General features: G+C 40.8%; 3 protein-coding genes and 4 long non-coding RNA genes across 8 annotated transcripts in view; 4 read left to right on the top strand and 3 right to left on the bottom strand.

Moving 5' to 3' along the window:
• The first annotated feature begins 5,768 nt into the window (after positions 1–5,768).
• On the top strand, positions 5,769–7,703 carry LOC146509319 (uncharacterized). Its single transcript, XR_014876529.1, has 4 exons — positions 5,769–5,937; positions 6,312–6,464; positions 6,836–6,925; positions 7,525–7,703. It is a non-coding gene; the product is annotated as an uncharacterized LOC146509319 (long non-coding RNA).
• Positions 7,704–9,505: 1,802 nt separating this feature from the next.
• msantd2 (Myb/SANT DNA binding domain containing 2) lies at positions 9,506–17,049 on the top strand. The gene is made up of 4 exons (XM_085175378.1): positions 9,506–10,083; positions 12,792–13,047; positions 13,138–13,201; positions 13,324–17,049. The coding sequence occupies exons 1-4, from the start codon at positions 9,652–9,654 to the stop codon at positions 14,237–14,239; spliced, it is 1,668 nt and encodes a 555-aa protein (XP_085031504.1). The 5' UTR covers positions 9,506–9,651; the 3' UTR covers positions 14,240–17,049.
• Positions 17,050–20,639: 3,590 nt separating this feature from the next.
• esama (endothelial cell adhesion molecule a) lies at positions 20,640–78,875 on the top strand. The gene is made up of 7 exons (XM_085175694.1): positions 20,640–21,128; positions 72,121–72,272; positions 75,574–75,766; positions 75,871–76,026; positions 76,379–76,501; positions 77,398–77,533; positions 77,998–78,875. Exons 1-7 carry the CDS (start codon positions 21,059–21,061, stop codon positions 78,533–78,535), a joined length of 1,368 nt encoding a protein of 455 aa, XP_085031820.1. The 5' UTR covers positions 20,640–21,058; the 3' UTR covers positions 78,536–78,875.
• LOC146509322 (uncharacterized) lies at positions 54,214–71,110 on the top strand. Its single transcript, XR_014876571.1, has 2 exons — positions 54,214–62,798; positions 63,195–71,110. It is a non-coding gene; the product is annotated as an uncharacterized LOC146509322 (long non-coding RNA).
• A 5,765-nt stretch (positions 78,876–84,640) lies between the features above and the next one.
• Positions 84,641–88,941, bottom strand: LOC146509323 (uncharacterized). The gene is made up of 2 exons (XR_014876570.1): positions 85,389–88,941; positions 84,641–85,207 (listed from the first exon to the last, which is right to left on the bottom strand). It is a non-coding gene; the product is annotated as an uncharacterized LOC146509323 (long non-coding RNA).
• A 19,862-nt stretch (positions 88,942–108,803) lies between these two features.
• On the bottom strand, positions 108,804–112,964 carry LOC146509324 (uncharacterized). The gene is made up of 3 exons (XR_014876518.1): positions 112,685–112,964; positions 111,685–112,480; positions 108,804–111,597 (listed from the first exon to the last, which is right to left on the bottom strand). It is a non-coding gene; the product is annotated as an uncharacterized LOC146509324 (long non-coding RNA).
• Positions 112,965–143,712: 30,748 nt separating this feature from the next.
• fez1 (fasciculation and elongation protein zeta 1 (zygin I)) overlaps positions 143,713–144,179 on the bottom strand; it is a 19,633-nt gene continuing 19,166 nt past the window's right edge. For both annotated transcript variants that reach the window (XM_085174223.1, XM_085174224.1), the window contains one exon: positions 143,713–144,179. This exon is cut by the window's right edge and continues 522 nt beyond it. The gene's annotated coding sequence lies outside the window, so the exon portion shown is untranslated.

Raw genomic sequence — 144,179 nt, forward strand, 5'->3', positions numbered from 1 at the left:
TCCTGTTTTATTTTGAAAGAGTCTGGTGTTCTTTGTTCACTGCATTTAGGTTTACTCTCCCCTGTGCTGTAATTATGTTTCCTTCTAGTCAGCTGTGTCCTCATGTGTCTCCACTTCCCCTGATCACCTCATGTGTGTATTTAGTCCTCAGTCTTGCTGTGTTCAGTGTCGCGTTGTCTGTGTTCTCACCTCCATGTTTTCACAGTCAGTCTTTGCAGTGATCATCATCGTCTCTGAGTCTTCTTAGTTTGTCACAGTATTAGTTTTCCCAGTTTAGTTATAGTCTAGTTTAGTCACGCTATCCCTGCTTTGTTTGTACACTTTGTCTTCAGCCATAATAAAGGCTCGCTTTCTGTTAAGTTCACTCCCGTCTACTCACTTGTGTACGCACCTGGGTCCATTACACACACCACCGCACGGCCTGTCTCCGCAGACCGTGACAAAACATGACATGTTGTATTATTAGCAGCTACTTTTTCACACTGAAAGTTAGACTGTCGATTGCTTCCTGTCTCTGACCTTTAATAGACAGCAGTCCACAGACCTCATTCAAAGAAAATTATACAGGGTCCTGACCTATCCCTTTGGCCAGGTTAGGACTATGTTGACCACACACACACACAGCCAAGCACTGGACAGATGGCAGAGCTGGACTGAATGACCTGCAGTCCCTGAAGAAAGCCAATCAAACACTGTCACAGAGAAGATGAAGTAAATAATGCCACAATCAATCAATGGGGCCATGAAATAACCAATTATATACTCAAAATTCAATAAAAATTCTTGTTCACTGCCCTCTAACTGCTGTGTCATGTTACACGTTGCCCTCTGGGTGCAGTTGTGAGGATCAGCAGAAAAGGCACTCTGTGCCTATGTTTGTTACTTTGTTTATTTGGTGCTGTGATGTTTTTTCACAAATATAGAATATAAAATCTTGAAGTAGATATACTGGATAAGATCTACAAATGACTTCAGTTTTACCTTTGACATTCATTTGCCCATAATGAAGTATAACATTGTTACAGTGGATACATAGACTGTCTGTGTAACGTATCTGTCGTTAATTACTGACACTAACTGGTGAGATTTTTTGGCATAAAGGAAAACCACTTTAGCTAACACTTGATCCACTGAGAAAGAACGTGTAGATAAAATTGTACCATTTTTTTAATCATTTTCATCAGTGACATAAAATATAAAAGAGATTGTCATTGAGACAAACTAAGCAAATCAACAAATCCATAAAATTATATCAGAGGGTTCCAACTTCGGGTGCCAATATAAAACCTTATCTCAAAGAGTGACTGTTGGAATTTAAACCTCTGACACAGGGTGTGCTGTTGTCATACCAAGATCTAAAATGCTTTCAAGCCTTCAGAAAATAGATGTGCACGTACATGAGTCTTGTAGGAGATTTCATTTCTCCAAATTATTCAAACCATGTGCACAGATCTCGAAAGCCACTTTGCACAGGACACACTTCCCAGGAAAAATGTTTAGTGTCAAAGTCTGTGTGAATACAGTCAAAGGATATTGTAAAAATGTGACTTGCTTTGGAGATGTGAAGAAACAGACCTTAAGAGCTAAACTAAAGTTTAAATTTCAGTTTTAAAAAAATCACTATTAGAGTCATAAAATCTATATTTTGGTGTGTTTGTGTGTTCACTTTTTGCTACTGAGACCGTTTTCATCTGCTGTATTAAACTCTTTTCCAAACCTTGGTGACTATATTTACAAACTGAACTGAAAATGAGCAAAAGTCTCTGTGATGCGTTTTATTGTCACTTTATGCTGGGACAAACACTTCCTGAATGGGAAATATAGTTTTGCATTGGATTAAATTGGACTCTGCACCTTATTAACTTCATTTTCACAAGATACTTAAAATATTAATGTCATTTTAAAATTGATAAGGTTTATTGTATAGTACTTATCAAAACCAGCAAATCAGTTAAAAAAGGCTAATAAAGACACGTGGAATGTCAAAATAAGATACAATGTGATTATTATAGTGATGAACAACTTAAAATTAACATAGAAATCTAAAAGAACTGATTGTAGTTAACCAAAGAATGTCAAAAAAAATATTTTTTAAAGAACAAACAAAAAGCGTATAATATGAATGAGTCTTTAATAAAGATTTAAAAGCAGACACTGATGACACGTGTCAGCGTTTTTTTGTTAAACACTACAGCCAACAAAGTCCTAGACGGCTTGTTACTCTTACTCTCTTACTTTCAGTCGTCATCTGCAACAGCCAATTGGTTTACTCGGCTTATTACACCCCAATTTAGTTGCTCTAACGCACTGGGATGGATGATGATCACACACCGCCTCTTTGTCTACTGCAGCAAATTGACACTGAGAATTCAATCAACTTGGTGAACAGACAATTTAGATAAGCTCGAAAGTGCACATTTTGATTTAACAGGTGGTGCTTACCTTTATTTCAAAATGACCCGGGTCTCTGATCGCTTTGCTGGTTGAGCTCCCAGATCGCGCCCAATCTGTCTTCCTTAGCCTCCTATCGGAATCCCGGACAAACCCCCAATTGTAAATATCAATACTTCACCGAGTTCTTTTGATTCCTCAGAGGCATCCGATGGAAGACAAAACACTGCTCAGTAGAAAATTTAACACTTTATTACTTCTAGAAGGGAGATGCCTCCTGCATGACACATTGTCGCGGATCTCAAAATGGTGGTGTGCCCCTAACAGTTTTATTACAGAAGCTCTCTCATTCTAGTCTAAACAACAGTGTCTCAGTAACTTTCCACTAGAGATGGTCCCCTCTTATCTACAGTTTCCCAGGCAAGCGTGAGCGAGAGTCTACAGCTTTCTACTCCCCAAGGACACATGGTCTAATGCCTTTATTTTTCAGAGCTGTGTCCACTTAATACTACACTATATAACTTTATAACACTTATTAATAAAAAAGCATAGCATTATTGAGGCACTGCAACTTATTTAATCCCAACACCAATCAGCATCTCCAGAACTGATGAAGTCACTAAGAAAGCTGCGACTCCTCTAAATATATTTCATCACGGACCACGTACAGCTGATTGTGGCCTTCCATGAGTCAGACCAGTGAAACTACATATTTAATCTCTATGATTAATTAGTATAAGAAAAAAAGTGTAATTTTAACAATACATGCAGTTTTTTTCTGCATGATGAAATAAATGTGTCAGAGTGGCTCTACAGGCTTAAATTGTAAGAAGTAAATGTTTAAAATTTACTTCTGGTAGCTCTTTGCCCAGACTGTCTTGTAATTACGAAACCGAAAATTGTTTGTTTCACAGAAAAAGTCCAATTTTTTCTACTACAGTCCCATTATTTAAAAAAAAAAAAAAAAAAAAACTGTGAAAAATCTTTTCTGTTATTTAATTGTCTATCAATTACTTTACTACTTTAGTGAAGTATGAATGAAGCCTTGTGCAGGTCAATTAAGTCACAGTTAAAAATCGTATATTTATGCTCTCCTTTACTCCCAAAGCCCTTCAGTAAGGCTCAATTAGAGTGTTTGCCAGGCCACTTCTGCTTCCTGCGGCCTTATGTTTGACACAGCTAGTCTAACAGCCAGGGGACTGGATCTATCAGCTGTGTTTGAGCTGTTTTTGATGTCTAGATCATTTTTAACAGAATTGTTATCTTTTATCATTTTTGTAAGTATTTTTGCTGACTGTTTAGTACCGACCATACAAGTGTGTGCATTTGTTTTAACTGAATGTTTTTTTAGTTTGTTACTAATTAACTGATATGTACATTTGCAGCTGTAGGTAATATCCTCCTGAAAAACAGCCTATTCATTTATGTTCTCTGAAATGGAGATTTGTTTTTGGTCTGTATCTTTTGACTTATGAGTCCTGATGTACTAAATAGAGGACATCTTGGGCTTTCCATTGATATCTCAGGTGTTTGGGTGGCCTCTATTACTTCCAAAGAGGAAGGAAATCCCCCAAAAAGTTCAGTGGGAGGGCATGGATGCAAGTTGTTAACCATGCTTGCTAGCTTTAGATGATACCAGCAGTCCATATGGACCAAATGCATTCTTGTCTGGCAGCATAACAAACCCAAAACACCAACACCAAAGATCTAAAACTGTGATATCACCGTGACATCGTGGTCTCTATTTGAGGGCCATTTCCTTCTTAAATAATACAAGTTAAAATAATTGATGAAAGCACAATAGCAAGCATGAACAAACAATAATAAAAACACTAGCAGGTTCTTTCACACTTCACGCCGTGAACCACCATGCACACTTCAGCATTCATTGGTCTAGGTGTAGGCTGCTGATGCTGCTTCCATACACTGCACATTCATAATATTGTCAATCCAAATACGTTATGTATAAATTATGTTTCTGTGTGAAATCCCAGAAGAAGAAAAAACCCTATACAAGGTGAAGGTCTATTAGTCTATTAATTTATGTTGTGGGGTTGGGTGTTGATACTGGAGTGCAAAATGACTGATGGAAGATGGACAAGAAAAGGTCAAAGCCATCAGATCCTCAGTTTAGAAAAAAAGAGAAAAGAAGAGGAGAAACAAGCAAAAGATACAGGTAAGCAGATGTGTCTTTGGATAATGGCAGGTATTTTGTATCCTGAAAATAGATAACATTCATTAGTAGGGATTGGGAAAACTGTAACAGACTGTAGACACTGATGTGACTTATTGAATCTTTTGAACTGTGTTTGGCATAATATTAGTTAGCCATTAATTGGAAGATGTGTAATGTTGATTTGTCTGCTATTCTCAATGTATGATGGCTGTTTGTTAACCATTTGCATTCTCTCTCTCTCTCACACACACACACACACACACACACACACACACACACACACTATCTAAAATATTTATCTGGTTAAATTCAGTATGGTGTACAGTATAATGTACAATCTTTAATATGTTTTATGTGTGTGTGTGTCGGTGGAGGGGAGAGAGGGAGTGCTCGCCCAGGGCACCAAACTAGCCAGGACCGCCCCTGCTTGTTATTAATCTCTGTCTCTCTTCCACAGCATGTCTTTTATCCTGTCTTCCTTCTGTCCTCCCAACCGGTCCGGCAGATGGCCGCGCTCCCCGAGCCTGGTTCTGCCGGTGGTTTCTTCCTGTTAAAAAGGAGTTTTTCCTTCCCACTGTTGCCAAAGTGTTTGCTCATAGGGGGTCATACACTGAAAAAAAGGCACTGGCCATCTCTTGGATTTATGTAAGCATCTTGCATGTATCACAATTGCCTCATGTTTTAAAGATAAATGTAACCATATAGTGTAAAAACTACATGATATGCAGAAAGGGTGTATTAAATTGTTCATATCATGTTCAGGTGAAGTAAGACAATAAGATAGCAACATTAAATCTCGTGAAACCACGCGTGATTTCATCTCGCGGGCTTTGGATCGTGGTTCAAAAAAGGCATCCATCTCAGTCAAGTCGAGCAGCCAACTCAACGTTTTTGGTATGTCTTGATTTTTTTGAATTAATATTTACCATATTTCAGCCAAATGTAGTTAAACGTCTAGAGTGTCGCCATGTAACATGCTAAAAAAGACCCGTTAGCTTATTTGCTGTTTTATCTGTTGTCAAAGAATTGGCGCTTTTTCATTTGAATTTGTCTTTGGCACAAGAGCCGTTATATCACATTAAACCTAATTATGAGGCACTCATACCATAATTTGGTTTTCTGTGTGAATAGATTTGCCAACTGACTCTTCAGTTACATTGTGTATTTACTGCACCGTGGTGTTAGTGAGATTTTGGACAGCTTTAGCTAATATCATTAGCAGCATTATGCTAGCTTACATCCCTACCCCTCCTGCCCTCACCTGCTGTCCTTTTGTTTCTGTTTTTTTTTTTTGCTGCACATTGAGAGACGACCTCTATTCTGCATTTCACCAGGAGTCAGCTGATGGATTGTGGGTTCAAGGTGTTATGGTAAGAAAGTATATTCTATTTTCGCTTAAGGTTTCTGTAACTTAATTATAATAGGTTTTGTATAATTATTAGGTGCATGCATACACCAATAGACCACCCTATTAATACAACTGAGAAATCCAAAATCTGCCATAGGTTTAACTTATACCTGTATGTATTGTCAGAAAGGTGATTACGGGACTCACATTAATGCACACTTGTACTAAAATGAGGTTGTAACTTGTGGGTTGTTGGGTTGCAAATCAGAAACAAACATCTTTGGATTTTTTTAATCCCATAAGATCTGGAAACACAGGTTTTATTCAACAAAACATTACTGATTAACCAAGCACAGTGCCTGCTGTTATTTCAAAAATAATTTTATGTCATTTCAGATAAAATGCAGTATTCCAGTGCATCCCAAACATGCCTTTACAGTCAAGGTTTCTGACGGAGCTGAGTTTCTCTCTGACAGTCTGCTGAAAGTGTTTGCAAAGTGATCGGGGGAACAGGGCACAAAGCTAAAGGATGTAGCTGCCATGATGACAGTAAGAACTTTAAAATTCTTTAACTACAAAGTGTATATGTATTGCATTAGGTCAGTAAAATAATTTTATGCTGCATCCATTGAAACAGTCAACTATTACCTGTGAGTACTGATTCCACTGAAAGGATGCCATAATTTTCATCACGCATTTACTTGCCCACTGAGAAAAAATTATCTTTTTTTAAAAATATATGTTCTGGAAACTATATATCCATAAAGTTGATGTCAAACAGGAACTTTTGGTATTGCTTTGTAGATGCTGGTGTTGCATGTTGACTGGTTTAAAAAGTCAAGAGTTTTTGTCTGGGATCATTTTCTTCTGTGCTACTGAAAAGTTCACAAATCTCTGTTTTCTTTGTTATAATACTTTAGGATGACATTAATGCTCAAAGGGAGTCCCTCATCAAAGTGCTCCGCATCTGTGTGAAAGACAATTGCAACATCTTGGTGCAGGAGTTCATGGTGAGTGTTTTATGAGTAGATTGTGGCTTTGCAACATTTAAAAATGCATTTAGTTATCCACGTGATCCTCATTGGACTGGTTAGGACCAGTAGTTCTCTTTAATAATTTGAAGTTCACATGAGGCCTGGTAGTGAACTCGGCCGCCGGCCCTTGAGACCCCACCCCCACCCCTGTATTAGGGGTCACATCAGTGTGAAAAAACTTTAAATTTGTCATTCTAGTGAACAAAGGAAAATCCCACCAATATTTACATTAGCTTTTGTTTGAAAAAAAAAAATGACCAACTGACCAACAGCTAACCAAATTGTGGGGCTGAAAGTCTAAATTCTAACATCTTCTGAGTGACATAACCTGGATTTCTGATGGGCCGGTGTCTTTCTAACAAAAATTAATGTAAAGCATTTGAAATTCTTATGTTTTTCACTCTCTCTTAGAAACTCTGTTAGACCATGAATGGCAGCATTGCAGGCCACTCTTTGGCTATAGCTATTTACTATGTTGCTTTCATTGGTTTAAATTACTCTGACATTAGAACTGGTAGATTCGAAAGAGATGAGTTTAAAAAGGAATCTTAAAAAAATGTTTTGTGTTTAACCAGGACTTGACTGAGGCCACTGCACAGATTGAGAAAACCACAATGAACATCTGTCTCCAGAGGATACGCCAGGCAATGACTTTTCTGATGTTGGCATCATCATCAAGGGTATAGTAGTTCTTCAAGATCTGGATAACGTGACCTTTGCAGTAGCCATGCTGTTTGGACCTTTTTTATTTCTTCAATATGAGTTACCCATCACAGCTCTGCTACACTTTTGAGGTGATTCAAAGGGTGGTAATTGTGTTGGATGCAACTCAGCTCTCAAGAAAAGCTCACAACTAAGACAAAACTGCTCCTGCAAGGAAAGCTCACTGTTATGCATGCAAGGTGATCAGCTCTAGGTGAGAAGACATTAAATCTCACACTTGTTCTGCTGCATTTTTGGAACAGATCGCAGGGTTCATTTTTATATACTCTACAACTGCCATGAGGATGAGCCGTTTTTTTTGTTGTTGTTTGTTTTTCCTTTTGCTCTGTACAAGTTCTCTGTTTGTCTGTTTGGCAGCATTTTTAAATTTCTCTTTGTATTTTTTCTTTCTTTTACTAGTGAAGAGATGTAGCGTGAACAGTTATACAGTCTAAATATCCCATATGGGTCGTGTGAAATGGTATTTTCAGTTGAAGTAAAGAACGTTGAATATTTCTAAGTGTGCTGTTTTGAACCAGGATGTCACAGTATGATCAGTGCTGTAATTTTTGACAGTCACTGTATCAATGTTATTTTTCAGTCTCTTGAATAAAGTTTTTGACCTGCAAGTGCTAATTTCTTTAGTTATTGGGGTAAAATGGGTAATGTTAATAGGAAGGTGTTTGCCAAATCAGTAACCTAATTTAATGTTAATGGAAACTAACATTACCTCAAATTGTTTAGTTATAATTGTTGTTTAACAGAATCTTGACGTCAGAGTCCTTAAATAGAATGTTTTGTATTGTCCTGTAACATTTTTAAAAGAGTCTAATTTCTTTGCTGTGATTGATTCCAGAGAACACGGAAGAACTGACATTATTTAACTGTTGATTTATATAGATTCAGTGGAGGAGTAATGTCAGTTTAATTCTTTACCTACTGTCAATGCAGTGAAATTAGACATTTTGTTTTTAAAGGTTACTGGTGGATGCCAGCAACCATCTTGGAAGAGAACAATACAATCTGTTATAAGGCCTCCATTTGAAAATTGTGTATTTGATACTAGAATATAATAGCAAAATGTAATTTGAAGATAACATGTAGTATTTAAGTGACCAAGTAGTATTGGGTAAAAGTTATTGAATGGTGTTGGGATAAAGTGAAAAAATTGTGAAGGATTAAAATATTCCATGAGCTCAAATTACTTCATCAAAACATGTTTAAGTCACATTTTATCAACACAAATTGCACAGGTTTATTGAACATGAATAAATTGTGTTAATTTAACTCAATTGTTTAAGTTGCTGCCAAAGCAAAACATCTGTGTGCAACAAATGTCCACCATTGAATTAAGTAAATCCAACAACATATTTTTTTCAGTGTATGATTGTTAGGTTTTTCCTCTGTATGTATTATCATAGGGTCAACCTTACAAGATAAAGTGCCTTGAGGCGACTGTTGTTGTGATTTTGAATTGAATCGAATTGAATTGAACTGAACTGGTCTCATATTTCACTATTATTATGCAACGGTGGTTCAGGGGGTTGGGCGCCTCATCTGTAACTAGAAGGTTGCCGGTTCGATCCCCCTCTGTCCTGGTCGTTGTGTCCTTGGGCAAGACACTTTATCCTACTGGCGTCGATGGCGCGATATGGCAGTCACTTCTGTCAGTCTGCCCCAGGGCAGCTGTGGTTACAACTGTAGCTGCCTCCACCAGTGTGTGAATGTGAGAGTGAATGAATAGTGGAATTGTAAAGTGCTATATAAATGCAATCCTTTTTTTTTTCATCTTTCCATCAAATGTGGATATTTTGCTTGTAAATCCTGCTGGATATCCTTTTTAATTAATTGTTCTTCATCAGTGAGATAGCAACACAAATACAATAACTGAGTGCCAGGAGAAACTGGTTTAGACTACATAATCCCTCCAGGATCCACGCCGTGCTTTTTTCCAAGCCGGACGTCACTTTCCCTCCCCTCCCCTTAGCAACAGAGGCAACATGGCGGCGTCCAGTAACACAGAGCATTCTCCAGAGATATCGACGCCGTTAAAGGTACCGAAAACCGAGGTGCCATCCCCTGAATCGGAGGATTTGAGTGACAGTAATCAATATCACTCTAATCCCTCGACGCCAAACCGCTTCTCGCCTTTGAACGTGAGCTCGGGGGCTGCGGGCCGGAACACGGCCTCATCCTCCTCCAACAGCTTCACGGCTTGCCGAGGGATGTCGTGGACGCCCTCCGAGACAAACGCCCTCATCGCGGTGTGGGGTAACGAGAGGCTGACGGAGGCGAGGATGCAGCAGCTGGAGGTCGCCGGCACCGTGTTCTCTGGTAAGGCCCCCGGTCCTGCCATGTACGAACGGGTGTCCAGAGCCTTGTCGGAGCTGGGATACGAGAGGACCCCGTCCCAGTGCAGGGAGAGGATGAAGGTAAATGAGCTTCAGAGAATGCAACAATAGCTTTAACATCACATACTAACCCTCCATCACCAGCACCTGGACCTGTAGCTGTGACACTGAGGTGGAGCTGCTACCTGTTAATCTACAGTGTGGCTCACACGCAGATAAACAAGTTCAATCATATTTTAACGTGTTGTTTCTGCTAAACACAAGTGCGCTCTGTGGACATGGCTGCCCTCATCCCGCCTCCCTCACATGTACAGGAGGCTTATTGCGGCTGTCATGCCTGTTATTGTGCGTCTTCTGTTTATAACCACTTCAATTATCAGAGATGATATCCTTTATTAGAGTGAAGTCAGTTCCCTTTGATTTATTCATCTGACTTCCTGTAACAGACACACAGATGAATGTTTCACACAAGTCATTAGAAAGGTCCTTAACACTTTATAATGATCATCACTCATATATGTTAAATAGAAACTCAGTCAAGTGTTATATTACTGTTAACAAACCATAAAGTGATAATAATATTTTCCAGTTGTTATTAATGTTGCAATTTATATTGATTCATGTCATTAGTTTATTCAATCACATTATATTTGCACCATCTGCTGCACCATTATTAAATGTTATTGTTGTGTCATTACTGAGATTAACATACTGGACAAGCTGCCGCTGGCTCTGCTTTAAACTGCTCTGAGATCAGCTTCCATCTATGCTTTGTGTGGCTACCATTAGGAAGTAAACAAGCCCTCCTCATCGTCACAGATGGGCTTATTCTTGTTAAGCACCTTGGCCAAAAGTAACTAGACAGGAAGTCAGCTCCTGCCATGCTCAGTTTAATAAAACAGCGGTTCACTTGTGGCCATTCCAGGCTCCAGTTGCCTAAGTGACCCTCTAATGTATTTTCTAGCAGGTCATATGTCAATCAACGGTATTCTTCACTCTCACTGGTTGTCTCTTCAGTCGCTCGCCTGAAAGTTGAACATGGGTCCCACCAACTTTGCATCACATGCAGTTATTTCATCCATGGAGACTTGAAGTCGCCAAATATCATTCACTTTCTAGAGTCTCTGATTACCCACCTAACTGTGAATCATGCGTATGGAAATTAATGCTGTTCTCAGATTAGTTGTTCTAGGGTACTTACATTCAGTCAGACTCATTCAAACAAAAGTACATTTCTATTTTTGGAAAGCTGCAGGGAACTCTAGTTTTCTGGACAGGTTTTTGTCCATGTTAACATGGCCTGTGGAAACACTCTAGTACAGGGGTGTCAAACTCAAATACACAGTGGGCCAAAATTCAAAACTGGAACAAAGTCGCGGGCTAACGTTAATATTTATTGAAATATATTTATTCCTCCAGATATAAGAATGAATCTTTTCTTATGGACTCAAACACATTTTGCTGAAAAACTGAATATGGAACAAGCAAAGCTTAATACTAAACAATATATATATTAGCTGTATAATACCAGTAGGCCAGCTCTAATAGTAATTTGGTATGGCTTCGCGGGCCAAATGTAATTAGGGCCAGAGTTTCACACCTATGCTCTAGTAGAACCCAATGGATTTATCAGCAGGTAGATGTTAACAGCAAATGTTTTTATAATTATTATTATTTCTTGAAACAGCAAATGTTAGCTGTTTGCTAATATTTGCAGTCTTTAAAAAGGCAAAAAAAAAAAAAAGTCAATTTAAAAAGAAAAGAGACGAGAGACACGTCCTTTAAATCTGATCGTTGGTGTTGTATAGTTTGTCCACCAGATGGCACTGTAGAACTTCCCTGTTTGTAAACACCTACTTGGAAGACAGCCAGCTGTTTGGAACAGGGCAGAGTGTAAATGAGTAAACAAATGATTCCGCATAACAAAGTCAGTTTATGTTTTGTGTGTATGAAAGAAGAAAATATATGGTATATATATACCGGCGTATTGGATTTTTAAATAATGAAATTGTATTGTTTTTTTTTTAAATCCTAAAACATTCGAGTGCTACAGTGCAATCGTAATCGCAGGGTTTTTTGTTTTTCACAGATACATTTAAAGCGCTAACCTTTTTGTCCGTTCGCATACACAGTGATTTTGATTTGTTGACGTAAACACATACATCACATTGGTATGCGATAAAAACCTGATAAAGTGGATGCAGGCAGTGTCGTTCAAATTTCGACATAATCTCCATTTGAAAGGTGGTGCTGGATTTTTTTCTTTTTGGTTTCATTTCAGTTCAAAATGTTGATGTTTCATCATCAAAAGTGCTGTTTTGCATTGTTTTGTTTTTGTTCTTGTTTCGACATATGATAAGGTCTGTCTCTGCCTTGGAGACCGATGAGGGCCTACCGTGTTGTGGCTGGATTAGGCATCTTGCTGAGGGTAGGAGAGGCAGGTGGTGAAGGAGGCAGCTAGGTATGAGCTGCACCTTTCAGGGCCAGGCATAGGTGTAACCAGCACCACAGCATTTGTCATCACAGTGTTGTGAATTAACTTAAAGAGCAGTAAAAAGTGTGATTTCTTAAATAAACGTGTACTTATTGTTCTGTGCATTTAACCAAACTAGATTATTCATCACCCTTAAAGCAACAGGTGGTGTTTTAAGAATGCATTTAGGAGAAATAATTGCTACACAGATACAAAAAACTTACCTACTGACTTGGTCAGCTTTTGGTAACAATGTAAAGAAGTGTAAAGATGTTTTTAATTGTGAAAGATGTGTTCATCCTCCTTTTACAAACAGACGCTGCGGCGCTGCTACAGCCGTGTGAAGGAGCACGGCATCGGTAAAAGGAAGAGCAGCTACACTATCGAGCAGCTGGAGAAGGTGTTCGGTCAGGGAGGCTGGGACTCCCAGAGCTGTGCCCCTGTGCTCATCAACAGCAGTGGGCTGTATCAGGAGATGGAGTCTGATGGTAGCACTCTGGAAGACTTCTCACAGGAGGACTGGTGCAACCAGGTGCTGGACTCTGCATTCCAGGAGGGAGACATGGAGACCGGTGAGTTTGGTGTTAGCTAGCGGATGACATCCAAAAAATATACGACACAGCAGGTGGTTTTGAACTCAGATTTGTGCTTTTTCCTACCAGAAGAAATCCAGTTGCCTAAACACAGAGTCCTACAGATCCAAGCGGAGCTGTCAGAACAAACACAGTAAGTCAACGGGAATCAAGATTTATCCATCTTTGTAAATGCAACTCAGATTATGTTGGTGTTTATAAAATCTGCATAACCTCTCAAAAGCTGACATCACTGCTTTTTGATATTACACACAGAAAAAGGGACACAATGCAGACGGTGATCCATATTCTTGAGTCTGTGCAGCTGAAGTGGGAGCACTTTCAGACGTGGACTGAGTTTTCCCGGCTACACCTCTCCAACAAGCTGGCCATCTTTGCTGTGGGGTACAACACGCGCTGGCGTGAGCACGTGCGTTACCACTATGCTGAAATCAGCTCACAGGTGCCGCTTGGTAAACGACTGCGTGAGTACTTCAACCCGGAGAAGCCTGAAGGCCGCATCATCATGACCAAAGTTCAGAAGATGAACTGGAAGAATGTCTACTACAAGTTTTTGGACATTACCATCAGCGAGGCGCGTTGCCTTGAGCTGCACATGGAGGTGGACTGGGTCCGTGTGTCCCAGTCAAAGGTGACGAGCTGCAGCAGAGGCACATCCCACTACCTCCTTCCTGGGGACATTCCCAAGACGTATGGACTATACGCTATTGGCTACGAGGCAGCGTCGCCCTCTCATGGCACTGCTCAGACCTCTTCCCCAGGTGACAGTGAAGACCACAGCTTACCTCAGAGTGGGTTAGAGAATGGGGCTCAGTTTCATGGAGAAGGAGTAGATCGTGGTGACAGGACTGGGGCTAAAGTCACTTACTGCTACCTGGGCATAGCTGAGGACAGGACCATACAGCAGTGTCTCTTTCAGCACTTTCAGGGCTCTGGCAAACACTATGTCCATGGTGAGCCCTCCGCCGTGACGCGGTTCCTGCAGGTGAACTGTCACGACGCTGGAACGAGTCAGACGGACGAGGCAGGTGAAGACTCACCTGAGCGTTGTGCCATTTACATCAAATTTATTGAGGTGGAGCTGGACTTCCTCTCTGCAGGCTCCCTGGTGGAGTGCCTGGAAACTGCTGTTGGCTATTCCTTAAAATATAACAACAAAGAAACGTTGTAACCACTCCTCACTGTTTCAGATTTGTACTGTTATAACTAACTTATACAGCCAACACAGCAGCAGGAAAGGTGTCTGTAATAGAGCATGGATGTGGACGTTTTATGATTATTGGCGGATTTTCAAACTATGATCTAGTGAATTGTCTGAAAATTGTGAAAGGTGACCAGGGAGATAAAATGTTGTGTTTTTTTAAAGGGGACCTGTTCTGCTCTGACTGTAGGACCAGAGCAGCTCTTCAAAAAGAGGCTTGATCTTATACTGGTCCTTGGTGCAGCTCATCCACTGTCAGAAACAAACTGCTTTAATTAGGGATGCAACGATACCAATTTTTTCAAACCGATACGATACCGATACTTGGATCTGAGTACTTGCCGATACAGAGTACAAAAACCGATACTTCTACCACACACACAAATACAATTAATTGGAAGACAGGTTTTATTATATTCCTTGCCAATAAAAAATAAAATCTTAATAAAAATGACCACAAAAATTACAAGTGAAAAATAAGCACTTCTGTTAAATTATTGCAGAGTCTCCACATTGTAATTTTACAAAATATCACTGAACTATTGGCACTGTCTGGGCGGTTGGGAATTTCATATCGCAGCTCGAGTATCCTGAGAAGACAGTGCAATCCTATGTTTTCCACGAGCGACAAAATGAGTCAGAGCCTCTGCTATTTTAACTGCCAGTGGATTTTCTCTTGACATTTTTCATCGCTTTTCCAAAACCTGAGTTAAGGTTGGCTGTTCCGGTCCACACTGCTGACATTTTGTTTAGCCTAGCTACAGCAGCCTCCAGTTTCTCTTTTTTATCTGGAGCCGCCAGTCTCACTCGTCTAACCCTGTGCCTGTTTAGTGCGGGATGTCCCCCTAGTGGCCAATCTAAAAAACTACAACAGAAATGACATGCCACCCTCTGATTAATGAAATAAGTTAGTATCGGTTCTTGGTATCGGTTAACTTTTACGAGTATGAGTACACACATAATTTAACAGTATCGGCCCCGATACCCGATACCAGTATCGGTATCGGTGCATCCCTAGCTTTAATTCCTCATACCTTCATCTTACTTTCTCCTGATTGGCCGCCCCTCACAAACAAAAAGTGTGGCACTTCTGTTCTCTCAGCCCACGATGCCCAAATGAAACATTTCCACTCTTACTGGCATCTCTGTGAGGCTGATTATTTAGAGCAGTTTGGTTGACAGCGACTACTTGCACATGTCACGAATACAACGGTCTACATTTATTTATTTTGTTTGACAAATAATTGCCACAAATGATCATACCTGAAAAAGTTTAATGTGTTTGAAAGCAGAAGTCACAATTATTGTGTATCACTAAAATATGTGCAGGTGATTTTCTGCAGATGAGTCAGATTTTCTTGTTCGTTTGTGTTTCAGTTGCCTCAAGTTGAAATTTTTTTTTATCAAGTCTAAAAGGAACAGTATACAATACAGGAAACATAATGTACAGACACCTAACCTGTTACAGGGAAAAACAATACAAGAAGTGTGTGTACTGTTTTTTTTTAGGCTGAGGTGCACTATTTAAGGATCTGCTGCTTTTCCAGTGTAGATACATATTGCCTCATCAGGGAGTGTTTGGTTGGCAAGGTGACTATTGCAGTATGCATCTGTCTACCTCAGTAGGATGTAGCAAAAATGGCAGCAAAAGGACCATAGTGTGTATTTATTCTGAAACTGCCTTTTATTTGACTGTCACAGTGTGGACACGAAAGTGTCTCAGAGTGATTATTGGTGGAGTTATGCCTTAATTTTGCACATGTAAGAGGGCTGCAGGTCGGGATGCTTCGGTTAAAATTTCAGGTTTACTCACGAAGAGTAAATATTAGCAAGATAATCCATCAGTGCACCCTTACCATTCCAAACAATATGCTCTAATAGCACTAAATATTTTTTGACTGATGAATCCAAAAAATTGGCTTTTAAAAAATCAAAAATCTTACATGTAAATTTGACTGATTTCCATTAGAGGTCTTCTCACCAGGCATGTTTGCTACCAAGTTTATTTGATATTATTGACAGTAGAACAAAGACTGAACCACTGATTAATGTGTTGTCTCTTTGCCTCATAAATATTTTTCTTGATTGTAATGTTTAGAAATTAAAGACGCCATTGGAAAAGCAGTAGTAAAATATATAAATTCCCCAATATCGTTCTTTAACTGAACTGCCCCTACTGACTGAACTAAGCAGCAGATGCATCATACACCATTTTAACAGGAGTGTAAGACACTGCGCAGTACCTGGAGCATCTCTGTCTGCAGCCATATCCTTGTGGATAATTAGACACTCTTCAGATCATACTGAGAAGTTATTAGCACCTCCCACATTCTGCTTTTTGCAAAGCTAAATGGTGCCTGTGTTTGTGAAGTGTGCTCGCTTGCAGGTTTAAACCAGGCACAGCTATAAGACTATAAGCTGAAGAGAGTAACTGATCCTTGACCAATAATCCTTTCTGAACAGGATTTCTGAGGGTATGTGCAATGTGCCAGGAAAGGACTGTGTAGAAAAGAAACAACAGCTAATTCCATTGTGAACTGATGTAAATGAAATGTAATATTCATTTATATATATATAAAGAAAATTCTGGCTTTAGCAAACTTGCAGTGTTCATTTGTTTGGGTATACAGTATATAAAGATGAATATGATATTTTCTATTTTATTGGTTGACACCATGTCCTGTATGTGATTGTTTCAAAGTCACTGTCTTGTATGTTTACATGTTTGAAAAACAATAAAGTGGACACTCACTGTCATTTGCCACACAGTGAAAATTGAAGGTTTTGCTGGTGTGTGTGTGTGTGTTGAGCTTTAGGTCAGTACCTTGCGTACACCACACATATGCTATTAGAAGAAAAATACTGGTGCTGCTACTGGTGATTCATATTTGAAGAGTTCTGCAGGTATAAAGTGTATGTAAAGACAAAGAATGACACGGCAATGAGCTCATGCATAAATCTCAAGTATGTTTTCAATGAATAAACAGGGTGAGAGTCTGTCACAGCAATAACATGAACAGATAAACAGAATCACTAGTTGACCTAAACCAGCTGTAGGTGGAAGCTGAAGCACACAGACACAACTAATCCGGAGAACATACATGGGTTCAAACCAAGGGCCTTCTTTCTGCAAGGCAGCAGTGCAACCACTGCAACCTGGGCATCCCTGGACAACTTTCCTTCAGGATGAACTGGAGAAACCTCTCAGTGCACTTTTTGTTCATCAGGTCAGTGTATTTTGCAATGGAAGGGAAAGTGAAAGCAGTTAGGCATGCTCAGACTAAACATGTCATTCCCCCATGAGGCCAGCAGATGGCCATAGCAAGCTACCACTGCAACCTACAACACAGTGTAGGGTACACCTGATGGTAATTTTGCATCCCTGAGAATTGACATGAAGTGTAGTCTGCTTACAAACAGTATAAACATGTGATGACATAAAATTAGTGACACAGGTGTGGACTAAAATACTGAAGGAGACCAAACAACAACTGACACTGTACACTATACTTGACGTGTATGCAAAGGGACAATGCCACTGACCTTTTGGAAAGCCGCATTTGAAACTAGGACAAATATCTAGAGATTGTTCAGTGTCCAAATATCTGAAACAATATTGAAATCAGAACAGTGTTTCATGTTCAAATAATAATAAAGTTGTTGGGGGTTTTTTTATTATCTTTTTAATCTTTTTATGATTTGTGCAGAAAGGCTCTAAATCATCCAGGCCATGACTATGTTTTGACCTGTTACATGACCAAAAACAAACAACATCGCCACCTTTATAGTTATAAAGCATTACGCTTGAGATGTGAGTAATGTTCCTCTTGAACATGAATCTAGTATTCTTTCTCTTTCTGGTTCTTTCCATGGATAGCTGCTAAATGTACTGTTAGGTATTAGATAGGAATATTTACCCTGTAAAGCCTGAACCATGAAATAATTTAAATAATAATAATCTATTAAACCTTCGGCCATTTATTTTTTTAATTAATTAAATATTAATTTGCATATACAAGTTTGTATCATAATTGTTACACTCTTCCTTTTTTGCCATTTATTGCTTAAAATGTATTGTGCAATTTATTTAGACCAAAAAAAGTATCAAAAGTCAAACTTTACAAAACTGTATGTATCAAATCTATTAAACTTAAGAGGTCAGATCACTGCAGAATGTATTTGTATCTAAATATACTGTATATAATAAACCATTACAGTGTGATTATGTATGAACACATAAAAGATGTTTTTGTGTGTGTGTGTTCTTCAGGTTCTCTGCAGCACATTCAGTTGAGCAGCTCTTTGCTCCTATTACCAAAGAACAAAACAGAAAATTTGTTCCAAATACTTCCAAACAAATACATACAAAACCTTGACGACATTGGTATAAATCAGTTTTTATGTGCTTGCTGTTTTATTTCTTTGGGTTTGATTAAGTGTGGAGGGGATTGAGATATGTACAGGATATGTTTTGATGGGCTTAAAGAAAAACTAAACTGATAACAGGAGGAAGGAAATTTCTTTCATGTCTCGTTATAGGTCGTTAATTGGAGTGAGCAATATGTTCGGCCTCCAGGTGTCAGGTTTGTTTACCGTTTGACCAGCTCCTTGTAGCCTGGCCAAGAATGCAGCATGAGCCTCACTGATTTTTGCTCCTTAATAAAAAACAGCATGTTTTGACAGATTTTGCCTGAATGCTGTGGATTTGAGCTGGAGGCCCAGATGCAGTTTACAACAACACAACAAAATCTCATCCCCGCAAAATTTGTACACTGCTTCTTTAGATTTAATCACGTGAGCAACCCCTGTTCACCTCTCATAATTGAGCAGTCTGCCTGCATTAGCCTCACCCTTGTTGCTGAGGCAACTGGACAACCTCAGGAAATGAAATAAAGGGGTCTGACCACCTCGGAGAGGACAGGTCGGTCTTTCTTTTTGCAACAGGATGGTGAGCTCACCTTGGGAATTCACGTCAAGCCGTGTCGAGTCTGTTTCTCTGCTCTCAGAACCATGCCTCTTCACACATGATAGAACAGGAACTGAAGACTGGAGATTTTAAAGTGGAGGTGAGGGAAAAGGATGGAGCTTTAGATGTGGGGGGTTGAAAACAGGCTGATTGTTAGAAAAGCTTGAGCTGTGGTGTTTAAAATAAGCAGTTTAAAACTGTTTATGTTCCTATTTGTATTTTTTAAATGAAAATTCAAGGACTCAGTAGTGAAGGAAGTAATGCAGTTTTTTGTTTATTTGATTTTTTTTATTACATATGAAATCATAGCGTGCCATTAGCGTCTCCAAGCAGTATGGTCATCGTGCTGTCCAGCAAATTCAGACATTGTTGGATGTCTGTATTTGTGACGTTCACTGGCTGGTTCTGGGAAGTTGCTGTGGTCTGCTCTTAGGTCCATCAGCCACTGGCGTTGATGGTGTGACACGTCTTTCTCCCAGATGTTCTTCTTGTATTGCTCATTTCATGTCTGTGTGGGTCTGCCATTGTGCTTCTCTGGTATATCTCTTCAGCCTAGTGGCCAGAGCTGTGAGCCCCGTGCCTGACCGTCTCTCCAGTCTCAGTTTTAGATATAATGTTGTACCTTGTTTTCATCCAATACCTGTCTGTCATAACGCCCAGCTGCCCTCAGTTACCAAACTAACATCTTTAGGAGCTTCCCAGAATTTGGTTTCCAGCCTTTTTCCCTATGCTTCCGCACACATCCTTGATTTTATACCCATGTGCTCTAAGATCACAGTCACAGTGCCATACTGGTTTGTTAATTTCAATGACACTGGTAGTAGGAATAGTGCATGTTGCAGAGTCCACAACTGCAGAGATGGGAGTTGTGCTCTTGGTTGAGTGACTATAGAGGCCGGTATCATCATAAGCCCAGTTACACTGCGCTCTTCCATCAGGCCTGGCTCAATACATCTATACTGCTCACTATTGTTCCAGCGATTAATAATAATAACAACCAATAACTAATAATTAAACGCATACTGTAAGGGTTTTGGAAAGACTGATAAGTGATCCAGTTTTTCATTTACTCATCGCCACTTTGTTTGATTCAGCGGCTTGTTATCAGTAACTCACGAAGTCTGAGTAATCATCCAATTCGTTATTAGCAAAGTGTAGAAATGAAGTGAAGAAACACACACACACACACACACACACACACATTCAGATACTCTTACACCTGCCCCCTACTGAACCTGAGAACTAGCGAAACTGCGTCAAGCTTAATTTTACAGACAGTAAAATAATAAAGGTGGAACATTTTTATTTTCAAAATAAAAGACATCGTCTAAGGCGGCGTTTCACAGACCTTATTTTGTTGGAGGCTTCCGGAAATTGCGCTCGACACTGAAGCTGACTCTACAGCTCTACTGCGGAGGTGGCACGTCTCTCTCTCTCTCTCTCGTAGGAAAGGTCTCGGGATGACAACTTGCAGAGTTATAACCCACTCGCCGCCGTGTCGATAAGCAGGGAATTGTAGATGTTAAAAGGAGGAGAAGAAGAGTCTCGGATGACCTTTAGTGTCGTTGCCAGTCCAGTTTTCACTCCACTTTAATATTCGCATCGCTCCACCAAGTCAGAAAAGGGGATCCGTGCGTCAGTGGGATAAGACCCTTTCCACACTTCCTCACCTGAAGTGTCCCCTACCTTACCTTCCTCGGCCAGCGCGTGGAGATAGTGGGAAGCCCGCTGAGCAGACTTGGAGAGCTTTATTTGCCTGAGGCGGAGTGCTCACATAAAGCCTGGTGAAGGACGTTGACAACTGAGAAGTGCGTACATCAGCCATGGGAGCCTCCAGCACTACTTCGAGGAAACTTCCCCTGCTCTACTTTACCTTTCTGTGCGCGCTCACAGGTCAGTCTTCACCTGCCTTATATAAGTGTGTTTCCTTGTTTGTTCACATTTGCAGAAGCACACACACACACGCAAACAGTGGTTATCACTTTGTATTTCAGATCTTAAAATAATGCGACATCCCATTTTCATCCATCCTGTTAGCATTAAATATCAAAGCAACATAGTGTACATTAGATTGTGGGATTTACTGAAGTCCGACCACGTTGTGCTGACATGAGTCAAGAACCTGTAACTAATGACAGAAATGACAGCAGGGTCTGCTTCTGGGGGTTCTTTGCTGTATGTGTGCCAGAGGATGAAGGGCTGGATTTGAAGCTGAAACACCTGTTTGTTTTTCACAGGATTTGAAACAAGTGTGTTACACATGATTATGTCTTCCAGGGAAGAATAATCCCTTTATAGCTGCTGCAACACCGGCTCAGCCGTCACTCTCTCTAGCAATGTATTAAACTCCTACTTTCACTGATAGCTGTACAGTACAAGCAGCCTACTTTTCCCTCTCTTTGATTTAGAAATTGGGCCACGGTACAGCTGCACCAGTATTTTGCAAACGTTTTGGGGAGCAAGAAGTTTTTAAATGATTAATTCCAGTAAAAAAAAAAATCTAATGGCTGCACCTAGAAGGGAGTTTTTTTTCTTTTTTTTCTGCATTTCAAGTTAATATTAATAGTTCTTGAGTTTTGTGCAGTTTCTTCTCATTCGGAGACCTACTAGAGTTCATATAAAGGCACTACTGATTTAATAGTCATTCTCCTTGAAAAGCAACAAGGAACTGCTGGACGTTCACGAGCTCATGAATTTTGAATCATCATTTTATCGTCCTTCTTGTCTCAATTTAACCCTCAGCAACGACAGAAATTATTTTTTTAATCAGTGTCAGCGATGAAAGAGTCAAACACTCAGTTTTTGGACTGCTCACATGCTCCACTCCACTCTCATATGGAGAAACTGGAAACATCTATTTAAGTTGTAGAGCCCCATCTGCTCCAGGTGAGCGCCTGTCACTTCCAAGAGTCTGGGTGCTGACTTTCATATTGCTCTGTGAGACATGAAAGCCAGTGAGAGATACACACTTTGCCTGAATTTGTTCTCAGCTGCCCGTAGCTTATGTGTGCTTTTCAGTGCTGTTGCCAAAACAGTCACATTCCCTGTCAGCGAGGGAGTTTCTCTCTGAGGGAGTATTACCTGAGTAACACTTCCATTTTGCACCATCTAGGCTCACTGCGATGAGACAGCGATTTAAGTCATTGTAAGGGGTGACTGCAAGCAATGTCTGGCAACCAGTTTTATCAGCAGGCTATGATTCAGGGTCACAGGACAACGGGAAGATATGAGCACAGTAGCTGACCTTGACCTCACCATCAATCGCCTTGCAGGTGTGTCCTGAAAACACTGAGCAGTCAAGACATAGAGAGGAAATGTTCATGAATAGCACCCGGTGGCAACAGGAAAACTGTGAGCTCTTTGAATCCCAGATGTGTGCGTTAGAGCAGGAAGTGAGCAAACCTCCTCCTACAAACAACATGGTGGTTCAGTTCAAAATCCAGAGCAGTGGAGAATGTTATCAGACTCGCGAGCAGCTGCTGAGTGATTGAGGATATGTCAAAAACATATGACTTCACTTCCATACTTACTCTTTTTTGAGTGTGTTTGCACTATGACTGCATGATGTACTCATAAGAGGGAAAAAGTTACGTGTGCAAAATTCTCACCAACAGAAAAACGCAGGAGTCACCGTGTGTAATGAACGATTTGAAATTCTGCTACTCCTCTAAAAGGAGGAATGAACAGCATATTGTCCTTTTCTGTCTCCCTGTAATCTTTACGATTCACCACATGTTGATGTATAAATGATCTTTTTCACAGAACGTTCTGACCGTGTTCTGTGACCACGTCGGGTAAATAACTTGTTTGTAAAAACGATTCCATGCTTATTATTCTTCCTTGTCAGAAGCCTGGCGACTGCTGTTGCACATGTATTGTTGTTTGACCCATTTTCTCAGACGGACTGCCTTTTTGTGTGAAAATCTATTTATTTAAGATTTCCGAAACAGTCGCTGCATTTCAAATGTCATCTCGAGGGCACAATTCGCCATGTTTGGAATCGATCCCAGCTGCCATAGGGTGAGAGGCGGGGTACATGCACAGGTTGCCAGTCTCACAGGGCCGACACAGAGAGACAGAAAACAGTCCACACTCACACCTATGGAACTTTAGAATCACCATTTCACCCAAACTAACTGGCTTCCTTCCTGTGGGAGGAAGTGGGAGTACCCACAACTCCACAGAAAAAGGTCGATTTAAACCCAGAATTTTCCTGCTGTGAGAAACGAATGCTTAATTCATTGTCCTGCTGCACCATAGATTTTGGTGCCAGTTCACGCTTTTGGCCAATGACGAATCATCGCAGGTTGAGACTGGACTGCATTTGGTTGTCCTACATTATAGCAGAAGGCCTGACCTCACACTCAGAAGGATGATCTAGGAAGGTTTAGAATTTTTCACTCTTTATTTTTCACTGCTATTATAGTTGGTAACCTCTTACCCATTGTAACTCTACTTTGGAGAAGGGTAAAAATTGACATGTAAAATGTAAATACTTTTCTTGTGTGTAAGCTGCAGTGATTGTTTTCTTTGTTCCCCAGTTTCTAAGAGCATTTAATAAAATCAAACGTTACATATTCTGATTGCCTGTGGGTAGATTTTGACACGGTTTTGTAAACGGACTCAGGCGCAGACCAGGAGACCTTTGCAGAAACTGATCCAGTAGCTCCTCTCGCTCACTCGGGGGTAAATGGTAAATGGACTGGTTCTTATATAGCGCTTTTCTACTCTGTCCGAGCACTCAAAGCGCTTTATACAGCTAATTCATTCACCCAATCACACAAGCACTTCTAAGCTTAAGTGCTAAGTATCTACCATTCATACACATTCACACTCCGATGGATGCATCGGAGAGCAACATGGGGTTAGTATCTTGCCCAAGGATACTTGACATGCAGACTGGAGCAGCCTGGGATTGAACCACCGACCTTCTGGTTAGTGGCTGATCTGCTCTACCACCTGAGCTACAGCCACCCCAGGGTACAGGGACGGTTCCGGGGGGAATGCGGGTGACTCAACGTTCCAGCGATGAGTAGTGTAGGTCTGCCATCTTAGCCCTTCTGATTGTGGTAACCAGCACCAGGTGTGATGATGAGCACAGGTGTGTGGGCCAGGGGCGGAGCCCACAGCGAGCACCGCTGTGACCGGGGAAAGAGGGATAGCGAGAGAGAGAGCACAAGAACACATGTTGCCTAACACGGAATCAGCCGGTGAGGCACGGGGACCATGACAGATTTGGCGTTACGGTTAAGATCATCACCAGTGGCAACTTAGACCTCAAATGGTTAAAGCAGTCTAGACTAGGCACATTTACCTCTGGGAAAACAATGACCTGCCAGCTAGACAAAAATCAGCTCATGAGATGCTGTGTTCTTCTGCTCCACTTCAGGTAGAAACAAGTGACACACGAACGCACACACACACACACATTTCTGGTGTTGCTATCCTCGTGGGGACATCTCATTGACATAATGCTTTCCCTAGCTGCTTACCCTAACCCTAACCATCAAAAATAAATGCCTAAACCTGACCCTTACTCTAAACCTAACCATAATCCTGACAAGTTTGAAGGCATTTTTGAGACATCCTGAGTCTCAAAAATGCCTTCAAACTTGTGGAAACCAGGATTTGGGTCCCCATAAGGGCTGTTGGTCCCCACAAGTATAGTAAACTTCCAACACACACACACACACATTAGTAGTAAGACCATCTGAAACAGCTGCACATAGTCAGCTTTACCATTGTGGCACAGTGCTGAACTTCAGTGTTGTCCTCTGTTTAATTCAGTGTTACCTTTCCTAATTAAACGTGACACTTACCTTCTGTGCTACCACCCACCAGTTGTATCTTTTTATATTAAGCTTTGCTAGCATGAACAGTTCTTCTCAGTCACACAAACTCATTAAGATTGTCTCAGTGAAGTTGTGTTTGGGTCAGCTAATTTGATTATATTAGCTTCGGTTCATCAAGCACTGTGCCTAATTATTCACTCATGTCTAATTGCTTAATTTGCCCTCTGTCTTTTTCTGAGGTAAGCTGTGTCAGTTGGCAGAGTTCAATCTTTTCCTGGTGTTATATCAGTCTTACCACTAAAAGTCCTTGTCGTGTGTATTTAGCGTTTTATTCCGAGAAGTATGTGGTTCACGCCCCTGCGTTCATGTTATCAAGGCATCCTGGTGAGGGGTGCAGACAGAGATTCTGAAGAATAAAACTTTAAAGTCACATTGTTGGCTAATATGATCGTAAAATGAAGGTATTGCAACTGAAAGAGTTGCTGTTTTAGCTCGTCCCAGCACCGTGTTCTAGCACCGGATTTACATAAGCACACACAATAATCTTGAAGCTTGACGTCACTTATCAAAGACCAGCGGCGGCGATGTATGAGCTATGCCTTATCTCTTCAGCAGCCGCTGTACAATTAATCTTGCATTCTGGACACACCATCTGGCAAGAGCGCACCTCTTCATTTGTTTTCCAGGTGTGTCCTGTGATGGACGCTAGTTATTTAACAAGGTCAACCCATACAAGCTTCAAAATGCTCTGTTGGGAGATGAGGCAGCGGTGTCCTCGCCGCTGATGACTGTCAGTGATTTATAATACTAAGTGAGAGTGCTGCGATAATTATTAATAGTAGCATGTCTTATTTTAACATAGAGTCACTCTTGGCTATGAGCTTTCCTGCTTTAGAAGATAATAGGTATTGAAGCTTGGTATACTAGCACACTTGACATGTGGTAGGTTGAAGTTTCACACGCTATTTTTTTTTTTTTTACCACATTAGCGCTTAATTCTAGGGCTGCACGATTTTGCATAAAATGAGAATCACGATTTTCTTGCTTAGAATTGAGATCACGATTCTCTCACGATTTTCTTTTCCAGTATAAATATTTATTGCGCTTATTAACTGCACATCAACTTCGTAACAGTTGAGACTGAACATAAAAACAATAAATAAACATAAAAACAACAAATGTCTCACGTTTTGTCGTTGCAGCAAAATGTTGTACTGCTTGAAATTGCGTCTCCGCCGTTGCTCGACACTGCGTGTATAGAGCAGGTGGTGCAACAATAGAAAAATAGTTGCGGGACGGCACTGTGTAGCGTTTGTCTAGGGTGTTGATCATTTTCCTAAATCCCTCGTTTTGCACAGTGTTGATGGAGCCATATCTTTGGTCAGGTGATAAGTGATAGCCTCCGTAATTTCTTTGTGCCTGCGGGAGTTCGACGGGTTTAGGGAAGCGCTGTATAAGGTTCCCGTTATTGATGTTTGGGTGGTTGACTGGGACGGATTTTCTCCTGTCACTTTCTCGTCATCCCTGACGTGCTCTCCGTTGTTTTTTCCTGCCAATTTTAGCAGCCAGCTTCTGTATCACGTGGTATAAGGCTCCGCCCTTGTCATTTGTTGAACAGGAAGAGTGAGCGCTTGTTTTCATGCAGATTACGTCCCGGATCAAAATGCGGTACAATCGTCGTCTTTTTTCTTCTTCTTTTTAAAAATCGTTGTCATTTGGAAATGAGATCGCACATAAGTATGAATCGAGATCGCGATTTTCTAACGATTAATCGTGCAGCCCTACTTAATTCCAAAATATGTTTTTAACTCTAAGAAGATGAAAAAGCCGAGCTATTCAATACAGTTTCTCCAGCGTACAACTATGGCCTTATCTCTAATTGCCTGTTTTTTAGAATAAAACCAAATAGATGTGCAGCAAAGCCCCTTTTCCACTCTGAGCCGGGATTACAAGGGTTTGAAGGCTGCGCTCCTCACGTATGTGTCCCCAGCAACTGGTGCAATTTTGATTTCAGGGGGAAGATTGAGGGATTTATCGGTACATAATGACATACATACAGCAGTGCACTCTTTCCTCTTTAGTGAGATAGTTTGTTGTCCAGTTGTCAGTCTGTGCAAGTGTGCCAATGTGCCTTGTAATCTTTTATATTTACACTCACTTGCACCCTGTACAAAGCCCAGAAGGACAAGATCCGGAGTGGAGATTAGTTCAGATTCAATCTCACAACATAATATATCACATCCCAAAAAAGCCACAATGTGCTTCTTTTCTTTCCCTGTAGTTGTTTTCACTGTGTTTGTTCTCATTTCATATCTTCTTTGTGATCATTCAGCATGTTATTATCTACTGAAATTCAAAGAAGTCATGTTAAAAATGTTTGAAGTCTGCACATCTGCACAAAGAACATGCTAACACAACGCTAGCGCACAACCCAGTGTGACATTAAAGCTGTTGTGCGTTTTTAAGAGATCTTCCCAAGAGGGCAGCAGCAACTATAACATCACATTTCCATAAAGACATTTTAAGGGGCTGGAAAAAAGGCTGGATTTAATATAATGCACGTCATAAAGACAGGTCATTTCTTTATTTTATATGTAACCCCTTCATAAATCCTGTTGACTATAGTCTATTTGCCATTCTAAGCAAAGATATTACACAGAAAAAACGGAAACTTCGGAAATCACTTTCTGACACCCCAACCCAGCAGCGAGACCTGATCACTGTAATGAGCAGTCAGGCTACAGCTGAGTAATGAGAAAGTAGTGTAAAGAGTAGTGTAACAAATTACTTTCTCCAGGGACTAACTATGTAATATACGCCTGCTTATGTTTAAGAGATGTAATGTGTAATACAATGACTCCAACGCCAGTTATCATTCTCTAAATCTTTGGTTTCATTTGGTATCTCACGTTCTTCTTCTCTTAGTGGTCATTTAGCACGTCTGCAAGATAATTTGTCTGGTCTTTGTCTGAATGAGAGATGTTAACATTAACTTCAGACAGACAATCTCACATTGATACCTCAATCCCAGTCTCATACTGCAATTAAGTCTGGGGTCATGCAAACACCTTAATCTAATTATATTGCAGTAATTAGGCCCATTCACAGGATTAGTGATGTGATTGAAGCATGTGGAGCACTGCAGTGCTGGCTGCATTTGTAAGCGCTGCATTGACCTGTAAAGACCATGCTCAGTCCAGCCACTGGAGGTTTGATGATTCGCAACTCGTGCCCCACATTCACTGAGTTACTACTATTTTTAAGTCCATACAAACATTCTTATTTTTAGTCTCAATATGGGATAAACTGTGGGAAAGAGACAAAAGAGTAACACGACTAGGCATGTGTAATGTTACTTAGAAATGTGTGGGTGTAATAGAGGAATTTTTCACCGAGAACATGGAAATAGCAGTTAGATGACAGATGTACAGTGAGACATGGTGCCAGCCGTGACTTTTACTGTATGTGGCAAGTGCCCCTTTCGTGGGTTTTTAGTGACATCTCTTCTCCATCCATGGACCCAGAAGGAAGAAGGCCTCCTCTCTGGGGTCATGAGAAAATCACTTGGTGACTTTCCCAACGATCAGCTCTGGCCTGGGGACTCTTAAAGGCACAGACGCTCGTGCTTCTTTATTTTGTCTTTCTTTTTCTGTCTGTCCCTCCCCTTCATTCTTTCCTGACAAGAAACCTGGACATAGTGGCTCTTTTGGGGTGTTGATTGATTTTTTTCTTTGTTTGCTTTTTGAGAACATTCTTGCGAATTCTGATAGAAATCTTATCTGGACAGTAAACATATTGTTGTTTTTGATTTGGGCTGTTATTCCCAGCTGATATTTGCATTCAAACATTTATGACCCTTTGCAGCCCTCTATGTTTATACATAAATGTAAGGCGTGGAGGAGTTATGTTGGTTTTATGGGGTCTTAAGAACATTATATACTGTGGAATTAAACACACATTGCAGACTGCAGTGTCAGCCTTATACCCACTGTTTAATTCAGGGTTGCCTGTGATGTGGCCAGGCTTTGACAGTATACTAGCTAATGACTATTTACAGCTGAGGGAGCCGCAGGAGGCTTATCAGGTGGTTCTTAAGGCCAGTCTGAATCCTTTGCTGGGTATCTCCCTCTATTACCAGTGCATCAGCAGTCTGATGTAAATAGCCCTTTTATGGTAACCACTAACTGTTAACTAATAATTAAGTCTTTCACAGACACTGCTAATTGGAATATCTGGCTCTTGTCCAGATTGTCAGAATTTTCATTTCAGGCTTGTAAGTTTCGCTAAATTCCACAAAACACTTTCAACACATTAGGCTTGTAAAATAGAATCAATGTAACATCTGCTAGTAGAATTGGTTCTCTTTAAAAGCATTTCAGGAGAAGCAAATTATACAACATAGTGAAATAAATCCAGAAGCGCTAACCTGAACCTTCAGAATAAAATCATCCACTCACTTCTACACGTCACCAGAATTTATAGTATACGTTTCTAATTCAGAGGCGACAAAACCACTTCTCAATCAAATCAGGAAACAGCATGCTCATAATAAAATGGCATGCAGTCATTTTATTTATTTATGTTTAAGCAGGTACCTTTAGTGACATATTTTGATCTCCTTATTACAGTATGCAGTCGAGTAGCAGAGAGAAGGTAAAATATTATATTTTTCTTTAAAAAAAAGAAAAAAAACATAGTTGTCACAGTTATTTAATGGGGTTTGAAAAGGTCTCCTAAGGCCAAGGTCTGTAGAATTCACTCAACCCACCGGGGATGGAGTAAGAAGAGCCTTGACTTTTTTTTTTTGCCACTTTAGTGAACACATGTATCTTGCTTCCAGCGCTGCTAACAGATGTTGCAACCAGAATTTGTCAACAATCACACATTTCCTTCACCCGTCCTTGAGAAAAAACTAAAGCAGAAGTCAATAAAGCAGCTCACAGATGGTAATGAAGGCATGGGCTTAGACGAGATATACCATGTCAAGTTATTCTAAATGAGGGTGAGGGTTAGAGGTCGATACTCTAACAACTTCACAGAGTCATAATCCTGGACATAATCCTAGGTTTTTTTTCTTCAAGTATTAGGGCAGGTCATACGCACACTCAATGATTACTTTATTAAGTGAATAGGCTTCATCATTTTCAAATATGAACTCGTTTGATGCCTGTGACACACACAAGAACTCTGCTACAACATGTATTAGCAGCACATCACTGGTTGCTAACAGGAGAGCTAGCTTCCTCATCATGGAGGAAGCTAACAACAAAGGCACAGCAGTTCAGAAGTGGAGCTAGCCCAGCAGCTTTTATTTGAATTGTTCCAGCGCTTTTTAATTTAACCACAAACTGAAAAGCTCATACAGCAACCAGGGCAGTCCTCATGTCATGTGTGAGTAAAAGGAGTTGTGATCAGACTGAGAGGATGATAGGAGAAACATGCAGCAGTGTGTCGCGTACACATATGAAATAAGACTAGTGCAAATGAATGAGGTTTGTATGTTTATTAATTAAGGTAAAAAAAAAAAGAGTAACTAATGTGATTATATTTTTTAAACTCTTGAAATTCTGATGGCAGCAGTTTAAATGTCAGCACTGACATTTATTATCAGCACTGCAATAGCAGGTAGTGGTCGTGTCATTTAATGGTCGGGCATTGCATCGCACAGCTACAAGCATTTCACCTCATGTCATACTGTGTATGTGTGTGTGTGACAAATAAAATTTGAATTTGAATTTGAATTTGAAGGTAGAGGTGTAGTAAGAAAGAATGACGTTAATTTTGAATGATATGACCCATTAAAAATCTATTGAAATATGCTGTTGCACTGATCTGCGACATCAGTTGGGACATATTAATGGTATTTCAGTCTGACAAGTAACTTTTGAAATGATTTCTTATGCAGCAAAATATAGTTTGGTGTCAGGGCTCTAAATGAATCTCCTCCCGCAGATTTACAGTTGCGAGAGCGATGAGTAAATATACCTACACATGGATTCTGCGGGTGGTGCAGGGGTTGAAATAGCAGGCAGGGAAAACTGATGAAGAGATGAAAAAATTTGCAGCTTGAATAGACCAACAAAGTGGGAAAGCGTGTCTGGTATGTGACGTGAAGATATTGAGCTATATTACTGTGTAGGACACAGTGCAGCTCAACCTGCTTGCCTGAACTCGCAGTCTTTGCTCCGTTGAGCAGCCCTACACATATACCCCGAAAAGCCGTTAACAATTTTCCAACCATACGTTTTCTTAAACATGTATGTAATTCGAGGTCACAGGGGGACTGGAGCATATCCCAGCAGGTGTAAGGTGAGAGGTACTAGCCTATCACAGGGCTTTACCACATATTGCATTTAAAAAACAAAAATGTATCATTTTCTCATGATATCATTTGATACATACTAGCATGTAGATGACAACAAAGTAACCAGCGTGTGTCTTGATCAATGACGTTATAACTACAGAACACACAGAGCATGTGGACAGACAGGGAATGGCCGTTTTTTGCAGATGCTGACACCTGTGTGAAGAGAATAATTTCTCCAGCTTTATCAAAGACATAATTGCAGTGTCTCAGTGGAAGTCAGATGGAGTAATTGTGTAAGAGGTGACACTGGCAGCTATGTGGAAAAAGCCATTATAGTCACATTATTAAGCTGGAGCCTTCAGGCCATCAGAGGTTGGACTCGTGTTCTCAGCCAGGCAGAAAAAGCAAAGAGGTTCTGTTAGAGAGAGAGTGGGAGGAACAGGTAGGGTTTATGTCCCGTGTCTCTTCAGACGCCTCTCAGGATTAAATGTCATTCATCAGTCTGATGTTCGGTGCTATTTTTTAGTTAGCGTGACTCTTTATAATCCTCGGTCATCTGCTAATTTCCTACTTTTCCTACAATTAAATGTATCAGCACCCGAGAATCAGAGCCGTCGACTTTAGATAGCACATAAAAACATACAAAAAGAGACACTGCAATTATGGTTGGGCTGCTTAACACGGTAATACTTTTAAAAAAAATGAAGAAGAAAATAGATATAACAATAAATAAACACAGTAATCTGGGAAAAGTGTGTTAACAGAGTGGAGAGACTTTCAGCCCTTACCTTCGTGTGGTGCATATAGCAGCATGCTGCTTCATGGCCAGTGGCACACACAGCCATGTGTAGTGTGGGATTGCTGTGAACTTCAATTCTCTGACGTTGTGATGAAAGGTGCATTAGGAAAGGCTTTAGTAATGATCAACACTGTGTACTCCAACACTTTTTTCCTAAGAGGACTAATAACGCTTAGTTAATCATTGATAATTAAGGTAAAAAGATAAGACATATATTCCATCCATGTATCCATTCTCTTCCGCCTATCCTTTTCAGGGTCTCGAGGGAGGCTGGCGACCTGTCCAGGGTGTCGCCAGTCTGTCGCAGGGCCAACATATAGACACAGAAAACCATTTGCACTCACATTCATACCTAAGGGCAATTTAAAATTTCCAATTAACCTAATCCCATTAACAGCACATCTTTGGACCGTGGGAGGAAGCTGGAGTACCTGGAGAGAACCCACGCAAACATGCAAACTCCACCCAGAAAGACCCCGACCTATTGGTGGAATTGAACTGAGGACGTTGTTGCTCTGAGACAACAGTGCTAACCACCATGGAAGACATATATTATTTCTTTATAGCAAATAATTTTTGTCACAGCAGTTATTATAATACGAAATAACAATAACATTATTATTAAAAATAATAATTGGCCAGTAATCAACATTTCTGTCAGTAAGGTTTAATAATGTATGCATTGTAAGATGTATCTATAAAAAGACACTCAGGCTACGTCCACACGTACCTGGGTATTTTTGAAAACGCAGATTTTTCTATGCGTTCGCACCTTTCGTCCACACATAAACGGTGTTTTCGGTCACTGAAAACAGAGATTTCTAAAAACTCCGGCCAGGGTGGATATTTTCTAAAACGGAGAAAAACGGAGGAAACACAGCGTCAAAGGTGTGCGCATTTTTTGACGTCACACTGTGCGCCACGTTATTGTTTCGGTGAAATGAATTTCTACAATACTGTTACTGTTAATTGTTCTCTCTGCAGTGTTTAAATGCTTACATATACACACACAGTTACTGTCCCTCCACACATACGACTCGGTTCTGCTTCTATGCCCCAGCTTTCTTTACTTTTTCCACATAGAGGCTTCTAGACTTCTGATTGGCCAACATTTCTACACGGTTAGGAATATAGCGCCACCTGCTGCTTTGGCATGTTCCTAGCAGCGTTTTCCTTCATTTCTGCCTTTACGTGTGGACGGGATTATTTTTTAAAATGAAAATGGAAAATCTCAGTTTTTCAAAAATACCCGTGAACGTGTGGACATAGCCTCAGGCTACGTCCAAAAAAAGGCGCACACCTTTGACGCTGCGTTTTCTCCGTTTTCTCCATTTTCTCGTCCACACTAAATGCAAAAACGGAGTTTTAGAAAATATCCACCCTGGCCGGAGTTTTTAGAAATCTCCGTTTTCAGTGACCGAAAACGCCGTTTACGTGTGGACGAAAGGTGCAAACGCATAGAAAAATCTGCGTTTTCAAAAATACCCGGGTACGTGTGGACGTCGCCTCAGAGAATAAATAACTTAGGCCCCTTCATGTCACGGTTCTGCTTGTCTTCTACGCGGACATTCATTCTAAGTTTGAGGTTGAAATCAACTGAATTTGCCTTCCCAACACATCCCAAAGCTACAGCAGTGTTCTGAGCACACCTACAGCTCAGCTCTTATTTGACAGATATAGAAGCTGTTCATGAAGGACCAATGTAAGCGGAGCTTTCCCGTCATTGCAGTCCCTTAAGTCCTGTAACCACGAACATAGAAAAGCAGCCAGCCACTCTATTGATCACATTATTTCACTGGCTCGTCTGTGACGTTCCAGAGGGCAGCACCCCCTGTCATCTCGTAAAATGTTTTTCTGCCCAATCATCACCTCACGTCGAGTCATTAACAACAGCTTTATTCACCTCAGCTTAGATTTTTTAAATATAGGACCACATCAAAACAACAGCCACCCGAAGGCGCTCGACGTTAGTAGTCACTGACAGAGCAAGAGTAGACTCTTACCTTATGGATCTTCTTTATTGTCCTTAAGATTTCAATAGTTTTTTCATCACAGACCGCTGTGTCTTTTATCAGCATGATTAAATCTTCCTCCCCCTCCTCTCTCTTCTTGCCCTTTTCCTTTTCATCTTGTTGTCTGGTCCTCCTCCTCCTCTTTTCCTCTTCTTCTTCTTCATCACATCTCTCCTGAGGCCTGCAGCTCGAGCATCTCATCAGCATCAGTGTCTCGGGTCAGCCGGGAGGATTAGAGTGAGGGGCTTAAGATGTCTGTGTAGTGTACATGTACGTGTGTGTGTGTTTTTGTACATATTATATATGTATATATATTCCTCCTCCATTCTTTTACTTAGTGATTTTAATGTTTCTGCATAACTATATCTGTAATACTTTCTGGGTAGGGATTTATATTCAGACCTGCATCTGCACTTCTTAGCCTCGCACTTTTCTGGATTTACTCTCCTTTTCTTTAAATTGTTACTCATTCCATATCTCCCTGTGTTTTTCTTCTTTTTCCACAGCTCCTCTTCTCCCTGGGTGGTGCATAATTATAAGCTCTTATCTATTTTTCTGTCACACACAGCTACACTCAGGAGAGAGCTCAGTTGATGTCATTATCTCCGATAATAGCTCAGTGGTGCAGCAACCCCCCACACCCCCATCTTCCCCAGACCTCACCACGCTCCACCATATACAATATAATTGCTGTTTATTAAAAAAAAAACATCCTCTGCACCGTGACCATATCTTATTCTATCCTGGCACCTCCTCACACAGATAGCCATGATGTGTTTTTCGCTGCTAATAAAGTTTGGGGTTTTTTGACAGTGTAAGGGGATCTCTGCCAATACTGTCATAATTGGATTTCGTTTTCTTCATTTTCAGTCCAAGTGACAACAGCCCTCTGAGAAAACATGAGAAAACATGGTTGCTGCCATCAAATTGCTCTAAGGCCAAAGTGCTCTAATTGCTCAAACTCTAATTCAGTCAAATCCACTGTCAGGCATCAGTGATATCAGTGACAGATATAACACAGATTATGTCACAAACAGCATAAAGCCAGAGGACCTGAAGTAGAGAAGGGTTGCAGAGTGGCAGTGCATATGCAACTGCAGGCTAAAGGAGTTTAAATGTCTGTGTTTGCTGCTGGGGGCTTCCCAACATTTAATCATTAGTTATTATAATCTCTGCCTCTCTTTTGTCCTGTTTCTCACTGTTTCCCTGTTAAAAGGGAGTTCTTCTTCCCCACTGTCGCCAAGTGCGTGGTCATAAGAAGCCATCTGATTGTTGTTTCTCTGTATTATTGTAGGGTCTTTACTAGGGATGCACCGATACCGATACTGGTATCGGGTATCGGGGCCGATACTGTAAAATGTGTGTGTACTCATACTCGTAAATTTAACCGATACCATGAACCGATACCAACTTATTTCATTAATCAGAGGGTGGCTTGTCATTTCTGTTGTAGTTTTTTCGATTGGCCACTAGGGGGCCAATTATTATTTTATTTATTATTTATTTTATAATAATTATTTTGTTTGTTTGTTTACAATGTGGACACTCTGCAATAATTTAAAAGTTTAATTTATTCTCAAACCTAATTTGTATTTATTTTATTCCAAACAGAAGTGTTTATTTATTATTCTGAAAGCTCGAGACAGTGCCAATAGTTCAGTGATATTTTGTAAAATTACAATGTGGAGACTCTGCAATAATTTAACAGAAGTGCTTATTTTTCACTTGAAATTTTTTTGTGGTCATTTTTATTAAGATTTTATTTTTTATCTGCAGGGAATATAATAAAACCTGTCTTCCAATTAATTGTATTTGTGTGTGTGTGTGTGTGTGTGTGTGGTAGAAGTATCGTTTTTTGTACTCTGTATCGGCAAGTACTCAGATCCAAGTATCGGTATCGTATCGGTTTGAAAAAATTGGTATCGTTGCATCCCTAGTCTTTACCTTATATCATAAAGCACCTTGAGGCAACTGTTCTTGTCTATGTAGTATAAATATTATTGAATTGAATTGAATACGGTGAAAAATGCCATCGTCGGCAAATAGTTTACACATAATAATGTCACTTTGATTCCATAAGTGGTCATAAAGTATCTGAATTTTGGGAGCGGGACCACGCCTCCAAACACATTCCTTCCCGTTCTCATCTATATATGTTCCTGCAGCTCTACAAGCTGTTTGTTCTCGTTTACATGCCCCTCCCTCCCTGCCCTTTTCAATTCTTTAACTTAATTCTTAATTCCTTAATTGAAGTATTTAGTACACGGCGGCCAGGCCCGGGAGCTGCCGCCAGTCCTCTCCGAGGCCTTCTCCAAACTGCAGAACAATTCATGTCCAAGCCGTTCACCTTTATCGACTAAAACGCTGTCAAACCTCAAATGAGCACGTGGACCCAGTGAGTGAAGTTGTCTATAGGACAAAGTGCTCTAATCCACAAGACCAGATGTGTGTGTGTCCCTACACTCTGATACAAATCATCAGTGGTGATTGTTAAGTTTAAGGCGAGCTCATTATATTTGTCATTTGGATTATGGGATATTTATCTTCTTAATGATAGTGACAGGCCTAAGATGTAATTAAGAAGACAGCTTAAAGAGGAAATGAACTACTTACTGCTTTGTTAACGTTTTATCAACCCATCCACGTCACCTCCTCCTTATTGTGTTTGGGATGTTTCACGTTGTTATTATTAGATCATTTCTTATGTTAGGACAGTATCCCATCCCTAATTGCTCCAGCTAGGGGGTTCTGTTAACACGTGTTTGGAGTAAACAATTGAGGGGGTTATTGTATTTGGAACAAATAATAGTATTACCTTTCCTTGTGGTGATCCCTTCGCTTCTAGTATTTCCAAAGCATTCCCTTTGCTTTTGGTAAATCTTACGATGACCTGATATCAGTCGCTCATGCCCAGCTGTCCTCACATGCAACCATTGTTAAGTGTGAAAATAGAAAAGGATCTATGGTCCTTTGAAAGGCTAGTTCCGTTCTGTTGCAGAGACGTAAGCTCTATTTTCTCCAGACTAAGTACAATGGTATATAAACCGACGTTTAGCTATGAGACAGGAAAGTGCAGAGGAAATACTCAGTGTTATAGGATGCAGTGTATTCCTGAGAATTCTCCCTTAATCCTAAATGTCTCTCTGTTGCCTTTACTGTGCCCCCCCCCCCCCATCCCACACACACACACACACACACACACACACACACACTCCATCTACAGCTCCTTCATAGATCTCATGTATCCGTATACAGGAGCACTCTGTGAAGTACAGTACAACAGAGGAATAATGTATCCTATAATCACCTCTTCACATTTTTTGAAGAGGTGGAATTCTCTGATCCGAATGCTAAACAGGATCTATCAGGATTAAATCCAGGTTGGAGGCAGTTTAGCTTTTTGCTGACTCAATTTCACAACTGGGAATTTGGAAGTGTTTGCTACACGAACCACAAGGCGACAGAAAACTCTGTTTTTCACACTGCTGGGTCTGTTTTTCAGAACATGCCAACAGACAAAAAGCCTTTCAGCTGAGTATCATTGATGTTTGGAGCATTCATTAGTGACTGGTCATTATGTTCACTGATTTCCTGATGCCGGCCATCCGTGAGAGTCCATTAACTTCAGACATTAGAGTAATTAGGCAGAGTGCTCACTTTTTGTGCACATATTTTCAGTTTCAGGATTGTTTATGTGGATGTATGCATTGGTGTCCTGAAGCAATTACAAATCTACATTAGGTAGGCAATTGACCTCTTGATGCTATCTTTCTGTATTTAAATTGTTATATAGCTCCATATTATCCCAGCAGAACACTTCAGAGTGCAGAAGTGTTCTGCTTGGGCACCTAAAGTGAAGTGAAATGCACAGTTTTCATCTATCAGGGCCTTTTCCTGTTTGGTTTCAGGAGACAGATCGATAGGGCTTTCAGCTTTTTGATAAAGCTCATAATAAGGGATGGATCAGATTACTCAGAATCATCACTTAGTTAATCATCTTATTATGGGACTTTCCATTTTTATGCCACTTTCACATGTTGTTTACTCTTTGTCTTACTCTCTCCTGTAGTTTTTGTTTCGTCCTGTCTTTTGTGCTTCATCTCTCTGCACCTCTTTTCTGTCTTCTCTTCAGCTCCAGCTGGTTGTGGCAGATATATGTCCCTTCATGATCCTTCTCTCTTTCATTTAGAAGAGAGTTCTTCCTCTTCACTGTCTTAACTGTCTTCACCCAACAATCTAAAGGGATCTATAGATTGTTGGGGTTTACTCTAACATTGTGGTGACCATCCATCCATTCTCTTCCGTGAGGCGGGGTACACCCTGGACAGGTCGCCAGTCTGGCACAGTTATAAAGAATTGACTCAGCAGTAGACATCAGTAGGCACACTCAATGGACTTAGAATATATGCTCTGTGCACATACATAGCTTTATTTATTTACAAAAGCCTTATAAAACAGGATCACCACACTGTCATGTGAAATGAAAATCCTCATTTGGAAGCAACATGTGTTGCAGCCCTACGCTGAAACACGTTCATTCTTCCCTAATGTTGTCGGACACCCCCTCCCAGCTCCCGTGAGACGGCTGCCAATTCCCTGGATGCGAACGGTTTAATCGCGGTGGCAGATCCATATATCCCTACACCCCCTCCATCGGCACGCTCGTGCTGACTTGCTTTAACACACACCCTCTGGGAGCACGAAAGGCAAGCCTCGTCTGATCCGTAATCGCTGTCTCAAGTTTTCCTCCCCGCTCCGCTCCCGGTGCGCCTCCTCCACAATCGAAATCATCAGGAGAATAACTTTACAGATTCCATTTAATAGCAGCTTTGGCATGCATGTGAAACCCACAGAGGAATACAAGCTTCTGTCTCATCTCCCCCTCCTGTCACCGCCTGTCAGTGAGCAAGACATCACACAGCAAGGCACAGGAGAAATGATCAGAACCCCCCTTAACCGCCAAAACTTGTCGCTCATCTGCCTTTTACCTTCCCCGTGTTAAAAATAGACCCAAGCTGTCAAGTGTCAACCACATTTTTTTTTCCTTTCTCCGTTTGCCTCCACCGCCTTTGCTCCCTCGGTTCAACGTTTCATAATTTGCTGGCTTTAGTACTTTTCTTGGTCATTAGAGGCCATGTGAGTTAATGCTTGTAAAGCTTGCAGATAATACATCTGACAGTACTGTTGTGGCCCTAAAAAGAGGGCTTTTTTTTACAACTGGTATCACAACATTTCAGAGATTACAAATGAATTACAAATCGTTATTTGTGATTTAAATAGCACTGATGTAAACGTGCAGCTCCCTGCAGATACAAAGTCTCTATAAAGAAAGAATGTCTGGTGCTTTCATCAGGATAGATGGTGATTAGACTTCCCTTCATCAAACATTTGTTTATGTTTTTCCAGCGTAGTTTAGAACTACAGTTATGCAATCAATAACTGGTACAATACCAGAAGCGTGCAGAGCGTGCGATAAGATTTGAATCCTGTTTTTTTCTGAAGAGCTTCGTGTAACATGAGTGAACGGACACAAACTTGCACATTTACACACAGAATTTTAATCTTTGATTGTTATCACTAACAGAGAGCTCATTTATCTTCTGCTTGGTGTTTGATGAATGGGTTATGTAAATAGTTGATACTGCAAATGTGTGTCTGTGTGATTAATTTAGCATGGCTTTGGAAATGAACTCTGAGGTTTTAGAGAAACTTTTCTAGAAGGACCTTTGACTGTTCGCCGATCTCTTCATAATTTCCGTTTTTTCATTTGTTTCTTTGCTTGGTTTTCTTGCTGTCTTTTCACAGCAAGAGGGTCGAGTGTTCAAGCCAGCTGGGAACTTTTTGTGTGGAGTTTGTCTATTCTCCCTGGGCCTGTGTGCATTCTCTGTGGCTCCAGTTCCATCAAAACCCTGTATTGAATAGGTCAGGGGTGTCCAACTCCAGGCCTCAACGGCCAGTGTCCTGCAGGTGTTAGATCTCACCCTGGGTCAACATCCTCCTGAGGCCGCATTTGTAGACCGATTACGTCACAGCGACGCGCCGAAGGCTGTCCAAATTCGTAGACTCCTCCGAATGCAGCCGACAAATGCGTCCCCCTTTTCCCCGAATTTGAAGGATGGGTCGGGTGTGTCCTTCGTGGCCTACCATATCCCAGAAATTATAGCGCAGCCCAGCCAAACTCCAGTTTCCAACAATGGCGGCCGCTACTAAGTTTTATTACTCATACTAATCTTTCTGGGTCACAAAATAAACTTTTAACATATTTTCAGGCGAGAAAGTAGCTGTGTAAACATCAAATATCTGCTCGGTTTATCAAGATATCGCATATTTGCAAAAGTGCTTCGACGTTTTCGGAGACGTCCGCTACCCACCAGCTCGATAGCTAGCCGGGAGCTCGAGGGTCACTGATGCGGCCGAGAACGGCACAACTCCCGGCACATCATTTTCAGATCACCGCGGACTTTCGCTGCTCGGGTTAAACGTAATATATAAGTCACTTAGACAACCTAAAAATGTTATTGTTGGGCTTTTTTCAGTGTTTTGTTTGTTCGTGAGTAAATCGGTTTGGCTGAGATTAAAGTTATTGGATTAGATTCGATAAAATAAAACTTTATTAATCCCTCGGGTGGGTTCCTCCTTGGTTTTTACACAGCTGACTAAACGTCAAACAGAAAACTGATTAAAGAGAAGTATGAGACAGTCGAGAATTTACGCCAGTGTCCTGTTATATTTTAGACAGCAAGGAGCAGACGGCCGAGTTTATTAAACTCCACCGAGACAGCGGTGATGCAAATCTGAAGGCTAGACCGTCCAATTTCACAGCCGTTTACTTCCGGCCTACCCTATAGACCGCGAAGGCCGGGTCCTCAGGAGGATGCAGCCCATGAATTTGGACACGACCGTTGAAGAGGTCATTTAGCCATTTAAATCAGCTGTGTTAGAACAAGGATACGTCTAAAACTTGCAGGACACCGGCCCTAGGCCTGGAGTTGGACACCGTTGGAATAGGTGGTTAAGAAAATGAATGGATGGCAAGTTGTTCAGACATTTAAAACCAAAAAAGAACGATTTTTTTCTAAGTTCACTGCAGATTTATTCTTGTAGATACTTTTGCTGTTAAAAGGAGCCTTTTTGAGCCTGCTATGGTTCGACCATGAAAAAACTACAGTGAAGGTGGTTTCACTTACTGACAGGACAGCTGATGTGGTACTTACATTTAAACATAGGCTCTACAAGATCATTCTAAAAGGTTTAGATTAGGTAAATCGATTAGGATGATTTTTCTGTATATCAAAATAAGGAATAATAATTGCAGCTAAAAATCAAGCCAAGTATTAACACAGTAAAAACAACATAAGATTTTGGTACCTTGATTATTTTTAAGGTACAATACAGGAATGTAGTGTAACATAATACCTTTGCATTCAAATGATGGTGAAACATCTCTTTACACTGAAGGGTAATCAACGAATTGAGAGGCTTGTAAATGCAAAAAAATAAGTACGGGAATGCTCTTATCCAGCGTGCATATCAGGAGGGAGATGATCAAAGATGATCTCTGGCAGCGGATAATCTTCCTTTGGCCATCCACTCACTTCTTCCCAGAGGACGCTGTCTGATTTCAGTGTTCTCTCTGGTACTTACCCTTTTTATATAGCATATTACAAAACTTGAACATCACAGCTGAAAAAGGAATAATTTTGATCTGCTGAGGTTAACACAGATGTCTATCCAGACTTGACCTTTATATCATTTTATCATATTAGGCATTTTTGGTGAAATGTGGCGATAGTTTAACTATGAACGGTGTTATGGCCAAAAACGTGTTTCATTGATTTTCACCAGAAAATCAATAAAACACGGATCACATTTTACCTGAGCCACAAGAAGGATGTGATAAAAGCTTCTTGGGTATGCTAAGATAGAACGAGAGTTTAAAAGAAGACCAGAGAATAAGCGAGTGGCTTGACGAGAAAAAGGTAGATGAGACAAAGAAAGATAAGGAAGATTGTGTTTAGAGTCAAGAGGTGGAGGCAAGGGCATGGGACAAGAGAGAAGGGAGAGGGTGAAGGAGAAAGTGAGTACAAATGAAGAGTGCAGCTGATAGGGCCAGATACTGAGCTGGAGATTTGGTGGTTTAATCGAGTCAGTGAGGATTAGAGCCGGATTATGTAGGAATTGTGACATAGCAGCAAATTAGCCTGGTAGCTTTAATCTGAAAGGCGGACAAAACCCAAGTACTTGACCAGACAGCTGTGTGTGTGCGTGTGTGTGCGTGTGCGTGTGCGTGTGACATGCAACCAGGTGACATTATTTATGGTGTCAGTTAAAACATACCACAGCATGCGCTCAAATGTCATTGGCAGATTAAGTAACATGAGCGTGCTGCTATGTGTCTCTACGTTTGTCTGTGGACACATTTTGTGAGCACAAAATCTTTTTTTCCCTTTGAAACCAGTATAACAGCTTACAAAATACCAGTAACAGGTTGCTACTGTAACATGAATGACCTGGTTATGTGGTTCATTTAGAGGAAAGTTGATCTACAGCTGTTCATTTTACATTTAAAAATACCAACGTATTAGATGTAAAATGAGTATTAAATGGGTCTTTTCTGACATTTTGTTTTATAGAAAAACAGTTACCCAAGTAATCTGGTATATATTCAGAATAATAATAATGAAATTAAATGAATTAATAAGATGCTGACTGATGACCCTTGCGGGGACAGGGCCCAGTGGCATTGCTCAAGTCTTCTTGTCCCTGCAGAGAGAAAACTGTCTGCAAATAATACAGAGCAGATCTGAGAGATCATATTTATCCTATGATAAATTTTTTTATAATTTCCACGATTACATCGTCCCCATCTTTGCGACAAAATGTGCCTTTACTGTTACTATATCAGCCTTAGGAGCAAGAGGCAGAGAGGCTGTTCGCACCTCTCAAAGTGAGATACTAGAACAAATTAATCTTTATTTATTTGTTTGTTTGTTTACTGCATCTGAGAAGGCATGTAGGAAAAGCTTTACTCTGACCACTGAGCTGTAAAGGCTCTGAGACAGCAGGCATTACCATCCAGAGAAGACCTAAACTAAAACGAGTAGTTCCGGTCCCGTGAGCAGTCCGGCACAATGAAACCTGATCAGAGCAGGTAGGTCAGGCAGCCGTGAAGGCAGAAACAGTCCAGTGAGGCTTCTGTACGTGGTGTAATCAGCAATGACTTGCCTCACACGCAGGCATGCAGGCTCATGCCAGCTCTCACCTCACACACACATTCATATCTCGTGGGGTCATCTAATTGACATAATGCTTACCCTTACCCTACCCATAGCCATAACCCAATTGTAATCCTGACACTAAAACTACATTTTGCGTCTCAAAAATGCCTTTAAACGTGTGGGGACCAGGATATGAGTCCACATAAGGGCTGTTGGTCCCCATAAGTATAGTAAACTTCCCATTTTTGTTCCCCACAATGAATACAAATGAATACATACACATACACACCTCTGGTACACTGTATTAGGTTTATTGGTTGTGGGTGATAACAAACAAGTCTCCTGTCACCTGCTCACCTCAGCTTAACTGACTCTGCTGGTCTTTAATGACAATTGATGGGGTTCAAAGTAGAGATAACCATTTGACATATGGTTTATTAAAATCTCAAAGACATGTGTGTGCCACTACAGAGGACAGGATGAACTTCCTTACATAAGAGCTCTTTTCCAGCCAGCAGTAGCACCTTGGACTTTATGCTTTGCCTTAGTCCCCCGGAGTCATGGCTGCCTCGTGTCCGTTTAAATCACAGTCTTTTCACCTGGACCCAGCACATTTGTTTCAAGCCCCGGTGCAGGGCTGGAGTTGCTAACAGGCTGCAGTCATCTTCGCATACTTGCACACATCAAAGTACACACACTTCACCATGGGCCGTGTGTGTAGTTGGCTTTCTATGACTTCATCAGATGCTTGTGTTTGCCTGCTCTTCTAACCCAGTTTGGGTAAGCTCGAAGAACAACTGGAGCAGCCTTTTGTTAGGCTCCAAACATTTGCTCTACACGAAGGACATATTAGCCAAATATGCCGACCATTTGTTTTCTCTTTGTTCATGCAGAGAAAGCGATGTGCTAGTTAAGCAGCAGATTGTATCTGTGGAACTTTGGAATATACTTTACCAAAGCTACAGAAGTAGTAATTTACCATTTTTAAAGTGTAGTTGGATTAGGTCTTGATGCATGCTCAATCGTCCAGGTAAGTAAATCCCCAAAAGTTGCTTCTGTTCATCTGGATGTTTTCAGTGCGTTTGAAAAACGCTACGTCCAGATGAACAGAATCAACTTGTAGTTGGATTAGAAATGGATTGTGTCCCAAGACAGAGGGAATGATTACAGTGACAAATAGATTTCTTAAGCTCCACGTGGCATGTTAGAACTTTTTCTTCATCCATGTGATGTATGTTGCAGAAAACATTTAAGGAAAACAACCACTGTTGGTCTCTGTCCACACGATTTATGAGCTAACTGAGCTAACAGATCCAAAGCTCTCTTTCTTTTAGATGTGTTCACACTACTGGAAGTATTCCTCAGTACCACTCAGTCCTTGTGTAAGGGCTAAAGAAATAAATAAGAAATTAAGAAATATATAAGTTCTGCTAGACCAGTGTTCCCAACTGTTTTTTGCACCATGCACCAGTTTAATGTCAGACAATATTTTCACTGACCGGCCTTTAAGGTGTCGTGAATAAATACAACAAAATAAAATGACACGACCGAGACAAAAACGGTGGTATTTTGTAAATATAATAATAAACGCGAATTCACTGTGTAATCGTGTAACTTTATTATCAGCGTCCTCCTGAAATGCGCCAACAACATTGAGAGTAACGTCCTCCTCTCTGCCCCGTAACGCTCTCTGGTCACTATGGTAACGTGTAAATAATTCTTTCAAAATAAGACGCACAACTACAACACGGGAAAAGACCCAGACAAACCGAGTTAACGATAAAAACCCTGAAAACCATAAATTTCACACCCGAGCTCCAACTATCGGGACCCGGTACCCAACAACTCATGGACCGGTACTGGTCCGTGGCCCGGGGGTTGGGGGCCGCTGTGTTAGACCATATATACAAAATTGGATGAAAAACAAAATAGAAAACTGACAAAAGAGAAACTGAATCTGAAAATCAAATAAAACACAAAATCAGAACAAAGAACTGTGTGTAGTGCAGCTATGGGCTAGCTATGCTACATTTCTTATGCTTGTATCTAAAACATAATCTAAAGTGATTTAACACTTAATTGTTAAACTTTCTCATATTATATGTTTTCCATATCTCCATAGTGGCTTTTGTATGTGTCAATAATGAGAGAAAAATAGCACTTAAAGAGTGCTGATCTTCTCAGAATATAGATTCATCAAACACGCTTCCAGGCTGATCAAACATATTTTTCTAAAAACCAGGGATTTGACTTGAAGTTTATCCTTTAACACAGGAAACTCTCTCTAACTGGTAAGACGAGTGTACATGTTTGAAGCCTGAATGTAGTGCATACTTTAAATCACCGGTTCCTATCTCGTGGCTGTGGCAGCCATGTGTCTACATCCTGTTTGTCCTTGTTGGCGATTTGTTTGTTTAACAGTGGAGCAAAGCAATGCCCGCCGTGCTTGAGCAGATCAAGCGTAAACAACTGACTTTCGAGTCTGCCGCAGGATATCACTATCACCTCCACTCATCACATAATTAAAGCCCCTCCTCCCAACAGGGCTCTGGTGGTTCTGGACAATGTGAGGAGAGACGCACAAACTGTGAAGCCTCTGAACATCGAATGGCTTTTTTAGAAGAAGGGACAGCGACATCCTGTTGAGTCTCGAGTGCTTGGTTCAGTGGAAGGAGAGTGTCTTGCATTATGCATGGTGGTTGTTATTTTCATCACATGGTGCTGTCAGGCATCATTGTCGTTCCTGCTCCGTCAGCACAAATTGCAGTATGTGTTCACAGATTGCTGTCGTGGTGTCTACTTTAACCCTCTCTGTTTTAGTCCCTCTGTACTTTGTTTTAGTGGAGTTTGGAAATGGCGCTTTAAGAACCCAGCGGGTCCATTAACAGGTCCCATCTTCAGAGTGGTGGCTTCAGGTTTGGGGGAAGGAAGAGGTTTTAAAATTTTGAGCTGGTTGTTGTGACAAAGCTGGTCCTCACTGTCAGGCCACTCGAGAGAATGAGAGGGAGAAAGAGGCCGTGCTCTGGAGTCCATGCATTATTTCACACACAGCAAGTGACAGCCCAGCACACGGGCACAAATGCCAACAAATGCTGGGGTGTCACTGAGAGGTATGTGTGTGTTTATGCGTGAGCATCTTTCATCTCTGCGTGTGTGTTTCCAGCTTCATGCCACTGCTGCTGTGAAAGCTGCCAGTGTACAGCATGCTTCACAGCCAAATAACCTGGATTAAGATGGGAAAGGATTTAGACAAGTTGTTTAAAGTGTTTTGAGGCCATGTTTTGTAAAAGATGGGCGTGAAAAGAACTGCTGCAGTGTCTCAGAGCTCTTTAACAAAGCGTCATAAGTGAATGAACAAGATAGTAAGCAGAAAGTCGTTGGATTTTGTTCTGTCACTGGTTTGTCTTCTGGTGACTGGTAAACTTAAGCTGTTGCAGAAATGGAAGCTATCAGAATCTACACTGGTCTGTGAAGGCCCTTCACCTGGAAGATTGACTTATTTGGCTTAAATGTACGCATCATTAGGTCAATTTACACCACGATAGGAAAAAAAGAGAGACGTTAGAAGCTGATAAGATAGAAAACTGTGATTTTTACTGTGTACTGCTGATGGAATCTTTCATCCATAAAAACTGATTGAAGGTTTCTTTAGGTTAATAACATATTAGGATCATATTAGTTTGTTCAGTGCATGTCTCAGCAGCACAATCCCAGCAAACATGTTTGCTGGCACATTATTTATGAGGAAACACCATACAGTGAAATGTGACTATGGAAGATGAACCATAGAACAGTTTTTATTATTTAGAGAAGTATGACAGAAGGTCACTGATTCAAAAACACAGTTCAACCGTATCTTATCGATATGCTGCAACAGTGAACGCTATCAGGTCATAGTTCATAATTCAGACTAACTTGTTGTTGTTTTTTATTTCACTTGAGGGCAACTGGCTCCATAGTGTTCTGGTTTATGTGTTTAACTAACAAGGGAAAGATCTCCTGTTTGAAATAATCTCTTGGTGTTTGTGTCAGGAAAATCATCTGGTGTAAAAATCTGCCAGATTAGCTGTGTGTGGTAACCCCTCATCGACAAGGGAGTGGCTCAAAGCAGCTTTTTTTTCCCCAGTTCAGTTCAGTTTTATTTATATATAACCACAACAACAGTTGCCTCAAGGCACTTTATATTGTAAGGTAAAGACCCTACAATAATAAAGTATGACTGTCTTCTTAATGTGGGTATGCCCAGATTATATGCAGCCCCACTGGGGGTCCATCTGTAGGCCATGTGACTCCGCCCACATGTTTGCTGGGATACAAAGTATTTTTATATCTCATTTTAGTTACAGTGATTTTATTCTTCTTTTATTTTAGTATTATTATTATTTATTCTCTGTTACTTAATCATCTAAGAATGTGATTGCAAACAGCAGGAAATACAAGGGTGGGAGTATGTAAACAGTTCTATTTGTCTGGTGTTAGCAGTCTAGTTTTTAAGATATCATCTTTAAATTTTGCATGATGGTTGATACCAATAACACCTCGATTTAATTTAGGTAAAAATCGGGTGAAGGTCACACCAAACGTCAAACTGAGTAAAAATTTTACATTACTCACAGTTTATGGAGGGTCTTGACAATAATATACTAGTTTTGGGGGACATGAGTCATATGAAAGGTCATAGAGAGAGCTGTACAGCACACGGTTTTCAATATGATGCCGTGAAATGTACCAAACTGATAGACAGCAAATATATCTTCTGCTCCAATCATATGGGTAAAACACACCATTTTGCTATGTAATGCTTCAAGACTGTAGGTCAAAGGTCAGGGTCACACAAATGAGGAAAAAGCTTTAGCTCGCATGTTGTATTAAAAACAAAAAACACAGTTTTAGTATAGCTCTTGCTTTTCTGGACCAGTTGGGTTCTCTGTATATTATTCTTGCCTGCTTGAGTTCATTATACTGCAAACTCTTCACTATAATGCTTCAGTTTCACTATTTGTTTCTCCATTCAGTTTGAAACCTGCTGATAACGACAGAGGGAAATAGAAAGAAAGAGCGGGAAGAAAAAAGTCCAAAGTAGAGGAATTACATTGGAATCACAGTCAGAAGAAAGATGGAGGTTGTCTGTCTCACTTTCATTGGCGATTAGTCAGGAACAACTATGTGAACGCTTTGTTTAGATGTGTGTATTTGTGCACACTGCCCTATTTGTGTGTTTGTGCATTACGTCTGAGCCTAGTTCCTCTTTCCCCTCCTGACATTCCACTTCCCGTCACAGCAGCCTGGCGCTTCCAGATAAGGCCTTCCAGTACGTTCTTCCTTCCTGTCATTGCTCTCTACGCCATCCAGCACCAATTCCACCCCACAGAGATCAATCCCGCTGATAACAGCTTGCCACCAAAATGAATAATGGCTTCTCCACACTTCAGTACAAAGACTGAGGTTTGTGGGTAAAAAGCAGTCTCAGTGTGGAGAATATCCACGCTCAAGTGAGCGACTCAAGTCTGCTGCTCATACTATGTCAGAGTGGCCTCAGATACTTAGTGAGCATGGATCAATAAGTTGTAACCTTTTGTGCTTGATGCATATTGTTAAGGTGCAGCAAGGCTTCAGCAATGAACCTGGCAGAGGCTCAGTGAGAAAGGGTTTGTTAAAGCAGCTGATTAAGTGAGCACGTCCCATCCTCCTACATCTATATCCCTGCTGCTGAGGGGGAAGAGGGGCTCACTCGTAGAAAGAGAGAGAGAGGAAGAGCATCTGAAGCTCTCTCTCTCTGTTTCATTTTTACCTTTTGCACAAGCATACAGGTGCTTAGTAACTGAAGTTTGACCCCACTGTCTACTGTCCTGAGGGACTCTGGGTAACAGAGCAGGCGGTACACACAATGACTCGATTTAGAACGAGACTCTTACTTGCAAAGGAACAGCACTGACTTTGTTACCCCTCCTCCCCTTTTTACTCCATAACGAAGCACGAGCTGTAAAAGAGAAGTGAAGGGAGTGCCGCTGTGTGACGACTTTGTTCACTTTTCAAAAATATATTTTTCCCTTTCAAAAGATGCAGAAGAAAAAACATGAAACATGGAAATCTGGTTTATAGATGTGCTTTCTGTTCAATATGCTGGTATATGTACGTTTATTTATGTTGTTTAGAAATAAATCCAATATTATTTACTGCAGAGCTCACACTGACAGCTCTGGCTTCTCTGAAAAATCAGAAAATGCAAATTAGATTTGATTCTTTTTTTTAAGCATGAAATAATTATTAGCCCTGCGACAGGCTGGCGATCGGTGCAGGGTGTGCCCCGCCTTAGGTCAGGCAAGCGTCGGGCTTGCAATGCTGGCAGAAAACCAGATTCTGATGCGTTTAACGTTGTCCTACAAGACAATACATGAATCACAGGGGACAGTAAAACTGAGTGCCCGATAGCTTCAGTACTGATCCCAAAATGAAATTAAAAGTTGCATCAGTGCAGCAGTATGAGTCAGTATTTAAAAATAATGCACATCTATGAATTATTGCAGTTGTGAAAATATCCTAATAACCCCTTTAGCTAAATAATGAATTTATCCAGAATTAGTTCCATTTTTTTTGTAATGATGTTTAAGTAAAGATACAGTCATGTTTCATTCAACAAAAGAGACTCATTTAGCAGAAAGCCATTCACATTTTGCCTCCTGCAGCTCAGTGTTGTTGTCACAGTCACTGTCTATGTGTTCAGCACGCAGCAGGCAGGACATCTGCTCATGCTGACAGAAAAGATCACATCATAGCAGCTCTCACATAACCTCACGGGTCACCTGTTGGTCCAAGTTTCTGGTTTTGTAGCACAGGCCACAAGCTTTGGCCTATTAATCCTTTGTTCTGACCTTTTAGAGAGTTTCCTTACAAGGGACAGCAGATTCACCCTTAACATTACCTGGTGAGACCTCAGCAGATATTATTTTTTGTTTGCTCTTTTTTTCAGAGTTTGGGAGTAATTTTCAGTTACTTACTCAAGGCACAAAATATATGGAGGAAACACCAGTGCTGTTTGGGGATTGCAATTTTTCTCTGTTTAATAAACCTGGCTCTAAAGATTTAATGTTACTGATCCTGCATGAGAGAGCGGTGTTTATAGTCTGCCAACGAATTAGAGTCATTTCTATCCACAAAATCCTGCACTGATACCTTTAAATCTTACTATGATGGCAGGAGTATATATACAAGATTTATTAATATCTGAATGTTTCAAAAGATTTATGTTGTAATGTTTAGTCAGTTCCACGTGTTAGCAGGTGGATGTCAGTGTACTGTTTGGATGTGTATGCTCTCTGCCAGATGTTGCCATCCATCTGCTCGAGCTCCAGATGTGTATGCCTCTTTGGAGAGTCTTACCACGAGCACTGCTTTTGAACATTGATGGGATTATGAGTGTTGAGACTTACCAAGGGGCCCTTGCTGCTTTCCCATCTTACCCAATCAACTCTGAGTGCAGCAGCGATGAGAAGAAAATCTACCATGCAAACACATCTGTCCTCATACACATGTGGGGTAACTATACATAAACATAACCAATTTAAAATAATTGAATACTATAGTGCTATATACTGTGATCAGTGTCACTTATGTATGCAGGGCCATTAGTGCCAGTAATGACTGGCTTTATGGCAGTAATAGAGGCTATAGCATAATTATAATCTCTCTAGCTACAACAATAATTTTAGCATAAATATAGGTTCATTCAGTGAGATCATTTTGTACTAGATTCACAAACTGCTGTTATAGCAGAAATGATGGCCCACCACCCCCCAGCAGGTCATGGCAGCCACCTGCAAGACAAAATCGCTATTATTATGCTCGTGTTTCCTGTTTTATAGTAAGGAATGATAATGGTATATGAGTCCAAACCTCTCCTGAACTCAGTCGCTGAGTGACAAACAGTGAAAGACAAACAGTGTTTTCAGGCTCAAACTTCAGACAGCATCTGTCAAGATAGTTCAGTTTTATGTTCATTGCCAGAATTATTTCTGACAACCGCAAAATCCTCTGGACACAATGATAACATCGCCCAGCTGAAGACTGACTGAAGCAAAAGGCAACATGAGCAAATTCAGTCCATGTCTGGATTTTCATGACTGTGATTTACTGTTTCTAAACAAGACTGGCAGCTTAAAAATGCGATTCTGATTTTTTTTTATTTATTTATTTTTATTTTTTATTTTTATTTTTTTGGAGGGGGGGGGGGGGGGGAGGGTGTTGCCTAGCTTTGAGAATCTTGATATCCTTTATTTGAGTAAAACGCCTCATGAAGTGAGGCCAACTGCAATACAGTACGAACTAAGAGTGCCAGTCTGAAAGTTTGCTGGTGCTGGTGGAGAGCACTGCCTGACACATTCTTTGGGTTGAGATCTGGTAACAGCAAAGGCCACAGCATATGATTCCCATAGTTTAACAAGTCATTTACTGGGTCCAGTAAAGATGGGCATCAACACATTGGAAAAGCCCACTCCAATCATTATTATCTCCAACATCTGCTGTCTGAATTGTGTTATATTTTGCATCATATTTTATAAACTCATCTTGTGTTTAATGTTTTAAAATCTTAAACTGCACAATAACTAGTTACCCTGTCCAGCTGCCAGCTTAGACGTAACAATAATAATAATAATGATAATAATGCATACTAATAATAATGCAGGGTGCCTGTTGAAGCACTCAATACATCTTCAGTTTATCAAGACAACCTGAAAAAAATCAAACATGATGTAAATTACAGTGAGAAAAAAACTGTTTCAAATCAATGCAAATTTTCATGTAGGTGTCACCATTAGAATCAGGATCAAAACAAATATTCTCTCATTCTTTCTCGTGGCAAACAGCAGATGATTCCTCTGGTTACAAGAAGTCCAGTTGTATAAAAGGAAAACAGCACTTCAGCTCCCTTTACTATGACCTTAGTAAACACTTTCCTAATGTCTCAGCTGCTAGTTTAAAGTTCATCGGATTTATTTTGTCAGGTTTTTTTTTTTTTTTTTTTGGGAGGCTAGGCCAGTCTTGTGTCTCGATCCTATGAGCGTGCAGGATGCCTCTTTTTCTAAGTCAGACACAGACAAAGATTGTGTGCTAACAGTTTTAACACAACAGGACTCTACTAACCATTTAGTGTCATTGCAGTGGCAATTCAACTCAATTCAGTTTTATTTATAAAGCATCAAATCACAACATCAGTCGCCTCAAAGTGCTTTATATTGTAAGGTAGACCCTACAATAGTACATACAGAGAAAAACCCAACAATCATATGATCCCCTATGAGCAAGCACTTTGGCGACAGTGGGAAGGAAAAACTCCCTTTTAACAGGAAGAAACCTCCGGCAGAACCAGGCTCAGGGAGGGGCGGGGCCATCTGCTGCGACCGGTTGGGGTGAGAGAAGAAAGACAGGATAAAGACATGCTGTGGAAGGCAGTGAGAGAGATTAATAACAACATCCATCTTTTATATACAGCATATGTTTTTGAGCCATGACAGAGCGAGTATTTTGTCCCTCAGCATATCTGGAGAATAGCCAGTAAGGGGCTGAAGACTTGGAAATGTTGACAGGTAAAGAAGTATTTTAAAATAATAACACTCAAAATGTGCCTCAGAATCAAAAGCACTGTTTAGTTGTTCACTTCTGTTTCTGGTGTCAGCATTAAATTCTTTCCAGTAGTGTTCCCAGATGAGTGAAGTGAACTATATACTTGTGGCCTGAATGAGGAACACATCAGATCATGTTTTCCATTACACTAAAAGTTAGTTCTTTACTGTCACTTCCAAAGCCAGTTGGGGTAAAATGCAAATAGATAGCACTTCTGCCCCAGGTTTGGGGCAGAAGACACTGGAAGTCCCAGGCTTTTCTAAGCCCAAGTCAGCCAAGTGGAAGCTAAACTGGCTAGTCTTTTAGCATCAATTCATATGTAAATTAGGTTGTTACTTGAGAAGTGGGGGAGTGGGGGTGTGTGAATGATTGCGGATTTCTAACTGCCAACTGCCTCTTTGTTAGTGTGTGGGGGTGGGGAGCTGCTAAAAGCTGTGAACTTCCTTTCCTGTTGAGGTCAATGAAATTGTCACCTTGCGGGGTTTACTAGGCTGCTGCTCAGCAAACCTGTGAAACCCACAGTATAACCCTAACCCTGCAGTATATTGCAAGTAAACCTGACAAGTTTGGGATCAAGTTTTGGGTGGCTAACTGCCAACTGCCTCTTTGTTAGTGTGTGGGGGTGGGGAGCTGCTAAAAGCTGTGAACTTCCTTTCCTGTTGAGGTCAATGAAATTGTCACCTTGCGGGGTTTACTAGGCTGCTGCTCAGCAAACCTGTGAAACCCACAGTATAACCCTAACCCTGCAGTATATTGCAAGTAAACCTGACATGTCTTCCCATATCTTGGGCAAGGGAGGTACATTTGCAAGAGAGTTGGCTCACTCTCATATGGCTGGGAAGAAGGCAAGAAAAGAACAGTTGCTTTGGACACAACCCTCCACACCGTTTTTGTTTGTTGTTTTTTTTGTACTGTTTTTATCAATAAATCTCAGCAACAAAGGAAATACACCCATGTGTGTTGATTTCTCCCTAAGATGGCAAACAGAAACACAAGTTTCCTTGTGGGTTAGGGTAACCCTAACCCTAGGGTTAGGCTAACCCTAACCCCTAACCCTAACGGCTCAGCACCACCTTATTTACATAACAAAAGCAGCAGTTCACAGTTCAGTCCAGGATATTAGCTAAAAGCTTACCAGCCATTTGGCTGGTTGGTGGGTTTTAAACGTAGAAAAGCCAAATGGCTGCTCTCTGGGAGTTCCAGTCAACACTGGAACTCAAGGAGAGACAATACGGAGTACTTGCTCAGTTCCTGACTGAAGAAAATGAGCTTAAAATGAGGTTGTGTTTAATCCCAGCAACAATGCAAAGCTCTCCATTATGTTTGTCATAAGAATAAGAGGAGCTAAACCAACGTAAATCTGTGGCCAAGCTTTAAGGAAGGATACCATGTGCTCTAGATGTCCAGTCGCATATTTGTGTATGAAATTTCTATCTTTGGTCATTGTTCCTGGTTCTCTGCCAACACAGAGCTGACACTGAGCAAACTGCTGTTTTTCCATAAACATTTCCTCCCAGTTCAGAGACTTACTTTATCAGACGGATGTCTCCCTAAATAATCTATCCACAAGTGGCTCTTTCAATTCAATTCAATTCAATTCAATTTTATTTATATAGCGCCAAATCACAACAAATGTCGCCTCAAGGCGCTTCATAGATACAGAGAAAACCCCAACAATCATATGACCCCCTATGAGCAAGCACTTTGGCGACAGTGGGAAGGAAAAACTCCCTTTTAACAGGAAGAAACCTCCGGCAGAACCAGGCTCAGGGAGGGGCGGGGCCATCTGCTGCGACCGGTTGGGGTGAGAGAAGGAAGACAGGATAAAGACATGCTGTGGAAGAGAGACAGAGATTAATAACAGATATGATTCAATGCAGAGAGGTCTGTTAATACATAGTGAGTGAGAAAGGTGACTGGAAAGGAAAAACTCAATGCATCATGGGAATCCCCCGGCAGCCTACATCTATTGCAGCATAACTAAGGGAGGATTCAGGGTCACCTGGTCCAGCCCTAACTATATGCTTTAGCAAAAAGGAAAGTTTTAAGCCTAATCTTAAAAGTAGAGATAGTGTCTGTCTCCCGAATCCAAACTGGAAGCTGGTTCCACAGAAGAGGGGCCTGAAAACTGAAGGCTCTGCCTCCCATTCTACTTTTAAATACTCTAGGAACAACAAGTAGGCCTGCACAGTGAGAGCGAAGTGCTCTAATAGGGTGATATGGTACTACAAGGTCATTAAGATAAGATGGGGCCTGATTATTTAAGACCTTGTATGTGAGGAGCAGGATTTTGAATTCAATTCTGGATTTAACAGGAAGCCAATGAAGGGAAGCCAATAGAGGAGAAATATCTTTGATAGCTTGAATACCCAGGGGACTGTTACTCCTCTGTTCTCTCACTCTACTCAGCAAATAACCCAGTCCCACTTGTTTATTGTGCTTATTGCCTCAATCATCAGGTGCTTTTCTTATTCTGAGGATGGATTTTCAACTTAGAAACATCTTGTGCAAAAACAAAAAGTTTCAGTTGCATTTAGGTTGGAAGGGATAACGAGCAAAATAAGTGTTTCCTCTGGGGACAGTGAACTTTGCCTGTCACTTCCTGCCTCTTTGTTTCTGATGCCCCCCTGCCCCCCGCCCCTATGTGTTCTCTCTGGAATTGTGTACTTACTAATTAGGATATACAATGTCTTCTGTAAGACGGGAAGACAGGATGTTTTTGAGGATGCTGGGCGTGCCTTAACATATTATTATATATTTTATGATGACACGGTAGATATGCAGCACATCTGAATGAACACCTATCAGTCATGGTTCTCCTTGTTCTTTACAAAGGTGCTGTTAGCATGAAACAGCTATGCTAGCACCTTGCATAGGTTACTGGGATTTTGCGATGCTCATTTTGACAAAAATTACACAAAATAAGCTTTAAACTAAATGCCCTTAATAAAGGCCGTTCAATGTAAACAGGTGGGTGTGTCTCTCTAATGCTTTCTCTCAGTGTCTCGTCCAATCACCAGAGTTCATTATGTTATTATATCATTATGTTCTCCATATGTTGTCCAAAATAATGGGATAATCCAGAACATACACTCAATACCAGAAAGCCATCTATGATTTTCTCCTAGCAAGTTCTTTGACATCTTCAGTTAGCATTATTAAGCGTCAGTCGCCCCTCCCCCCATCCACACCACTGCGATATCTTTGTGTCAAAACAAGATGAATGCCTCTTGCTCTCTTCCTGCAGAGCCCTTATCTTCGATTCAGAGCGCCGTCCTTCCCTCTCTCCTTCCTCGCTTCTTTCAAGGGTGTGCAAGACTACGCTCTAAATTATGGAAAAACCCAAACGCATTTCCAACACCGAATAGTTACATCTTAAAAGATGAGCAACACTTAAAATAAGCAAGATAGAAGCTGTGAATCCTAATAAGAGGAAACTGTCAGAATCTCAAAATCCTTTGGGAAATTTAATGAGCCTGCAAGAATGAGCCAATCGTGATGATTAGAATCAGACTGCAATGAAGAACGTGTGTCTTTACTGCACACACCTGATTGGGCTTTTGCTCACTAATAAAACAGGTGGTTTTGTCTCTCTGGCATGCAAACACACACACACACACACCTAACCATGCAAACATCAGCATCTGCCACTGCTAGTTCTGAGAGCAGGGAGGCGGTTCTAATGCAGGGTGTGCATTGCACCATGGGAGGACCAAATGGCGTCATTATGGACCGTGTCCGCTCCTTCAGTGCCAGACAAGTTGCTTTCATGTCCCCCAAATCCTAGTCTTTCTTCTGCTGCTGTGTCTTTTACAGCATATCGCTGTGCAGCCCGCTGTCCCCCAAAGGTCAGCTGATTCCTGATCAAAGCATTTCATAAGAGTAAAACCTTTTTGTTGATAATCAACATATCTAATCAGTTTCACTTCACTTTGTGCTGGCTTAGAGCTCCGTGCTCAGCCGGCATCAACAGAAATGCATTATGGATCGAGTGCTGCGATAACGCAGCAGCTGAAGGCACGCAGCATGTAGCTGAGAAACATGCACATGTCTGTTGGCGCTCGTGTTGCTGTCCTTACTTTTTATGTGTTTATGCTTCCAGCCAGCCCGCCAAATCCTTTCAATGGCATCCAGAAACACAATCACCAGAATCTTGCGAGAATCACATCATAATCACGTGTTTTCCCACTGAGAAATAAGCCCGATTCCAAGAAAACTAATGACAGTTCTGTGTCCTGCTGCCCAGAGCTGAATATAAACACAGGAAATGCCACCTGGCGCGTGTGCATTTTTCAAAGTGACACTGATTAACCCAGGGAGGCACCACAGTCAAATACAAACCAAGGTCTGTTTATCAGTGCAGATGGCAGCTTACGTGACATGTTAACTCCTAATTTGTTATGTGCAGCACACGTTTCACATGGACTTATGGATCTTAGATTAATGCTTACTGTATTGTGTAAGTTGCACTTGCAAATTGACTGTTAGTGTACGGATGGAAATTTGCCCATAGCTTTCTTTTTCTCCGGGATTGTCCTGAAATCTGCATTTATCATCTTAGCTTAGCTTATCTATGTGGTGTATTTCTGGAAATTGCCATCATTCCAAATTTGGCTATTTAGACAGCAAGCAAGTGGCAAATTACCTGATATCACTGTGACATGCCCATATGGAAAAGAAATCAAAAAAACTTGCATCACATTTGGCTTACTTCATATAGTGAATCATATAAGGCTTATATGATTTACTCATGAAAGTCGCCACTTTCTCATTACTTTCATATATTGTTTTAGTAAGTATCCAAAACAAAGTTTCATTTACATAATTTTTCAAGGGATCTTATATCCGTTTTCACTCTTGTGTGCTTTTCATATAAGTTTCACACAAGACAGATACAAACTTTATAAGATTTATATATATTTTTTTCATATGGGTGTTTATGTTAAAAACTTATTCAATCAGTAAGTTTCTACTCTTGGTTCACATAATAACAGTAAAGGGGGAAAAGCTGTTTGCTAGGCATATGTACTTGTCTGTATTTCATCCAGCTGTACGCTCAGGGAGTCAGACAAGGACAAAGGTCCTAACATTGCCTGCGTTGTGTGCAGACAGGCATGTTTAATTATTGAAATACTGCAGTAGCATTTCTTGGAAAGCAAATAATTGTTTAGAGCTATAACAATAAATGTATTGTATCAAATATAAACAATACAAGCTTTTATATAAACAGTAACAGTTGAGCCTTAAGAGTTTTTTCCATTATTCTTTGTAAAATAGCATGATATATGCTACCCTTAAGAAAAGGTCAGTGAGTCAAATGTGGGAGTAGTCCAGCAGCTGAGAGTGTGTTAAAGGCTGTTGGTGTCTCTGTGTGGACAACTTCCTGTCTGACCCCGAATACTGGACTTCAGTTTAATGCTGCCTACCAAGACAAACAGACTAATCCTGGAATATCACAGCACTATCAGGACGCCCAGCTTTTTCCTCCCTGCCGTCATCCGCACAATGCAGAGGAAGTGTGTGTGTGTGTGTGTGTGTGTGTGTGTGTGTGTGTGTGTGTGTGTGTGTGTGTGCGCGCGCGTGCACTTGTGTGTAGAGGCTGTATGCGAGGGGCTGTCTGTGATTTTTATCGTATATATAGTATATAGTGTATATATAGTAGATGATGAGAACTTTCCCCTCTTTTTCCATAAAGGGTCATTTTTCTATAAAGGCTTATTCAGCTCTACGGTCGTTTTAATCAAAGACAGTGCAGTCGTCTTACTCCTTGCTCCTTTTCCTCTTTTTTGTCCAAACCTGCAGGGGAATTGGAGTTCCATTGTATTCTGTCACCAGATAAGAAGCACTCTTTCAGACTGATGAGACTGCCTTTTTTTTATCTGCATATGTTTAATAAGAGCTTAAAGCTCAGGCCATTGGCATTATTTCGTAATTTTTCCTCTGTGGCCATTCCCACGATGCTTTGATCAGATGGAAGGAAGCTTCAAATTAACCAGAGCTGCCACTATTCTTGTTAAAGGCCTAGCTGCTTTCAAAAACCTGCACACCACAATGCAAAATAAGCACTGCCTCATAACATTAGAACAGGCGAATTATGTCTTATGTCACTATGTGATGTGCAGGAAACTGGGATTGCAATGATTGGGTGAAGGGAAGGTGAGAGTTGTCTGTCTGTGTGTGTGTCTAAATTTCAAGATGTAAATCTTTGTTGTAAATGGTCTGTTGACCCATTTTCTGGCCTTTTTTTGCACATCGAAATCTGAGGCAACATTTATCTCTTTTTATTTAGACTATTAAATTTAGAACTTGACATTTTCACTGGTCTTTCTTACAATAAAAATGAAACAGGATCTGTAGAGTTGCACCAGTCACAACAACAGTCATCTCAAGGAGCTTAATAATAAAGTCTGACTATTGGCTAGCTAAAATATGAAAAAGTCCAGCCATCCTGCAAAGTTGCATATTTGATAGAAAAATATAAAAATTAAATAATTTTGCATTTGAAATGACAACAATGACAATTTGTGAATAGTAAAATACTTTTAGCATGAAGTTGTTAGTCACAAACATGAAGAAAATGTCATTTTCATTCCGCTTTCATGCAAGATTGAGCAGCCTCGTTCACCCATTCACACTCATTCATACAAACACTTTTTGTGCTTAGTATCTGACATTCACTCACATTCATACTGTGATGGATGTATCACAGAGCAACTTGGGGTTAGTATGTTGCTATCTTCATATTTTTATGTGAATATTTTTCATTTTTTAAAACACGAATTGCAACAATCTCAAATTTTTAAATGTTTAGAATCATAGATTTGCATTCATTATAGACGAGTAACATAGACAAGAATTATGGTCGCTTGGATCTGTAGCTGTAGTGTAAACAAACACTTCACCCCTCTTTGACCAGAGTTTTTACCAGTACATCAGCTCCTTGGCTGGTAACTGGTGGGATACCAGCAGACTAGTGGATCAGAAGGCTAAAATTAGCTAATAATCTATAGTGATTTAAGCTACATTAGCTAATGTTTTTCAGGCTAAATGGTAAATGGCCTGTATTTGTATAGCGCTTTTCTAGTCCCTAAGGACCCCAAAGCGCTTTACACAACCAGTCACCCACCCATTCACACACTGGTGATGGCAGCTACATTGTAGCCACAGCCACCCTGGGGCACACTGACAGAGGCGAGGCTGCCGAACACTGGCGCCACCGGGCCCACTGACCACCACCAGTAGGTAACAGGTGAAGTGTCTTGCCCAAGGACACAACGACCGAGACTGTCCAAGCCAGGGCTCGAACCGGCAACCTTCCGATTACAAGGCGAACTCCCAACTCTTGAGCCACGATCGCCCAGAGAACAATTTATTTGAGAACAAATAAAAAAAGCAGTCATGGCAACATCCCTACATTATCAGAACAGTTTGAATTTTTGCTATATTCCAGTTAAAGTGTGTTTTAAATCTACATCACTAATTTGTGTCATGAAAATACCTGTGCATGTTCTTTCTGCCGCAGCCACCAAAGCCTTTTCATAGCTATTAATGAGAAACCAGCCTTTGTGTGAGCGCACTGTAATATCATGACCTCAACAACACATAAAACCTGTTTACATTCTATCACGTACTGTTGTAAACATACAAGAAAATATAACATTTGAAAATGATTCCATAAAATAATATACTAAAATATGTTATTATTAGTAGATTGCTGTTTTTAGGGGTGCTCTGGTCAAAACGGGTCTAAACTCACCCCATAGCAACTTTTTTGAGATGTGTTGCTAATATCAAATTTAAAGTGAGCAAATGAAAACGGTCAAATTTTTTTTGACATTTGAAATGTTTTCCTTTGTGTATAAATACGGATTTATGAGATTTGAAAACCCTTGCCATTTGTTTTTATTTACATTTTACACAGCATCCTCACTTTTTTGGAATGAAGGTTAAAAATCACAGGCTGCCCTAAAACAGGCATGTCTTTGGCACTATGTGAGACTGACAGACACATGGGGAACTTGCAAACTCCACGCGGAAGTCAAGGTGCAGATCGTTCGTTTTTCCATCACGTGTATCACAGCCGTGTGACAGACTGGTGACCTGTTGAGACTGTACCCGAACGTTTGCCCAGTGAAAGCTGGGAACTAGCACTTTTAACCTTAAATCAAAGAAGTAGTTAAGAAGATGATGGATGGATGGATGGATGGATGGATGGATGACCCTGCCCTGTTCCTACATTCTATTATTACTATTATCATATATTATATGTAGGCAATCACTTGCATCGGTTGTATTTGTTGTTGACAGTTGCTGGTTTGTGTATCTGTCACATGAATAAAAGCAAAGTTCCTTCAGTTCTGATGTAGAATCGAACCAAACTGATCAAACGCAGTGTGTGAATATGGTGTACATCCACTGGATGATAGAGTAAAACGTAAATGTATTAAGTATGAGTGTTAAGGTTCCAGATGTAAAGGCAGAAACTGGATCACTAGAATTCTTTTATGCAAATGACCAGTAACATCTGCTGACATTTAGCTGGTATAATGGTTATCATGTTGACATCAGGGTAAGTGTGCTGGCATACATACACAGTACAGCTGAGACCCTTCATACACATTTAGCTGACTCTGCTTTTTTACTATTGGCCTAATTAGAGATAATGGTGAATTGGTAAATAGATAAATAAAATCTTTAAATTTATAGATGATTTTGATTGACATTTGAATTTAAGTTCTTTACATTTTGCATAAATATGACAGTATTATGCTTGTATTTGGGAATTCTTTTGGCAGACTGTCATACTGCCATTAGGAGAGATATGACTTCTGGTTCATTTTCCATTAGCCACCAGAAGGATTGTTTATGAAACAAAATCATATCAGAAGGGAAACATGTAAGGGCACATCTGATTGGCTAAAAGTTGCTGGTGATGAAAATGTTATCCGTACCCAAACATGAAAAGCATGTCTACCATCTACGCTGCTGCCAAGTTACAAGGAGCACTCACTTCTTCCAGATGTTAATTGGTTCGGCTCTCAAGGACAATGTGCAAGGACGGCGGAAGAACATATCAGCTGTGTCTCTTTGTAATTAGCAGTCAGCCCACAGGCTGAATAAGCATTCACTTTGCATCCCCAGATGTGTTTGTAGCTCTTTAGCAGACTGGAAGAGACCGGGATAATGGATATGTATTTTTGGTAGGTTGAAGGCATAAACATAAACCCTCCCGGCCTTTCGCTATCTCTGTTCTACCAATTAAGCAGCTGCCTTTGTCCTGCTTTCTTCTGTCACTGTCAGGGCATCCAGCTTTTGAGTGGCAGTTTGGTTGTTTGGTGGTTGAAAGAAGGAGACGACGCATTCCTCTCTGCAGCAGTCCTAACATTGTGTTTCTCCTTTAATTATCCTGTGAGGAATGGCAGTCTCGCAGTTATCAGAAGATGAGCTCTGCCCCAGACTTTGGCCCTGAGCCCGTTGTGTGAATGAGAAGTTCTGTGTGTGTGTGTGTGTGTGTGTGTGTGTGTGTGTGCCTGTTTAGATGTCTTTGTGGGGACCAGAAGTTTACTATACTTGTGGGGACCAACAGCTTTATAGCTGTTATAGGGCCCAAAATTCTGATCCCTGCAAGTTTGAAGGCATTTTTGTGACTCATAATGTGGTTTTAGTGTCAGGAGTACAATTAGGTTATGGTTTTGGTTTAGGGTTAGGCATTCATTTTTGATGGCTAGGGTGAGCAGCTAAGGAAAGTACTATGTCAATCAGATGTCCCCACAAGAATCTGAATGTGTGTGTGTGTGTGTGTGTGTGTGTGTGTGTGTGTGTATGTGTGTGCTTGCAGCCTGAATTCATAGGCGTGTGTATGTGTGTGTATGAGACTGCACTGTCTCACTGTTCATTCTGATGATTTTGGGTTGAGATGAATTAAATATCCATCAGTTACTGTGTTTTCACACATTTGTTTTTACATTATAAAATCTAAATTATAATACCTTCAGTATTTTAACATATTTCAATATTTTGTGTGTGTGTGTGTGGTAAAACTTGGACTTCTATTTTTATGAGGACTGTGGAGTGAGAATCAGAAAAAAGTTCTGGATTATTTCTGCATATGTGTGGAGATTAAAGCAAAATGATAGTTTGGGAAAGAGAGAACATTTTTGCTATGAGTAACCTTAGACTTTGATTGTTGGATTTTTTCAGATGTTTTGAGAATACTGGACATCTTCACCTTGATTAAAAAAAACTCTCAGCTTGAAGTTAGTTTTCAGTTTCTTCCTTAAATTTCCTCTTAATTTATGTTAAAAGATTAAATAAGATGCTTGGACAGTGCCACTGTTTCTGTCTTTCTTCTCATCTCATCTCTTATCAATTATTCATGGTGCTTTTGTTCTTTTTGTCCGTAAATGTGCTGTTAATGTTGCACAGACTGTGGATCTCAGTGGAACTAGCCAGACTATATTTGTGGACGGTGGGAAAAAAACACATCTTTCTGTCTTGCTGAGCATACTGTACCACATCTCCAGAGCTAAAAGTGTTCAGTCAGTATCTGTAATTACCGTGGTAGGATGTCAAAGCATTATTTCAAGTTTAAAAGCACTGGGAATACTGATACAATAGATGTCTACTGGTTTGTTGCAAGCCTTAGTATAAGTAAGAATAGTAAGAATTAGTGAGTTATTGCTGTCTTCTATAGCATTTCTTCATGGCCAGGTACAGTGCACACTGCCCAGTTCTGCTTTTTTGATTTTCTTTTCTTAAAGGACCAAAAAAATCTGCAACTATCAAATATTAATACACTGGATAGGCCAAATTATCTGAATTAAAGGTGAGGATATGTAGAAGAAGAAGAGAAAGCACTTTCCTCATGTCTTATAGCTGTTATTGCACGATATGACAGAATTAGTGTAGTAAAAAACGATGTCCAAGATCGTTTAAGCACTATTTTATGATCTATGTCAGCGGTCCCCAAGTCGTTTGGTACCGGGCCGCGAGAGTTGAGGCTCAGCTGTGAAATGTATAGTTTTCAGGGTTTTTATCAGTTTTCAGCGTTATTTTGTTATCGTTTTTATCGTTTACTCGGTTTTCCTGGGTATTTTCATGTGTGTTATGAATAAATCTTCTTTTTTTTGGTACCGGTACTAGTTTTATTTTGTTGTATTTATCCGCGACACCTTAAAGGCCGGTCCGTGAAAATATTGTTGTGCATAAACCGGTCCGTGGCGCAAAAAAGGTTGGGGACCGCTGATCTATGTAACTAAAAACCTGTTTGCAGCATTATTTGAATGCATATATTTATGGTACCGTATTTTTTGCACTATAAAGTGCACTTAAAATCCTTTAATTTTCTCAAAAATCGACAGTGTGTGAATTCTGGTCCTGGACTCTCTGGACTTGTCAGTATTGGTCATTTAATACCATCATCGCCCCTTTGATTTAAACATTCCCATAACTTGACTTGGAAAGTTTTGGAAAGTGACATAAGGTAGAAAAAAGTCTTGTAGTAGACATTAGTGGTATTGTTATGTGTCAAGCGTGAACAGCAACAACTTATGGTCAAAGCATCAGGACATTTTCTGATGCAGGTATCCAAAACAACCTGCAGGCCAGTATTTAGACATCTGTTAAACAACAGCTACTAAGATGAACTTGGGGACTTTCTCAAACGTGAATGCAGCAATTCTACAGGTTTTTGTCCACTGGGGTTTTTTTTGTGTGTGTTTTGGTTTTATTCATTTCATCAGGCAAGGCAAACATGAAGGATTTTCACAGGATGACCTTTGGTCATCAGGACCCAGACCATCTGGTTCTGTTGATCTTTAAGAGTTTTCCTCCTACTTTATAGATACAGGAGCCACCAATCCAGCCTCAGATCTACAGAAAGTGGCCCAAGCCTTATCAGGGGAGGTTTATCTCCATGAGAAAGAGCACGTCATTGCATCTCCACCCATCCTCCAGAGACAGGGTTCAGTGGCAGTGGTGCTCCCTGGAGACATCATTGCCTCACTGTCATCTTCATCCAAGATTATGTGCTCTTTCTTCTTATTCTCAAATCTCTTAAATTAGCTATTTCTCCAAGTTAGACATTAAGAGATGTATTTGATGGTAATATTGCAACAGAGACATCACTTATGTTTGACACCGTATCTTTTTATTCTGTAGCTCACTTGCTTTAACATTTTAACCAAAGCAGCTGATAAGATGCTGACAGGAAGCAAACGACCCGCTCCACCCATCTTTTCAGCATGAAATACGTTAGTTAAGGTCATCCTCATCAAAGCATGGTTTCCGCTTTATCTACACTGAGGTCTGCTGAAGTAAACAGGGATCAGTCCGAAGGGTTTCCTGTAATTAGACAATTAGCACACACAGGAACTTAAACATAGCACAGTATTTTCATCATAGCAACAACTCTGGCTCTGAGATTACATTGTAATCTAAATTAGTGACTCCTGTTCTGCTTTTGAGTTTTCAAAAGTAGAATGGGAGGCCGCTCAGCTCCCAGTTTGGATTGTAGAACACTTTGGTATACAGAGTTCATGGTTCACTCAACAAAGCAAAGGGTCACCAGCTGAGATGGGCAGTAACGTGTTACTGTAATCTGATTACTTTTTTCAAGTAACGAGTAAAGTAAGGGATTACTATTGCAAAAAAGGTCTCATGACAATGACGTAAGCGAGTGCGACGTTCGTGAAAACTGCTGTGTGCAGATCAACAATGGATAATATAACGAGTGCGGCAGAGAGTATGAGCGTGCAGCGTTTAAAGCGTGGAAGTACTGACCTTACTTTGAGTGTGATTCTGTAAAAAGTGACAAAAAACATTAGCGTCCGCTGTTCCCCACGTGGGAGGAAACTTCGCTTTACAGCGAAAAAACCCCTAAACTTCCAAGCAAGCACCGAGTGCGTTACCACGGAATGGGAAATTCACAGACAAACTTCTTCCCCTGACCGCTGCAGCTCACCTGCACCAGGGCAAACATCCGCCTGCTATACAGGTGAAAATAGAGCAACAGGACCGCTGAGTCTTTTATTTATTTATTTATTTATTTATTTTTTGCTGTGTTTCACTTGCATTTATTTGAAAGACTGAGTGTAAACACAAAAAAATATTTTATTTTATGTGCTGGAATGTGCAGAAAATAGGTTTAAATGTTAAACAAATTTCTTCCAGTCAGAGAATGTTGCATATAATTAAATTTTTGCTTGATCCATAAAGTTAAAAGGTTAAAACTAATAAAACAAGTTTTAAAAAGAGACTTTTCCATTTGATTACATTTTGTATGATGGATTCTGCAGAAAAAGTAGAATTGGGCTGAAAGATCTATTTCTTTATTAACTATTCAGGTTGTAAATCGTGTTTTTAAAAAGTAACTAAGTAATTAATTACTTTTTTAAAATAAGTAATCAGTAAAGTAACACGATTACTTTTTGGGGGAAGTAATCAGTAAGTAATTTTTTCAAGTAACTTGACCTACACTGGTCACCAGTCAAACCCGGGTCCCTGCTTTCTGGCCATGTGGTTACCTGCTCACCCACTGAGCTAAACTGGCACCCAGTAGCTTCACTTTCATTTCATCTGTCCAAGGGACATTTTTCTAGAAGTCTGATTGTTTGCAGACCTTCTCCCATGTTCTTCTTAGAGAAGAGTCTTTCCCCTAACTAGCAACTCTAACAACCAAGACGTTCTAGTTTTGGCTTTTTCTTGTTATTCTAAAACTAGGTTTCTATAGTGGTATCAAGAATGGTTGGAAGGACATTTTGCACAGTTCACTATTCTTGATAGTTTTTACCCTGTCTGATAACCCCTGCGGTTATCACCAGCTTTGCAAGTACTGCAGAACTATAGCACTTATTACACTGGGGGACAACAGTGTAACTCCCACTTTTTTCCCAATTCAAATCTACCCTGTAATTATGTCTGTCAACTCCATATCCAGCTTCCAAAGTGGTATCTCTATATATAGTGAAGAAACTGTTACTTTGACAGAGAGAGATGAATAAAAGCTTCTCCAGCGAACCATAAAACACCTTGTTATATCAGACTTAGTGAAATAGCCCTATTATATCCAGCGACACCTATCCAGTCCTCATTACGCCCTTCAGCGAACTCACTCCCATCTGCCCTGCCATCAGTCACCAAGGAATATTTAAAAGTAATTGTCATGAAACGAGCAGAATAGATTTCAGACCTGCCACAGAGGGAAAGATTATGCCTCACTGACCACTGGAAGAGTAAATCTCTGTGGTTTTGTTCATTTCTCTATTTTTTCTGCCAAGTTTTTTTTCTATACATGTTTCATCTTTTTTTCCCAGTGTAGTATGCTCTCATTGGAATCAGGAAGGATTTCTGTCACAAAATCTTCTTAAAGCAGCACTTGGCAAGATTTTGATGGGGAAAAAAATGCCCATGTGATCAGACTAAATCATGAAGCGCAGCTCATCCACACTAATGAGGAGCTGAAAATTTGGCCTGTTTTCCCCCACTGAAATGTTTGTGTCTGGGTTATCCCTGTTGGGAAGTCTTGTATTCCAGAGTCTTACCGCAAAGATTTGAAAGGATTCCGTTAGGTGTTTTCCTGGCCTTGGAAAGTTCACTTTTTTGGCTTAAAAAGTGAACTTATCCATTGCTGGAGTTTCTAATTTGTGTCAAATAGAACAATTTCTGTATGGGCACACTATTCTCTGATCTAGTTTTACATCTATTCTAAATATAAACATTTCAAGATCTCTTGTTGCTGTTTTAGCTTTAGTAAAATCTTCTTCATCCCAGAGAGTCTCCGTTTCTCTTCCTTCCCCTCATCCATTCTGTGAGACATGCAGCAGCCTCTCATTGGGCTCCCTTTAAGCTTATAGCAATCATCAGAGAGCCACTCCACAGTGACTCATTGCATTTATATTTAAGCCTCTTTCTGTCATCTCTACATGTCCACTGATCCAACCATCCATCAGTCAGCACCTCTACAAACAACAGGCCTATCTCACTGCTGCACCAAATCTTCTTAGGGCCTAAAGAGCCATTGACACAATGGATCTCTGCTTCTCCTTGTTTTCTCCTTTCACCCTTTTCATCAGCATTTATTCTTACGCTAACCTTCCACATCTTCCCTTATTTAATCTATCTTATGGCTTCACTAGTGTGATTCTTTGTTAGAAGCAATGTTCCCAAAGGAGCATAGCCCACACATTCTCTCATCACTGTCACTTATCTACTCATCACTGTCACTTATCTACTCCATCTCCACAGTGACTGAGAAACTGATACCTACACCTCCTCTCTATAGAGATCTCTTTACATGGTGCATTGTTGCCATTCACGTTCCACCTGTATAATTTAGAGCTGGAGAAGCAATGAAGCACAAGAGATGTTCATTAGTCCAACAAGTCCAAATCCAACAAGATATTTTGCCAAATCTGTGATGCTTTAAATTGAGCTTTAAATGCTATAAATCAGAATAATTCAGCTTATAATGAGTTTCAACTCACTGTGTGAATTTCTATAGCTTTTGGCCACAGGGGGGCGCTCCTTGCTCAGTGCCAGAGACTGTCTGTTGAAAATAGAAAAGCTAAATACTGTAATGAAATAAGCAACTCTGTGTCCACTACAGAAACAAACCTGGCTGGCTTTATTTTGTTTTTATCATCAGCAGTCTAGTTGCATATAAAGTCTGTGTTTCAGTTCCCAAATAATTTTTTGAGAAACAATTCAAAATTCAAATGAATTTTCTGAGAATTCATTTGATTGTGCAGTTGCAATAATGGCAGTTATTGATTAACAGTAGTACTAATTAAACATTTGACAGCCACAACATCATAGTGCTGTTTTTTAATATTATCTGTTTGTTAGTTTTGTGTTTCTGTTGCTCCAGAGTAGCCATAATGCAGTTAATTAACCTTTAAAAAGCCCAGATATTCAGTACATCATTGCACAATTCTGTATAAAAAACCTATATTTTTTCTGATGTCAAACTATTTCAATTGTTAGGACTTTAATAACTACAAGTCACGTGCCTTGACCTGCACCCCTCTGCTTTGAATATTTAGCCACCACAGAAATAGTGAGTTGTTTCAGGTAATAGTTGTCTTGGGAAGCCTTGTTGATTGGACTTGATTACATCACTTCCTCTACATGTAAATAGTTTTGTTGCGGTAACAACTGTGGCATCTAAATAATGGTACTAATTAGCAGGAAGGTACTGCTGTGCAGTGAAGAAAGCGAATCCATAATGCATGACTTGTATTCGTGTATAAACAGCTCGTTTCAAATGTCTATTTGAAACTATAATGTGGGGTATGAAGAATGTTTGTTCATGTAAGTGGTTTTCCATGTTAAAGTTGTGCTGACAAGAGTCCTGTCAATTTTTATAATGTGCCTACGCCTTTCAAATTTCAACATAAACCACTTCGAGTCAACTGTTGATGTGATTTGTTGCTATATAAATAAAACTGAATTGAATTGAACATGCCATGGTTCTGATGAATACACACAAACATACAGTGCACTTTAGACTTGGCAGCCATGTTCCAATTCACAACAGCCTCATGACAATTTATATTATAAGGTAAAGCCCCTACAATCACTCTGTGCCCTGTGAGCAAGCACTTGGTGACAGTGGGAAGGAAAATCTCCTTTTTAACAGGAAAGACCTCGGATACAACCAGGCTCATGGAGGGACAGCCATCCATTGAGATAAGTCATGGGCAAGGGGAAAGAGAAGAGAGTTCCCAGTTATTAAATACAATAGTGGTGTATAAACACACAGAGAGTGGAAAGAGATGTGTGAAGAAGAAACGTAAAGCGCCCTCAGCAGCCTAACCTTTGCAGCATAAATAAGGGAAGGTTCAGACTCACCTGATACAGTCCTAACTAAAAGCTTTATCAAAAAGGAAGGTTTTAAGTGTATCAAAATTAGAGCGCACATATGCACTTAATCTAAACTGGGAGCTAGTTCCACAGGAGAGCGGCCTGATAGCCAATGAAGAGCAGCTAATATGGGAAAAGTCCACTTAGTACTCTTGATTCAAGTGTGTTTAAATCGCTGTAGTAAAATACTGTGGTCAACAGTATCAAATGGACAAGCACTGAGATGCTTGTCCATTTGATACTTTTTGACCACTGTCAAAAAGTCATGCTCCTGTGTGTGTGTGTGTGTGTGTGTGTGTGTGTTAATTTATATATTTATTTATATAGATTGGGGTTGGTTGTAGCTCAGGCGGTAGAGCAGGTCATCTACTGATCGTAAGGTTGGTGGTTCGATTCCTGGCTTCCCCTAGTCTGCATGCCAAATATCCTTGGGCAAGATATTAACCCCAAATTGCTCTCCGATGCATCCATCGGAGTATGAATGTGTGTGAATGTTACTTAGAAAGCACTTAGAACAATGTGAATGGGTGAATACACAAGTTGTATAAAGCGCTTTGAGTGCTCAGAAGAGTAGAAAAGCGCTTTATAAGATCCAGTCCATTTACCATTTACCATATTAGGTTCACATACTTTCTGCATTTCTCTGTTATGGGTCCCTAAGAAAAAAAGGTGACATATGTGGTTTCTGTTGACTAATTCCATGATTCAAACCGCCCTCATTTTGTAGGAGAGACTGACATTCCCCTGAGAAAACCTTTGATTACAGTAAACACAAATTATGCACAGTCGGTGACTGAGGTTTACAGCCTCTGTCATTTATTTGTCATATTTATCAACTACTTAAATGAACACTTTAACTAATAACAAAAGTGTCACATATAAATATGTAAGCGAAAACCTTGTTTTTTTCTGATTTGGTTGTGTGTGCTGCAGATGTGTTTTGGCTCTCTGCTGCCTCTCTGTGGTCTTAAATAAACATTACATTTCACTGTGATAGTGCTCTCTCTATTCAGCTTGCTTTCATTATCACTATTGCGTTAAATCCAGATAATGCACAAGTTCATCTGTGATAACAGATGAACTTGTGCAAATTCTTTCTCACAGCGATAATAGCTGAACAAGCTATTATTTCACTCCTGCCAGGAAGAGGAGAGCTGGACACTTTTATCTGCGCTCACTAACAAGAAGAGGGGCTGAGTCCTTCTGTATCCCACAACACACACACATACACCTGAACCACTCTTATCTTCACTCCCTTCTACATACGCACCAACATTCCTGTCTATTCACTATTGTATTACTTTTGTAGATAAATAAAGACCAGATTGGTAACAGGGCGCGCATCACAGGGCCCCCGCTCTGGTGTGAGCGTTCTGTGATCGCCCTTGCAAGTAAAAGCTGCAGCGTCTGTGTGTTTCTACCTTTAGTGTCCGGCAGCCTCGCCTCTGTCAGTGCGCCCCAGGGCAGCTGTGGCTACAATGTAGCTTGCCATCGCCAGTGTGTGAATGTGTGTGTGAATGGGTGGATGACTGAATGTAGTGTGAAGCGCTTTGGGGTCCTTAGGGACTAGAAAAGCGCTATACAAATGCAGACCATTTACCATTTAGATTCTTAGCTGAAGAAGTGTCTTTAGAATACATCTCTTGACATAATGTAACATTATAAACTGTGTAAGAAGAGCCGCATGCATATAAAATCATGGATACGGTTTTATAATAATGTCCTTGAAGCAAACTTTTTTCTTCAATGGCAATTATTAAAAAGAAGCTAAGCAGATCCTCATTAATCTTATAATATCATTCTGCTTATAACCTTTTTATTATAAAAAATATGACATCAAACATGAAACAGGCATGAGAAACAAAGAACAATCCAAACATGTTTTCTGCTGCACCTTCAACTGTGCAGGTAATGATTCAGAGTCAGAATTCAATTCAATTGAATCACAACATTAAGGCAGTTTATACTGTAGGATAAACCCTGCAGTATTACATAGAACATTCTAGCAACTGGAGCAAGCACTTGGTGACAGTGGGAAGAAAAAAACCTCTTTTAATAGGAAGAAGCCTCTGCTCTGGGAGGGACGGCTTCTTCTTCTACCACGTCTGGTTGGCTGTGAGGTTGGCAGACAAAAGACACACTGTCTGAGAGACAGAGATTAACAATAGAAATTAATATAGTGATTACAATTATTGATTACATGTACAGTGGTGTATAAAAGTAATAAGAAACTGTGATTTTTACAGTGTGTTTTTTCCCTTTCTTCCTTCATCCAGGCATATGGGCCAACTTTTTAATACCCCTGAAAAATGGAGAAGTGATCGAGGGTCAGTATGTGGAGCTGCAGGCCCGGTACACTGGCGGCAACCCAAATTCCAAGAGTATCGCCTGGAACTTTTTGATGCCTAACACCAGCCAGATGAAGATGGTAAGGAAACAATTACACTTAGGTGTAATATATATTAAGCCAAGACAAGAAAAGACTTAAAGGTTTCTAATACTACTGTGCTGTGCAGATAGATGATCCAAAAGGAGGATCACAATCAAAGAGATTTAGCGGAAGAAAGAGAACTCAGGAAGGGAAAGGATACAGGGTTTTTTTTATTATTTCCCTTAGTGTCTCACCTTACTTTACTCTTTACAGGAAGACACATTCATTAAATGTAAAAACATTTTCACTGATAAAAGAACAAAACTTAACTGCAATCTATTCAGAGTCGTATGTGTTTAGACAAGATAAAGTGAGCAATTCCCCTCTGACAAATTGTTCAATTCTATTGTATTTTATTCATATAGCACCAAATCACAACAACAGTCACCTCAAGTCACTTTATAGTGTAAGGTAGATCCTACAATAATACAGAGAAAACCCCAACAATCATATGACCTCCTATGAGCAAGCACTTTGGCGACAGTGGGAAGGAAAAACTCAGTTTTAACAGGAAGAAACCTCCAGCAGAACCAGGCTCAGGGAGGGGCGGGGCCATCTGCTGCGACCGGTTGGGGTGAGAGAAGGAAGACAGGATAAAAGACATGCTGTGGAAGAGAGACAGAGGTTATTAACTAGAAATAATATGTATATAAACACATAGTGAGCGAGAAAGGTGACTGAAGAAGAAATACTCAGTGCATCATGGGAATCCTCCAGCAGCCTCAGCATAACTCAGGGTCACCTGATCACGCCCTAACTATACTACTTTAGCAAGATGGAAACTCTGAACCCTCATTTTAAAAGTAGAGATAGTGTCTGTCTCCCCAATCCAAATCTGGTTCCACAGAAGAGGGGCCTGAAAACTGAAGGCTCTTCCTGTCATTCTACTTTTAAATATTCTAGGAACAACAAGTAGGCCTGCAGTCTGGGGTGGGGTGGTATGGTACTAATTATGTAAGTAACTAAAATTTGACAAAGTGATATTTTTTCCAAACTGCTAATATATGTTTCCTATGCATGATATAATAATAATAGTAATATGGTTTGTTTTTGAATGCTATTAGAGTTGCTTGGCATCATTTGTAGTTGAAAGTAATCATAAATACCAATGCATGAGTTCTTGGTGCAGCCCCTCAGTTCATCTTCTCTCTTAAACAGACAGTTTTTGCTCCTCACCGTTCTTACCTTTAAGGTAACAGGTGATGATGCTTTTAGATCACTGTGGAGTGATTTTGGCCCACTCTTCTTTCACATTGGAGGGCTTTTGGAAATAAACGGTCTGTTTAAGGCAGGGGTGTCGAACTCCAGGCCTCGAGGGCCGGTGTCCTGCAGGTTTTAGATATCACCGTGGGTCAGCACACCTGAATGAAATGATTAGTTCATTGCCAGGCTTCTGGAGAACTTCAAAACATGTTGAGGAGGTCATTTAGCCATTTAAATCAGCTGTGTTGGATCAAGGACACATCTAAAACCTGCAGGATACCGGCTCTCGAGGCCTGGAATTCGACACCTGTGGTTTAAGGTCTTGCCAAAGCATCTCAATCAGATTTAAGTCCGGTCTTTGACTATTTTGATCACTCCAAAACCTTCATTTTTTCTTTTGCTGCTATGTTCTGGGTCACTTTCCTGGTGCATAACTCAAATGTAATTGAACTTCAGAATACGAGCTGGTGGCAGGAGATTTTCCTTCAGGATTCTCTGGTATAAAGCAGAATTCAAGGTTCCATCAGTTACAGCAAGTGATCAAAGTCCAGACCATCAGATGACTAGATTACTCAAAGAAAACAGATTTTAATCTAAGAACATCTTTACCTTTTACTGTAAATGATGCATCTGCCTTGAACTCTTCTATTTATACTGTATTTCAGCCCCTTCCACTGCAGAGATACATATGCTGGAACAAGGTTTTATATCAGGCTTCTTTTGTTGTGTTTTGTTTTTTATTGTACAAGAGCCATATTCGTTAGAATGTAGTATTTATCTAATACTACAGACCTGCATAATTTGTGTTAATTAAATTGCAGAGAATGAGAGCTGAGAATTTATAGATCAGGTTCAAGAACATTAATATTACTGTTTAATTTGGCCTTATAGGTGGAAATGTGAAGGTTGGATTTTATTTTATTCACAACTGAACATAGAAAACATGTCCAATGTTTAAACTGAGAACGTACCTTTTTAAAGTGTGGGCTGTGAGTCCGCCGTGCACTGTTTACCTCAGCTGCCGATATGCGTCATGTGTAGTTGCTTTGGAGGAGGCTGTAAAACTTTGTGTAGAGTCCAGTAAAGGTTGATGTTCTTTACTGGACTCTACACAAAGTAGAACATGAGTTCGCCTTGTAATCGGAAGGTTGCCGGTTCGAGCCCCGGCTTGGACAGTCTCGGTCGTTGTGTCCTTGGGCAAGACGCTTCACCCGTTGCCTACTGGTGGTGGTCAGAGGGCCCGGTGGCGCCAGTGTCCGGCAGCCTCGCCTCTGTCAGTGCGCCCCAGGGTGGCTGTGGCTACAATGTAGCTGCCATCACCAGTGTGTGAATGTGTGGATGACTGGTTGTGTAAAGCGCTTTGGGGTCCTTAGGGACTAGTAAAAGCGCTATACAAATTCAGGCCATTTACCATTTGATGAGTCAGTGAAGCTCACTTCTGTCCAATGTCAGGGATACTAAGGTGAGTTGTTGAAGATGTCCTGAACTTTTCTCTCTGTAAGCACTGCTGATTTCACCAGTGTTAGTGAAACTTTCTTTTCTTTGAAGTCTTGCACTTGGACATTTAGCAAATAAATCTCTGGAAATGTTTTGGATAAATACAAAGTCCATTACATCCCTGACTTGGATGTCAGTGACACAGGTCAGTGATATCTGTTATGCACAACTACTTCTTCTTGTGCTTTCTTTTATGTACTAAAACAGCGGTCCCCAACCCCCGGGCCTCGGACCGGTACCGGTCCGTGAGTCGTTTGGTACCGGGCCGCGAGACTTGAGGCTCAGGTGTGAAATGTAAGGTTTTCAGGGTTTTTATCAGTTTTCAGCGTTATTTTGTTATCGTTTTTATCGTTAACTCGGTTTTCCCTGGTCTTTTCACGTGTGTTATGAATAAATCTTCTTTTTTTCGGTACAGGTACTAGTTTTATTTTGTTGTATTTATCCACCTTAAAGGCCAGTCCATGAAAATATTGTCGGGCATAAACCGGTCCGTGGCGCAAAAAAGATGGGGACCGCTGTACTAAAAGACCCCAAAAAAAACCTTTTTTTAATCTTCTTTTTGTTTCATGTGACGCTTGCTTTCTGTCCTTCTGTCCAGATCATCTCCTACACCGACAACACGGTGAAGGTGTTTGACGGACAGTTTAAGGGCCGTGTCGGATTCCTATATCAGATGCCATCATCAGATGTGTCGTTCTACATCAACAACACCCGGGAGTCCGATTCGGGAAGCTACATCTTTCAGAATGTTAATGATGGTATTACTGAAACGGTTACCCTGGATGTGAAAGGTAAGAGAAATTCACCAGTTGCACAGCTGTACTTCTCAGATTCACTGTGAAACAGTAAAACAGGAAATCTTGTAATAAAACATTACATAATCCTCTCCCCTCAGTCCCTCCTTCTGTTCCGAAGTGCTCTATGACCGGGAAGCCAGAGGTAAAAGGAAATGTTACTCTGATCTGCATGTCAAGCTCTGGGAAACCTATCCCTTTGTACAAGTGGAAGAAAACCAGCCCCACCTCTGAGGTCTTCTTCTCACCCATGCTCAGTGAGTGCACAGCAAAAACACAAAGAATCATTGTTTGCTATAAATGTGAATTGTTGATAGAAAAGCAGCCTGCACACCGTCTTTTGGGATTGTCACTTAGCACATCTTTGAGAACTGTCACTGACAACCCATTCTTGCTCATAAGGAAGCATCTGATTGGTCGAGTTCTCTAATAACATCTTTACTTTTCGGTATGAAGCACTCGCTCCTGTTTTGTTTGAAGAGTAGATTTGTCAAATCATCGCGTGTATTTGTAGATTAATTTTGTGTTGTTGTGTGTGTGCATATACATGTGAAATAATGTGTCTTCATGTGTGTTTGACTGTCTTTTCCATGTAAACTGCTGTTTTAGATGAGAAGACTGGCACTCTGAAGCTGAACAACCTGAGCAGCAACATGTCGGGGAAATACGTGTGCACAGCCAGCAACACCGTGGCAGAAAAGACCTGCGAAATCGACCTGCACATTACCAACTGTACGCAGCCAGTGTAACCCTGGTTATGGTTTATTAATAAAAAATAAGTGATGAAAAATAGTAATGGACCACACATTCAGATACACTATTATCAAGCATGAACAGCGAGCATCGATGTAATTAATGATTCCATTCACGCCTCTCAATTATTTCTGTTGGACACGATCATATCCTACTAGTTTCTTATGACTGCTGACACGTCATAAGAAAACTAAATGAATGTGCAGCGAACTTTCTTACATATATATTAAAATATTACAAATATACAATAATTTAGCAAAAGTATCATTATAAACCCCTATCACTCATGACTTACACAGATTCAAAGTAAAAAACAAACCCTGTTTAACAGACATGTTTAACGTTGCTAGCATAAGTCTGTGACATTTTACATTGTAACCATTAGCTTAGCTGACTTTTCTATTCAGCAACTAAGAAAATTATACTTTTGTCAAAGTTGGCTGAATTTGTCTTACTTTAACATGAGTCTGGACAGCCAACCATGCCCAACACAACCTAGCGTCCTGGGAATATATAATGTTGCAGAAGCCTGAAAACAGTGGACAGCGGTCAATTAGCGATCAACATCTCAGCATTATTGTAGTGTCTTTACATTACAATATAAAGCGCCTTGAGGCAACAGCTGTTGTGATTTGTCCCTATATAAATGAAACTGAATTGTAGCTTAAAACTGATTTGCTAGGCCACAACACAACTGGTCACCTGATTAGTCCATCTCTATGTCAAACAGAAAGGACATCTTTACATGACTCAAATATAAAACAATCTGCTTTTCTAGCCAGTGCTGTACAAGTACTATTGATTCTACACGAAATGAGGTAATAAAAGTGTTTTTAAATTCTTTGAGATAGTAATTGTATGTTCTTTAATTCCAGCCAATAAAGTGGGGGTGATTGTTGGTGCCACAGTTGGCTCAGTGGCTGGCTTCATCTTCCTCCTTTTTGTGTGCCTCGCTTTTGTCTTCGTGATAAGGAGAAGAAACAACGAGGATGACTTGGCCAATGAAATCAAGTGAGTCAATGTGGCTTAAATGCAAGCAGAATTTTATCATTTAAAATTCGTAACAGCATCTCAGCTGGCCAGCAGATCTGAACCAGGACCCTTTTGCCACAGTGCTAAACAGTGTCAGTTCAGGCAAGTCACAAGTCGCAGCATTGGTAGATGAAGTTCTTGTTGCTGCTGCTTTGAATCAAATCAATTTTAGTCCTTTGCAGATGACTCAGGTTTTATTTTTGGCTTGCACCAATTGCACAGGGATGCACATTTTGATCTTGCACATTTGTGATTCTATCACACCTGTTTAAGAAGCCTGTTTTTCAGATTTAGTTTTCATATCCTGTGATAGCAGAAACAAATTACCATAGTTTCAAGATTTAATGAAGTACTCCATTTCAGTGTCACTGTGAACTAATTATGCATTTCTAAAAGTGATCTACACGTCACAAATAAGTAATCCTGCACCTCGATGTCTACAGGGAGGATGCTCAGGCTCCCAAGCGTGTGTCGTGGGCTAAGAGCGGCATGGGTTCTGACATCATCTCCAAGAATGGCACCCTGTCCTCCATCGCCTCCAGCCCACACCACAAAGAGTCCTCCCATCACCACAACAACCACCACCACCACCTGCAGCAGTATCCACAGCGCCCCCCCTCAGACACTGCATCCATCATCACCGCCACAGGCAGCAATGCCGGCTATAGACCGTCCCGCCACCACGGGGCCTCCACTCCCACCCATTACAGCTACAACAACAACACCACCCTCCCACGTGAACAGCCATTGTCCCCCGAGGCCGGCAGCAATGGCGGTTCCATGCCCAGACCCGAGCGCTACACCCAGTTGCCTCAGGCACAGGCGCTGCCGCAAACGTACAACCAGCCTCGGCTGCAGCTCCAGACCGCTCCCTCCCCGCCACCACTACCCACCTCCACCATCATGGCCTCCAACATCTCCCGAATGGGAGGAGTGCCCATTATGGTTCCTGCACAGAACCAGGCCGGATCTCTAGTCTAGCATGAGCTAAAGGAATACTCTCACAAAGGGTCAATTGCTGATTTTTCAAAGGAACTTTAATATTTAGCAAAGAATTCAAAATGAAAAGGTCATTTACTGATGCCAACAAGCTCTCAGACACACTGTTTACTTCCTTTAAGAATACTTACTTATAGTTCTTTTGTACTCTGTATGCACTGTACACATTTGAAACTATGTATAGATATGATTTTCATACATTTGTCCAGTATCGTCTTTTCTACTTCATGGATTTTAATGTTTTCATTTTTCATATTTAGATTTTTAAATGTAATTTCTTCCAAACTGTTTTCCTCCTGCCATTTATGAACCGCAGCTGGAACGCCGTGTGTGCTAATCTCACGGACAGAAAAAAAAGAGCACCAGCATGCTACACTTTATCCATTGTCTTTATTTAGAGAAACTACCTGAAGGACTCATAGGTCATTACTGTTTAAGAAGGAGAATGTTGCTCATAAACACTGGGTTTAATCTATGTATTATTAACTCTATTTCAGCACCAGACATCAAAAGACAACATAATGTGTTGTGTGATAAAGTTTGCCCTTGCAAAGTATCCTAATCCTTTTTTTTTTGCTTCTGTTGGGTTTTCAACTTGCTTTCAAAATGCTTTTAAACTCACTTCTTTAAATACAGATGAGCAAACGCTTCTGATAATACTGAGCTCTGTTTAGGACTGCAGAACAGTAAATTTGCTTATATTCTTGACTAGTACTAATAACCAGTGTTGGGGAAGTTACTTTGAAAAAGTGATTAATTATAGTTACTAGTTACTTCTTCAAAAAAGTAACTAGTTAGTAACTGCGTTACAATATTATAAAAGTAATTAATTACTTGAAAAATAACTGTTGCGTTACTTTAAAAAAAACAGGGTATAATTGGCCATTTTTAACTACATTTCACCTTTAAAAACTATTTACTTTGCCTTGTTTGGTATCATTCTTTTCAGCACAACCTCGCGTGTCTGAATTTACAGTTAGGTTTTCATTTTGACATACTGTATTAACACAATTGATCTAAAATCAGACAAAAAATATAAAATAAGAGTAGAAAAGGTTGTATTTTTTACTGTAACAACCACAAACATCTTTAATGAATCATATTTCATAACTTTAAATGCAAATATAAATTGTCAATTTTAAAATCCTATGCACAAGTTTTGCAAACAACAACGTTACTTGCAGCCATTTACCTTTTACCTTTTTTTTAAAAAAAAAAAATAACCATTTCAAACTATTTACAGAACAATCAGCTGTTCTGTATTCAATAAGATGCCACACAAATTATTTGTACCACTCCAAAAAAATCATTTCTGTCCACTATAAAGGAGAACATCACAGCCTGATACCTGCAGGTCTGACAGCAGCAGGTGTATCACTCCTGTTTCTACCTGGAGACAGCAGTCGCCCCATTGTTCTGACACACAACACAAAACTATCCACAACACTACACACTAACTACACAAGACAACACATGAACTACACACTCCAAACACGCTAAACGTCACAAATCTCTCACATCTCAAAACTCGCTCTCTCTTTTTCTGCTGTCTCTCTCTCTCTCTCTCTCACCGTCACTCCTAAAACTTCCCGGTTTTGTGTGGTTTTTTGCTCATAAGCAGAGAGTGCTCGCTGCGCTGTCCTTAGACAGTAAACATGACGAAACTATTGAGGAAAAAACGCCGCGTATATATTGTTTATCATGACTGGTTTTACGTAGCCTATCAACACAATTTATAAACTGGTATCACCTTGTTGCTTTGTCTTTAAGTGGTCATGTGATTGGCTTACCACAACTAATTTATTCTTCCTCAGTCAAACAGCAGCACTCATGATTACTTACGTAGTCAGCTACTTCCGTGCAACTGATATAAGATGCGGTAAGCTGAACACAGCTTCAATCGTCTGTTTGTTGAAAAATAGTAACAAAGCGCATTTTCTTGTTAGTAACTGTAACGGCGTTGTAACGATCGGAATAGTAATTAGTTAGATTACTCCTTACTGAAAAAAGTAATGCCGTTATTTCCATCACTGCTAATAACTAATAATTTAAAGTTTCCTGCAGCATTCAAATTGTAAATATGTGAATTTTGGGGGTAATTGGTAGCACGTTGTTGGGTGCAGCCTTTATGGACAACAGAAACAGGGGACATGTTTGCCTTTATTACCACTTTGTGTTGGCATTCTTTTGTAACTTAGTCATCATCTGCGTCATCAGCATAAATTCATTACATACATTCATTATTTGGACCTGTTCTTCTAGACTGGCGCAAAGAGCTTATAGCATTAGAGAAAGACACCCGGTGATCACACAGTCCCGCACAGTGAGGATAAAGCTCTCGCTTTTAACAAGAGGGAGTAGGAGCCACCTTCTTTGACCAGTAGTGGATCAAGAAACTGAAAAAATATACAACCGGCCATCTGCCACAACCCAACCAGTCGCGGTAGATTGCCGCCCTCCCTGAGCCAGGTTCTGCTGGAGGATTCTTCCTGTTAAAAGGGAGTTTTTCCTTCCCACTGTTGCCAAAGCGGGTCATATTACTGTTGGGCAACTAACAATAATATGACTTTCTTTGTATTATTTCTCCGTATTATTGTAGGGTCCACCTTACAATATAAAGCGCCTTGAGGCAACTGTTGTTGTGATTTGCTGTATAAATAAAATTGAATTGAACTGAAGATCAAAAAGAGGCCACCAAATATATCAGCTAGCAGCAGAGCACCACTATGCATCACATCAGGATTAGAACCATAAGGCAGGTCTCCTTTCAAAATGGTCCACCACACTTCAGTACTTATGTATTTAAACTCCTTGGAAAGAAATTGTGGATATACAGTTATGTAGCACATTTGACAAATTTCTATAGTTTCTTTACTTGACTATATCAAGTATTCACATTCTACTAAGAAATATTTGGGGAAATGTTAACAAGCGTAAATCGCACGAAAGTCTGTTAAGAAGCCTCGAGATACATTGTTAGGTCAGCAAATTTGAGCCATTTTATCAAGTTTCATTTAAGCTGATGGAGTTTTTGGCTAAAAACCTAAAGACTCCATCAACATTATTGCAGGACCATCAGTCTCGCACTACAGATATTCCTGGAATCTCGACCTCTTTAGACTTTCTTCATGCACCTTGGAAGTTAACAAATGTGTTTCAGTTTGCTTCTAATCTGAAACGAATAAACTAGATTTGGTTCAGAAACTATTTTCCATTTCCAAAATGTGTGGACATATTTTGAATAAAAACTGCTGTGAGGGAGGCACTGTTTTGTAAAAATCACATTTGTAAGAATGTATCCAAATAGCTAAGGTCATTTTAATACACTGAATGATTCCAGAACTTCTTTTCATTAGTTAAGAACTAAAACTATTTATTATGTTTTTACACGTTAGCGCTATTTGTAATGTCTGTTGTTACTGAATATGATTTAGATTTGGAAAAGAGAAGAAAGCGTGGTCATATTCTGCTGTAGTGTAATTACACTGGAGCATATGTTTGTTATTTAAGCTTTTGGTTAATGTGCACAGATATTTTTACAATTATTTACATGACATTCTGAGATGAAGGCTGATGAAGGAAAACATACTGTAAAAGCATCTCATGCAAACCACTTGAGAATATAAGCTCAAGACTAAAGCCAAGATTTCATGAGGGAAGTTGAAAGAAAAGAGGAAATCTGTTTGCTGTGCATTTAAGACTCTGTGTCCTTTAAAAGTGTACATTATGGACATTCAAATGTATTCAACGCAAGCCTTTATTTTTATATTGTACATGTATAAAAAGCACATTAAGAAAAGTGAAAGAAGTGCTCACTATCACACTGAGTTATAAACCAGTGTGGATTGTATAACTGCTGTGGACAAATTGGTGGCCAAACAAATATGCTTATTTATACAGACGGCCTAAACTGTAGACAATAATGTGCAGTGTGCACTTGTATCTTCCATATTTATGTTCATTGAAAATGCCTTGTATTATATTTTCAATTAAAATTTAAAAAGATCAGCTGTTTGTCAGTTTTGTTTTTTTCTTGTTTTCCAAGTTTTACCAATTTTGTCTTCGTGGCGAGCTTGTAGAAGGAAGGAAGGATTGATGACTGAGCTTGAAGGGACACAGGGTTTTCCTTTGGCGTTTTTTGTTAGAAAAAAGCTGACAAGGATCTGTCATTAAACAATCCAGCACCAAGAGAGGACCAGCCACTCCTTTAAGTAGCGGTTCAGGACAATGTCATCACAGGCCTGTGGAAGTGTGGAACCAACAGGCAGAAAATGTCCACTAAGTCCCGCTGCTGCACAAAAACAAGCACACACACGTAAACACACAAACCAGGATAGCAGAGGAATTGAGTAGATAGCTTGAGGTGGAGAGATGGACAGGAAGTAGGAGGTCAGCATGGAGAGGACAGAGGGAACAGAACTGATGAATAATCAGCAAATACAATGATCTCAAAAGTATGACAATCCCTTAAAAACATCCTGGGATCAGAGCTTTCTGTGTGACCTGAAAAAGATTCTTTGATCTTCATCTTTTTGCCAAACACATTTCGTTTTTCCAAGATCAGACCTATGCATCCTCTACAGCAGGGGTGGGCAACTCCAGTCTGGTTACGTAATATTAGCTGCGCTGTTCTGGCTTCATTTTTGTAAGCCAATTGAAATTCCTTTGTGCCTTGATGCTTGCATAATATTTTTGCTTTCATTTATGCTCATGTTGCTTTATTATCCATCCATCCTCTTCCACGTATCCTTATCAGCCAGTAGTGCAATTCATCCTGATCAGTGATTGGTCAAAAGTCTAGGGTGGCAGAAGGGGGAAGAAGGGGATACCTGATTGGTGAAAAATGTGCAATGAAGGAGACTTCTCTTTTTCATTTCTCTTTTTTTCTTCATCAGGTGGTGTCTCCAGCTCCTTTATCTCACCTGACGCCTGGACTGCCGTCTGTGGTCTTCAGCATGATCACAATGTGTTATTTATGTATTTTGACTGGCTTACAATGACAGGACAGTAAGCATTATCAGTGCACATGCAATAAAAGCATGTAGTTGTTACTCTAACATTGATGAGGATTTTCCTTTGGCTCTTTTGAACCAAAACAGGTTGGAAAATCCCCTGAAATTAACAGCAATCGACAATTAATTGTTTCTTTTCTTCTGTGTTATTATGATGTGCAAAGACTAGCCATAAAAGGAGTCTTTTAGGTTGCCCCGATGAGACGATGTAATTGTTTTACTTTTATACTGGTAAAATGTGAAGGATTATTCTTACCATTGTACTAGTCATTTACAGACATGCAAGAAATTAAATGCATACCATGAACTCTTGACCCGTACACGAAGAGACATTGTTGCACTTTGCTGCCATGTTAGGGTCCACTTGTCAAAGGTCAAAGAGTTGTAAAATCATGACAAAGATGCTATAAGAGATTATGTTTGTCCTGTGACAAAATATTTGAAGAGGGGTCACTGAACAGTTCATTATGAAAATGTTGTGATCATATACCTTTCACAGTCACTCGACCTCAACCAAGACTATTTGGAGGAAATTTGACTGTCATAACAGATAGATAATAGCTTTGTTATTGTTTCCGAATCAATTCCAGGAAACACTGAAGCTGTTGCAGAGGCATGTGTTGTACAAATACTTCAAAAACTTGTGTTTGCCACCTGCTTGTACACATTGCTTCTGTGGTTCCGGTCTGTTATGTGTTTTGTTATGGAAATTTTAACAATAACCTGCAACACACCCAGTGAGCTTGATTTGAAGTGGGTTTAATAAACACATTGCAATGTGGAGAGAGCATCCCAGTGAAACACTAGGATCATCCCACTATCTGTTTAACGTCTCCCATTACAATGGCCTCACTGTGTTAATATTCTGAGCCTGTTGGCAGAGAATGCTATTTGTGTGCAACTTAATAAAAACATATCAAACATATTTCTCTTTCTATAGATTTTATTTATTTATACTTGTATGTTTTATCAGTGCCCTTACAATTATCGTGGTGCTGATTCAAAGAAGATCAGTAAGTCTAAGGCAGATTAAAGCCCAACTTAGGCATTCATTAAGTGAATCCACAACTCACTGTTACTATAACACAGGACACTTTATTAAAGTGGATGAAACAGGAATACAGGAAAACAGCACTGCAGGGTAGTCAATCAGTGAACTTGATTATGAATCCAATGCGAGGGGCTTTACATAATCAACTGTGTACAAAAAGTCAATAGTGCCTGTCAGGTACGCTGGAATCATACACGTTACCATCAACAGTATCATTGTGAATGTTACACACTTAAAGAAAGTTTACAATGAGCAACATGTACTGACAATAGCCATACACAGGTAAATGTGTAGTAAATGGTAGTGCAGTAAATCTGCCTAGTACGATATTAAATACACGAACACTTACGACTTCATATATGTCACATCGTTTGTAACGAGCCACGGAAAGCACCACCGGGCACTGCAGACGTGAAGGCGCGTGGGTACCGTCTGTGCCTGAGTGAAGGCAGCGACTCGGCTGAGCAGCTCCTGTGGAGGTTTGGTGAAGACCATACTTCTCACCCGGCCTGCTGACGATGTGCAGGGGCATCTGGATGTATAACACGAATTGCTAGTGTCGCCATCATCAGGTGTAGCCACTTGAAAAGACTAGAAATGGGCGTAATGCATTAGATGCTGGCTAGCGCACAGCTAACATTTACCCTAAAGTAAGAGTTGAATGAACTATTCAGCCTCGTGTAATTTCAGCTAAGTCCAGGAGCGTCTTAGAGTCTATAACTTACTGTAAACATAAAAGAAATGCAAGTTTCCATAAAAAAAGCGGACTTACCGGCTGCTTCGCTGTCCCGGTACGTGTTGTTGTTGTGGTGACGCAACTTCCGTCGACTGACGATTGGTAGTCTAAAGTGGGATTCAGCGCTCCTATTGGGCCAGACTCTGCGAATGCAAAAGAATACAAATACATCAAAAGAAATACCATCACAGGTCACAAGAGTAGAAACACAAAGCGTCAAAGGAAATCGATGACGTTCATCTCTTCATCATTTATTTAAATTAATTTATTTTAATTTAGCCAGAATTTATGACATCAGCAGAACGTTGACCGTCACAGAATGAACCAAATTCGATGACATCACAAAAGTCAGATCAAAGCACAACCAATCAAAATCTTTACTTTGATCTATAGCCGTTAGTTCGCAGTGTTCCTCACAGCAATCAGTTGCGATTAGTTCACGTTTGCTCAGTGTTTTTAAACAGTTTACTAAAGTGATTTAAACTCTTTTTCAAGGACATTTTAAAAGTTCTATAACAATCAGCTAAAGTTTGACAGCTGTACCGACCAGTTTCCTCCAGTCTATTAAGACTGTTTTCAAAAAATGGATAGAGGAGACGGCTCACAAAACCATAACGATGGTGAACAAAACCATGACGATGGTGAACAAAACCATGTCGGTGTAGGGCTAGCACTCAATGAGCTGGTTTTGGCACTGCTGCGACAGAGAAATCTTATAGCAGTTCACATGATGTTCCCCTGGATTGAAATCGATCAGTTGCGTGGTTTAGTTGATAATCAACTGCCACAACAAGAGGAGGCAGTTGATGTTCCGGTAGTAGGCATCGAAATAAATCCTCCCCAGGAATTAGCAGGACCCTGGGAAAATTATAGAGCAGAAATGGGAGTAGGCGATCGCATTGAAAGAAATCTACCCCAACAAATAGAACGACCCTTGGTCATTAATGGAGCAGAGATGGGAGTAGGAGATAACATAGAAAGAAATCCACCCCAACAGATAGAACGACCATTGGTCATTAATGGAGCAGAGATGGGAGCAGGAGATTACAGAGAAAGAAATCCACCTCTAGAAATAGAACGACCCTTGTACAATAATGGAGCAGAAGAAGATCCAATTATTGACGAAATGGGGTGGTGGTGGGAAGATGAGGAATCTGAGAGCGACACTGAAAGTGTTCCTGATAGTGACACAGATGACAGTGATGACGATGGAGACAATGGCCAGGATGCTCCTGTGCTATTGCCCCCCAACCCAGTACCAGGCGGTTCGAGGAGGAGACCAAGGGAGGAGGAGGATGAAGAAGAAGAAGATGGGAGAGCTAGAAAAATGTCTAAACACTGAATTTTGAGCTGAGCTGGACAGTCAGTGTTGCACCCATCTTCCAAAGCTACATGTGTCCTACATTGTGTTTCTTTCTGCAGAGGAGCTTGCATCCAATAAAAGCAGCAGGAACAGACACAGGAAACAAATAAAAAGGAAAAAGTGAAAAACTGCAAAGCAGAAAAGGAGGAAACAGAGACTCAACGAAAGAAGATAAATAACAGAAAAAAAAGAAGAAAATGCCATGGCTGTGTGAAGGCAGGCAGGAACCCAAGAGCAGGACTCACAGAGGCAAACGTGAAGTCAAAACACCCGTCTTTATTGGGAGTTTGCCGATTGAACAGAAAACTAACTAGACTGGGAAAGCAACAGACAAGAAAACGGACAAACAGAGTAGAATGAAGAATGACGCAACGACGAGCAGGGGAAGACTCAGACACTAAATACAAGAGGTGAACAGGACTGAAAGGAAACAGCTGGGAGACACGGCTGACACTGATTACACAGACGAGACAGGGAGAGTACAAAACTGAACACACTGACATAAGACACAGACCTTCAAAATAAAACAGGAAATGCACAGACTGGACTCAGAGACACAGTAACAGACAGAGAACAGAAGGAGCACATGGGCAGAAACTAAACAGAGGGAACACAGAACCCAACTCACTGGTCGCAGACATGGAGGGAGTGGTCCTATTGGTTGGCTCCCACATTAGGAAGGCGGGGTTGGGGCCTTCCTATCACCATTGTGCTAACGTAATTAGGGATGGGTATCGAAAACCGGTTCTTGTTGAGAACCGGTTCCCACTGTTTCAATTCCTTGGAATTGTTTGCCATTTTTGCAAACGATTCCCTTATCGATTCCAGTCGCCCCGAATGACGTCACCACGTTGCGGAGCGTCATGGCAGGAAACACGGCGCCTAAGCGCCTCAAACACTAAAAAGTTTGATTATACTTTACGAGAACGGAAGACAACAGGGCAACTTGCAATACTTGCAAAGTAGATATTTCATTTAAGGGAGGAAACACTACGAATATGCAAAAGCATTTGCTCACAAAACACGTGACAACCTTAAATGAATGTCGTGTTTTTAATTCCACTCTGGACTCGTGAATCTTAACCCAGCAGCAGTGGTAACGTTTGCACGTCCTCTCCCGTTAATGCGGCAGGTAAATAATCAACTAACAGTGCATATTATGTTAGCGCGATCTGCCTTATTACAAAACCTGCCATTACTGTGCGCTGCATTTAGGTGACCATGATGAGAGAGACAGACAGAGTCTGGCTGGCTCAGATGCTGGCAGTTATCGCTGCAGTCTACCGTTAGCGTCTCCTTTCAGGCCAGGATAGACGAATGTCACCGAGCAGTGGGGATGGGTACCGGTATCCGGTGCCATGATGGCGCCGGTTCTGACATAAACGGTAGTAACCAGACCGAAAAACAGCGCACATTTTGGTGCTTTTTTTTCCTGAGCTGTGATACACTTTAGATTCTAGCCAATCATTTTATGTTTCTGAGGATAGTAGGCGGGTCCAGGTACGTACGTTCTTTTAGAGCAGAGCTACAGATTAAAAATGCCCAAGACGAAGCGGTCAAAGTCTGGCTGTACTTCACAGCAAAAGATGCAAACTCAGCAGCCTGCAACAAGTGCTTTAAGATGATACTGTGATACTGTCAAAGGAGGTAACACCTCGAATCCGATGAAACACCTGGCGACGCGTAGCGTTTTTTTTTTAAAGCCGAGAAATGCGCTGTATTTGATAGCTTGCTGCGAGACCTCACACTGTGGGTGTGGTGCCTGTTATCAGACCCGGAGTTAGCAACATCCCCCAAAAACCCAAAGAGGAGAGTCCTGGCCCCTAGCCCTGCCAGTGTAGCAGAAATGATGACGGATGATGATGCAGCAGCAGCCGTTCTTCTCTGCGTGAGTAGCTTAATGTTGTTCGTGTGTAATTTACGTTGAGTAGGCTAACCACGTTCTTACATTAATGCATGTAAAGTGAACTAGCAAACACCGTCGTAGTTACATGCGGCTGTCTTCTTGTTTGATGGCAGATACTCTCTTCACCCTGGCCAAAAAGGCTAAAATGACCAAAGAAAAAGTGGAAAACAGTTAAACATGAGAGGTTTTTGGACAAAGTTTGTGTTTTTTCCATTGATTAAGCACTGCTTCCAGCCAAGAATGATACCATATATGCCCTATAGCTGCAGAAAAGGCTAACATTGTTATCTTTTTACAAAAAAACAGCTGAACATGAGAGGTTTTTCTTAGTTTCCTGCCACCAGGGACCTGTATACCAGACTTCCCCTATACCACCTGTGGATATCTATTCAACCTATGACCCAGTATGATTGTGCATACAAGTGGAAAGCAACATATGTGTCTCATATCACTGGTACCTTGTTAGATGGTGATGATTGTGGTCTCACTGGTCGCAGACATGGAGGGAGTGGTCCTATTGGTTGGCTCCCACATTAGGAAGGCGGGGTTGGGGCCTTCCTATCACCATTGTGCTAACATACAATAGCATTTACAACACCACCATCTTCAAATAGAAAAACACATTATGGAACGCTATCAGTTGTGTATTGGCCTCCCCAAACCCTGGACCTCAACATTAGTGAATAGTGGGATCATCTTGACAGAGAAGGGAAGGAAAGGCAGCCAACATCCAAAGAAGAGCTTTGAATGCATGTCTTTATCCTGTCTTCCTTCTCACCCCAACCGGTCGCAGCAGATGGCCGCCCCTCCCTGAGCCTGGTTCTGCCGGAGGTTTCTTCCTGTTAAAAGGGAGTTTTTCCTTCCCACTGTCGCCAAAGTGCTTGCTCAAAGGGGGTCATATGATTGTTGGGTTTTTCTCTGTATCTATTATTGTACGATCTACTGTACAATATAAAGCGCTGTGAGGCGACTGTTGTTGTGATTTGGTGCAATAAAAATAAAATTGAATTGAATTGAATTGAATTGAATTGAATTGAATTGAATTGAATTGAATTGAATTGAATGTCCTTCAAGAAGCCTGGAGAACTTTTCCTGAAGACCACTTTCGCTATAATAAAAAAAAAGAAAAAATTAAAGCAATTACTAGTTTGGGTGTTGTAGTCCTTTAATAATCAAGGAAAAGTAGTAAATCCACAATTTAAAAAAATGCTTTTATTATAAATAATCCTGGTGTGGATTAGTTACTTAAACATCAAACCAATGTTTTACAGGCAGAACATTGCTCATCTGAGTTTTTACAGACCCAGAGTGAAATTCACACAAGTTCAGCTTTCATCACCTGATCAGTGCACCACTGAAGCAGACCCACTCTGCTCTGTCTTTGAAGATTCACCATGAGAAATTGGCATTCCTTGCTCTAACTGTCCACAATATGAAAGTCACAGGAAATACTGACATGTCTTTTTTTATGTTTGTTTGTTTTAACCCACTGTGGTGCCACTTAAAATCCCTGTGTTTGAACAGTACACTTCAATTCTGCTTTAACAGCAATCCTTGATGTTCAGGGAAACATCAGGGTTAGCAAACTCACAACGCGAGTCTTCTTTCTCTGGACCACATGTGTAATATTTATGTTTTTGTCCATCGAGCCACTCCATAGAGCTTCACCGCAAGTCATGTTTAATTGCAGCAGAGAATAAACACCAGCCTTCAGACCAGCTGCAAGACAGAAAAATAAACACGTGGACAAAATGCATAAATTTGCTGTAATGTAAGTTAATAAAGTAAGTTACATACCGCAAAAGCCAATAGGTCTTCCAGTCACACAACCACTGTACACAGCGTTCTTCCAGTCAGATATGCCTCTGTGCTGTAAGTGAAAAACAGGTACAAAAAAGACAGTTATTACAAAACACTTTCAGTTATCACACAGAAAGTGTTTTGTTTTTCTTCTGCATGGCAGGAGGTAGTAATGGCAGATAATCAATAAATCATTGTTTCACCTGTTTTTTGTTTCCTGATTAAAACTAAATAAAGAAAATGTTGGACTTTGATTTGTGGGGAATATATTGTAGTGTTATGTCTAAATATCTATGTTAACGTCCATCCCCCTTAAAAAAACAAGCAAAATGCTCTCATTTTGTCAGTCTATGCTTTAAGAACTGCAATAGTCCTGTATTCCTAGAAATATGAGTATAATATTTTAACTAGGGGCAGCGGTGGTTAGCACTGTTGCCGCACAGAAAGAAGGTCCTGAGTTCAATTCCACCATCAGGCCGGGGTCGTTCTGTGTGGAGTTTGCATGTTCTCCCCGTGTTTGCGTTGGTTCCCTCCGGGTACTCCAGCTTCCTCCCACCGTCCAAAGACATGCAGCTTGTGGGGATAGGTTAATTGGATAATCCAAATTGCCACTACGTGTGGATGTGCGAGTGAACGTGAGTGTGAATGGTTGTCTGTCCCAGTGGCGGAGCGGGGGGGGGTGGCTTACTGGGCTTAAGCCCGGGTTGTTTTGTCAGAAGCCCGGGGTCTTTTGGAGTGTAATTTTTTCATAGTTAGATGCCTGGTTGACAACTGTATAAAACAAAAAACTGCACACACTATTCGAAGCACATAGTGCACACTGTGGGAATTTACGACTGTGCGTAAATCCCCCCTAATATTGGTATGATCCGAGCTCAGACACTAAGCAGGGCGGGGCAGCTGCTGCCTGCAAGTGCGCTGTTGGAGAAACGGAGCTAGGCCAGTGTTGCCAACTTAGCGACTTTGTCGCTATATTTAGCGAGTTTTCAGACCCCCTAGCGACTTTTTTTCTAGAAAAAGTCGCTAAAAAAAGACGTGAAAGCGCATATCGCTTTTACTCTCAACAAGCAGCGGGTGCTGTAACGCAGTCAGTTCTTCTTTTACTCTTTTACTGTTGTTGCTGTTTTGTGGATCACAAGGTTTAAAACTACTTATAAACACGCACACACAAAGTAACTGCACCAGAGTGCCTATTTCGGGTCACTTTTGCCGGTCCAAGCCCGGATAAAGGAGCAGGGTTGGAATTGTGACATTAAAAAAAACAATAATTGCTAAAAGAAATTTTATTTGTAGTTCTAAATAAACTCTAAATGCATTTAGGACGTTTTTTGCTCACTTTAAGTCTCGTCCACGATGTTATTTCTCTCTCCAACAGCGTAGGTTACAATTACATTAGCATGACCAATTATGCAAATTAGGTGATGACGTCATTTAGCGACTTCTAGCGACTTTTAGGACAGCCAATAGCGATTTTCCTTACTGAGGAGTTGGCAACACTGAGCTAGGCAGACAGAGGAGAACTGAAGTTTGACCAGGTACCAAAGCAAATCATTCGTACTGTACAAATAATGTAAATATGACGGTGTATCACGAAAGATTGATATCAAACTGATCTCTTGACCCATATTACGTTACTTGCTCTTCAAGTGAATCAACAAATGGCGAAATGAAAAGCCGAACAACAACAACAATGCTGTTTCTTTAGAGAGTCTCAGCTTACATGTGTGTTTATTTCATATTTTCAGTTGTTTCCCTCCACGGCTAAATAAATCGGTTTCAGTAATGCACTGATATACAAGAATGGACACGAGGAGCTTCTTTCAAAGAACAAACTCAGGTAGATGTTATTTTATATATTATGCTTTGTATGTTGTTCAATATATTTCTGTGCAAAACAAGAGGAATTTCAAAACACAGCAGTATATTCACAGTTTAAACCAGATATTTACATACACTTTATGGAAAACACAAGAACATTTTTTTACTGTACAACATCAATTTAGAGTAAACTTGTTTTGTTTTGGTTAAATAAATATTGAAATATCTTTTGAATTAGTTAAATGTCAGAATAAATTCAAATTCAAATTTTTATTTGTCACATACACAGTCATACACCGTACGGTATGCAGTGAAATGCTTGGACAACTGCTCGTGACCTAAAGAAAAAAGAGAAGGCTATGAATAAGATAGGAAATAAATATGAAAATAAAAAAGGGTAAATTTAACCAGGAAGGAATAAAATAAAATAAAATATAAAAATTAAAAAAATATATAAAAATTAAGTTAAGAATGAGATAACTGTACAACACAAATTAGAATGAAGGGTAAAGGGTAAATTTAACTGGGAAGAATAAGATAAAATATATAAATTAAAGTTGAAAATAAAATAACTGTACAGCAAAATACACAGTATAGAAATATATAAGAATGTATGAAGAAATATAAATATATATATACACACAATAACAGCAGCTGTACAAGTATTAACTGGAAATGAGGAATATAATGTCCAGTGTTGTGCAATCCACATTATATAGTGTCTTGTGCAGTGCAAATATGCTTAAAGTGGTTTTAGTGATGAAGTGAAAACAATGTCCAGAATGTCCAGTGTGTGTCTAAGAACTATATGTGTGGGTCAGTACTGTGTGGTGGTGTGATTGAGAGACCGTATCGCCTGCGGGAAGAAGCTCCTCCTCAGTCTCTCTGTGTTGGTCTTCAGGGAGCGGAATCGCTTTCCTGACCTCAACAGAGAGAACAGTCTGTTGTTGGGATGGCTGAGGTCCTTCACAATCTTCCTGGCCTTGGTCCAGCACCGCCTGCTGTAGATTGAGTGCAGGTCAGGGAGCTCTGAGCGGATGGTGCGCTCAGCTGAACGCACAACCCTCTGTAGAGCTCGTCTGTCCTGCATGGTGCTGTTCCCGAACCAGGTTAAGATGTTTCCCGTCAGGATGCTCTCTATGGTGCAGGAGTAAAAGTTCCTGAGCACCTTGGGGGGCAGTCGGAAGTCTCTCAAGCGTCTGAGGTGGTAGAGACGCTGACAGGCCTTTTTCACCACGGTGTTGATGTGACAGGACCATGACAGGTCCTGCGTGATGTGAACTCCGAGGTATTTGAAGCTGTCCACTCTCTCCACTGGGCACTCGTTGATGACGGGGGTCTGGTAGTTCCTCTCCTGCTTAGTGCTGAAGTCCACTATCAACTCCTTTGTCTTACTGACGTTTAGAAGGAGGTTGTTCCTCTGGCACCAGTTCTCCAGATTCCTAATCTCCTTCAGGTAGGGCGTCTCGTTGTTGTCAGAGATCAGGCCCACCACGACGGTGTCGTCAGCAAACTTGATGATGGTGGTGGAGCTGGTAGTGGCCACACAGTCATATGTGTACAGGGAGTACAGCAGGGGGCTCAGAACACACCCCTGGGGGGCTCTAGTGCTGAGAGTGGTGGAGGCTGAGACATGTCCGCCCATCCTTACTGCCTGTGGTCTGCCAGTTAGGAAGTTGGAGATCCACTGACCTGCTTTCTGCTCTGACCTCTGATCTCCTGCAGCTGTCGGTGGCGCTGTCACTTGGTGTTCGCTCGCTCTGTGGTATAGTATCGCTTCCTGTTCCTGCTCAAACACAGTGGTGTTTCTGAGTAGCTTATTTGCTTAGCAGTTTAATTAACAACTTTTAAATACATTCTTTTTTCACAGTATAATCTTCACGTGCTTCATCCGAAGCACACTTTCTGTGTACTCACTACCTAATTTATAGTATTCACTCACTGTCTCTGTACTGTTTCGCTAGCTTAGCTCGTAGCCGACCCGTTAGCACCATGGCTACTTCACCTGTCCCTTCTGCACTTTCTTGCTCATTGTGTCAGATGTTTAGTTACTCCTCGGCCTCCTTTAGCAGTAATGATATCTGTAACAAATGTAGCATATTTGCAGCTCTGGAGGCCAGGATTACTGAACTGGAGACTCGGCTTTGCACCCTTCTCTCACCCTTAGCTAGCCAGGCCCCTGTAGCTGGTGCAGCCGAAGATAGCGTAGGCCCCGCTAGCTGTTCCCCGGCAGATCCCAAGCAGCTGGGGAAAGACGGCTGGGTAACGGTGAGGAGGAAGCGTAGTCCTAAACAGAAGCCCCAGGTACACCACCAACCCGTTCATTTGTCTAACCGTTTTTCCCCACTCGGTGACACACCCGCTGGGGGTCAAACTCTGGTAATTGGTGATTCTGTTCTCAGACATGTGAAGCTAGAGACACCGGCAACCATAGTCAATTGTCTTCCAGGGGCCAGAGCAGGCGACATTGAAGGAAATTTAAAACTGCTGGCTAAGGGTAAACGTAAATTCAGTAAAATCATAATTCACGTCGGCAGTAATGACACCCGGTTACGCCAATCGGAGGTCACTAAAATCAATATTGAATCGGTGTGCAACTTTGCCAAAACAATGTCGGACTCTGTAGTTTTCTCTGGTCCCCTCCCCAATCAGACCAGGAGTGACATGTTTAGCCGCATGTTCTCCTTAAATTGCTGGCTGTCTGAGTGGTGTCCCAGAAACGATGTGGGCTTCATAGATAATTGGCAAACCTTCTGGAGGAAACCTGGTCTTGTTAGGAGAGATGGCATCCATCCCACTTTGGATGGAGCAGCTCTCATTTCTAGAAATATCGACAAATTTATTAAACCCCTCAAAATATGACTATCCAGAGTTGGGACCAGGAAGCAGAGTTGCAGTCTTACACGCCTCTCTGCAGCTTCCCTCCTCCTGCTACCCCCCCAAAAACCCATCTCCATAGAGACTGCGTCTGCTTCCAAAAAGACAAAAAACCAACTAAAAACCAGCAACAAACAACTTAAACATTTACAAAGAAAGAAGAATACAGTATCCACATCTGAACCAAAGAGTAAAACAGTGAAATGTGGATTATTAAATATTAGGTCTCTCTCCTCCAAGTCTCTGTTAGTACATGACTTAATAATTGATCAACAAATTGATTTACTCTGCCTTACAGAAACCTGGTTGCAGCAGGATGATTATGTTAGTTTAAATGAATCAACACCCCCGAGTCATTCTAACTACCAGAAATTTCGAAGCACAGGTCGAGGGGGCGGTGTGGCAGCAATTTTTCACACCAGTCTATTAATTAATGAAAGACCAAGACAGACTTTTAATTCATTTGAAAGCCTGATGCTTAACATTGTCCACCCCAGCTGTGAAACTCAGAAACCAGTCTTACTTGTTATCATCTATCGTCCACCTGGGCCTTACACAGAGTTTCTGTCTGATTTCTCAGACTTTATATCTAATTTAGTTCTGAGCTCAGATAAAATAATTATTGTGGGTGATTTTAACATCCATGTTGATGCTAAAAATGACAGCCTCAACATGGCATTTAATCTGTTGTTAGACTCAATTGGTTTCTCTCAAAATGTAAAAGAACCCACCCACCACTTTAATCACACTCTAGATCTTGTTTTAACATATGGCATAGAAACTGAACATTTAACAGTGTTTCCTGAAAACCCTCTCCTGTCTGATCATTTCTTGATAACATTTACATTTACAATAATTGATTACGCAGCAGTGGAGAGTGGACTTTATCAAAGTAGATGTCTTTCTGAAAGCGCTGTAACTAAGTTTAAGAATATAATCCAGCCACTGTTATCATCGTCAATGCCCTGTACCAACACAGAGCAGAGCAGCTATCTGAACGCTACCCCAACAGAGGTCGATTATCTTGTTAATAATTTCACCTCCTCACTACGTACGACTCTGGATACTGTAGCTCCAGCGAAAACTAAGGTCTCTAATCAGAAGTACCTGACCCCAGTGGTATAATTCTCAAACACGTACCCTAAAGCAGATGACTCGTAATCTGGAGAGGAAATGGCGTGTCACAAATTTAGAGGATCATCATTTAGCCTGGAGAAATAGTTTGTTGCTTTATAAGAAAGCCCTCCGCAAAGCCAGAACAGCTTACTACTCATCACTGATTGAAGAAAATAAGAACAACCCCAGGTTTCTCTTCAGCACTGTAGCCAGGCTGACAAAAAGTGAGAGCCAACCATCCCTTTAACGTTAACTAGTGATGACTTCATGAACTTCTTCACAAATAAAATTTTTATCATTAGAGAAAAAATTACCAATAATCATCCCACAGATGTAATATTATCTACAGCTACTCTTACTACCATTGATGTTAAGTTAGACTCTTTTTCTCCAATCGATCTTTCTGAGTTAACTTCAATAATTACTTCCTCCAAACCATCAACGTGTCTTTTAGACCCCATTCCTACAAAACTGCTCAAAGAAGTCCTGCCATTGATTAATTCTTCGATCTTATATATGATCAACCTATCTCTAATAATCGGCTATGTACCACAGGCCTTCAAGGTGGCTGCAGTTAAACCTTTACTCAAAAAGCCATCTCTAGACCCAGCAGTCTTAGCTAATTATAGGCCAATCTCCAACCTTCCTTTCATATCAAAAATCCTTGAAAGAGTAGTTGTCAAACAGCTAACAGATCATCTGCAGAGGAATGGTTTATTTGAAGAGTTTCAGTCAGGTTTCAGAGCTCATCACAGCACAGAAACAGCTTTAGTGAAGGTTACAAATGATCTTCTTATGGCCTCTGACAGTGGACTCATCTCTGTGCTTGTCCTTCTTGACCTTAGTGCAGCATTTGATACTGTTGACCATAATATTCTATTAGAGCGATTAGAACATGCTGTAGGTATTACAGGTACTGCACTGCAGTGGTTTGTATCATATCTATCTAATAGACTCCAATTTGTGCATGTAAATGGAGAGTCTTCTTCACACACTGAGGTTAATTATGGAGTTCCACAGGGTTCAGTGCTAGGACCAATTCTGTTTACATTATACATGCTTCCCCTAGGCAGCATCATTAGAAGACATAGCATACATTTTCACTGCTATGCAGATGACACCCAGCTCTATCTGTCCATAAAGCCAGATAACACACACCAATTAGTTAAACTGCAGGAATGTCTTAAAGACATAAAGACTTGGATGGCCACTAACTTTCTGCTTCTTAACTCAGATAAAACTGAGGTCATTGTACTCGGCGCTGAAAAGCTTAGAAATATGGTATCTAACCAGATTCTTACTCTGGATGGCATTACCTTGGCCTCCAGTAACACTGTGAGGAACCTTGGAGTCATTTTTGACCAGGATATGTCCTTCAACGCACATATTAAACAAATATGTAAGACTGCGTTCTTCCATTTGCGCAACATCTCTAAAATTAGAAATATCCTGTCTCAGAGTGACGCTGAAAAACTAGTTCATGCATTTATTACTTCCAGGCTGGACTACTGCAATTCATTATTATCAGGATGTCCAAAAAACTCACTGAAAAGCCTTCAGTTAATCCAAAATGCTGCAGCAAGAGTACTGACAGGGACTAGAAAGAGAGAGCATATTTCTCCTGTTTTGGCTTCCCTTCATTGGCTTCCTGTTAAATCCAGAATTGAATTCAAAATCCTGCTCCTCACATACAAGGTCTTAAATAATCAGGCCCCATCCTATCTTAATGACCTTGTAGTACCATATTACCCTATTAGAGCACTTCGCTCTCACTCTGCAGGCCTACTTGTTGTTCCTAGAGTATTTAAAAGTACACAGCAAATTCAAAAGTGTTAAATGTTTTGGTGTTAGTAGTCTTAGAGTTAATTTTACTCTAAGTAGAGTCACATTCTTTTAATGTAACTCTGAGGTGTAAAATGATAGTAGTTAAAATCGAGTGTTAAAAATGAGTGTTTCTATTTCAAATCTGGAGGTGTTACAATGGAAACATTAACTCTTGACCTCTTAACTCTGAACTCCTACAGGGGCCATGACACTAATAGAGTAAATTCACAGACTCCGCCCCCAGCACGGCTCCAATCGAAGCTGAAGTGAAGCCGTTTCAGAACATTTTGCTCTACATATTTGAGTTGTTTGCCATGCTTGGTAAGTCATGTTTTCAAAGATTGTTTCAATTATTGTTATTAGCTTTTACTTCTGTGGCTCTTTGGAGTTGAGACAAAGCTGTGTGAAAGGCATTAGCCATGTTGCTCGCTGATAGCATAATATTCTGTTTTAGCTAGCTGAAAGGTATTGTTTGCGGGCAAATACCACAGCCTTGAAAAAAAGCTTGCATGTGAATTTTCAGTCAAATTTCTTGGTCAAATACACTTAAAACAATGTCTAGAATGTGAAATGTTGATATAATGGTGCTACTTGAAGCCTGAAGATGATCTCCCATAAAAAACGAGCAAACAGCAGTAGCAGATGTCCCGAGTCCCGACTGAGTTCTACGTTAGCACTTAGATCCCTCCAGAGTTTTGTGCACACGGTTTAGGTAAAAATGAAAAAGGTTGAGGTTTTACATTTAGTTCAGTATTACCTGTTGTCTGTGTCCTTGTCTTTTGGGAAAATACTTTACACAAGTAATGGCTCAAAAAGGATTCCTTTTTTTTTCTGTGCTGCAATTGATTTGTGCCATTAATTAGTGTCAACTAATTTTTATTCAATCTCCACATAGGATATGCTTGTGAAGATGGAATATGGGGGAGAGCAGAAGTGCGTTGAAGTTCCACAAAGTGATGAATGAAGGACATGCATATTGTATTTTGTATTTATTGAAATAAGTGATGAGAATGCTGTTATTTGCATTTATCATCTCACCTATGTCAGACCTTTTGATAAACAAAATTCTAATGAAAGTGAGAACATGTACACTGTTACATCTTTCAGAAAATGTTTTGAAATTGTGGTGCACAGTTCAGAATAAATGTTTTTCAAAAACCATTGCGTCTTTTTAGTAAATGTTTATTTCCAAAAGAAATTTCTAGAAGTTCAGAACAGTAAAATTCCCGCTTTTTAGAATTAATTAGAAGATAACTCTTACGTAGTTAAACTAAAATACTCTTTGAGAGTTAATATATAAACTCTTAACACCAAGTGTTAAATTATCAACTCCAGAGAGATTTGGTGTTTAACACTAAATCAGAGTTAACATACCAACTCTCCAAAAACAGTTAAATTAACACTCTCTGGTGTGGACCCATATAGACACTTTAAAAGTGTTGAAATCAAATCTGACAGTGTTAATTTGGACATGCTGGATTTGCTGTGTAGAATGGGAGGGAGAACCTTCAGTTTTCAGGCCCCTCTTCTGTGGAACCAGCTTCCAGTTTGGATTCGGGAGACAGACACTATCTCTACTTTTAAGATTAGGCTTAAAACCTTCCTTTTTGCTAAAGCATATAGTTAGTGCTGGACCAGGTGACCCTGAATCCTCCCTTAGTTATGCTGCAATAGATGTAGGCTGCCGGGGGATTCCCATGATGCATTGAGTTTTTCCTTTCCAGTCACCTTTCTCACTCACTATGTGTTAACAGACCTCTCTGTATTGAATCATACCTGTTATTAATCTCTGTCTCTCTTCCACAGCATGTCTTTTATCCTGTCTTCCTTCTCTCACCCCAACCGGTCGCAGCAGATGGCCGCCCCTCCCTGAGCCTGGTTCTGCCGGAGGTTTCTTCCTGTTAAAAGGGAGTTTTTCCTTCCCACTGTCGCCAAAGTGCTTGCTCATAGGGGGTCATATGATTGTTGGGCTTTTCTCTGTATCTATGAAGCGCCTTGAGGCGACATTTGTTGTGATTTGGTGCTATATAAATAAAATTGAATTGAATTGAATTGAATTGAAATAGATGAGCTGAGTCCCAGATGCTCCAGCTTGGTGGTGAGTGTGGAGGGAATTATGGTATTAAATGCAGAGCTGTAGTCTATGAAGAGCATTTTAACATAATTCCCCCTTCTAGTGTCCAAGTGAGTGAGTGATGTGTGGAGGAGATGAGAGATGGCATCGTCTGTGGAACGATTTGGACGGTAAGCGAACTGTAGTGGGTCCAGTGTGTCTGGTAGTGAAGAAATGATGAAGTCTCTGACCAGGCGTTCAAAGCACTTCATCACTACTGAGGTGAGGGCTACAGGGCGATAGTCATTGAGAGAAGCAGGGTGGGGTTTCTTTGGGACAGGAACAATGATGGACTCTTTGAAGCATGTGGGGATCACTGACTGAGATAAAGAGATGTTGAATATCTCAGTGAACACAGGAGCTAGCTGGTATGCGCAGTCTCTGAGGATACGACCTGGGATGCCATCTGGTCCTGCTGCTTTCCTGGTGTTCACTCTCTTGAAGGCTCTCCTTACTTCATGCTCGGAGATGACGAGCACGTTTCCGGTGCTGGCAGTATCTTCCTGTCTGCAGTCGTTAGCGCCGCTAGCACTAGCATCGTTGGAGTCCTTAGCTGCAGCCTCGAAGCGAGCATAGAAAGTGTTCAGCTCATCTGCCAGAGTCACGGCCGTGTTCGTCATACCGGTTGTTGGTGCTTTATAATCCGTTATTGTCCTTAGTCCCCGCCACAGGCTCCTAGAGTCACTCTGTTGTGACTAAAATAAATAAAGAGAGACAGAGCTGTCTATTTTTATCACTTTCATCAAATTTAGGAGTACATATACACTAAGTTTATTGTTAATTAATAAGAAAACTCCAGACGATTCCATTCTGAGCTGAAGAAGCTTCTGATAGGTTAGTAGAGGCCATGTGGATAAACTGGTGGCACAGCTGTGGATGCATATAAGGCAAAACACAGAGCCTGTTTCTTTGAAATGGGAAAATCAAGTGATGTCAACCAAAACACCAGGAAAAGAATTGTGGAGCTCCATAAGTGTGGCTCAATTTGAATACAATTTGGTGCCATTTACAATTAAGAAACACATATAGTTTATCTCTTTACTTTACTTTAATTTAACAAATATGTTTTTTATATTCATCAATCTAAAAAAAATAAACATTTAGTCTGATTTGATGTTACAATTAAAAAAGTATTTGTGTTTTGATCTGAAGAGTAAATATCTGGTTTCAACTGTGTATTTGATGATTGTCAGCACAAAGAGGGAGAGAGAGGAACAGAGATGGAACAAGAGCAGGTGAGACACAAATGTTAGTCAAATGGTTGTTTACCAAAAGTATCACCGTATCATAGGTACTCATGTATCTCGTACCTAGTGTTTCTTTTAGGTTTGTTACTTTTCAAATTCTATATATATTTAAAATGTTTATTAAGTTCTGCAGGCTTGTTTGCACAACAAGGCTAAATAATTATATAAACGTTTCTCAATCTAAATAGTGGACTTTGGTAGAATTAAAAGATAAGTGTAGTGCAGGTCTATGATTATTTTTAGTGCTGCTATCATCTAGTTCTGATTCTGGCTCTGTCTTGGTTAAGTTCTAAGTAGTCCTGATTTTGAACTGTTGTAGTCCTGTTTTAATTCCGGATCAGTTCTGGGTCTGGTTGAATTTGGGGTTTAGTCCACGTGTCTTGATACAGCCCTGATTTTGTTCTGCCTTGCTGCTTAATTAAAAACCTAGTTTAAGGTGTCCTACAGATGTGATATATATTTCTCCTATATGAAGTCATTCTTTTTTTTGAACAAAACTCAAAACAGAGCCTATTAATCTTTCAGTCATTTCAAACCCCCCCCCCCCCCCCCCCCAAGAAAAAAAAGAATCCCACATGCATGCTACCCTTTAGGGTAGGGATGCACCGATACCACTTTTTTGGAAACGAGTACGAGTACTTGCATTTCAGTACTCGCCGATACCGAGTACTTAATAAAAACATGATTTAAATTTGCAGGTAACAGCTTTAGTCCTATAATTTAACAAAAAACAAACAAACAAGGGACTAGTTTGGAATTAAGAACATTTATTTAAAATGAAAAGCATGTTGCATGCAACATATTACAGAATAAATAATTATAAAAAAACAAAATTTAATTTTCAATTTGTTCGTCTGTTTCTCTGTTTAGAAGTCTCACTAGCACAGTCACAGCTGGGATGACATCAGAGGCTAGTGCGTCGTAGCTGCTCACTTTTTTAGTTAGTTCCTCAAAGGGAGCGAGGATGGCAACAGTCGTCTCCATAAGAGCCCACTGGTGAGCGGTGAGATAGTCTGGGATGCTCGGACACGCCCAGCACTCGCTTTTGCTCAATGAGGGACTGGAGCATGTAATACGTGCTGTTCCAGCGCGTCTACGTCCTGCTGCAGTCTCTTTATTGGCTGGTTGAGCTGTCCCTGAATGTCCTCGAGGCGGGAGTAGGCTAAGGCGGAATGTTTAAAATGCCCAACTATTTTCCGTCCCACTGCTATAGCATCAGCTATGCTCCTCTGTGCTAATAAGCATGGGTAAATAAGCGTGGGTAAACTCTTTGTGCTCGTTGTCATGTTGGGATTTTGGTGCTTGATTAAATTACTTGTGTTAAATGCGCTACCTTTAGAGCCTCCTCTGGACAATTTCGCTGAGCACAATTTGCAGTCCGCCTTTGTTTTCGGGTCTTCGTTCACTTTGAAATAGTTCCACACGGCTGACGTGTCTCCCCTCGCCTTCTCCCCGGTCTGAGCTGCAGCCGGGGCCTGGGGGCGGGCACTTGGCGCCTGTGATTAACCCCTTACATGCCGCTCATAGACAGGTCTCAGACCGTGGTATCGGTCCCCGGTATCGGGGGACTTTTAACGAGTACGAGTACTTTAGAAAATGTGGTATCGAGGCCGATACCCGATATCGGTATCGGTGCATCCCTACTTTAGGGCTAAGCCCCGGGTGTTTCAAATGTCTGGCTCCGCCTCTGGTTTGTCCCTATGTGTTAGCCCTGCGACAGACTGGCGACCTGTCCAGGGTGTACCCCGCCTCTCGCCCTATGACAGCTGGGATAGGCTCCAGCACCCCCGCGACCCTGAAAAGGATAAGCGGAAGCGGATGGATGGATATTTTAACTAATTAAAATATTGCTTCATTTTGTCATCTCCATGATTCTGCCATCACTGGAATTTATTCTGTTTATACCATTTCTATAAATCATTCACAATATCAATAGTGTCTCCCATCCAGACCAACATTTGGAAATATGACATGCCTAAAATAAATTATTTCTCTGCAATGATAAACTCTGTGTAAACAATTGTGGTATCAAAATAAAGCTAACACTTGTGAGATTTCATCAGCGGTGTCAGAACTGAGGACTTCACTCCGAGTTACACGAAGAAATGGCTAAATTTGGACCTCCAGAACCGTTTGACTTCACACGGCAGAGTGGCCAGTATGGCAGCAGAGATTCTCCCGTTTTCGAGTGGCGTCCAAGCTAGGGATGGAGAGCGGCGAAGTGCAGGTGAACTCGCTTCTTTACTCCATCGGGAGAGATGCTGAACCAATATATGGCTCATTTGTGTTTCCTGCTGCTACAGAGGCCAGGTCAAGTCTGCAGTTTGAGTATGATCTGGTTATACAAAAGTTCGATGAGCACTTTGTCCCAAAGAGAAACGTGATCCACGACTGCGCCTGTTTTCACAAACGGAGCCAGAGGGCCGGGGAGACGGTCGAGGCTTTCATGCGGAGCCTGACAGCCGTAAAGACGAGCAGGTCCTGGACCGTATCGTCATTGGATTATTTGACAAAGATGTCTTACAAAAACTACAGCTTGAGGCGGACTTAATACGCAAGTAACCTACTGGGGAAGACTGTGGCAAAGCGCATGGGACTAGTCTCTAGAGATAACGAAATCAGTAATGACTTAACAGAGGATGTGTTCGGAGAAATTGGCCTGCTGAACTGTGAACCTGTAAAAATCGAGCTGACTGAAGATGCCTTTTCCTCTCCTCCCAAAGGTGGAAAAGGAAATAAAGCGCATGCTCAAACTTGACATCATCGAGAAAGTCACCGAGCCAACAGACTGGTGTGCACCAATGGTGCCTGCTCCAAAGCGCAACAAGGATGAGGTCAGAGTGTGTGTGGACTTAAAACGTCTGAATAAGGGAGTAAAGCGCCGTCACTCCTAAAACTTCCCGTTTTTTGTTTTTTTGTTTGTTTTTTTGCTCATAAGCAGAGAGTGCTCGCTGAACTTTCCTTAGACAGTAAACATGACGAAACTATTGAGGAAAAAACACCGCGTATATATTGTTTATCATGACTTTGGTTTTACGTGGCCTATCAACACAATTTATAAACTGGTATATATCACCTTGTTGCTTTGTCTTTAAGTGGTCATGTGATTGGCTTACCACGACTACTTTATTCTTCCTCAGTCAAACAGCAGCACTCATGTGATTGTTTTGCCCCCTGAGCTCCAGGTGTTGTGCTAGAAAGTGATCATGATTACCGTCCGCGGGAGCGCGCGCAGCTGCTTAAAGCTGTAGCGTCCAGATTACTTACAGCTACTTCCTTGCAACTGATATAAGATGCGGTAACCTGAACACAGCTTCAATCGTCTGTTTCTTGAAAAATAGTAACGGAGCGCATTTTCTTGTTAGTAACTGTAACCGCATTGTAACGATAGGAATAGTAATTAGTTAGATTACTCGTTACTGAAAAAAGTAATGCCGTTATTCCCATCACTGCTAATAACTAATAATTTAAAGTTGCCTGCAGCATTCAAATTGTAAATATGTGAATTTTGGGGGTAATTGGTAGCACGTTGTTGGGTGCAGCCTTTATGGACAACAGAAACAGGGGACATGTTTGCCTTTATTACCACTTTGTGTTGGCATTGTCTTGTAACTTAGTCATCATCTGCGTCATCAGCATAAATTCATTACATACATTCATTATTTGGACCTGTTCTTCTAGACTGGCGCAAAGAGCTTATAGCATTAGAGAAAGACACCCGGTGATCACACAGTCCCGCACAGTGAGGATAAAGCTCTCGCTTTTAACAAGAGGGAGTAGGAGCCACCTTCTTTGACCAGTAGTGGATCAAGAAACTGAAAAAATATACAACCGGCCATCTGCCACAACCCAACCAGTCGCTGTAGATTGCCGCCCCTCCTTGAGCCTGGTTTTCCTGGAGGATTCTTCCTGTTAAAAGGGAGTTTTTCCTTCCCACTGTTGCCAAAGCGCTTGCCAGAGCGGGTCATATTACTGTTGGGCAACTAACAATAATATGACTTTCTCTGTATTATTTCTCCGTATTATTGTAGGGTCCACCTTACAATATAAAGCGCCTTGAGGCAACTGTTGTTGTGATTTGCTGTATAAATAAAATTGAATTGAACTGAAGATCAAAAAGAGGCCATCAAATATATCAGCTAGCAGCAGAGCACCACTATGCATCACATCAGGATTAGAACCATAAGGCAGGTCTCCTTTCAAAATGGTCCACCACACTTCAGTACTTATGTATTTAAACTCCTTGGAAAGAAATTGTGGATATACAGTTATGTAGCACATTTGACAAATTTCTATAGTTTTTTTACTTGACTATATCAAGTATTCACATTCTACTAAGAAATATTTGGGGAAATGTTAACAAGCGTAAATCGCACGAAAGTCTGTTAAGAAGCCTCGAGATACATTGTTAGGTCAGCAAATTTGAGCCATTTTATCAAGTTTCATTTAAGCTGATGGAGTTTTTGGCTAAAAACCTAAAGACTCCATCAACATTATTGCAGGACCATCAGTCTCGCACTACAGATATTCCTGGAATCTCGACCTCTTTAGACTTTCTTCATGCACCTTGGAAGTTAACAAATGTGTTTCAGTTTGCTTCTAATCTGAAACGAATAAACTAGATTTGGTTCAGAAACTATTTTCCATTTCCAAAATGTGTGGACATATTTTGAATAAAAACTGCTGTGAGGGAGGCACTGTTTTGTAAAAATCACATTTGTAAGAATGTATCCAAATAGCTAAGGTCATTTTAATACACTGAATGATTCCAGAACTTCTTTTCATTAGTTAAGAACTAAAACTATTTATTATGTTTTTACACGTTAGCGCTATTTGTAATGTCTGTTGTTACTGAATATGATTTAGATTTGGAAAAGAGAAGAAAGCGTGGTCATATTCTGCTGTAGTGTAATTACACTGGAGCATATGTTTGTTATTTAAGCTTTTGGTTAATGTGCACAGATATTTTTACAATTATTTACATGACATTCTGAGATGAAGGCTGATGAAGGAAAACATACTGTAAAAGCATCTCATGCAAACCACTTGAGAATATAAGCTCAAGACTAAAGCCAAGATTTCATGAGGGAAGTTGAAAGAAAAGAGGAAATCTGTTAGCTGTGCATTTAAGACTCTGTGTCCTTTAAAAGTGTACATTATGGACATTTAAATGTATTCAACGCAAGCCTTTATTTTTATATTGTACATGTATAAAAAGCACATTAAGAAAAGTGAAAGAAGTGCTCACTATCACACTGAGTTATAAACCAGTGTGGATTGTATAACTGCTGTGGACAAATTGGTGGCCAAACAAATATGCTTATTTATACAGACGGCCTAAACTGTAGACAATAATGTGCAGTGTGCACTTGTATCTTCCATATTTATGTTCATTGAAAATGCCTTGTATTATATTTTCAATTAAAATTTAAAAAGATCAGCTGTTTGTCAGTTTTGTTTTGTTTTGTTTTTTTCTTGTTTTCCAAGTTTTACCAATTTTGTCTTCTTGGCGAGCTTGTAGAAGGAAGGAAGGATTGATGACTGAGCTTGAAAGGACACAGGGTTTTCCTTTGGCGTTTTTTGTTAGAAAAAAGCTGAGAAGGATCTGTCATTAAACAATCCAGCACCAGGAGAGGACCAGCCACTCCTTTAAGTAGCGGTTCAGGACAATGTCATCACAGGCGTGTGGAAGTGTGGAACCAACAGGTAGAAAATCTCCACTAAGTCCCGCTGCTGCACAAAAACAAGCACACACACGTAAACACACAAACCAGGATAGCAGAGGAATTGAGTAGATAGCTTGAGGTGGAGAGATGGACAGGAAGTAGGAGGTCAGCATGGAGAGGACAGAGGGAACAGAACTGATGAATAATCAGCAAATACAATGATCTCAAAAGTATGACAATCCCTTAAAAACATCCTGGGATCAGAGCTTTCTGTGTGACCTAAAAAAGATTCTTTGATCTTCATCTTTTTGCCAAACACATTTCATTTTTCCAAGATCAGACCTATGCATCCTCTACAGCAGGGGTGGGCAACTCCAGGCCTGGAGGACTGGTGTCCTGAGACCTCTACTGAACCCGCAGTACTTCAACACAGCTCACACTGTTACACTGGAGGCATAAAAATAAAAAAATAAAAAGAACAAACCCGGTGATTCTATCAGCTGTAATTGTATCATCTGTCCACAAGGTGTCAGATTTTATTGCTCGATTCACTGAGCAACTAGGGCTGGGTATCGTCACTGATTTCTAGAATCGATTCAATTCCGATTCACAGGGTCCCGAATCGATTCGATCCACGATTCGATTTAATTCGATTCGATTCGATTTAATTCGATTCGATTCACTTTGATTTGAATCTGGGAAATTTTGACAGTCAGAAATATTATAATTCAGATCAGTACATTTACATATTTTTGTATCTATAAAAAGGAAGCTGACACACCAAGACTTTATCAAAGGTGTGAGCATCACAGCAGAGGCCTTTGTGTCAAAGTAGCTGAGGATAAAACACAGAAAAACATGAAGGTGATTTTCCTGTTCTGGGATTTTATAAAAATTTTCTGCAGTAGATCAAAAACGAAAGAAAACCATTAATCAACACATGAACATTACCTCTGAAGTTACAGCTGTTTTATTAGAGACAAGGCTGAGCGTTTTGCATTTTGCATAATTTTAAAAAGTTTAAATTTGTTCGGTATTGAACGGCAGAAATTAGGTTTTATTTTCAGAAGTATATAAAACGAAAAAAAAAACCGTCGGCCGACAGCGCTGTAAACAACGGTAGACTTGTGCGTAACAAGCAAGCGAATAATGAAGAAAACAGCACAGAGAGAGAGAGGGAGAGAGAGGGAGAGAGAGCGCGCAAGAGAGCGAGCATGCGAGAGAGAGCTGTGCATCGTGGTCGAAGCAAAACAATAAAAGTCAGAGTGAATTCATGACGTTGTTTATGTGAAGCCTAGTTTGGATCTTCTTTTGCTGCTGGTTCGGTCAATATTGTTTGGAGAGAGATAAAACTAACAGCTTTAGAATCAGCGCATAAAGGGCGTGAACACAAAGCGCGGACCGCCGACAGATCAGAATCAGCGAGCTGTCGGCTTTCAGCCCCGACTGTGAGAAAGGCAACATCTCACTGATTCTGATCCGCGGTTGGGCTGTGTGTTTAAGTCTTTGTGCAGAATCCATGTTCCTGCTCTCATTTACTGTCTTAGCTGTTTGGTGGTTGTTGAAATTTTGTGAGATTTCACCAGAGATTCTGGCATTTCGGGCAAAATAAATTTATATTAAAAAATCGATTCAGGATTTTAATGAATCGATTTTACGTAATCCAAGCCAGAATCGATTTTAATCGATAAATCGATTATAAAAACCCACCCCTATGAGCAACCCTTTGATATCCATAAAGCTAAAACACTTCACAGGTTCACCCTAACAGTCTGATTGTTTGCTTTGCAACAATCCCACCAACTTCATATGTCTACATTATTGCTGTTGAGAGTTTGATGAGCCAGTACCTTCTGCTTCTGCATAGTCTTTATGCAGCAATAAACAGCTGTGAATGTTATTGTGTATGAATTTTCTAGAATGAGGCTGTACAGGTGCTACATAAATCCCAGTGAGGTTCAGCCTACCATGTTGTACTGGATGGGAGACGAGGAGGAAAGAAGCAAGCCTGCTGGAGAAACTCACACTGATTTACAACTGAAAGAAAAAAGTGCAAAAACAGAGAAAAGCCTTACATAAATGAAGAGCTTTTCTCCTCTGCTCCTCCGTCATCGGATCTCTTTCTGGTACAGGAAAATTCAAAATCGATTCGTGTGTATGGAGGGATTTATGTGGATGGACCAAAGAAGTTCAAATGAAACATGGAAGCACATAGCGGAGTGAGTAGAAACTAGGAAAGTGCTCAAAGCTTTAGCTGTGTGTGAAAATTAACCATAACAACAAGGTTACATGGATGAAAATCATCACTTCATAAGATCACTCAGCAGCAACATGACTAAGTACAAGCTCCTGTTTGACTCTAAAAAAAAAAAAAAACTTCATATTTGAAAGTCCTGAAGTGCACAGTGTCATGTAAAAAACTTAGACTCTAGAAGTAAAAATAGTATTTTATATTCAGTCCTGGATTTAAGAGGGATCCAGTGCAGAGGAGCCAGTATAAGAGAATAATGCTCTCCCTTTCTGTTCCCTGTCAGTTTTGCTTTGTTTTTTAGGAAATCCTGATAGTAACAAATTACAGTTGTCAAAAGGGAAGCAGCAAAGTCTTAAACACCAGATGTGCTCATCCGGGATTTAAATCTGGAAGTTGGATCAGTGACTCGTGGCTGAATGTCCTGGAGCTGTATGTGAGGCATTCAGGGAACACCAGTCAGTTGCAGCTACAGTGTTAGCAGAGATTATATTTTTCATGAAATGAACAAAATACAATTACTATTCTCTTAAACAAGCACAAAGGAAAACCCACAAAAAAACAACCATGCTAAGTAAGGTTTTAAAATGTCCTTATAAGATCCCAAAAGATTGACTCTGTAAATCTCAACGTAGCGTTTTCAGTGGGAGAAACATTTTGTCACTCAACCAAGTCACTTCTTCAGTCTCAGCTGGCTACAGGTTTCCCCAACCTTTTAAACAGTACATTTCCACAATGACTGAAACTAGCACAACTGACAAACAATTGGCTGTGAGGTCAGTTCCTTGATCTTGACATGCAAATTGTCTGAGACTAAGAAAGTCACACATGGGAAAATATGTCTAGGTTAGGTTCCCCCTGTGTCATTGTCCTCTGTGTACCTTTGTGTGTGTGTGTGTGTGTGTGTGTCCTCTTTTTCTGTCTCGTCTCCCTTAACTGTTTCCGTTGTTTAGAGCACAGGATTTCCTTCTGTATATAGAAAATTGATATAATGTTGCACTGTACCACCTAAAGTAACCTAATATTAGCTGCGCTGTTCTGGCTTCATTTTTGTAAGCCAATTGAAATTCCTTTGTGCCTTGATGCTTGCATAATATTTTTGCTTTCATTTATGCTCATGTTGCTTTATTATCCATCCATCCTCTTCCACGTATCCTTATCAGCCAGTAGTGCAATTCATCCTGATCGGTGATTGGTCAAAAGTCTAGGGTGGCAGAAGGGGGAAGAAGAGGCGTGTGATTGGTGAAAAATGTGCAATGAAGGAGACTTCTCTTTTTCATTTCTCTTTTTTTCTTTATCAGGTGATGTCTCCAGCTCCTTTATCTCACCTGACGCCTGGACTGCCGTCTGTGGTCTTCAGCAGGATCACAATGTGTTATTTATGTATTTTGACTGGCTTACAATGACAGGACAGTAAGCATTATCAGTGCACATGCAATAAAAGCATGTAGTTGTCACTCTAACATTGATGAGGATTTTCCTTTGGCTCTTTTGAACCAAAACAGGTTGGAAAATCTCCTGAAATTAACAGCAATCGACAATGAGTTGCTTTCTTCTCTTCTGTGTTATTATGATGTGCAAAGACTAGCCATAAAAGGAGTCTTTTAGGTTGCCCCGATGAGACGATGTAATTGTTTTACTTTTATACTGGTAAAATGTGAAGGATTATTCTTACCATTGTACTAGTCATTTACAGACATGCAAGAAATTAAATGCATACCATGAACTCTTGACCCGTACACGAAGAGACATTGTTGCACTTTGCTGCCATGTTAGGGTCCACTTGTCAAAGGTCAAAGAGTTGTAAAATCACAACAAAGATGCTATGAGAGATTATGTTTGTCCTGTGACAAAATATTTGAAGTGGGGTCACTGAACAGTTCATTATGAAAATGTTGTGATCATATACCTTTCACAGTCACTCGACCTCAACCAAGACTATTTGGAGGAAATTTGACTGTCATAACAGATAGATAATAGCTTTGTTATTGTTTCCGAATCAATTCCAGGAAACACTGAAGCTGTTGCAGAGGCATGTGTTGTACAAATACTTCAAAAACGTGTGTTTGCCACCTGCTTGTACACATTGCTTCTGTGGTTCCGGTCTGTTATGTGTTTTGTTATGGAAATTTTAACAATAACCTGCAACACACCCAGTGAGCTTGATTTGAAGTGGGTTTAATAAACACATTGCAATGTGGAGAGAGCATCCCAGTGAAACACTAGGATCATCCCACTATCTGTTTAACGTCTCCCATTACAATGGCCTCACTGTGTTAACATTCCACATGCATGTAAACTGGTGATGGGAGTGCTCTTACTATAGTAAAGTGAGAAAGTGATATTACTATAACTAATGTGATATGATTAAACATGTGATTAATACACGAGAAAAGAAATTTGCCTCCACAGTTTCTACATAGTTTTGTCTTCTGAGCCTGTTGGCAGAGAATGCTATTTGTGTGCAACTTAATAAAAACATATCAAACATATTTCTCTTTCTATAGATTTTATTTATTTATACTTGTATGTTTTATCAGTGCCCTTACAATTATTGTGGTGCTGATTCAAAGAAGATCAGTAAGTCTAAGGCAGATTAAAGCCCAACTTAGGCATTCATTAAGTGAATCCACAACTCACTGTTACTATAACACAGGACACTTTATTAAAGTGGATGAAACAGGAATACAGGAAAACAGCACTGCAGGGTAGTCAATCAGTGAACTTGATTATGAATCCAATGCGAGGGGCTTTACATAATCAACTGTGTACAAAAAGTCAATAGTGCCTGTCAGGTACGCTGGAATCATACACGTTACCATCAACAGTATCATTGTGAATGTTACACACTTAAAGAAAGTTTACAATGAGCAACATGTACTGACAATAGCCATACACAGGTAAATGTGTAGTAAATGGTAGTGCAGTAAATCTGCCTAGTACGATATTAAATACACGAACACTTACGACTTCATATATGTCACATCGTTTGTAACGAGCCACGGAAAGCACCACCGGGCACTGCAGACGTGAAGGCGCGTGGGTACCGTCTGTGCCTGAGTGAAGGCAGCGACTCGGCTGAGCAGCTCCTGTGGAGGTTTGGTGAAGACCATACTTCTCACCCGGCCTGCTGACGATGTGCAGGGGCATCTGGTGTAGCCACTTGAAAAGACTAGAAATGGGCGTAATGCATTAGATGCTGGCTAGCGCACAGCTAACATTTACCCTAAAGTAAGAGTTGAACGAACTATTCAGCCTCGTGTAATTTTAGCTAAGTCCAGGAGCGTCTTAGAGTCTAAAACTTACCGTAAACATAAAAGAAATGCAAGTTTCCATAAAAAATAGCGGACTTACCGGCTGCTTCGCTGTCCAGGTACGTGTTGTTGTGGTGGTGACGCAACTTCCGTCGACTGACGATTGGTAGTCTAAAGTGGGATTCAGCGCTCCTATTGGGCCAGACTCTGCGAATGCAAAAGAATACAAATACATCAAAAGAAATACCATCACAGGTCACAAGAGTAGGAACACAAAGCGTCAAAGGAAATCGATGACGTTCATCTCTTCATCATTTATTTAAATTAATTTATTTTAATTCAGCCAGAATTTTTTCATCAGCAGAACGTTGACGTCATCAGAATGAACCAAATTCGATGACATCACAAAAGTCAGATCAAAGCACAACCAATCAAAATCTTTACTTTGATCTATAGCCGTTAGTTCGCAGTGTTCCTCACAGCAATCAGTTGCGATTAGTTCACGTTTGCTCAGTGTTTTTAAACAGTTTACTAAAGTGATTTAAACTCTTTTTCAAGGACATTTTAAAAGTTCTATAACAATCAGCTAAAGTTTGACAGCTGTACCGACCAGTTTCCTCCAGTCTATTAAGACTGTTTTCAAAAAATGGATAGAGGAGACGGCTCACAAAACCATAACGATGGTGAACAAAACCATGACGATGGTGAACAAAACCATGTTGGTTTAGGGCTAGCACTCAATGAGCTGGTTTTGGCACTGCTGCGACAGAGAAATCTTATAGCAGTTCACATGATGTTCCCCTGGATTGAAATCGATCAGTTGCGTGGTTTAGTTGATAATCAACTGCCACAACAAGAGGAGGCAGTTGATGTTCCGGTAGTAGGCATTGAAATAAATCCTCCCCAGGAATTAGCAGGACCCTGGGAAAATTATAGAGCAGAAATGGGAGTAGGCGATCGCATTGAAAGAAATCTACCCCAACAAATAGAACGACCCTTGGTCATTAATGGAGCAGAGATGGGAGCAGGAGATTACAGAGAAAGAAATCCACCTCTAGAAATAGAACGACCCTTGTACAATAATGGAGCAGAAGAAGATCCAATTATTGACGAAATGGGGTGGTGGTGGGAAGATGAGGAATCTGAGAGCGACACTGAAAGTGTTCCTGATAGTGACACAGATGACAGTGATGACGATGGAGACAATGGCCAGGATGCTCCTGTGCTATTGCCCCCCAACCCAGTACCAGGCGGTTCGAGGAGGAGACCAAGGGAGGAGGAGGATGAAGAAGAAGAAGATGGGAGAGCTAGAAAAATGTCTAAACACTGAATTTTGAGCTGAGCTGGACAGTCAGTGTTGCACCCATCTTCCAAAGCTACATGTGTCCTACATTGTGTTTCTTTCTGCAGAGGAGCTTGCATCCAATAAAAGCAGCAGGAACAAACACAGGAAACAAATAAAAAGGAAAAAGTGAAAAACTGCAAAGCAGAAAAGGAGGAAACAGAGACTCAACGAAAGAAGATAAATAACAGAAAAAAAAGAAGAAAATGCCATGGCTGTGTGAAGGCAGGCAGGAACCCAAGAGCAGGACTCACAGAGGCAAACGTGAAGTCAAAACACCCGTCTTTATTGGGAGTTTGCCGATTGAACAGAAAACTAACTAGACTGGGAAAGCAACAGACAAGAAAACGGACAAACAGAACAAACAGAGTAGAATGAAGAACGACGCAACGACGAGCAGGGGAAGACTCAGACACTAAATACAAGAGGTGAACAGGACTGAAAGGAAACAGCTGGGAGACACGGCTGACACTGATTACACAGACGAGACAGGGAGAGTACAAAACTGAACACACTGACATAAGACACAGACCTTCAAAATAAAACAGGAAATGCACAGACTGGACTCAGAGACACAGTAACAGACAGAGAACAGAAGGAGCACATGGGCAGAAACTAAACAGAGGGAACACAGAACCCAACTCACTGGTCGCAGACATGGAGGGAGTGGTCCTATTGGTTGGCTCCCACATTAGGAAGGCGGGGTTGGGGCCTTCCTATCACCATTGTGCTAACGTAATTAGGGATGGGTATCGAAAACCGGTTCTTGTTGAGAACCGGTTCCCACTGTTTCAATTCCTTGGAATTGTTTGCCATTTTTGCAAACGATTCCCTTATCGATTCCAGTCGCCCCGAATGACGTCACCACGTTGCGGAGCGTCATGGCAGGAAACACGGCGCCTAAGCGCCTCAAACACTAAGAAGTTTGATTATACTTTACGAGAACGGAAGACAACAGGGCATCTTGCAATACTTGCAAAGTAGATATTTCATTTAAGGGAGGAAACACTACGAATATGCAAAAGCATTTGCTCACAAAACACGTGACAACCTTAAATGAATGTCGTGTTTTTAATTCCACTCTGGACTCGTGAATCTTAACCCAGCAGCAGTGGTAACGTTTGCACGTCCTCTCCCGTTAATGCGGCAGGTAAATAATCAACTAACAGTGCATATTATGTTAGCGCGATCTGCCTTATTACAAAACCTGCCATTACTGTGCGCTGCATTTAGGTGACCATGATGAGAGAGACAGACAGAGTCTGGCTGGCTCAGATGCTGGCAGTTGTCGCTGCAGTCTACCGTTAGCCTCTCCTTTCAGGCCAGGATAGACGAATGTCACCGAGCAGTGGGGATGGGTACCGGTATCCGGTGCCATGATGGCACCGGTTCTGACATAAACGGTAGTAACCAGACCGAAAAACAGCGCACATTTTGGTGCTTTTTTTTCCTGAGCTGTGATACACTTTAGATTCTTGCCAATCATTTTACGTTTCTGAGGATAGTAGGCGGGTCCAGGTACGTACGTTCTTTTAGAGCAGAGCTACAGATTAAAAATGCCCAAGGCGAAGCGGTCAAAGTCTGGCTGTACTTCACAGCAAAAGATGCAAACTCAGCAGCCTGCAACAAGTGCTTTAAGCTGATACTGTGATACTGTGCAAAGGAGGTAACACCTCGAATCCGATGAAACACCTGGCGACGCATAGCGTTCTTTTTTTAAAGCCGAGAAATGCGCTGTATTTGATAGCTTGCTGCGAGACCTCACACTGTGGGTGTGGTGCCTGTTATCAGACCCGGAGTTAGCAACATCCCCCAAAAACCCAAAGAGGAGAGTCCTGGCCCCTAGCCCTGCCAGTGTAGCAGAAATGATGACGGATGATGATGCAGCAGCAGCCGTTCTTCTCTGCGTGAGTAGCTTAATGTTCGTGTGTAATTTACGTTGAGTAGGCTAACCACGTTCTTACATTAATGCATGTAAAGTGAACTAGCAAACACCGTCGTAGTGACATGCGGCTGTCTTCTTGTTTGATGGCAGATACTCTCTTCACCCTGGCCAAAAAGGCTAAAATGACCAAAGAAAAAGTGGAAAACAGTTAAACATGAGAGGTTTTTGGACAAAGTTTGTGTTTTTTCCATTGATTAAGCACTGCTTCCACCCAAGAGTGATACCATATATGCCCTATAGCTGCAGAAAAGGCTAACATTGTTATCCTTTTACAAAAAAACAGCTGAACATGAGAGGTTTTTCTTAGTTTCCTGCCACCAGGGACCTCTATACCAGACTTCCCCTATACCACCTGTGGATATCTATTCAACCTGTGACCCAGTATGATTGTGCATACAAGTGGAAAGCAACATATGTTTCTCATATCACTGGTACCTTGTTAGATGGTGATGATTGTGGTCTCACTGGTCGCAGACATGGAGGGAGTGGTCCTATTGGTTGGCTCCCACATTAGGAAGGCGGGGTTGGGGCCTTCCTATCACCATTGTGCTAACATACAATAGCATTTACAACACCACCATCTTCAAATAGAAAAACACATTATGGAACGCTATCAGTTGTGTATTGGCCTCCCCAAACCCTGGACCTCAACATTAGTGAATAGTGGGATCATCTTGACAGAGAAGGGAAGGAAAGGCAGCCAACATCCAAAGAAGAGCTTTGAATGCATGTCTTTATCCTGTCTTCCTTCTCACCCCAACCGGTCGCAGCAGATGGCCGCCCCTCCCTGAGCCTGGTTCTGCCGGAGGTTTCTTCCTGTTAAAAGGGAGTTTTTCCTTCCCACTGTCGCCAAAGTGCTTGCTCATAGGGGGTCATATGATTGTTGGGTTTTTCTCTGTATTTATTATTGTACGATCTACTGTACAATATAAAGCGCTGTGAGGCGACTGTTGTTGTGATTTGGTGCAATAAAAATAAAATTGAATTGAATTGAATTGAATTGAATTGAATTGAATTGAATTGAATTGAATTGAATTGAATTGAATGTCCTTCAAGAAGCCTGGAGAACTTTTCCTGAAGACCACTTTCGCTATAATAAAAAAAAATAAAAAATTAAAGCAATTACTAGTTTGGGTGTTTTAGTCCTTTAATAATCAAGGAAAAGTAGTAAATCCACAATTTAAAAAAATGCTTTTATTATAAATAATCCTGGTGTGGATTAGTTACTTAAACATCAAACCAATGTTTTACAGGCAGAACATTGCTCATCTGAGTTTTTACAGACCCAGAGTGAAATTCACACAAGTTCAGCTTTCATCACCTGATCAGTGCGCCACTGAAGCAGACCCACTCTGCTCTGTCTTTGAAGATTCACCATGAGAAATTGGCATTCCTTGCTCTAACTGTCCACAATATGAAAGGAAAAACCGACGTGTCTTTTTTTATGTTTGTTTGTTTGTTTTAACCCACTGTGGTGCCACTTAAAATCCCTGTGTTTGAACAGTACACTTCAATTCTGCTTTAACAGCAATCCTTGATGTTCAGGGAAACATCAGGGTTAGCAAACTCACAACGCGAGTCTTCTTTCTCTGGACCACATGTGTAATATTTATGTTTTTGTCCATCGAGCCACTCCATAGAGCTTCACCGCAAGTCATGTTTAATTGCAGCAGAGAATAAACACCAGCCTTCAGACCAGCTGCAAGACAGAAAAATAAACACGTGGACAAAATGCATAAATTTGCTGTAATGTAAGTTAATAAAGTAAGTTACATACCGCAAAAGCCAATAGGTCTTCCAGTCACACAACCACTGTACACAGCGTTCTTCCAGTCAGATATGCCTCTGTGCTGTAAGTGAAAAACAGGTACAAAAAAGACAGTTATTACAAAACACTTTCAGTTATCACACAGAAAGTGTTTTGTTTTTCTTCTGCATGGCAGGAGGTAGTAATGGCAGATAATCAATAAATCATTGTTTCACCTGTTTTTTGTTTCCTGATTAAAACTAAATAAAGAAAATGTTGGACTTTGATTTGTGGGGAATATATTGTAGTGTTATGTCTAAATATCTATGTTAACGTCCATCCCCCTTAAAAAAACAAGCAAAATGCTCTCATTTTGTCAGTCTATGCTTTAAGAACTGCAATAGTTCTGTATTCCTAGAAATATGAGTATAATATTTTAACTAGGGGCAGCGGTGGTTAGCACTGTTGCCGCACAGAAAGAAGGTCCTGAGTTCAATTCCACCATCAGGCCGGGGTCGTTCTGTGTGGAGTTTGCATGTTCTCCCCGTGTTTGCGTTGGTTCCCTCCGGGTACTCCAGCTTCCTCCCACCGTCCAAAGACATGCAGCTTGTGGGGATAGGTTAATTGGATAATCCAAATTGCCACTACGTGTGGATGTGCGAGTGAACGTGAGTGTGAATGGTTGTCTGTCCCAGTGGCGGAGCGGGGGGGGTGGCTTACTGGGCTTAAGCCCGGGTTGTTTTGTCAGAAGCCCGGGGTCTTTTGGAGTGTAATTTTTTCATAGTTAGATGCCTGGTTGACAACTGTATAAAACAAAAAACTGCACACACTATTCGAAGCACATAGTGCACACTGTGGGAATTTACGACTGTGCGTAAATCCCCCCTAATATTGGTATGATCCGAGCTCAGACACTAAGCGGGGCGGGGCAGCTGCTGCCTGCAAGTGCGCTGTTGGAGAAACGGAGCTAGGCCAGTGTTGCCAACTTAGCGACTTTGTCACTATATTTAGCGAGTTTTCAGACCCCCTAGCGACTTTTTTTCTAGAAAAAGTCGCTAAAAAAAGACGTGAAAGCGCATATCGCTTTTACTCTCAACAAGCAGCGGGTGCTGTAACGCAGTCAGTTCTTCTTTTACTCTTTTACTGTTGTTGCTGTTTTGTGGATCACAAGGTTTAAAACTACTTATAAACACACACACACAAAGTAACTCCACCAGAGTGCCTATTTCGGGTCACTTTTGCCGGTCCAAGCCCGGATAAAGGAGCAGGGTTGGAATTGTGACATTAAAAAAAACAATAATTGCTAAAAGAAATTTAATTTGTAGTTCTAAATAAACTCTAAATGCATTTAGGACGTTTTTTGCTCACTTTAAGTCTCGTCCACGATGTTATTTCTCTCTCCAACAGCGTAGGTTACAATTACATTAGCATGACCAATTATGCAAATTATGTGATGACGTCATTTAGCGACTTCTAGCGACTTTTAGGACAACCAATAGCGATTTTCCTTACTGAGGAGTTGGCAACACTGAGCTAGGCAGACAGAGGAGAACTGAAGTTTGACCAGGTACCAAAGCAAATCATTCGTACTGTACAAATAATGTAAATATGACGGTGTATCACGAAAGATTGATATCAAACTGATTTCTTGACCCATATTACGTTACTTGCTCTTCAAGTGAATCAACAAATGGCGAAATGAAAAGCCGAACAACAACAATGCTGTTTCTTTAGAGAGTCTCAGCTTACATGTGTGTTTATTTCATATTTTCAGTTGTTTCCCTCCACGGCTAAATAAATCGGTTTCAGTAATGCACTGATATACAAGAATGGACACGAGGAGCTTCTTTCAAAGAACAAACTCAGGTAGATGTTATTTTATATATTATACTTTGTATGTTGTTCAATATATTTCTGTGCAAAACAAGAGGAATTTCAAAACACAGCAGTATATTCACAGTTTAAACCAGATATTTACATACACTTTATGGAAAACACAAGAACATTTTTTTACTGTACAACATCAATTTAGAGTAAACTTGTTTTGTTTTGGTTAAATAAATATTGAAATATCTTTTGAATTAGTTAAATGTCAGAATAAATTCAAATTCAAATTTTTATTTGTCACATACACAGTCATACACCGTACGGTATGCAGTGAAATGCTTGGACAACTGCTCGTGACCTAAAGAAAAAAAGAGAAGGCTATGAATAAGATAGGAAATAAATATGAAAATAAAAAAGGGTAAATTTAACCAGGAAGGAATAAAATAAAATAAAATATAAAAATTAAAAAAATATATAAAAATTAAGTTAAGAATGAGATAACTGTACAACACAAATTAGAATGAAGGGTAAAGGGTAAATTTAACTGGGAAGAATAAGATAAAATATATAAATTAAAGTTGAAAATAAAATAACTGTACAGCAAAATACACAGTATAGAAATATATAAGAATGTATGAAGAAATATAAATATATATATACACACAATAACAGCAGCTGTACAAGTATTAACTGGAAATGAGGAATATAATGTCCAGTGTTGTGCAATCCACATTATATAGTGTCTTGTGCAGTGCAAATATGCTTAAAGTGGTTTTAGTGATGAAGTGAAAACAATGTCCAGAATGTCCAGTGTGTGTGTAAGAACTATATGTGTGGGTCAGTACTGTGTGGTGGTGTGATTGAGAGACCGTATCGCCTGCGGGAAGAAGCTCCTCCTCAGTCTCTCTGTGTTGGTCTTCAGGGAGCAGAATCGCTTTCCTGACCTCAGCAGAGAGAACAGTCTGTTGTTGGGATGGCTGAGGTCCTTCACGATCTTCCTGGCCTTGGTCCAGCACCGCCTGCTGTAGATTGAGTGCAGGTCAGGGAGCTCTGAGCGGATGGTGCGCTCAGCTGAACGCACAACCCTCTGTAGAGCTCGTCTGTCCTGCATGGTGCTGTTCCCGAACCAGGTTAAGATTTTTCCTGTCAGGATGCTCTCTATGGTGCAGGAGTAAAAGTTCCTGAGCACCTTGGGGGGCAGTCGGAAGTCTCTCAAGCGTCTGAGGTGGTAGAGATGCTGACAGGCCTTTTTCACCACGGTGTTGATGTGACAGGACCATGACAGGTCCTGCGTGATGTGAACTCCGAGGTATTTGAAGCTGTCCACTCTCTCCACTGGGCACTCGTTGATGACGGGGGTCTGGTAGTTCCTCTCCTGCTTAGTGCTGAAGTCCACTATCAACTCCTTTGTCTTACTGACGTTTAGAAGGAGGTTGTTCCTCTGGCACCAGTTCTCCAGATTCCTAATCTCCTTCAGGTAGGGCGTCTCGTTCTTGTCAGAGATCAGGCCCACCATGACGGTGTCGTCAGCAAACTTGATGATGGTGGTGGAGCTGGTAGTGGCCACACAGTCATATGTGTACAGGGAGTACAGCAGGGGGCTCAGAACACACCCCTGGGGGGCTCTAGTGCTGAGAGTGGTGGAGGCTGAGACATGTCCGCCCATCCTTACTGCCTGTGGTCTGCCAGTTAGGAAGTTGGAGATCCACTGACCTGCTTTCTGCTCTGACCTCTGATCTCCTGCAGCTGTCGGTGGCGCTGTCACTTGGTGTTCGCTCGCTCTGTGGTATAGTATCGCTTCCTGTTCCTGCTCAAACACAGTGGTGTTTCTGAGTAGCTTATTTGCTTAGCAGTTTAATTAACAACTTTTAAATACATTCTTTTTTCACAGTATAATCTTCACGTGCTTCATCCGAAGCACACTTTCTGTGTACTCACTACCTAATTTATAGTATTCACTCACTGTCTCTGTACTGTTTCGCTAGCTTAGCTCGTAGCCGACCCGTTAGCACCATGGCTACTTCACCTGTCCCTTCTGCACTTTCTTGCTCATTGTGTCAGATGTTTAGTTACTCCTCGGCCTCCTTTAGCAGTAATGATATCTGTAACAAATGTAGCATATTTGCAGCTCTGGAGGCCAGGATTACTGAACTGGAGACTCGGCTTTGCACCCTTCTCTCACCCTTAGCTAGCCAGGCCCCTGTAGCTGGTGCAGCCGAAGATAGCGTAGGCCCCGCTAGCTGTTCCCCGGCAGATCCCAAGCAGCTGGGGAAAGACGGCTGGGTAACGGTGAGGAGGAAGCGTAGTCCTAAACAGAAGCCCCAGGTACACCACCAACCCGTTCATTTGTCTAACCGTTTTTCCCCACTCGGTGACACACCCGCTGGGGGTCAAACTCTGGTAATTGGTGATTCTGTTCTCAGACATGTGAAGCTAGAGACACCGGCAACCATAGTCAATTGTCTTCCAGGGGCCAGAGCAGGCGACATTGAAGGAAATTTAAAACTGCTGGCTAAGGGTAAACGTAAATTCAGTAAAATCATAATTCACGTCGGCAGTAATGACACCCGATTACGCCAATCGGAGGTCACTAAAATCAATATTGAATCGGTGTGCAACTTTGCCAAAACAATGTCGGACTCTGTAGTTTTCTCTGGTCCCCTCCCCAATCAGACCAGGAGTGACATGTTTAGCCGCATGTTCTCCTTAAATTGCTGGCTGTCTGAGTGGTGTCCCAGAAACGATGTGGGCTTCATAGATAATTGGCAAACCTTCTGGAGGAAACCTGGTCTTGTTAGGAGAGATGGCATCCATCCCACTTTGGATGGAGCAGCTCTCATTTCTAGAAATATCGACAAATTTATTAAACCCCTCAAAATATGACTATCCAGAGTTGGGACCAGGAAGCAGAGTTGCAGTCTTACACGCCTCTCTGCAACTTCTCTCCTCCTGCTACCCCCCCAAAAACCCATCTCCATAGAGACTGTGTCTGCTTCCAAAAAGACAAAAAACAAACTAAAAACCAGCAACAAACAACTTAAACATTTACAAAGAAAGAATAATACAGTATCCACATCTGAACCAAAGAGTAAAACAGTGAAATGTGGATTATTAAATATTAGGTCTCTCTCCTCCAAGTCTCTGTTAGTACATGACTTAATAATTGATCAACAAATTGATTTACTCTGCCTTACAGAAACCTGGTTGCAGCAGGATGATTATGTTAGTTTAAATGAATCAACACCCCCGAGTCATTCTAACTACCAGAAATTTCGAAGCACAGGTCGAGGGGGCGGTGTGGCAGCAATTTTTCACACCAGTCTATTAATTAATGAAAGACCAAGACAGACTTTTAATTCATTTGAAAGCCTGATGCTTAACATTGTCCACCCCAGCTGTGAAACTCAGAAACCAGTCTTACTTGTTATCATCTATCGTCCACCTGGGCCTTACACAGAGTTTCTGTCTGATTTCTCAGACTTTATATCTAATTTAGTTCTGAGCTCAGATAAAATAATTATTGTAGGTGATTTTAACATCCATGTTGATGCTAAAAATGACAGCCTCAACATGGCATTTAATCTGTTGTTAGACTCAATTGGTTTCTCTCAAAATGTAAAAGAACCCACCCACCACTTTAATCACACTCTAGATCTTGTTTTAACATATGGCATAGAAACTGAACATTTAACAGTGTTTCCTGAAAACCCTCTCCTGTCTGATCATTTCTTGATAACATTTACATTTACAATAATTGATTACGCAGCAGTGGAGAGTGGACTTTATCAAAGTAGATGTCTTTCTGAAAGCGCTGTAACTAAGTTTAAGAATATAATCCAGCCACTGTTATCATCGTCAATGCCCTGTACCAACACAGAGCAGAGCAGCTATCTGAACGCTACCCCAACAGAGGTCGATTATCTTGTTAATAATTTCACCTCCTCACTACGTACGACTCTGGATACTGTAGCTCCAGCGAAAACTAAGGTCTCTAATCAGAAGTACCTGACCCCGTGGTATAATTCTCAAACACGTACCCTAAAGCAGATGACTCGTAATCTGGAGAGGAAATGGCGTGTCACAAATTTAGAGGATCATCATTTAGCCTGGAGAAATAGTTTGTTGCTTTATAAGAAAGCCCTCCGCAAAGCCAGAACAGCTTACTACTCATCACTGATTGAAGAAAATAAGAACAACCCCAGGTTTCTCTTCAGCACTGTAGCCAGGCTGACAAAAAGTCAGAGCCAACCATCCCTTTAACGTTAACTAGTGATGACTTCATGAACTTCTTCACAAATAAAATTTTTATCATTAGAGAAAAAATTACCAATAATCATCCCACAGATGTAATATTATCTACAGCTACTCTTAGTACCATTGATGTTAAGTTAGACTCTTTTTCTCCAATCGATCTTTCTGAGTTAACTTCAATAATTCCTTCCTCCAAACCATCAATGTGTCTTTTAGACCCCATTCCTACAAAACTGCTCAAAGAAGTCCTGCCATTGATTAATTCTTCGATCTTATATATGATCAACCTATCTCTAATAATCGGCTATGTACCACAGGCCTTCAAGGTGGCTGCAGTTAAACCTTTACTCAAAAAGCATCTCTAGACCCAGCAGTCTTAGCTAATTATAGGCCAATCTCCAACCTTCCTTTCATATCAAAAATCCTTGAAAGAGTAGTTGTCAAACAGCTAACAGATCATTTGCAGAGGAATGGTTTATTTGAAGAGTTTCAGTCAGGTTTCAGAGTTCATCACAGCACAGAAACAGCTTTAGTGAAAGTTACAAATGATCTTCTTATGGCCTCTGACAGTGGACTCATCTCTGTGCTTGTCCTTCTTGACCTTAGTGAAATTGAAATTTATTACTTCCAGGCTGGACTACTGCAATTCATTATTATCAGGATGTCCAAAAAACTCACTGAAAAGCCTTCAGTTAATCCAAAATGCTGCAGCAAGAGTACTGACAGGGACTAGAAAGAGAGAGCATATTTCTCCTGTTTTGGCTTCCCTTCATTGGCTTCCTGTTAAATCCAGAATTGAATTCAAAATCCTGCTCCTCACATACAAGGTCTTAAATAATCAGGCCCCATCCTATCTTAATGACCTTGTAGTACCATATTACCCTATTAGAGCACTTCGCTCCCGCTCTGCAGGCCTACTTGTTGTTCCTAGAGTATTTAAAAGTAGAATGGGAGGGAGAACCTTCAGTTTTCAGGCCCCTCTTCTGTGGAACCAGCTTCCAGTTTGGATTCGGGAGACAGACACTATCTCTACTTTTAAGATTAGGCTTAAAACTTTCCTTTTTGCTAAAGCATATAGTTAGTGCTGGACCAGGTGACCCTGAATCCTCCCTTAGTTATGCTGCAATAGATGTAGGCTGCCGGGGGATACCCATGATGCATTGAGTTTTTCCTTTCCAGTCACCTTTCTCACTCACTATGTGTTAACAGACCTCTCTGTATTGAATCATATCTGTTATTAATCTCTGTCTCTCTTCCACAGCATGTCTTTTATCCTGTCTTCCTTCTCTCACCCCAACCGGTCGCAGCAGATGGCCGCCCCTCCCTGAGCCTGGTTCTGCTGGAGGTTTCTTCCTGTTAAAAGGGAGTTTTTCCTTCCCACTGTCGCCAAAGTGCTTGCTCATAGGGGGTCATATGATTGTTGGGCTTTTCTCTGTATCTATGAAGCGCCTTGAGGCGACATTTGTTGTGATTTGGCGCTATATAAATAAAATTGAATTGAATTGAATTGAATTGAAATAGATGAGCTGAGTCCCAGATGCTCCAGCTTGGTGGTGAGTGTGGAGGGAATTATGGTATTAAATGCAGAGCTGTAGTCTATGAAGAGCATTTTAACATAATTCCCCCTTCTAGTGTCCAAGTGAGTAAGTGATGTGTGGAGGAGATGAGAGATGGCATCGTCTGTGGAACGATTTGGACGGTAAGCGAACTGTAGTGGGTCCAGTGTGTCTGGTAGTGAAGAAATGATGAAGTCTCTGACCAGGCGTTCAAAGCACTTCATCACTACTGAGGTGAGGGCTACAGGGCGATAGTCATTGAGAGAAGCAGGGTGGGGTTTCTTTGGGACAGGAACAATGATGGACTCTTTGAAGCATGTGGGGATCACCGACTGAGATAAAGAGATGTTGAATATCTCAGTGAACACAGGAGCTAGCTGGTATGCGCAGTCTCTGAGGATACGACCTGGGATGCCATCTGGTCCTGCTGCTTTCCTGGTGTTCACTCTCTTGAAGGCTCTCCTTACTTCATGCTCGGAGATGACGAGCACGTTTCCGGTGCTGGCAGTATCTTCCTGTCTGCAGCCGTTAGCGCCGCTAGCACTAGCATCGTTGGAGTCCTTAGCTGCAGCCTCGAAGCGAGCATAGAAAGTGTTCAGCTCATCTGCCAGAGTCACGGCCGTGTTCGTCATACCGGTTGTTGGTGCTTTATAATCCGTTATTGTCCTTAGTCCCCGCCACAGGCTCCTAGAGTCACTCTGTTGTGACTAAAATAAATAAAGAGAGACAGAGCTGTCTATTTTTATCACTTTCATCAAATTTAGGAGTACATATACACTAAGTTTATTGTTAATTAATAAGAAAACTCCAGACGATTCCATTCTGAGCTGAAGAAGCTTCTGATAGGTTAGTAGAGGCCATGTGGATAAACTGGTGGCACAGCTGTGGATGCATATAAGGCAAAACACAGAGCCTGTTTCTTTGAAATGGGAAAATCAAGTGATGTCAACCAAAACACCAGGAAAAGAATTGTGGAGCTCCATAAGTGTGGCTCAATTTGAATACAATTTGGTGCCATTTACAATTAAGAAACACATATAGTTTATCTCTTTACTTTACTTTAATTTAACAAATATGTTTTTTATATTCATCAATCTAAAAAAAATAAACATTTAGTCTGATTTGATGTTACAATTAAAAAAGTATTTGTGTTTTGATCTGAAGAGTAAATATCTGGTTTCAACTGTGTATTTGATGATTGTCAGCACAAAGAGGGAGAGAGAGGAACAGAGATGGAACAAGAGCAGGTGAGACACAAATGTTAGTCAAATGGTTGTTTACCAAAAGTATCACCGTATCATAGGTACTCATGTATCTCGTACCTAGTGTTTCTTTTTAGGTTTGTTACTTTTCAAATTCTATATATATTTAAAATGTTTATTAAGTTCTGCAGGCTTGTTTGCACAACAAGGCTAAATAATTATATAAACGTTTCTCAATCTAAATAGTGGACTTTGGTAGAATTAAAAAATAAGTGTAGTGCAGGTCTATGATTATTTTTAGTGCTACTATCATCTAGTTCTGATTCTGGCTCTGTCTTGGTTAAGTTCTAAGTAGTCCTGATTTTGAACTGTTGTAGTCCTGTTTTAATTCCGGATCAGTTCTGGGTCTGGTTGAATTTGGGGTTTAGTCCACGTGTCTTGATACAGCCCTGATTTTGTTCTGCCTTGCTGCTTAATTAAAAACCTAGTTTAAGGTGTCCTACAGATGTGATATATATTTCTCCTATATGAAGTCATTCTTTTTTTTGAACAAAACTCAAAACAGAGCCTATTAATCTTTCAGTCATTTCAAACCCCCCCCCCCCAAGAAAAAAAAGAATCCCACATGCATGCTACCCTTTAGGGTAGGGATGCACCGATACCACTTTTTTTGGAAACGAGTACGAGTACTTGCATTTCAGTACTCGCCGATACCGAGTACTTAATAAAAACATGATTTAAATTTGCAGGTAACAGCTTTAGTCCTATAATTTAACAAAAAACAAACAAACAAGGGACTAGTTTGGAATTAAGAACATTTATTTAAAATGAAAAGCATGTTGCATGCAACATATTACAGAATAAATAATTATAAAAAAACAAAATGTAATTTTCAATTTGTTCGTCTGTTTCTCTGTTTAGAAGTCTCACTAGCACAGTCACAGCTGGGATGACATCAGAGGCTAGTGCGTCGTAGCTGCTCACTTTTTTAGTTAGTTCCTCAAAGGGGGCGAGGATGGCAACAGTCGTCTCCATAAGAGCCCATTGGTGAGCGGTGAGATAGTCTGGGATGCTCGGACACGCCCAGCACTCGCTTTTGCTCAATGAGGGACTGGAGCATGTAATACGTGCTGTTCCAGCGCGTCTACGTCCTGCTGCAGTCTCTTTATTGGCTGGTTGAGCTGTCCCTGAATGTCCTCGAGGCAGGAGTAGGCTAAGGCGGAATGTTTAAAATGCCCAACTATTTTCCGTCCCACTGCTATAGCATCAGCTATGCTCCTCTGTGCTAATAAGCATGGGTAAATAAGCGTGGGTAAACTCTTTTTGCTCGTTGTCATGTTGGGATTTTGGTGCTTGATTAAATTACTTGTGTTAAATGCGCTACCTTTTGAGCCTGCTCTGGACAATTTCGCTGAGCACAATTTGCAGTCCGCCTTTGTTTTCGGGTCTTCGTTCACTTTGAAATAGTTCCACACGGCTGACGTGTCTCCCCTCGCCTTCTCCCAGCTCTGAGCTGCAGCCGGGGCCTGGGGGCGGGCACTCGGGGCGGGCACTTGGCGCCTGTGATTAACCCCTTACATGCCGCTCATAGACAGGTCTCAGACCGTGGTATCGGTCCCCGGTATCGGGGGACTTTTAACGAGTACGAGTACTTTAGAAAATGTGGTATCGAGGCCGATACCCGATATCGGTATCGGTGCATCCCTACTTTAGGGCTAAGCCCCGGGTGTTTCAAATGTCTGGCTCCGCCTCTGGTCTGTCCCTATGTGTTAGCCCTGCGACAGACTGGCGACCTGTCCAGGGTGTACCCCGCCTCTCGCCCTATGACAGCTGGGATAGGCTCCAGCGCCGCCCGCGACCCTGAAAAGGATAAGCGGAAGCGGATGGATGGATATTTTAACTAATTAAAATATTGCTTCATTTTGTCATCTCCATGATTCTGCCATCACTGGAATTTATTCTGTTTATACCATTTCTATAAATCATTCACAATATCAATAGTGTCTCCCATCCAGACCAACATTTGGAAATATGACATGCCTAAAATAAATTATTTCTCTGCAATGATAAACTCTGTGTAAACAATTGTGGTATCAAAATAAAGCTAACACTTGTGAGATTTCATCAGCGGTGTCAGAACTGAGGACTTCACTCCGAGTTACATGAAGAAATGGCTAAATTTGGACCTCCAGAACCGTTTGACTTTACGCGGCAGAGTGGCCAGTATGGCAGCAGAGATTCTCCCGTTTTCGAGTGGCGTCCAAGCTAGGGATGGAGAGCGGCGAAGTGCAGGTGAACTCGCTTCTTTACTCCATCGGGAGAGATGCTGAACCAATATATGGCTCATTTGTGTTTCCTGCTGCTACAGAGGCCAGGTCAAGTCTGCAGTTTGAGTATGATCTGGTTATACAAAAGATCGATGAGCACTTTGTCCCAAAGAGAAACGTGATCCACGACTGCGCCTGTTGTCACAAACGGAGCCAGAGGGCCGGGGAGACGGTCGAGGCTTTCATGCGGAGCCTGACAGCAGTAAAGACGAGCAGGTCCTGGACCGTATCGTCATTGGATTATTTGACAAAGATGTCTCACAAAAACTACAGCTCGAGGCAGACTTAATACGCAAGTAACCTACTGGGGAAGACTGTGGCAAAGCGCATGGGACTAGTCTCTAAAGTTAATGAAATCAGTAATGACTTAACAGAGGATGTGTTCGGAGAAATTGGCCTGCTGAACTGTGAACCTGTAAAAATCGAGCAGACTGAAGATGCCTTTTCCTCTCCTCCCAAAGGTGGAAAAGGAAATAAAGCGCATGCTCAAACTTGACATCATCGAGAAAGTCACCGAGCCAACAGACTGGTGTGCACCAATGGTGCCTGCTCCAAAGCGCAACAAGGATGAGGTCAGAGTGTGTGTGGACTTAAAACGTCTGAATAAGGGAGTAAAGCGTCGTCACTCCTAAAACTTCCCGTTTTTTGTTTGTTTGTTTGTTTTTTTGCTCATAAGCAGAGAGTGCTCGCTGCGCTGTCCTTAGACAGTAAACATGACGAAACTATTGAGGAAAAAACGCTGCGTATATCTTGTTTATCATGACTCTGGTTTTACGTGGACTATCAACACAATTTAAAAACTGGTATATATCACCTTGTTGCTTTGTCTTTAAGTGGTCATGTGATTGGCTTACCACGACTACTTTATTCTTCCTCAGTCAAACAGCAGCACTCATGTGATTGTTTTGCCCCCTGAGCTCCAGGTGTTGTGCTAGAAAGTGATCATGATTACCGTCCGCGGGAGCGCGCGCAGCTGCTTAAAGCTGTAGCGTCCAGATTACTTACAGCTACTTCCTTGCAACTGATATAAGATGCGGTAACCTGAACACAGCTTCAATCGTCTGTTTCTTGAAAAATAGTAACGGAGCGCATTTTCTTGTCAGTAACTGTAACGGCGTTGTAACGATAGGAATAGTAATTAGTTAGATTACTCCTTACTGAAAAAAGTAATGCCGTTATTTCCATCACTGCTAATAACTAATAATTTAAAGTTTCCTGCAGCATTCAAATTGTAAATATGTGAATTTTGGGGGTAATTGGTAGCACGTTGTTGGGTGCAGCCTTTATGGACAACAGAAACAGGGGACATGTTTGCCTTTATTACCACTTTGTGTTGGCATTCTTTTGTAACTTCGTCATCATCTGCGTCATCAGCATAAATTCATTACATACATTCATTATTTGGACCTGTTCTTCTAGACTGGCGCAAAGAGCTTATAGCATTAGAGAAAGACACCCGGTGATCACACAGTCCCGCACAGTGAGGATAAAGCTCTCGCTTTTAACAAGAGGGAGTAGGAGCCACCTTCTTTGACCAGTAGTGGATCAAGAAACTGAAAAAATATACAACCGGCCATCTGCCACAACCCAACCAGTCGCGGTAGATTGCCGCCCCTCCCTGAGCCTGGTTCTGCTGGAGGATTCTTCCTTTTAAAAGGGAGTTTTTCCTTCCCACTGTTGCCAAAGCGCTTGCCAGAGCGGGTCATATTACTGTTGGGCAACTAACAATAATATGACTTTCTTTGTATTATTTCTCCGTATTATTGTAGGGTCCACCTTACAATATAAAGCGCCTTGAGGCAACTGTTGTTGTGATTTGCTGTATAAATAAAATTGAATTGAACTGAAGATCAAAAAGAGGCCACCAAATATATCAGCTAGCAGCAGAGCACCACTATGCATCACATCAGGATTAGAACCATAAGGCAGGTCTCCTTTCAAAATGGTCCACCACACTTCAGTACTTATGTATTTAAACTCCTTGGAAAGAAATTGTGGATATACAGTTATGTAGCACATTTGACAAATTTCTATACTTTCTTTACTTGACTATATCAAGTATTCACATTCTACTAAGAAATATTTGGGGAAATGTTAACAAGCGTAAAGCGCACGAAAGTCTGTTAAGAAGCCTCGAGATACATTGTTAGGTCAGCAAATTTGAGCCATTTTATCAAGTTTCATTTAAGCTGATGGAGTTTTTGGCTAAAAACCTAAAGACTCCATCAACATTATTGCAGGACCATCAGTCTCGCACTACAGATATTCCTGGAATCTCGACCTCTTTAGACTTTCTTCATGCACCTTGGAAGTTAACAAATGTGTTTCAGTTTGCTTCTAATCTGAAACGAATAAACTAGATTTGGTTCAGAAACTATTTTCCATTTCCAAAATGTGTGGACATATTTTGAATAAAAACTGCTGTGAGGGAGGCACTGTTTTGTAAAAATCACATTTGTAAGAATGTATCCAAATAGCTAAGGTCATTTTAATACACTGAATGATTCCAGAACTTCTTTTCATTAGTTAAGAACTAAAACTATTTATTATGTTTTTACACGTTAGCGCTATTTGTAATGTCTGTTGTTACTGAATATGATTTAGATTTGGAAAAGAGAAGAAAGCGTGGTCATATTCTGCTGTAGTGTAATTACACTGGAGCATATGTTTGTTATTTAAGCTTTTGGTTAATGTGCACAGATATTTTTACAATTATTTACATGACATTCTGAGATGAAGGCTGATGAAGGAAAACATACTGTAAAAGCATCTCATGCAAACCACTTGAGAATATAAGCTCAAGACTAAAGCCAAGATTTCATGAGGGAAGTTGAAAGAAAAGAGGAAATCTGTTTGCTGTGCATTTAAGACTCTGTGTCCTTTAAAAGTGTACATTATGGACATTTAAATGTATTCAACGCAAGCCTTTATTTTTATATTGTACATGTATAAAAAGCACATTAAGAAAAGTGAAAGAAGTGCTCACTATCACACTGAGTTATAAACCAGTGTGGATTGTATAACTGCTGTGGACAAATTGGTGGCCAAACAAATATGCTTATTTATACAGACGGCCTAAACTGTAGACAATAATGTGCAGTGTGCACTTGTATCTTCCATATTTATGTTCATTGAAAATGCCTTGTATTATATTTTCAATTAAAATTTAAAAAGATCAGCTGTTTGTCAGTTTTGTTTTTTTCTTGTTTTCCAAGTTTTACCAATTTTGTCTTCGTGGCGAGCTTGTAGAAGGAAGGAAGGATTGATGACTGAGCTTGAAGGGACACAGGGTTTTCCTTTGGTGTTTTTTGTTAGAAAAAAGCTGACAAGGATCTGTCATTAAACAATCCAGCACCAAGAGAGGACCAGAAACTCCTTTAAGTAGCGGTTCAGGACAATGTCATCACAGGCCTGTGGAAGTGTGGAACCAACAGGCAGAAAATCTCCACTAAGTCCCGCTGCTGCACAAAAACAAGCACACACACGTAAACACACAAACCAGGATAGCAGAGGAATTGAGTAGATAGCTTGAGGTGGAGAGATGGACAGGAAGTAGGAGGTCAGCATGGAGAGGACAGAGGGAACAGAACTGATGAATAATCAGCAAATACAATGATCTCAAAAGTATGACAATCCCTTAAAAACATCCTGGGATCAGAGCTTTCTGTGTGACCTGAAAAAGATTCTTTAATCTTCATCTTTTTGCCAAACACATTTCGTTTTTCCAAGATCAGACCTATGCATCCTCTACAGCAGGGGTGGGCAACTCCAGGCTGGTTACGTAATATTAGCTGCGCTGTTCTGGCTTCATTTTTGTAAGCCAATGGAAATTCCTTTGTGCCTTGACGCTTGCATAACATTTTTGCTTTCATTTATGCTCATGTTGCTTTATTATCCATCCATCCTCTTCCACGTATCCTTATCAGCCAGTAGTGCAATTCATCCTGATCGGTGATTGGTCAAAAGTCTAGGGTGGCAGAAGGGGGAAGAAGGGGATACCTGATTGGTGAAAAATGTGCAATAAAGGAGACTTCTCTTTTTCATTTCTCTTTTTTTCTTCATCAGGTGATGTTTCCAGCTCCTTTATCTCACCTGACGCCTGGACTGCCGTCTGTGGTCTTCAGCAGGATCACAATGTGTTATTTATGTATTTTGACTGGCTTACAATGACAGGACAGTAAGCATTATCAGTGCACATGCAATAAAAGCATGTAGTTGTCACTCTAACATTGATGAGGATTTTCCTTTGGCTCTTTTGAACCAAAACAGGTTGGAAAATCTCCTGAAATTAACAGCAATCGACAATGAGTTGCTTTCTTTTCTTCTGTGTTATTATGATGTGCAAAGACTAGCCATAAAAGGAGTCTTTTAGGTTGCCCCGATGAGACGATGTAATTGTTTTACTTTTATACTGGTAAAATGTGAAGGATTATTCTTACCATTGTACTAGTCATTTACAGACATGCAAGAAATTAAATGCATACCATGAACTCTTGACCCGTACACGAAGAGACATTGTTGCACTTTGCTGCCATGTTAGGGTCCACTTGTCAAAGGTCAAAGAGTTGTAAAATCACGACAAAGATGCTATGAGAGATTATGTTTGTCCTGTGACAAAATATTTGAAGAGGGGTCACTGAATAGTTCATTATGAAAATGTTGTGATCATATACCTTTCACAGTCACTCGACCTCAACCAAGACTATTTGGGGGAAATTTGACTGTCATAACAGATAGATAATAGCTTTGTTATTGTTTCCGAATCAATTCAAGGAAACACTGAAGCTGTTGCAGAGGCATGTGTTGTACAAATACTTCAAAAACGTGTGTTTGCCACCTGCTTGTACACATTGATTCTGTGGTTCCGGTCTGTTATGTGTTTTGTTATGGAAATTTTAACAATAACCTGCAACACACCCAGTGAGCTTGATTTGAAGTGGGTTTAATAAACACATTGCAATGTGGAGAGAGCATCCCAGTGAAACACTAGGATCATCCCACTATCTGTTTAACGTCTCCCATTACAATGGCCTCACTGTGTTAATATTCTGAGCCTGTTGGCAGAGAATGCTATTTGTGTGCAACTTAATAAAAACATATCAAACATATTTCTCTTTCTATAGATTTTATTTATTTATACTTGTATGTTTTATCAGTGCCCTTACAATTATTGTGGTGCTGATTCAAAGAAGATCAGTAAGTCTAAGGCAGATTAAAGCCCAACTTAGGCATTCATTAAGTGAATCCACAACTCACTGTTACTATAACACAGGACACTTTATTAAAGTGGATGAAACAGGAATACAGGAAAACAGCACTGCAGAGTAGTCAATCAGTGAACTTGATTATGAATCCAATGCGAGGGGCTTTACATAATCAACTGTGTACAAAAAGTCAATAGTGCCTGTCAGGTACGCTGGAATCATACACGTTACCATCAACAGTATCATTGTGAATGTTACACACTTAAAGAAAGTTTACAATGAGCAACATGTACTGACAATAGCCATACACAGGTAAATGTGTAGTAAATGGTAGTGCAGTAAATCTGCCTAGTACGATATTAAATACACGAACACTTACGACTTCATATATGTCACATCGTTTGTAACGAGCCACGGAAAGCACCACCGGGTACTGCGGACGTGAAGGCGCGTGGGTACCGTCTGTGCCTGAGTGAAGGCAGAGACTCGGCTGAGCAGCTCCTGTGGAGGTTTGGTGAAGACCATACTTCTCACCCGGCCTGCTGACGATGTGCAGGGGCATCTGGTGTAGCCACTTGAAAAGACTAGAAATGGGCGTAATGCATTAGATGCTGGCTAGCGCACAGCTAACATTTACCCTAAAGTAAGAGTTGAACGAACTATTCAGCCTCGTGTAATTTTAGCTAAGTCCAGGAGCGTCTTAGAGTCTAAAACTTACCGTAAACATAAAAGAAATGCAAGTTTCCATAAAAAATAGCGGACTTACCGGCTGCTTCGCTGTCCAGGTACGTGTTGTTGTGGTGGTGACGCAACTTCCGTCGACTGACGATTGGTAGTCTAAAGTGGGATTCAGCGCTCCTATTGGGCCAGACTCTGCGAATGCAAAAGAATACAAATACATCAAAAGAAATACCATCACAGGTCACAAGAGTAGGAACACAAAGCGTCAAAGGAAATCGATGACGTTCATCTCTTCATCATTTATTTAAATTAATTTATTTTAATTCAGCCAGAATTTTTTCATCAGCAGAACGTTGACGTCATCAGAATGAACCAAATTCGATGACATCACAAAAGTCAGATCAAAGCACAACCAATCAAAATCTTTACTTTGATCTATAGCCGTTAGTTCGCAGTGTTCCTCACAGCAATCAGTTGCGATTAGTTCACGTTTGCTCAGTGTTTTTAAACAGTTTACTAAAGTGATTTAAACTCTTTTTCAAGGACATTTTAAAAGTTCTATAACAATCAGCTAAAGTTTGACAGCTGTACCGACCAGTTTCCTCCAGTCTATTAAGACTGTTTTCAAAAAATGGATAGAGGAGACGGCTCACAAAACCATAACGATGGTGAACAAAACCATGACGATGGTGAACAAAACCATGTCGGTGTAGGGCTAGCACTCAATGAGCTGGTTTTGGCACTGCTGCGACAGAGAAATCTTATAGCAGTTCACATGATGTTCCCCTGGATTGAAATCGATCAGTTGCGTGGTTTAGTTGATAATCAACTGCCACAACAAGAGGAGGCAGTTGATGTTCCGGTAGTAGGCATCGAAATAAATCCTCCCCAGGAATTAGCAGGACCCTGGGAAAATTATAGAGCAGAAATGGGAGTAGGCGATCGCATTGAAAGAAATCTACCCCAACAAATAGAACGACCCTTGGTCATTAATGGAGCAGAGATGGGAGTAGGAGATAACATAGAAAGAAATCCACCCCAACAGATAGAACGACCATTGGTCATTAATGGAGCAGAGATGGGAGCAGGAGATTACAGAGAAAGAAATCCACCTCTAGAAATAGAACGACCCTTGTACAATAATGGAGCAGAAGAAGATCCAGTTATTGACGAAATGGGGTGGTGGTGGGAAGATGAGGAATCTGAGAGCGACACTGAAAGTGTTCCTGATAGTGACACAGATGACAGTGATGACGATGGAGACAATGGCCAGGATGCTCCTGTGCTATTGCCCCCCAACCCAGTACCAGGCGGTTCGAGGAGGAGACCAAGGGAGGAGGAGGATGAAGAAGAAGAAGATGGGAGAGCTAGAAAAATGTCTAAACACTGAATTTTGAGCTGAGCTGGACAGTCAGTGTTGCACCCATCTTCCAAAGCTACATGTGTCCTACATTGTGTTTCTTTCTGCAGAGGAGCTTGCATCCAATAAAAGCAGCAGGAACAAACACAGGAAACAAATAAAAAGGAAAAAGTGAAAAACTGCAAAGCAGAAAAGGAGGAAACAGAGACTCAACGAAAGAAGATAAATAACAGAAAAAAAAGAAGAAAATGCCATGGCTGTGTGAAGGCAGGCAGGAACCCAAGAGCAGGACTCACAGAGGCAAACGTGAAGTCAAAACACCCGTCTTTATTGGGAGTTTGCCGATTGAACAGAAAACTAACTAGACTGGGAAAGCAACAGACAAGAAAACGGACAAACAGAACAAACAGAGTAGAATGAAGAATGACGCAACGACGAGCAGGGGAAGACTCAGACACTAAATACAAGAGGTGAACAGGACTGAAAGGAAACAGCTGGGAGACACGGCTGACACTGATTACACAGACGAGACAGGGAGAGTACAAAACTGAACACACTGACATAAGACACAGACCTACAAAATAAAACAGGAAATGCACAGACTGGACTCAGAGACACAGTAACAGACAAAGAACAGAAGGAGCACATGGGCAGAAACTAAACAGAGGGAACACAGAACCCAACTCACTGGTCGCAGACATGGAGGGAGTGGTCCTATTGGTTGGCTCCCACATTAGGAAGGCGGGGTTGGGGCCTTCCTATCACCATTGTGCTAACGTAATTAGGGATGGGTATCGAAAACCGGTTCTTGTTGAGAACCGGTTCCCACTGTTTCAATTCCTTGGAATTGTTTGCCATTTTTGCAAACGATTCCCTTATCGATTCCAGTCGCCCCGAATGACGTCACCACGTTGCGGAGCGTCATGGCAGGAAACACGGCGCCTAAGCGCCTCAAACACTAAAAAGTTTGATTATACTTTACGAGAACGGAAGACAACAGGGCATCTTGCAATACTTGCAAAGTAGATATTTCATTTAAGGGAGGAAACACTACGAATATGCAAAAGCATTTGCTCACAAAACACGTGACAACCTTAAATGAATGTCGTGTTTTTAATTCCACTCTGGACTCGTGAATCTTAACCCAGCAGCAGTGGTAACGTTTGCACGTCCTCTCCCGTTAATGCGGCAGGTAAATAATCAACTAACAGTGCATATTATGTTAGCGCGATCTGCCTTATTACAAAACCTGCCATTACTGTGCGCTGCATTTAGGTGACCATGATGAGAGAGACAGACAGAGTCTGGCTGGCTCAGATGCTGGCAGTTGTCGCTGCAGTCTACCGTTAGCGTCTCCTTTCAGGCCAGGATAGACGAATGTAGTGGATCAGTGGGGATGGGTACCGGTATCCGGTGCCATCATGGCACCGGTTCTGACATAAACGGTAGTAACCAGACTGAAAAACAGCGCACATTTTGGTGCTTTTTTTTCCTGAGCTGTGATACACTTTAGATTCTTGCCAATCATTTTACGTTTCTGAGGATAGTAGGCGGGTCCAGGTACGTACGTTCTTTTAGAGCAGAGCTACAGATTAAAAATGCCCAAGGCGAAGCGGTCAAAGTCTGGCTGTACTTCACAGCAAAAGATGCAAACTCAGCAGCCTGCAACAAGTGCTTTAAGCTGATACTGTGATACTGTGCAAAGGAGGTAACACCTCGAATCCGATGAAACACCTGGCGACGCATAGCGTTTTTTTTTTAAAGCCGAGAAATGCGCTGTATTTGATAGCTTGCTGCGAGACCTCACACTGTGGGTGTGGTGCCTGTTATCAGACCCGGAGTTAGCAACATCCCCCAAAAACCCAAAGAGGAGAGTCCTGGCCCCTAGCCCTGCCAGTGTAGCAGAAATGATGACGGATGATGATGCAGCAGCAGCCGTTCTTCTCTGCGTGAGTAGCTTAATGTTCGTGTGTAATTTACGTTGAGTAGGCTAACCACGTTCTTACATTAATGCATGTAAAGTGAACTAGCAAACATCAGTCAGTAGCTACATGCGGCTGTCTTCTTGTTTGATGGCAGATACTCTCTTCACCCTGGCCAAAAAGGCTAAAATGACCAAAGAAAAAGTGGAAAACAGTTAAACATGAGAGGTTTTTGGACAAAGTTTGTGTTTTTTCCATTGATTAAGCACTGCTTCCAGCCAAGAGTGATACCATATATGCCCTATAGCTGCAGAAAAGGCTAACATTGTTATCCTTTTACAAAAAAACAGCTGAACATGAGAGGTTTTTCTTAGTTTCCTGCCACCAGGGACCTCTATACCAGACTTCCCCTATACCACCTGTGGATATCTATTCAACCTGTGACCCAGTATGATTGTGCATACAAGTGGAAAGCAACATATGTTTCTCATATCACTGGTACCTTGTTAGAAGGTGATGATTGTGGTCTCACTGGTCGCAGACATGGAGGGAGTGGTCCTATTGGTTGGCTCCCACATTAGGAAGGCGGGGTTGGGGCCTTCCTATCACCATTGTGCTAACATACAATAGCATTTACAACACCACCATCTTCAAATAGAAAAACACATTATGGAACGCTATCAGTTGTGTATTGGCCTCCCCTAAACCCTGGACCTCAACATTAGTGAATAGTGGGATCATCTTGACAGAGAAGGGAAGGAAAGGCAGCCAACATCCAAAGAAGAGCTTTGAATGCATGTCTTTATCCTGTCTTCCTTCTCACCCCAACCGGTCGCAGCAGATGGCCGCCCCTCCCTGAGCCTGGTTCTGCCGGAGGTTTCTTCCTGTTAAAAGGGAGTTTTTCCTTCCCACTGTCGCCAAAGTGCTTGCTCATAGGGGGTCATATGATTGTTGGGTTTTTCTCTGTATTTATTATTGTACGATCTACTGTACAATATAAAGCGCTGTGAGGCGACTGTTGTTGTGATTTGGTGCAATAAAAATAAAATTGAATTGAATTGAATTGAATTGAATTGAATTGAATTGAATTGAATTGAATTGAATTGAATTGAATGTCCTTCAAGAAGCCTGGAGAACTTTTCCTGAAGACCACTTTCGCTATAATAAAAAAAAATAAAAAATTAAAGCAATTACTAGTTTGGGTGTTGTAGTCCTTTAATAATCAAGGAAAAGTAGTAAATCCACAATTTAAAAAAATGCTTTTATTATAAATAATCCTGGTGTGGATTAGTTACTTACACATCAAACTAATGTTTTACAGGCAGAACATTGCTCATCTGAGTTTTTACAGACCCAGAGTGAAATTCACACAAGTTCAGCTTTCATCACCTGATCAGTGCGCCACTGAAGCAGACCCACTCTGCTCTGTCTTTGAAGATTCACCATGAGAAATTGGCATTCCTTGCTCTAACTGTCCACAATATGAAAGTCACAGGAAATACTGACACTTTCTTTTTATGTTTGTTTGTTTGTTTTAACCCACTGTGGTGCCACTTAAAATCCCTGTGTTTGAACAGTACACTTCAATTCTGCTTTAACAGCAATCCTTGATGTGCAGGGAAACATCAGGGTTAGCAAACTCACAACGCGAGTCTTCTTTCTCTGGACCACATGTGTAATATTTATGTTTTTGTCCATCGAGCCACTCCATAGAGCTTCACCATTAATCTCTGTCTCTCTTCCACAGCATGTCTTTATCCTGTCTTCCTTCTCTCACCCCAACCGGTCGCAGCAGATGGCCCCGCCCCTACCTGAGCCTGGTTCTGCCGGAGGTTTCTTCCTGTTAAAAGAGAGTTTTTCCTCCCCACTGTCGCCAAAGTGCTTGCTCATAGGGGGTCATGTGATTGTTGGGTTTTTCTCTGTATCTATGAAGCGCCTTGAGGCGACTTTTGTTGTGATTTGGCGCTATATAAATAAATTTGAATTGAATTGAATTGAATTGAACCGCAAGTCATGTTTAATTGCAGCAGTGAATAAACACCAGCCTTCAGACCAGCTGCAATACAGAAAAATAAACACGTGGACAAAATGCATAAAGTTGCTGTAAGTTAATAAAGTAAGTTACATACCGCAAAAGCCAATAGCCTCTCCAGTCACACAACCACTGTACACAGCGTTCTTCCAGTCAGATATGCCTCTGTGCTGTAAGTGAAAAACAGGTACAAAAAAGACAGTTATTAGAAAACACTTTCAGTTATCACACAGAAAGTGTTTTGTTTTTCATCTGCATGGCAGGAGGTAGTAATGGCAGATAATCAATTAATCATTAACCAGCATATATCTGTAACAGTATTCTCATATAAATTACCATCACTTTGTTCAGTACTTCTAACAATTTGTTAACCTATCCTTTAACCACTTCTGCAAACAGCCTGTGCCTGACTTTATCACAATACATTACATGGTGACAATTGAACAAAGCATATAATTACAAAACCAGGTAGCAGTGGGAATGTGAGCATGATTTTGGAAGAAATCATAGAATTCTAGGAAAAAAGGGTGGAAAAATGTTAGCAGCTGTTTCTGTCTTCCTTCCAGCTGTGTCCATTTGTTGGTGACAAATGTTGCTGGATAGTGATGTGGACATAAGCATACCTAACTGAGTGTGTGAGGCAACATTTCCAGCAGTGCTTGCAGTTGTAAAAATACTATATGCAATGCTAGATGAATATTATAACTGTTACTGTTTTAGGAGCAATAGATTATTATTTTTACTTCTGTTTTTTGTTTCCTGATTAAAACTAAATAAAGAAAATGTTGGACTTTGATTTGTGGGGAATATATTGTAGTGTTATGGCTAAATATCTATGTTAACGTCCATCCCCCGTGAAAAAAAAGAAGCAAAATGCTCTCATTTTGTCAGTCTATGCTTTAAGAACTGCAATAGTCCTGTATTCCTAGAAAGTCCGCAGTTTGAGTATGATCTGGTTATACAAAATTTCGATGAGCACTTTGTCCCAAAGAGAAACGTTATCCACGACTACGCCTGTTTTCACAAACGGAGCCAGAGGGCCGGGGAGATGGTCGAGGCTTTCATGCGGAGCCTGACAGCAGTAAAGACGAGCAGGTCCTGGACCGTATCGTCATTGGATTAATTGACAAAGATGTCTCACAAAAACTACAGCTCGAGGCGGACTTAATACGCAAGTAACCTACTGGGGAAGACTGTGGCAAAGCGCATGGGACTAGTCTCTAGAGATAACGAAATCAGTAATGACTTAACAGAGGATGTGTTCGGAGAAATTGGCCTGCTGAACTGTGAACCTGTAAAAATCGAGCTGACTGAAAATGCCTTTTCCTCTCCTCCCAAAGGTGGAAAAGGAAATAAAGTGCATGCTCAAACTTGGCATCATCGAGAAAGTCACCGAGCCAACAGACTGGTGTGCACCAATGGTGCCTGCTCCAAAGCGTAACAAGGATGAGGTCAGAGTGTGTGTGGACTTAAAACATCTGAATAAGGGAGTAAAGCGCGAACGGTACATCTTGCCCACATTGGATGACATAACTCCCAAGTTAGCAGGGGCTAAAGTTTTCTCCACTTTGGATGGCTCCAGTGAGTTCTGGCAAATTCCACTGGACCCCAGCTGCCAAAAACTGACCACGTTCATAACTCCCATGGGCAGGTTTTGCTTCAGGCGTCTGCCATTTGGCATAACAGCACCCGAGATCTTCCAGCGGCTCATGAGCACTTTGCTCAAGGGCCTAGCTGAGACTGTCATTGTGATGGACGACATACTGGTTTTCGGGGCTAAGAAAGAGGAGCATGACCAACGCTTAGATGCAGTATTACTGACAATCAAAGCATCAGGCCTTAAGCTCAACAGGTCCAAGCAGCTATGGCCTGCATGCTGCACTGTTACAGGACCATGACGGGGATTTTTGGCCTGTTGCTTTTTGTTCTCGCACTCTCACAGATGCAGAGAAGATATTCACAGATCGAAAAAGAGTGTTTAGCATCTGTCTGGGCCTGTGAATGTTTTGCCCGCTACATCCAAGGCACGGATCATGTATGTGTACAAACTGACCATAAGCCCTTGGTGCCTTTGATCAACTCATACGACCTTGACCAAACGCCACTGAGATGTCAGAGACTGCTAATGCGACTGATGTGATTCAATGTCACTGCTGAGCATGTTCTCGGTAAACAGTTAGTGGTGGCAGACGCACTCTCCAGACATCCACTGCATGGATGCTATCACTCCGAGACAGACAGCCGGGTCAAGGTATATGTGAGCAACGTAGTGACAAGCAAACCTATCAAATCACATAAGTTGGAGGAAATTCACAGTGCTACACAGATGGACCCAGAGCTTCAAAAAGCAATCATTTTCATCAGACAAGGGTGGCCTTTGAGAATGGCAAAGAGCTCATCACTGCAAGGCTTCTATGCAGCCAGAAGCCACCTTTCAGAATCAGACGGTCTAGTGCTCTACCACGATCGCATTGTAATTCCCACAGCACTCAGACCCAGTGTCCTTGACCAATTACATGAAGGCCACCAAGGACTAATTAAATGTACAGAGCGTGCAAGATCAACAGTGTGGTGGCCCAACATTGGACTTCAAATGACACACAAGGTGAGATCATGCAACTTTTGCACAAGCCTACACAGCGACGGGAACCCCTCGTGACTACTCCTCTGCCCAATGGCCCCTGGCAAACTATTGCAGTACTCGAAAAGACATTGTTGCCCAGTCCAGTCAATAGGGACACGGTTTGCCAAGGGGATGCTCCAAAGGGAGACTGGGGACTATCTCCTTTCTATGTTCTAAGGGCAGAATAATCCCTTATCAGGACTGAGGGTAGTCTACCCCTGTGATGTTGTAGGTTCTGACAACACTGTTTTATATTTAAAGTACTTTTGTTAAAGGGGAAGATGTTGTGAGATTTGTTTTTGTTGTACTAGTAAGGCTACTATAGGGCCGGCCACTAGAGGTCGCTGGAACACTGTATGTTTTCAGAAAATTGATGTAGCCACGTACACTGCTGCTACAGTTCAATAAAAGTAGTCCGTGCTGAATAAACCCTGCGTCTTATTGCCTCCTATCATGACAGAGCTTGAGCAAGATCTTACTATTTCACAGATGTAGCGCATGGCTGAATTGTGTAAGCCTGACTTATACTGTCCTCAATAAATCTGTGTTTGTTTAATATAGGGCAGAAATATGATAAAATACTTATAATTGTAGAGTTTATTTTCATGGAAAGTGAGAATTTTTTTTGTTTTGAAAAAAATATATCTGAATCATAATCATTTTTAAATAATCTCTTTAGTCACAATAAATAAAGTCACAATAAATTTGCAGTGAGCAGGAACATTGCGCACTGAATTCCTTATCAGCACCCGATAAAGATCCTTCTCAAAAGAAGTCTTTGCCAAATTTTAGACACATTACAGAAACATAAGAGCTTCTAAACGCATCTTGGCCATTTGGCAGCTGTCGAAACACATCCAGACATATTGGAATATTAGGATATATATTATTGGACTGGAATATTAGGAACTACATGTGTAGAATCCCCAGTTAAAATTGCACTCACACAGTAGTCCTGAGGAAATAAACATTTTTGTCCGTCTTTTTTGATAACTTGTAAAAGTCAAAGCTTCCAAAGAATAGATTCAAATGAAAAAAGAAAAAAAACTTGTGTAATTTATCAGGAGTGATCATACTAAATGCAAAACAGAAGCAAATAAACACACAACTGGGGTAGAATGTTTATTAGAATTTGCAATTAGCGATGTAACATTCACCTACATGACACAAAGGAAGTCATAAATATGCTAATATGCACAACTCTGTTGAAATGAGCTTCTTTCATCGGGGGATGACATCCACTGATATATCTCCATGTAGTTGGATAGGGATGAATGCACAGATACCTGTCACTCTGATGACACAGTAAATAAAAGTACAAAATAAACAGAGTCCATATCAAATATTTAGATACACGTAAAAAGAAATTAGAAATAAGTCAGAAGAGCACTGGATAATTAGCAAAAAGCAAAAAGGAAAGAAAAAAAGCTTTGTAATTCACTGCACTGCACCCGTAATAGTATTGTTTCCTCTCCTGTACACGGAGTAACAGTGCTAAGTTGGCAGATAAAAGTGCATGGCTTTTGTATTCAGATTAATCACTTTTTTAATCAGAAACCATACGAAGACGTGTGTG

Source organism: Neolamprologus multifasciatus, chromosome 10 (genome assembly GCF_963576455.1).
Source record: "Neolamprologus multifasciatus chromosome 10, fNeoMul1.2, whole genome shotgun sequence".
Classification (NCBI taxonomy): domain Eukaryota; kingdom Metazoa; phylum Chordata; class Actinopteri; order Cichliformes; family Cichlidae; genus Neolamprologus; species Neolamprologus multifasciatus.

What these genes read in the sequence shown, in the direction of transcription:
- msantd2 (XM_085175378.1), top strand. Translation starts at nt 9,652, where the DNA reads ATGGCGGCGTCCAGTAACACAGAGCATTCTCCAGAGATATCGACGCCG. An exon ending in AGTGCAGGGAGAGGATGAAG is followed by an intron (nt 10,084 to 12,791) that starts GTAAATGAGCTT and finishes TTTTACAAACAG; the next exon opens with ACGCTGCGGCGCTGCTACAG. An exon ending in GAGCTGTCAGAACAAACACA is followed by an intron (nt 13,202 to 13,323) that starts GTAAGTCAACGG and finishes TATTACACACAG; the next exon opens with AAAAAGGGACACAATGCAGA.
- esama (XM_085175694.1), top strand. Translation starts at nt 21,059, where the DNA reads ATGGGAGCCTCCAGCACTACTTCGAGGAAACTTCCCCTGCTCTACTTT. An exon ending in ACACCAGCCAGATGAAGATG is followed by an intron (nt 72,273 to 75,573) that starts GTAAGGAAACAA and finishes CCTTCTGTCCAG; the next exon opens with ATCATCTCCTACACCGACAA. An exon ending in CTTCTTCTCACCCATGCTCA is followed by an intron (nt 76,027 to 76,378) that starts GTGAGTGCACAG and finishes CTGCTGTTTTAG; the next exon opens with ATGAGAAGACTGGCACTCTG.